Raw genomic sequence first — 144,179 nt, forward strand, 5'->3', positions numbered from 1 at the left:
AAAATAAGGGTGTTTCAAAGTAGTATTTTTCTTTTCTTTAGATAGATACTCAGAAGTGGAATTGCTGTAACCTCTGATAGCTCTATTATTAATTTTTTGAGGAACCTCCATGCTGTTTTCCATCGTGGCTGCACCAAATTACATTCTCACCAGCAGTACAGAATAGTTGGTTCTCTTTTCTCTACATTCTTACCTGCATTTGTTATTTCTTGCTATTTTGATAATAACCATTCTGACAGGGTGTAAGGTGCTATTTCACTGTGGTTTTGATTTGCATTTTCCTGATGATGAGTGATGTTGAGCATCCTCATGCTCGTTAGCCACCTGCATGTCTTCTTTGGGGAAACATCTATTTAGGGTCTTTGTCCATTAAAAAAATTATTTATTTATTTGAGAGAGGAGTGGAGGGGCAGAGGGAGAGGTAGAGAGAGAATCTCAGGCAGGGTTTCTGCTGAGCATGGATCCCAACTTGGTACTCAATCCGAAGACCCTGAGATCATGACCTGAGCGAAAATCAAGAGCCAGCCATTTAACCAGCTGAGCCACCCAGGAACTCCTCTGTCCATTTTTAAATTGGATAGTTTGTATTTTGGTTATTTAATTGTATGAGTCCTTAAATATTTTGGATATTTCCCCTAAAGGATAAATGATTTGTCTTCTCTCATTTGTTAGGTTGCCTTTTTTCTTTTTTGATACTTTCCTTCATTTTGCAGAAGCTTTTAACTTTGGTGTAGTCCCAATAGTTTATTTTTGCTTTTGTTTCCCTTGCCTTTGGAGTCAGATCCAAAAAATATCCGTAAGACTAGTATCAAGGAGCTTATTGCCTCTGTTTTCTTATAGGATTTTTGTAGATTCAGGTCTTGCATTTAAGTCCTTAATCATTTTTGAGTTGATTTTTGTGTATGGTAAGAGAGCCATCCAGTTTCATTCTTTTTTAAAAGGTTTATTTGTTTATTTATTTATTTTTAGAAATCTCTACACCTACGTGGGGCTTGAACTCACCATCCTGAGATCAAGAGTCACATGCTCCTCTGAATGAGCCAGCCAAGTGCCCTGGTGCAATTTGATTCTTTTGCCTGTAGTTGTCCAGCTTTCCCAGAACCATTTATTGAAGAGACTGTCCTTTTCTTATTGTATATCCTTGTCTTTTTTTTTTTTTTAAGATTTTCTTTATTTATTCATGAGCGACACAGAGAGAGAGAGAGAGAGAGAGAGAGAGAGAGGCAGAGACACAGGCAGAGGGAGAAGCAAGCTCCACGCAGGGAGCCCAATGTGGGACTCCATCCCAGGTCTCCAGGATCACACCCTGGGCTGTAGGCGGCGCTAAACCGCTGTGCCATTGGGGCTGCCCTATCCTTTTCTTCTTTGTTGTAAATTAATTGACCATATATACTTGGGTTTATTTTTGGGCTCCCTGTTCTGTTCTATTGGTCTGTGTGTCTCTTTTTTGGCAATACCAGATTGTTTTGAGTACTATAGCTTTGTAAATAGTATAAAACAAAGGAGTATGATACTTTCAGTTATGTTCTTTCTCAGAATTTTTAAATTTATCTTTATTTTTTAAAAGATTTTATTTATTTATTCATGAGAGACACAGAAACAGGCAGAGGGAGAAACAGGCTCCTTGTGGGGAGGCTGATACGAGACTTGATCCCAGGACCCTGGGATCATAACCTGAGCAAAAGGCAGATGCTCAGCCACTGAGCCACGCAGGCACCCAGAATTGTTTTAGCTATTTGGAATCTTTTGTGGTTCCATATACATTTTAAACGTTTTTTAAAAAGATTTTATTTATTTATTTGATGGAGAGAAAGAGCAAACACAAAAAAGGGGAGTGGCAGAGGGAGAGGGAAAAGAGGCAGCCTCCCTACTGAGCAGGGAGCCCAACATGGGGCTTGATCCCAGGGTCCTGGGATCATGACCTGAGTCAAAGGCAAACACTTAACGCTTAACAACTGAGCCACCCAGGTGCCCCTATTTTAGAATTATTTGTCCTAGTTCTGTGAAAAACACTGTCGGAATTTTGATAGGGATTGTATTAAATCTGTATTACTTTGGGTAGTGTGGATATTTTAACAGTATTAATTCTTCCAAACCATGAGCATGGAATATCTTTTTTTAAATTTGCATCTTCTTCAACTTCTTCATCAATGTCTTATAGTTTTCAGAGTACAGATCATTCACCTTCTTGGTTAGTTAAATTTACTCCTAGGTATTTCATATTCGCAGAAGTCTTTTATTATATACTTCTGTGCATTGTTGAACTTCTAGATTTCAAAATTTAGTTCAATCAGCTTCTAATAGTTTATAGCTATCTGAACCCTACAAGTTGAAAATGTGTCCCTAAAAAGATATACTTTTCCATTATTATTTTTTTACAAAGGTTTTTATTGTTCTATTTCACTCCAGAGAAATTTCACTCAGGGAGAAGGTAATAATGACTGATGTGTCAAGGGAAGGTTTGTTTAGACGTGCATTAAGGATACAACTTGATGTTGTCATAATATACTGTGTACAGTAGATCTAGTCCAATTCTTGCTTTTAGCAGATGCCTAATTCTAAAAGAGAGCATTAGGTTTGTCTGTGGGAAGTTAAGTACCGATAAGTGATCACCTGCAAGTACATTCTACCTTTTATAGATGATTACTTTGTAATTATTTGTTCAATTCCCTTTAGCCCAAGAGAATTTATACCCAGTTGAGCATGGAAATACACTAATACCATATACCATCATGCATCTAAAGTTAAGGACTGTGTAGTTTTCCTTGGCCTGGCTCACAGCCTTGTGCCAGGCAATCTTTGTTGCTCACAGTTCAACTGGGCTGACTCCATCACTCGGCCTCAGAGTTGGCACATGATTTAGACCTCACAAACGAAAGTACTACTCTATCCCTTGCCCATGGTGGCTGGCTCAGGACTGTGTGTGTTATCCTATCCAGGACAGTGATAGTTTGGAAAAGAGAAGTTCTTTTGGCACTGCTATGCTGATAGGATGTAAGCCCAGAGCTATCTTGTCCATCTTTGCCATCATAGCCTATTCATTCTTATAAAAGGACATAAAAAGATAATTTGCTAAAAAGGTAGTAAAAATTAGTAGTAAATATTCAGTAGTAGTAGTCAAAGCAATGCAAATTAAATAATATTACATGATTTACCTTTTGAATTGGAATTTGACTAATTATTAATATTTTTTAAAGATTTTATTTATTTGAGAGAGAATGCATGAGTGGAGGGGAGAGGTAGAGAGAAAGGGAGAAGCAGACTCCCCTACTGAGCAGGAAACCTGATGCAGGGCTCGATCCCAGGACCCTGGTATCATGACCTGACCCAAAGGCAGATGCTTAAGCAACTGAGCCACCCAAGAGCCCTGGAAGACAACTATTTAATTTATTAATTAGTTGGTAGGTGTTGGACGAGATGCTGTAAATGCTCAAGTTTATAGAGGTAGGAATTTCTATGATGTTTTTTGAAGGCAATTTGAATATATATCAATATTCTTTATCAATATAATATTCTTTGTAGCAATAATTGGAAATCTATCTTAAGGAAATAACCCTAAATACAGAAGAGTTTGGAGCACAAAACAAGAAATAATTCATATCTAAAGGTACACAAATCTTAAGTAAATTATAGTGGATGCATTTGGGATATCTTAAGGTCAAGTGAATCAAGCAGAATACAAAATTGTAGGTTCATAGTATCTTAATGCCATCTCTAATATAATTGATTTGTCATATATAATATGATTTGTCTCTATGATATTTTCCTTTGAAATATATATATTAACCAATCACCATCATACACTTTAAAAATGTTTCCTCCTGCTGCAAGTACTATTGTACTCTCAGCTGGTGAGACCTGGTGAAGTCCTTTAGGCCAAAGGTCACTAGCCTCTTCTAGTGTATCAGGCAGCAGGCGCTATTTGTTCTTCTAGGGCCCTTCTTCATATAGTTTGTACTTAGTGAATAGTTTTGTCTCAAAAGAGTTGACATAATGTATGCAAGGGGAACAACTGTTTCCAAGCACAAGATATTAAAACTCAACTTTTCTGGAAGTTTGAGGAGTCTTCAAGGAAATGGCAGAGGAAATAAAAAGTAAAGTAACATAAAGTAAAGTAAGTAAAATAAAATAAAATAAAGTAAAGAGGATCATGAGATTAGGGATTGTGGAAATCCGTCAACCTTTTGAAAGCATATAAACATCACTGCAAATGAGTAAACTTTTTCAGGATAGAATTTCTCTTTTTGTTTGTGGGAAAACAACTCTGACTATAAAATTTATAACACATAAGAAAAACATAATAAAGACACAATATAATACATACATAATACTCTACATAATAAAAACTCTTTCTGATTACATAACTTGTAGTCTCAGTGCAAAAAAAATATGTAGCCCTTGTTTAAAAAGCAGAGGAAAAAGTGCTATTAAAGATACACATAAAACTTTTTCCTTTTTGCTGTGGTCTCTTTCTCAACCTTGTCAATACATTTTATTTGCTATTTCATGTCATTCTAAGTAAAGAAAAATTTAGATATTAAATGTATGAAATTTCCCATTTATTTTTATATTGTGCAATGATGATTTTAAATGCAAATATCAGAACACAATATAAAAATGAAGGGGAAATTTTCTCCCTCCAGGGGTTCAGAGAGACATATAAGCCCTACTTGGGCAGGGTAGAAGAAGGGCAGGAGCAGAGCATATTTGTGGGGTGAGTGCAGCCCCTCACACTGTTCAAGGGCATGCGTGTGCAAGGGCCTGATGGCTACCAGCTTCTGCTCCTGCCAGCCGCTGAACCCAGCAAGGGGCCTCAGCATTGGTGGGAGATCTAGGGAAGTTGAGGCTGATGCCCCCGTCCACAGTGGATGAGTGACCCCAAGTTTTTTTAACCCTTAGGGCTGGAATGTGCACATATTTTGGATGGGAATAGGGAAGAGGCTCACCCCTGCCCAGATGCTGCCTCTGGCTGGCTGCTCAACAGATGTGTGGTGGTGCTGTAAGCCCAGGACTGGGTGGTGGCCACCACTCACCTCTTCCCTCTTCTGCACTGCACCTGTACTTCTATCTTCAGTGGAGGGTGGCAGTTGTTGTGGGGCAGGGAAGGGAGAGAGAGACTGGCTAGTGTGGGGTGTCTGGGAATGTAGAAGCAGGCCACTAAAAGCCCACTCCTCCTGGGGAGATAGAAGGAGGCGGGATCACACTAGAGCTGAGGTTCCAAGATCCTGATGCATGCTCCATTGTCCCATTGGAGTTCACTCACAAAATCCAAATCCAAAGATAACATTATTAAGAATTTCAAGATGATGACCACAGAATGTTTAACCCCAGTATGGGGGCCCTTCTGAGCAATTGGCCCCACGTGACTGCCCTGGTCTCACCACTCATAGGAAGGACACACGTAGGGTTGTTCAACTTGCTGTTGTCTCACAGTTTCAGGATATGTGGTTCCAGTCTAGGTCACATTTCTCCTCTCTGTGTGCATATGGGGCTTAAGATTATATAACAGAATTCAGTGCTTATTAAAAAACATTACCCACGGGTGCCTGATGGCTCAAGCTGGCTAAGTGTCAGACTCTTGATTTCGTCTCAGGTCAGGATCTCAGGGCCATGGGATCACGCCTCGAGTCAGGCTCCACTTTCAGCTGGAGATTCCCTCTCTCTCCCTCTATTCCTCTCCTACCTTAAATAAATAAATAAATAAATAAATAAATAAATAAATAAATAAATCTTTAAAAAAATACCTAAATAAAACCACTGGACACTAACTAGACACTTAGTGTGATGAGACCAATGTGAACCTTACTTATTTTCCTACATGAGGGTTCTGTCTCCTTGCCTGATTTATGAAAGCCTTTGAGGGCAGAGACCCTGTTTTATACTTTTTGAATCCCTTTGCCCCTCATCATCACCTCCCCATTGCCTATCATGTGACTTGAGTCTTCTATTTATAATGGTGATAACTTGGTGTGTTAAGTTTGCTCCCTCCAAGTGAGGTAATTACCTTCTTTAGAACAATAAACATGTGCCTAGATCTAGGTACTGTTCTATAAGTATTTGCAAATTCCTTAAGAAAGCATATTGAATCATGTGATTTTAAAGCTGGAGGGAAGAGGGGGTTCACCTGCCAGGTTTGCACTCCTGGTCTCAAGTCACACAGCTCATTAGTGACAAATCCAGGACTAGATACCAAGTCTCCAACTTCTCAGGTCAAATGCTCTTTAAATACATGAAACTCCTGCTAAAAATTGTAATTAGCAACCTAATTTGAATCTTCAAAGCTAGTTGTATGACACACAATGGGGAGATGGTTTATGTCTGAGAATGAGAACAATAAGAATGAATGAGAACTGGTTGAGTTATATATGTTAGAATGATTCATTAGCAACTTGAGAAGGATAATGAGAAAAAAGGAATGGCTTATTCACATGATCTTAAAAAAATAGTGCTATTTGTGTTTTCCTGCTAAGTCTCTATTGCCTCCATGTCGTTTATTCTTTGTGGTATAGAAATGGAAAATGTAAACTCCAGACCAGCTCCCGCATCATTCTCCACTTGGCTCGGAGTCTTCCTTCACCGTCCACAGTGCTAATATTAACAATCTGCTTTTCCTCTAAAGACACATCCGTCCATTTCCTGCAGTTACTCTGTGCATTTAACTCATTTCTGCTGCAAATCTAAGCTGTTGGATACTGCAGAGGTTGTAAAGGTAATCAAACAACAAAACCATCCTATTTTCAAGGAGCTCAGAAACAAGGACAGAAGCCACCAGGTTTCTTTGCTGTTTTGTTTAATCCAAGTCACTGCTACCTGTTATTATGACTAATCAAAAGTTGAGTGTAATAGAAAAAAACAAACAGCAGATGGGGAAGCTGGAGACACTGAATCTATTCTTACTCAGCTTTTAATTAGCTGCATGACTTTGGGCAGGTCACTTAATCACACTGGATCCCCAGTTTTGTTTTTTCATTTCTAAAATGAGAGGTTTAGATGGGAAATAATTTCAAAGCGCCCTTCGAAGTCTAAAATCCCAATTTATGATTACAATATATTTATGTGAACCAAGCAATCGCCTAATTTATTCCAGATTATGCCAAATTAACTTATAATTAACTGATGTTACCCTCACTTTAATTCAGAGTACTGAATAAAATTGAAGTCACAAATTGAAGTCAAAATGAAACAAAGCCTTTTAGTGTTGGTGGTGTTGGCAAGAAAGTCAGTAGTGAAGGTTTAAATGACTATTCTATTGTATTCTTTTTGTTTAGCTTTTGCCTAATCCATAGTTGCTGAGTGGGAAACCCCTACTGTGTCATGTCTTTTTATTTTAAGGTACAAAGTGCACATGTGTGTGCGTGCACACACACACATCGTCCTTAAGGGCAAAAAAAAAAAAAAAAAAAAAAAGGGCAAAGGAAGGTAAAAGAAGGTATTTTGGCCCAGGGCTTTACAATTCGCCTATTCTTTGCACCAAGTGAGGGTTTCCTCTTTCAGCTGTGGTTAGTCTTGACTTCTGTGTGAAGCGTTGGGCAGGCTGGTACATATGCACATACACCTTTGCCACAGATCGTGCCCAGAAGCCCTAACAGTTACAAACTGTACATTGGTGGTCCTGACCCTTAGGACCCCAATTTGACAGGGTGCAATATAGAACTCACATTCTTGTAAGTGTCCTCAAGGTTGGCTTTTTTTCTGAACATTTCAGCATATCTTTGCTTTCCTTTGATTCTTTTGAGGTTTTAGGGTGGTCACTGGCAGAATTACACAAATAGAGTGTTCACAGCTCAGCAGTCCTTGGATCCACATTTGGAGCTCTACGTGGGTGGCAGAGGAATAAATGCCAATAAGAAGCCAGGACAGATCTGTTAACAGAAATTAAATGACTCAGGATACAGCTCTGAAAGCTTCCATTAAAAGTCCTGCAACACTTAAAAATTATAATAGTAGAAAAAAATCAATTTAAAAATTGTTAATAGTTTGAATTTATTGGCCTTTTAAAAATATAACTGTTCATATGTCTACTAACTAGTATTTTCAATACTTTGAAAATTAAAAGACAAGGTAGCCTTGAGAATTGAGCTTACCTTTGCATTAGATTTTTAAAAATTGAACTCAGCAACAAAATCTCTTTGTGTTTCTTTCTTTCTTTTTTTTTTTTTTAATCTCTTTGTATTTCTACTGTGGCAAAATAGGGCTGTGGAAATAGGTTGGAAGATGAGGAAAATATCAGCAAAATATCACCTAAAACATAGCCTGTTCTACATTTATATCTTCTAAGGGATGCTATCCATTATAGTGATGCAATCAGAATCAGTTTCACAGAATTCAATATAGCTATTTAATTTATTTCCAACATTCTAATAACTGCAATATCAATGATCTGTGCTCATCTTTCTTACGATTAATGATCATAGTACTAATGAATAGCCTGCTCAAGATTTCCATTCAAAAATTGCAATGATTGAACAGTTAATATTGCATAGATGTAAAAGTATAGGCATATTTTTTTTTTCAGAAAACAGTCTCAATTTTAGCTTTTAGGGGAGTAGCTCTTTCAAGTTCTGTTTTTGTCTGGTTAGAGGCAGGATACATATCTGAATATATAGTGAAATAATGAATTTTCATGATTTTCCTTTAACTACTGAGCATTAGAAGTCACATGGGTAAGAACTGCCCCTGCAGTTGTTAGGCATCCCCACGCTCAGCAGCCACAGAGCCTGATCCCTATACCAGAGCCTGAGCAGTCTGAGAAGCCACAGAGCCTGATTTCTATACCAGAGCAATCTTTCCTCCAGTAGTCGCCATACTGTGCTAGGATTGGCATTATTGATGACTTCAGACAAGACTTTCTTGGGACAGAGTTATGTGTTCTTCCCTGCCTCCTTGCCAGGGTGATTATTCTCAGGGAAAAGCTATTTCCAGAAAGATTATAAGAGACTTGCTGGCTGCCAAGGGGAAGAATTTTGAAAAGAGCTGTGGCGCTAGAAGAAATGATTCTGACCACATATGTTCCCTGGGATCTCACAGAGAGCAAAGCTCATAAAAAGTGAAGATTTGTACTGCTTCTCCTTCCTGAAAAGCAAGGGGTCCTGCCCCTGTGGAGTTACAACATAGAAATTTAGAATGGGAAGCAGCATTCCCTCTACAATCATGGAAGGGCTAGTGCCTTTCATCTGCAATGTAACAAGTCAGAAGGTAAATGACATTTAATTAGAATCAGTCCACTCTACTGAGTCTTGGAGTTGTGGTAGAGGGACATCTACCCATCAAATTGTTACCCATTTTAGGCAGCTTTGGCTTCTTACAAGACCCACATGAAGTTGAATGAACATGTGGCAATCAAGGGCCAGGCAACATTTCCTGAACACTTTCTCTGGGAGGATATTCCTGCAGTGTCCTGTTGATCTTTACAGCCACATAGGCTCTTTGTAGATGAAGAATCTGAAAAACTTAAATACTCAAAGTTATCCTTTGTAAGCAAATTGGAACAAAAGGTAAAGACTGAGACTCTTGAATCCAAACTCTGTGGCGTCTATGCTAAAATTCTTAGGTTGCATGGGCTATGGTCAGAAATACCCCCTTTTCCCTCCTGGTCCCAACAACATGGGTTCTATACTTTTGGTGACTATTGTAAGTTATTTTGCTGTGCAACAAACTACCCCCAACCTTAGTGGCTATAGTATTTCATGTTTTTTTAAGGCATAGCAATTTAAGAAAGGCTTTAGCTGGGTAGTTCTGGCTCAGAATTTCCTATCTGGTTGTAGTCAGACAGTGGTTGGAGCTGGAATAGTAGAAGAATAGAACATCTGAGAGCTGGCCAGTCATCTTTCTCTTTATATAGTATCCCAGGCCTCTCCCTGTGGATTCTTTCTATAGGTTTAGTTTGGGCTTCCTCACAGCATGGTAGCCTCAGGTAGGACTACTTAATGTGGTATCTTAGGGCTCCAGCACAAGTGTTTCAGCAAATTAGGTGGAAGTTGTATTTGAGATTGGGAGTTAAGAGATATGCACCTTCTGGCTTCTCTGATTGGAACCCTCCTTCTAGGACCCCAGGTTTTAGATACAATATGTTCCTGGAGAATGTGCCATATGGTAGAGCTTTTCCTTGGACTACTAGGGCATTGTTGAAAAACCTCAAATGCATGCATTCAAGTAACAAAAAGTGACACGTCTGTGTTTGGCAAAAGAAAGACAAAATGTGGGATGCCTCGGTAGCTCAGTGGTTGAGTGTCTACCTTTGGTTCAAGCAGTGATCCTGGGGTCCTGGGATCAAGTCCTACATATGTCTCTGCCTCTCTCTGTGTGTGTCTCATAAATAAATAAAATCTTAAAAAAAGAAAGACAAAATGAGAAAAGGCCAAAATTTGATGGACTCATTCTAGAGAAACCACAGTCTGTAACTCAAATGAAGCAATAGTTGGTGAAGATGATGTGCCATGTCTATATTGTGATTAGATTCTTTTTTTAAAAAAAATATTTTATTTACTTATTCATGAGAGACACAGAGAGAGAGAGAGGGGTGGTGGTGGGGCAGAGACACAGGCAGAGGGGAAGCAGGCTCCATGCAGGAAGTCTGACGTGGGGCTCAATCCCAGGTCTCCAGGATCAGACCCTGGGCCGAAGGTGGCACCAAACCACTGAGCCACCAGGGCTGCCCTGTTATTAGATTCTTAAATAGGTTTGTATATTGAAATAAGTCCAATCAGAAGCCAAATCCTGTGCATAAGCTTCTGGAAAGTAAAGTATGTGGTATCGTCAGGGGACAGAGGTTGATCTTAACAAGTCTTATTTACCTGGAAAATTAGGGCAAAGGCTAAGTGACTCTCATAAAGAGATTTGAAAGTACCATGGATTTCAAATGAGATAGAAAGCTATATTTCCTTTATATATAAGTCCAGAATTAATTGGCAATTTAGGGTATGTGGTTCGTTTAGCTTCATGAAGTAACTTAGGGACTCAGGGTTCCTTCTATTGTGTTGTTAGGCCATCCTTTAGTGTGTTGCCATCTTCAAAACTGGTTTATTAGCTTTATGCTCTGCATTAAAGCCTGGGAAAGGGTAGGGAAAATGAATTAGATAGAAAATAATTCAATTCTTTTAAAAAGGATTTAACTCAGAATGTGCATACATCACTTTTGTTCATACCCTACTGGTTAGGATTTAGTTGTATGCCTCTGCCTAGATACAAGGAAGACTGGACGATATGATGTTAGCTTGGCAGCCATGTGTTCAGTTAAAATGTGAGATTTCTCTCTCTAAAAGGGAGAAATCGTAATAGTATGAGGGGACCATGAACAATCTCTGCCACAAAATTAACATGGAGTTACAAGCCTACATGGAAGTGCTAGTAGGAGAGATAACTATGCTGAAGACATTATGCTCTTTTCATTCACACTTTTCTTATCTGAACCACTGCAATCATACCTAGTCTGAGATGACTGAAGATTACTTAGTCTATAAAAGGGGTCTGGCTGAGGGTCCAAAAGGAATAGAGCCAGATAGCTCATCAGCTCCAGATTACAAGGCAAGTTTTTTACTTGTGGTATTTCTATGAGACCACTTTGTCATTGATAGTTTTGAATAAGAAATCAAGAAACACATCTCTGTTGAGTACCTAACCTATGCAAAGTATTGTTTTGGGAACTCTGTTAGATGAAAGTATGAGATGATCCTTGCCTCCACAGAGTACAGGATCTACTTGTATAGACTCAATCTTGAAAAGCTGAAGAGAAGTGAGATCATAAAATAATGATTTAACATTTCTTTGATTACCCATTTTGCTCTCTATAACCCAAAAGGACACTATGGCTGTTAAAGATCCATCTAAGCTCTCTGTTAGGTGGGCTGCCTTAAGGCAAAAGACAAGCAAAGACCAAACAACAACAGTCCTGAATGGTAAGGAGATAGAGAGATAAGGTACTCTAAGAGTGTGTGGACTGGGGATTGATAGTTCCATCCATTCCAAACCATATGCCCCCTTATACTGACTCAAGGCCTAGTAAGTTCTATAGAGAGTAGCACAATGGGGTCCAAGGAGGAAGGGCATTCTGGAGGCTGAAGTTCTTTTAGGGAATTTTATGAAGGAGTAAATGTCATATATCATTGGAGAATGGATAGAATGGAGAAAAAAAAGGGGGATCTTTAAGGATAAAGAGACAAAAAATGGGAAAGGGAGAAGCATGTTCTAGAACTAGCCAGTTATGCCAGTTGCTTGGAGTGGAAGATTACACAGAAACAGATTGGGAGGAACAAAGGCTGGGATCAGTTTATGAAGGGCTTTAAATGCCTAGTCAAGAAATCTTTTTAATGTGCTGTCTATTGTGGAAAGCAACAGGGTGGGCTTGGCAGCAGATGTTTTTAAATAACACGCTACACCTAGACAGTGAAGGAACATGACTTAGCTACATTAGAATTTAAATGTTAGCTGGAAGTTGCTAATCACAGTGGTTTCTTCTGGAACCTGGGGGCATACACAAAAGTTCCATTTTGGAGATATATATTTAACTAGCTAAGCATCTTTTACAGACTTTGGTCTTTGAGTGTTTGATCAGTTTTTGTTTATTGTGTTTAATGAGCCTGGTCTCACACAGCCTCCTTTGGGGCTTCCTAAATATGAGTGTCTTCAGCAGGGAGGGGATTAGGGGTTCACTGAGGCCTCCTCAGGCCTGTCCCTGCCTCAGACGAGTGTGGAGGTTGCAGTATCATCACTGGTTCTTGGCATGGAGTCATGAAAAGATGAACACGGGGCCTACACATTAGGCTTTCATGGTTGAAGTCAGGTACTCCTGTAACATCAGGTGACATCATCTTTAAGATAAATAAAAGTCCTAAAAACTCTTGCTTGGAGTAATTCTACTCTTACTGACATTACAGAAAGGTGGAAAATAAGGAGAAACTTAGTAGAGGAGCAGGTGTAACCTGGTGCCTACATTTCTAACACCTTTCCATAGATCAAGGAATGGCATTTAGCTAGATATTTGATAAAAACAGGTAATGTGGTACTGGCAAAAAAAATAAAAAAAAATAAAAAATAAAAAATAAAAACAGGTAATGTATGTATATTAGCACATTCCCAGTGCCAAGCAGACTGCCTGGTACATAGGAGATTTTTAATAAATTGTGTTGGATGATTGAATTAGTAATCATGTAAAATAGCTGTGGAACAAATAGCAACAGGCAAAATCATTAATTACATGCCTGCTTGTGGAATAGCTTGTTTGTTTTGTTTTAAAAGGCTCAGAAATTTTGGCGGGGAGGTAGAAGTAAAGCAGAAAGAAAAAAATGAGAAATCACTTTTTTTTGTTTTTGAGAAATCACTTTTAATTTCATCTTTCCAAGATAATCACTTTTAAAATTAGGTATATTGCTTCTATTCTTCTTTCTTTGTACGTCTTGGTTCATATATAAATTTTAACTAATTTAAACCTAGTGCATAACCTGGAAAACAGAAGCATAGATTAGAGAATACTGCTTAACTGAAACTGACTTAATGTTATTTTCTCTGCTGTCTTAAGACATAAAAAGATATGCAAATATATACCTATATCTTACATCATTAGCTTTTTTTGTGCACAAATTTAATTTATGAAAAAATCATTTAAACATCAATTAAGGGACGCCTGGGTGGCTCAGCAGTTGAGCAACTGCCTCCGGCCCGGGGCGTGATCCTGGAGTCCTGGGATCGAGTCCCGCATCTGGCTCCCTGCATGGAGCCTGCTTCTCTCTCTGCCTAAGTCTCTGCCCCCTCTCTCTCTCTCTCTGTCTCTCATGAATAAATAAATAAAATCTTAAAAAAAAGAACATCAATTAATATTAAAACAATTATTGAGATTTTTACACCATTTTTAAATTTTATTTTGTTAGGTCTTAGATCTCTGATATGTACAGTTGATGCTTGAGCAACATGGGTTTGAATTGCATGGATCCACTTATAGGCATGCAGATTCTTTTCAATAAATGCAGTATAAGATCTTCCTTATAATTTTCTTCATAATATCTTTTCTGTAGATTTACTTTATTATAAAAATACAGATATATATGATATATAAAATGTCTTAACTGTTTATGTTATTTTTATGGTCAACAGTAAGCCATTATTAGTTAAGTTTTGAGGGAAATCAAAAGTTATGAATGAATTTTTGACTGCACAGGGGTTCGGGATCCCAACACCTGTGTTGTTCAAGGGTCAACTGTATTTTACATTTAATTCAGACCTGCCACATTTCAAGTGCTCCAAAGCCATGTGTATCACCATTAGCTTAATCACACATGTTTGGAGCCTACTGTAATAAAATATATGCTTTATATTGTGCATATGCTCCTTTTTGCTCTAGATTTTTAGCAGCATTCAATTAAGGTCTAATTAATATTAAACTAAAAGAAAACAAAGTCTCCTCCCCCCAAATGCAGAAAAGTTCAAAAAGGTTTGAAGCCACTCAGTAATGTGTCCCATTACTCATAACTTACCTTTTTTGCTGAGGCTTTAACAAAAAAAAGAGAGAAGTTAGAGGTGTGTATACTGATTGCCCCCATATCGGGTATTTAACTAGGACATGATTGCAGCCTCTAAAATTAGCTTCTAGAGGAGCCTTCAGTCCAGAGATCTATGGTGAAGATAGCACTTAGGCCAGCAAAATATCTTAATACATCAGCATTATATAATTGGATGTGATCCTTATTTTCCATAAGCCCTGGAAGGCTGTCCACATACTTGAAGTTCGATGTTTTGAGGGTCCTCTACTATCAGTATGCCAGGAAAATAATGGGCTTTTTTTCCAGTATAAGGGGGCTTCTATGAAAGGCATTTATTGTGCAGTTGAGATGTTTCCCCCTCCCTTTTCTTCTGCTTTCCTATCTAGCTGCACAGGAGGTAGGATTAGACGCCTGGGAGGGGTGTTGGGGAGACTGGTATGAGCTCTCAGAAACCTTCACCACAAACCCGGCTGCCTAAGCTGAAGCAGCCACACAGAGAGTTAAGGAAACTTTAAAAACTTAATTAAGGGAAAAAAAGCAAACAAAATAATACTATAGTGGATTTACTTAGTACTGTAGCCTTGCCAGGGAAACCGCAGAGCCTGCATTTATATGTTTCTCATATAAGACATATCTAATTAAAACAGGAGACGAGACAACAAGCTTTCTTCTAAGTTCATTTAAATACATGTTTATGTTTGTGTTTAAATTCCCTGTGGGGTAATGTAACGCTGATCCAAAGGCATAAAAGCAATTTGATTAGGCAACTGTAGGCCTTCATGAATACTTTTAGCCTTAAGTACTTAAGACTTAATCCCTCCCATACCCCATACAAAAGCTATCTACTGAGGCTGGGCAAGCCCCAAACCTGAAGATAATACTTCTCCATTTGGACTGATTCACCTTTACCTTCATAGTATCCTTTCTGTCCTGCCTTGGCCTTATTAACTCAAAGATGATTATACTTGAGACCTATTTTTGCCCTTTTTTGCGCTTGATTATTATTTCTGTTCATCATCCTTTCAGATGATGCTTTTGATTAAAAAAATATTATTTCTCTTTTCTTTTTCTTCTCATACCACTTTTTTTTTTTTTGGAGAACAATGAAAATATTTTAAATTGGACTTCAATTTGGAAAAATTTTAGGTCTTTGCAAGTTATCCAAACTATCCACATTATACATATCTGAATAAGAAAACTCAGTTTGGGAAAGTAAAATGTCATTCTCTATTAGCTGATGATACAGATAATGTTTTAGGACCTCACTTCTTCAAGTGTGGTCCGTGGTCTAGCAACATCAACATCATCTGGGAGCTTGTTAGAGATTCAGAATCTCAGGGCCCTCCCCAGACCAACTGTATCAGAATCTGCATCTTAGTAAGATACCCGGATGAATAGTGAGCACATTATAGTTTGAGAAGCACAGATGTAGGGCAAATGTTCTTTCTGGACAAATCGTTCTTCCTTCAGGTTCATCTTCTTGGGACATTATATAGGTTTTTTGATAAGAGGACTATGGAAAACACTGTGTGTGCTCGGGTTAGAGACGTCCTTAGATATCTTGTGTGCCCTTTTAGCTCCTGTTAGGAGCCTGTTAAATAAAATAAAAATGAAGAATTGCTGCATAAGTTTTTAAATCTTCCCTTTAATTATGTCTGAATTTAATTTATAATGGTGCCAGACTATAATTAGGTATCTTAAAAACTGATTTATTTTACATTTGTGAACACACTTAAATTAGGTACTTGTAAAAAAAATTAGGTACTTGTGAACAAAACATATTCTTTATTTTTTTAAAATTATTTATTTCTAAAAGATTTATTTTTATGTTATCTCTATACCCCATGTGAGGTTCAAACTTACAACCCTGAGATCAAGAGTCTCATGCACTACCACCCTTGCCAGCCAGGTGGCCTGCCCCACCGAACTTTTCTTTAATATCATGCACCTACACGTGGCAAAGTAGATTCTCTATAAAATGTTTATTCTGCCACAGTGCCTGAGAAAGGCTGTAATTCTAACAAATATCCATAAAGAAAGATTGGATTTCTGTTCTTCTTTTAAAAATTTTTGCTAATAACGAACCCATTCGATGTGACTTTGAAATGTGTATTTCATTACCGGTTGCATATGTTGTGACATACTTGAGAGAAGCTATAATTGTATCATATATCCATTTTAAAATAATCTCATCTGTTTAAGAACATTATTGGACTATCCACAAGGCCATTTGAGGTCCAATTAAAGTAATTTTAAAAATTTGCAATTTGTTCTAAAATTGAGCCTTAATTCTAAGACATCTGTGATATTTGCTGTTACACTTTTAAAGAAATCTTGTTAACATTCACTGCCAAAGTCTTATTTTATGAAGGAGGAACAAATGTTACTTTGCTTAAACACTCTTAATGCAACCTTGAAAACAATTTCCAAGAAGTTACTGGTTCAGAATAATGTAGTCTCTAGAATTATCCAGCCCCCACTCTTCATTACCTAGATAAATGATCTTCTTTTATCATCATGACTATAGAATGGCAGACAGAGACTAGCCACTAATTTTCACTTAATTTGTCATTCTCAGTCAACATGAGTAGTAGCAATTCAAGTGATTTCACAACACAAGTCCAAGACTAAAACATCCTGTTCCTATCATTAATGCCGTGAGTCTGTCAGATATTGCAGTATTTATCTCGAATCAGTAAACTTGGTGCAGATCCACAAGAGATTATCTCTTTAAGAACAACCGTTCTTCTTGCTTAAAGGAAAGTCATCATTGCCTGTGTATAATAGGGGCCCAGGAATAAATGCTGGTTAAGAATTTAGGTAGTCACCCAAATAGCATTACATCATTTCAGTTAATTTAAGTTTCACACATCTAAGATTAATGTTATGCCTAAGGTGGGATAAGTTTAAAAAGACCTACTTCTTAAAATAAGAAGTGCAGTTTCTACTGGCTATCAATTTACACCACCATCATCACTGCTAACACTAATCAGCACTTTCTATGTGCTGTTGACTAGGTAGTCTAAATCCTTTTTGCATATTAAATCATTAAAACACAGAAGAGGCTTTTGATGTACAAAATATCATTCTCATTTTAAGAGGAGGAAGCTGAGACCCAGAAAGCTTCAATGTTAGTCCAAGATCACATAAATTAAAAAAATGGCAGAGCTGGAATCTAGCTGAAGATAAACATGATTTAGTCACATTAAATTTGTGAGTATGTAGAACACATATTATGAACTTATTCTAATTTGGAGGTTGGGGATAGAGGAATGACTTCCCTTGTCAGACAATTATTTTTTGCATTTGTTTATTATGTTTACTTACTTTTGCTTTCTGCATGTTAAAAGCATAATGGCCTTAAGAAGTTGAAATCTTTGTCTGAATTTATCACTTAGAATTTTCTCCTTCAGTTTTAAGAAAATTGTATAATATACAATTGTACATTATAATGTATACTATAATAAAATTATATATTTTAATAAAATACTTTTATACATGCATAAGGTAATGAGAAAGTAGACTAATAGCTCAGCTGCAAGTCTTGCCTTTGGCTTCAGTGGGATTTTTTTTTTTTATTATTTATTTTTTTTTTTAGGGGGGATTTTTAAATCTAATTTTATATTCTGGGGGCACAGACTTTACCCTGAAGACAATGGGAAAACTTTGGAGGCCTTGAAGAAATTAGATGACTGTGTGATCATTTAAATGAGGGAAAGAATCTATGAAGGTGGGTCAATGATGTGGGAAAAAAGTAACTGATTTACAAAAGAAGTCGTAACAAGAATTCTTCCATAACAAGATAAATGAAGAGAGTGAAAGATATTACAGATGTCTCTTGAGTCTTGAATCTAGGTAAACTGAAGAATGGTAGAGAAAGAAGTCTTTGGAGAAAAATGATGAGATAAATGGGACATAGACTCTAAAAGGGTTATGGGCCATCCAATATGAACTTATCCCATGGTTAGATAGAGGAAGGCTAATATTGTAGAGAGGTCAGTGGTGTGTGTGATTGGATAAGGTGTCCTGGCACTTTTCCAGGTAAGGGTACAGGGAAAGCCGCCAAAGTGGTTAGAATGGGCTTGACCAGGTGGGGGCAGCAGAGCATCACCAATTGCTAGGACCAGCTGGACAGGACAAGGGCACTGACAGAAAGTAGATGTTTGGACTGAGCCTTTGGATGTATTTCATTTAGGGATGGAAAGAAGAATTGCAGCTAGCTAAGAACACAGAGGAAATAGGGCCCAAAAGGTGGGGTCACCTGGACAATACAGGTGTATGTACAGCATAGAGATTCGATTTCTAGAAAGATATCTAAAAGGTCAGGAGAGGATAAGGTATACAAACTGAAACCAAATGACTAGTGACTTTGAAGGAAGTGATTTTAGAAGAGTAGTGGGGCCAATAATAGATTAAAATGGATTGAGTGGGCAATAGAAATGGATATAGAGAAATATGTGATTTTTTTCAAGTTTGCCAATGAAGGAAGCAGAATGATAGGATGGTAGTTTGAGAGGGAGACAGAATAGATGGAAGTTTGTGGGGTTTTTTTATGTGAAGTATTCTCATAAATGTTTATAAGCTGAATAGAATGATCTCATAAAGAGAATAATTGAAGATGCCAATGAAAGAAAGAATGAGTGGATAATTATGAAGCCACCTCTCAGAAGGATTGGGCTATAATCAAGAATGCTGGTGGAAGTCTTGGGTTGGAAGGAAGAAGATACAGATAATGGAGATTTTGTGGATCTTTATTAAGGGTGCCAACTTTGTATAGGTAAGCTGTGTTATGAATGTCCATTAGTTATTTGGAAAGCTTACACTGTGTTCTAAGAGAAACACTGGTTTTGTGGATGGGGCATGTGGGAAATGGGACAGTTCTGGAGTGAGCTCTTCACCTCTTGCTGTATAATTGTGGATACAACCCAGATTTATATCACTCTCTTTTCACTCTTACATTTTCTTCCTCAGAGACAATTTTTACTTTTATGGTTTAAAGTATTGTTACCTATATAAAAATCTCTATTGCCATGATCTTAGATACTCTCTGGTATGGAAGTACTGGATATTTAGTAACCAGTTTTTAACACAGTGTCTTAATATCTTGGATATTTTCCCCAGAACCCAAGTGTCTCCAGGTTGGAACTCTAGACCATTGGTTCTCAGTCCTGCCTACATAGTAGAATCCTGGGAGGAGCTTCTAAGCAATATTGATGCCTCACCCCACTCTCAGAGATTCTGATTCAAGTGGTTTGGAGTGGGGCTTGATTATCGCTATTTTTTTTAAACCAGTTTTCCAGGTGATTTTAGCATACAGCCAAAGTTGAGAAGCACTGACACAGACCAATAGGAAATTCCATTGGTACAAATAGAAACTTTTCACTGCATCATGTACTATGGGCTTTCCCTCCAAACTTATGTGACTGAAGTACAATGCATTTCCCAGAGCAGTTCCCCACCTCCTCGACTTTTCTGTCTTTGTCAGTTGTACCACTCAAGGGAGACCAGGGATACTCTTTCGTTCAGCCAATTTTCCCATTTCCCCCCATCTGGTTTGTCCTAAATCCAGTGTCCTTCAAAGTCCCATGTAGAGCTCTGCCTACCTCCAGTCATCACTTGCTGGCTATCTGTTGCTCTCTTTTTAGACTCAAGTGCAGATGGTGGAGTTAATCAGTCTCCTGTGAGTGGCACGTTGTAGTCATGGGTTCAATACAAGGCCCTTCTTTCATTTGAATGAAAGTAGGTATTATTATTTTTTTTGAAAGTAGGTATTAATTTATTCTGTTAATAGCCTATTTTGCACATGGCTGCCAAGTTATTCTTTTTTACACAGTACTCTCACCATGTCCTTCTGGCTCAAAGTTTCTAGTAACTCATTTCTTACCCTCTAAATAGTGAACTGTGGGACATCTGGCTGGCTCAGTCAGTAGAGCATGTGACTTTTTTTCTTGGATATGGGGTTCAAGCCCCAAGCTGGGCATAGAGCTTACTTTAAAAAAATGGTGACCTGTGTTGAATGTCTTTTAAGGCTCTCCATATTCTAAACCCATTCAAATTGCAGAGTCACTTCTCTGGTCTCTGTTTCACCAACCGTAAAATCAGATGTTAGAAAAATATATATGTATAAAATATATGTATTATATACATATCAAAACATATGTATATTCTTTTTAGCTACAAACATTTTATTTTTCAAAACATTTTTTTTACTACTGTCTAGACTATTCATGGTAACTAGACTATTCAATTCTAATTAGCTTGGTGTCTTCACTGTTTTAATGACACAAGTTCAAGGTTTCCTCTCATGTTGTTTTTCTCTTTTGAAGAGCCCTCCATCTTTCCTTCATCAGCCCATACTGTTTCTGCCATTCAAGGCTGCGCCTAAGTACCACTCATCTGTCTTTTTTTTTTTTTTTAGGATTTTATTTATTCGTGAGAAACACACACACAGAGACAGAGACATACACAGAGGGAGAAGCAGGTTCCTTCCAGGGAGCCTGATGAGAAGCAGGTCCCTTCCAGGGACTCCATCCCAGGACCCCAGGATCATAACCTGAGCCAAAGGTAGACGCTCAACCATGGAGCCATTCAGATACACTATGTCTTCTTAGAAGAGCTACTGAGTGTATGCCATACAACTTAAAATGAAATACACATTGTTTCATGTAGTTCCCAGTCTTTTAGTGCCTCCTTTTCATATTTTCTATATACTCTGTTATATTCTTTTCCTTTGCTGTAACATGTACATAAGAGAGTATTTTAAAACTTCCAAACTGTTGTACTCTTCTAATGTAAACTCTGTTATCATTTTCTGATTTCACGTGTGGTGGTCAGAGCACTAGGTCTGTGAATTTCTTGCTTTTCAAAAAATTCATTTAAGTTTTTCTTTATGATCTAGTTTGTTTTTAAAATATTTTAATTTTTTAAAAAGATTTTATTTATTTATTCATGAGAGACACAAAGAGAGAGAGAGAGAGAGAGAGGCAGAGACACAGGCAGAGGGAGAAGCAGGCTCCATGCAGGGAGCCCGACATGGGACTCAATCCCAGGTCTCCAGGATCAGGCCCTGGGCTAAAGATGGTGCTAAACCACTGAGCCACCCAATCTTGGCTGCCCAAGATTTTATTTATATATTTGAGAGAGAGAAAGAGCACAAACAGGGGAAGGAGCAGAGGGGGATGGAGTGAGAGATGCAGGCTCCCCACTGAGCAGGGATCCTGATCTAAGGTAGGGGCTCCTTCCCAGGACCTTGGAACCATGACCTGAGCTGAAGGCAGATGCTTAGCCAACTGAGCCACCCAGGTGCCCCATCCATGATCTAGTTTTTGATCAGTTTTTGTAAAGGTTTAATGCAAGCTTGAAAATAATATAAACTCTTTTTTCACCAGCTTTTAAAATAGTATTGTAAAATAAATTTTATATATAAAAGAGAACTTGCTCAAAATTGGAAAGTACATCTACCAGAAACAACAGCATCGTTTATATTTTAAATATTTATTCCTGGGTTTCCTTTTACTTTAAAAAATCAGTAACTCTATCTCTCTATCTCCTGCTTTTGGGGCTTAACAATAATTAAGATGGACTTTCTCACACTAAATATCATTAGGGCATCGTTTTTAAAAGCATATTAGATATTCCATTGCATAAATATATCATAATTTACTTAATCAGTTCCCTGATGTTGGACATTTAGGTTTGATTTTTTTTTCACAATGATTTATCATTGTACTTCAAATGTTAAGACTGGAAAAACAGTATAGTCATCCATTCCTGCTAATTCTTAGAAATGTGATAAAGGTATATTTTAAAAAGCTGCAACTGGATTGGAAAAATAAAGGAAATTCATGATGTTCTTGAAAGTGTGAAGAATCCCTGAGAAAAAGAGAGTAGATGGAATATCCTTTAAAAAAGTTCAGCTCAAGAGGTGAGTTGAGTAGTGGTGGCAACAGATGAGAGTGATTCCAAGAACAGGCTACACTTGGGGAGATAAAGCTAGGAGCAGGGAGGGTCCTGGTGACTGGTTAGGGTGCTACAGCAGGAGCAGCCAGGTATCTGTCTGCAGGTGAGGGCAGTGAGTACCGGAACTTGGTTCAGAGAAAGAAGTGAGTGCCCTTTGGTGGCTTGACAAGGGCCCAAGGGGAAAGGAATTCTTAAAGTGGGAGACTGACCACTGAGATACCCAAACTGGCATGACACCCTAGGGCATGTCCCTTATGTGCCCCTACTCTTGCTGAAGATAGATGAGCATGGAATCCTTAGTAGCTTATCTTGGCTTTCCCTTAAAGAAAGCGGAGAGAATAGAAGCACTAATACGGCATCTGAATACAGAAGTAAATTCTGGGGTGTAGGTTCTTTGGTTTAAGTTCATCATCTTTCCTGATATTGGTTCTCCTCATTGGATGATTCTGATTGGGGATTTACAATTCCAACCAATAACCACAGGGGACTTTGCAGAAGGTAAGGAGGCAGGGAAACAGAATGCCAATGTTCTTATTTTATTTAGAGAAGGATATAGCTACTGATTAACTTTAAATATTGTTTGAAGAATGTAACAATATGGACACACATTTAAAATGCAAGAGTTACAACCAGAAATATAGAAATAGAATATAAAACTTTCTAGTCAATAGTTCAGTAACAGGAAATACAGTAGAAATAACCTGGAAATTGTGGTAAGCAGGAAACAAAATATGACAGCAGGGACTAGTTCAAAAAGGCCATTAAACACAATCAATATGAACAGGTTAAACTCACTTACTGAGAGAGTGGATAATAAAATTAAATCTAGCTATAAATAATGAAGAGGGGACAAAAGAGAATGACAGATCATGGTTGACAATAAAAAGGTACCTGAAGCAAATGCTAACAAAAGAAAAGCAATTGTAACTATATAAATATCAGACAAAATAGAATTTAAGATAAAATACTTAAGAGGCCCATAAGAACTCATTGCTAAAATGCACAAGAAGATATAACAATTATAAATCTTAATATGTCTAACATCACTGACTTTCAAACTAATTTTTATATCTAACATAACTTTCAAAACATAGAAAGCAAAAACAAGTATAACCAAATAGAAAAACTGACAAATCCACAATCATACTGGGCAACTGCAATGCTCTATTTTCTGAAACTGAAAGATCAAGTGGGCAAAAACATAAAAATAAAAATAGAAAATTTGAATAATTGAGCTTAATCTAAAATATATTTCATATATATATTTTGTACCTACAAAATAGAAATGACATACTCTTTTTTAATGTAGTATCTTTTCATTAAGTTTTAAATTTTAATTCCAATATAGTTTACATACAGTGTAATATTAGTTTACATTAGTGTGATATTAGTTTCAGGTGTACAATACCCAGTGCTTATCAACTATTTCACCCATTCTCCCCCTCCTTTGGTAAACATCAGTTTGCTGTCTATAGTTAAGAGTCTGTTTCTTGGTTTGTGTCTCTCTCTTTTTCCTCCTTTGCTTGTTTTCTTTCTTAAATTCCACATATGAGTGAAATTATATGGTATTTATGTTTCTCTGGCTTATTTTGCTTAGCACTGAACTGTCTAGATCCATCTATGTTGTTGCAAATGATAAGACTTCTTTCTTCTTTAATGGCTGAGTAATATTCCAATATACATATTGGTATGTGATACATATATATGTAAATATGTATAGTAAATTGTATATATATATATACCACATCGTCTTTATCCATTCATCTACAGATGGACACTTGAGCTGCTTCTGTAATTTGGCTATAGTTGATAATGCTGCTATAAACATTGGGGTGCATATATTCCTTTGAATTAGTGTTTTTATATTCTTTGGACAAATACCCATTAGTGGAACTACTGAGTCATAGGGTAGATCTATTTTTAACTTTTTGAGAAAACTCCATACTGTACCACTTTGCATTTCTACCAATAATGCAAGAAGTTTCCTTTTTCTTCACATTCTTGCCAACACTTATTGTTTCTTACGAAACAACATATTCTTTTAAGCATACTTGGAAACTCAAAAAAAAAGAGCTCAAAGGAAATTTGAAGAAATCCCTTTTCCTGATGATTTGATAAATTACAACTTATTCATTGATTACAATGTAGCAAAATTAGAGAACAGTTATGAAAGAGGGGTAAACATCAATTTTTACATCAACTAAATAACTTTTGGGAAAGGAGGATATAAATGTAGGTGATGGACTATATTTTTTGTTTTTTTTAAAGGTTTTATTTTTTTATTTGAGAGGGAGAGAGAGAGAGAGAGAGAGAGAGGGAGAGGCAGCACCAGTGGGAGGGGTAAAGGAGGAGGGAGAGAGAGAATCTCAAGCAGACTCCACACTACGTGTGGAGACCATCTCAGGCCTCAATTCCAGGACGCAGAGATCATGACCTGAGCTGAAATCAAGAGTGGAATGCTTAACTGATGGTGCCACCCATGCACCCCAGTGATGAACTATTTTGAACAAAACTGACAGTGTATGGGCAAAACAATGTTTAGCAATCATTTTTAAGATTTGCTTTCTATACTGATGTTAGTTAGCTTTTAAAAAAATTTAATGTGATTTTTTCTATGGATTTTCACTGCTCAAAAGTTGAAACTATATAAACTTAGAAAACCTTCCGTCTGTATCCTCTCTGCCTTGCCCCTCACCCAAACTCATCCCCATAGGTAACTTTAAAAAAAAAAAAATCAGTTTTTGGTTTATCTTTTGTGAGGAGAATATATGTTCTTTTTCCATTTCCTTTTATGCAAAACTTACCTATTATTTTAGATGTTTTCCATTAAATAAGATGTTGGGTTTTGTGTTGAGAAATCCATTGATTTCTGGGGTGCCTGGGTGGCCCAGTCAGTTAAGTGTCTGACTCTTAATTGCAGCTCAGGGTTGTGAGATGGAGCCCCACATCAGGCTCTACACCCAGTGGAAGGAGCCTGGTTAGGATTCTTTCTCTCCCTCTCTCTCTGCCCTTCCTCCTCCTGCTCTCTCTCAAGAGAAAAAAAAAAAAAAAAAAGAAATCCATTGATTTCTATTTTATTATTATTTTAAAATCAGAAATGGGTGTTGAATTTGTTTTCAGCTTCTGTGGCAATGGTCAGTTTTCTTCCCCTTAGAAAAACATTAGTATATTTAGTATTTTTTAAAAGATTTTATTTATTTATTCATGAGAGAGACAGAGAGAGAGAGACACAGGCAGAGGCAGAAGCAGGCTCCATGCAGAGAACCCGATGCAGGACTCGACCCCGGGTCTCCAGGATCACACCCTGGGCCAAAGGCAGGTGCTAAACCGCTGAGCCACCCAGGGATCTCTATATTTAGTATTTTAAATTATTATACATGACAATGTATCTCAACTTTGGTTGATTTTCCATCCCCATTTATCAACAATTGTAAACATTTAAAATATTCCTTTTAGTTAGATCTTTCTCTACATTTAGTCCCTCTTTGATATTTCTTGTGTAACATGTTTCAGAAACTTAGGAATACACTAAATGAAGACTAATATGTTTTCCAAACTGACTCTCAAAGAACAGACTCTCTATGAATTTATTTGCTTCTTGCATTCTTTGAACCATTACATTTAAACTTGAAATTTTGGATTTCAAGATGATCTGCTTCCTTACCATTGCATCTCAATACTTAAAGATACTCAGAAACCAAGTAAAAATGTTTAAAGAAGTCCTTCCTCTTACATTTTCACCTCCACATAGTGATGTTCCTATTTAGGACTCTGAGGTAAAGTGGAAAATAAAAGACCATTTGTGGTGTTGTTTGGGGGACTATAAGTAGTTATTGTGGTTAAATCCAGTTTATTCATCTCTCCTGACCCCTAAGCTTGTGAAGGTTGTTTGAGTCAAAGATGTATCTTGTTCTAGGCATTTAGCTTTTTGTTAATCTCAGAGATTGGGAATTTGGAATTTAATAGCCATAAATTAAAAAATGAGCCACTTATGAAACCAAATTCAAGCCTATGCATGTGTTTCCATTCCTAAGGACATAAAGCAGTGAGTGTCCAGAGCTTTCACCACCAGCCTCTCACATTCACCAATCCTTTCTCATTCTGCTGTAGGGGAAAGCCTTCAACTTTATTAGCAAGTAAGATTATTTTCAACATTTTAAAAAAGATTTATTTATTTATTCATGAGAGACAGAGAGAGGGAGGCAGAGGGAGAAGCAGGCTCCATGCAGGGAGCCTGATGCGGGACTTGATGCTGGGACTCCAGGATCACGCCCTGAGCTGAAGGCAGGTGCTCAACCGCTGAGCCACCCAGGCGTCCCTCAACATGTTTATGTAAACACTAGAGCATAATACAAAGTAACAAGGCAGTATGCCTCACACAGGTGTTTCCTTTCAGTTTAGTTTTACTTTTTCTAAATTAAAAACATTAAAAATAAAAAAAAAATTAGTATACATTTTAATTGATCACCAGAAAAAAAATGAATAGCTTTTTCTGATGCATGTCTATATAGAAATAGGAAATGTAAATGTGTGTGGGGCCTGGCTGGCTCAGTCCATACAGCATGTGACTCTTGATCTTCAGGTTGTGGGTTCAAGCCCCACATTGGGTGTAGAGATTACTTAAAAATGGAATTCTTTTTTTCAGTTTATTTTTTCTTATTCATCGATTTTTCTCTATCTCCTTTGACCTCAAAGTTCTCTGTTTGGCAAAAAACTTCTCTAGCAGCCTCTTCTATGTCTATTTGTGCAGGAGTTGGTCTGCACAGGTACCATACTGCATAGTGAAATTGCTGCATTGATCTTCTTTATGGGTATGGGTGTATTATGGTTGTTATATTTTGTGTGCCCTGAAAGACTTACGTGATGTATTCCACACAAAGCTTTGAGGAGTTTTCCCTTCTTTTAAAAGTCCTTTTGGAGCAGGGGTGCTTGGGTGGTGCAGTCAGTTAAGCAACTGGCTTTTCTTTCTTTCTCTCTTCTTTCTTTCTTTCTTTCTTTCTTCTTTCTTTCTTTCTTTTTTTTAATATATTATTTATTTGTGAGAGAGATACCTAGAGAGACCACAAGCAGGGGGAAGGGGCAGAGAGAGAGGGAGAAGCAAGCTCCATAGGAGGGAAGACCATTGCAGGGCTTGATCCCAGGACCCAGGGATGATGACCTGAACAGAAGGCAGATGCTTAGTTAACTGAGCCACCCAGGCACCCTGCAACTGACTCTTGATCTCAGCTCAAGCCTTGTATGGGCTTCATGCCCTGCTTTGGACTCCAGTCTGGCATGGAGCCTACTTTAAAACAAAAAAGTCTTTTCAAAGTAATTATTTCAGAGTAGATATGTGTCTGCTTCTACTTTTACAAAATATTCTAGAAGGAATCTAGGACAAATCAGGATTAGATTACTAGATTTGGAAGGTATGAAATGACCTAAGCCAGCATTTGGCATGTAAGACAATCCAAGCACAGAGTGGTTGAGTGTCTTGCTTAATAACACACAGGAAAAAGAAACATATGGAGGAAGGATAAAGGAAAGGCCTACTTGAAGTGAACTGATCTGGATTAGTGGCCAAGAATATAACTCTGATCTTATTTTCAATTAATGGCTGTTTTGACCACAAGAGGAAAACTGGCCAGCCTAAATTGGAAGGTCAAGGAATCAGAGAAGTTTTGTCCTCAAAACATACCTCACTGTCCAGCTCTTTGTAAAAAAATAAAGGTCATCTATCATTATATATGTTATTACTTGATTCCTCTTCCCAAGGCCTAACCACTATGTCTTGGCTTCTCTCTCACCCATCATTTGCCATTTCTGGGTATTGATTGCCCAATGTTCTGTGGACCTTTTCTGCTCCCTTTAGGCTGAATTAAGTCTTTTATTGTTATTTTTTATTAATTCATTGGCAGAATGCTTTTTCCACATTTTTACAAGAGTTTTGACTCTGAAAGAAATATTTATTATACACGTAATTTAGCCCCAAAGGAAACCAGAAAAAAAGTAAACTGGAACAAGAAATTAATTTTCAATTTATAGGGATATTAACAGATGAAATATGGTTTAAAAAAATTTCCTGAAGTAAAATAACCACACTGCCATTCAATTTTTGCCATTAATGTGGTTTGTCATAATACCAAATTAAATCCATTTAAAAATTTTTCTGTGTTCTTTTAAACAAATATTTTTTTCTTCTAAATTTTAAGCAAAAGGAAAAAGTCCACTCAAGGTAATCCATATTAGAGTACTTACTATTTGTTAGGGACTGTGGTGGTCCCTGGAAAGGGCACCAAAATAAGGAAGTCCCTGCCCTTTGCTAGCAGGGTATGTGTTTTCTTTCACTTTGAAAAAGTCTTGACACAGAAAAAAATCTATGAGGGAATCACGTAAATTCCTATACTCTTGCCCCTTCATCACCAGCAGGCCATAGGAGTCATTTGACACCCTCAAAATCACAAAATGCCTCAATGGAATTTATATTCTAGGGTGTGTGTGTGTGTGGGGGGGCAGACAATAAGCAAGAAGGCAAAATTTGTGTTTTATAGAAAAATGTAGCTTAGGCTTTAGGGAGTTCTTGGCATGGTGATGTAATTTCAAATATGCTCGCCAGGGAGCGTCTTAGGGGGGATCTGAAGCAATGAGCTGGGTGAAAGAAAGGTGTTAGACAAGAAGATATATATGGGACAGAGCATTCCAATTACAGGGAACAGCCAGCACACGGGCCTTCAGTTGGGAGTATGCCTGGTATCTGGCCACTGGGAGAATGCCAGTATCATCCAAAGATGACCAGTGTGGCCAACTAGGGAGAGGGCAGTAGGAGAAAATTTAGAGAGCTAAGAAGTGGAGAGACTTTTGGTTTTCCTGAAGGATTTTGTTGAGCAGAGGAGCATCATGATCTAACTTACAGTTTTGGTGGATCATGACCTACGTTCATCACGGCCTGAGGCAGAAACACAAGAAGCTACAGTAATATTAGGAGGCGTTGCCTGGAGAGAGAGGGATGGTTGCGTTTGAGGGCATAAGAAATGGTCCAGTTCTGCATACATTTTGCTGGTGGAGCCATCAGCATTTGCTGAAGGACCAAAGGTGTGGTGGGAAAGAAGAGGCCAAGTGGCTGCCAGCTTTAGAAAGCAGTCACACTCTTGCTCTCACCTTTGCAAAAGGTGGAGATTTTTTTAAATGTCCTGATTTTATGTTTTCAGCTCAGACTATTTAATCAGTATCTCCAGAATCATGGCCCTGGAAATGACACGTTTAAGATGTTTCTAGAGGAGCCTGGGTGGCTCAGTGGGCTAGGCCTCTGCCTCTGGATTTCAGCTTACATCGTGACCTCAAGGTCGTGAAATCAAGCTCGGGGTGTGCTCTGTGCCGAAGGGGAGTCTGCTTGAGATTCTTTATCCCTCTCCCTCTGCCCCTCCCCCTGCCCTCTTTCTCAAATAAATCTTAAAATAAATAAATAAATAAATGTGGGATCCCTGGATGGCTCAGCGGTTTAGCACCTGCCTTCAGCCCAGGGTGTGATCTTGGAGACCCAGGATCGAGTCCCACGTCGGGCTCCCTGCATGGAGCCTGCTTCTCCCTCTGCCTGTGTCTCTGCTCCTCTCTTTCTCTCTGTGTCTCTCATGAATAAATAAAGTCTTAAAAAATAAATGTCTCCCTAGGATTCTTCTGTAGCCAACTTGACGAGCTAATGACACCTGCTGGCTGGCTCAGGGCTCAGTTATGTGAAGGAGGCTGCACCTTCAGGGTACAAATTAGGAACACAGCACGATGCAAAGTACGCAGTAGGTAGCAGGCTGCTGAACGGAGAGATGAATCCTCGTCCCATGTGATCGCTCCGGAGGACACAGGAAGGCTGAAAAACGCTCGAAGTGGGTGGAGCCAACCATGGCAGGCTTCCTGGAGGAGCCCGGTTTTGATGAAAGCTTTCTCAGCCTTTATCAGGAAAGAAGGGTAAGATGAATGGGAAAGACCACGCGGTGTGGCTGCGGGGTGACAAGGGCTGGGCTTGCCGCTCCCTGGGCCAAGGTGGGCTTTAACGGCGCGGCCGCGCGCGCCACTGCACCAAGGCCACGCCCCCTCCGGACAAGAACCCGCCCATTTCCCCGTCAGTCACAGCAGCCGGGGTTTCCGGAAGGTCCTGATTTGAGAGCGGACCAACCGGATGAAGGCCGCGCGCCCTCCTCCGCGCGGGTTCCGGCTGACCGACCCCCGGCCCCGGGGCAGTGGGCGCGCCGCGGGTCTGTGCGCCTGCGTGGTGGTGGGCGTCGGCGCGCGCCGCGATGCCCGCCGGGCACGTCTCGCGGGTGCGGGCCCTGTACCGGCGCATCCTGCTGCTGCACCGGGCTCTGCCCCCAGACCTCAAAACCCTTGGCGACCTTTACGTGAAGGACGAATTTAGGAGACATAAGACCGTGGGTTCTGACGAGGCCCAGCGTTTCCTGCGGGAATGGGAGGCAAGTGAATGCCCCAGACCGTCAGGGGTGTCCCTGTGAGAGACCCCCTGTGCCCGCTGGTTGCCCCGCGCGCCCCGCAGCATCGCACAGCCGCAGCCTGTTGCGTCTGAACCAAGGAGCCCTCCCCAAAGTTACGACCCGTGCCTGCGTGTTGCCCCGCCGGTTCCGGGCTGCAGCTGGGGACATCGGGGTGACATCGGCGGCTCCGGCACGGTCCATGCTCTGGAGCTCCTGCGCGTGCGAGGCGGGAGGGGAGGGATGGGATGGGACGGGATGGGGATGGGGATGGGGATGGGAGGTCACGAAGTTGAGTAAGTCCCGTCCACCAGCTTTTTGCCCCTCGTAGCGAACGCTCATTCACGAATTACTGGTTTTCTCATTACCCAGTTTTCAGACTTGAGGGTTGTTTCCATAACTGCCGCTTTTTACATTTCCGTGCTCTTTTTTTTTTTTTTTTACATTTTATTCATTCATTCATTCATTCATTCATTCATTCATTCATTCAGAGGGGGGGAGCAGAGGGAGAAGCAGGCTCCATGCAGGGAGCCCGACGGGGGACTCGATCCCGGGTCTCCAGGGTCTGGTTGGAAGGCGGCGCTAAACCGCTGAGCCCCCCGGGCTGCCCTCTTTCTTGGGTCTTAATAATGTGCTCAGTTGACTGAGATATCAGATACAACGGCAAGCGGTGGAAGGGAAAAATGCTCAGACTTAAGTCAGATGAAAGTTGATTTTTCCCGGGTCTCAAGTTCCGTTACTTGGTTACATTGCCCTGTCTCCTTGCACATTTAAATCTCAGACACAGGCGTTAGATTTTAGCCCTTTGACGACCCCCTCTCCTTTTTTTGTTTTTTTTTTTTGAGTGAGGGGGGGGGAAGGTATTTAGAGTATTTCGTGGGATTGTGAGGCCTAGCAGAATTGCTCTTGGCTATGATTTGCAAATATCAAGAAATGAATGGAATTGGAAATTAGAGGGACATCTCAGGTGTTTGAAAGCATGAAGCAGTGTCGGTAAAAGAACAGAGGTAAGCGATGCTTGGAAAGCCTAATAAGTTGGTTTAGACCAATGTCTTTTCTTCTTTTTAATTATATAGGTTATGGTTAGGGTGAACACAGGCCTTTTTCACCGAATCTCAGAATTCTTGATTGTAGCTTGCAAGAGGGTTGTTTAGGACAATCGTGAAATTTAGAACTTTAAAACCATGAGTTAGCGGTAATCAGCTTGCATGGAGCTAGGGAAGTTGAATTTTACATGCAAATTGCTTTCTTTTAATATGGTAACTTGGTCTTAGAGCTGAAAGAATTGGGTTCATATTCAGAGTCTGGAATTTATTAAATGTCACATCACTTAATTTATCTTAGTTTTATCTGTGAAATAATATTAGTTAGCTGTCATTTAATAGCACTTTGTGAATAGCTAATAGCAGTAAGAAGTTAGGGCATTTAAGTGACATCTTTTAAGCCAGGTCGGTTTGTGGCAGGACTGGAAGGAAGTCTAGCTCTGTTTGAGAAGAAATAGGGCACTTTGAGAGTTCCTCAAGTCTAAGAACTTGGAAGCTTTTTAGGAAAAGAGTAGAAACAGAATCAATTGGAGAGAGAGATGCAACGAAAAAAACCAAACAACCGGGTTGTTGATTGACCTACGCAACTTGGTATCTGGAATTCAGCTTTTTTTTTTTTTTTTTAATTAATTTAAAACTTACAGAAGAGTTACTCAGACAGGAACTGAGTCCCTCCTCCCATACATCCTACATGCAGTTCTGCATATGTTAACATTGTACATAACCATGGTGCAGTTATCAAAAATAAGAAATTGACATAAAAAGAAATTAACATTGCTACAGTGATGTTAACTGAGGCTTTATTGACATTTTGTCAGTATATCTGCTAATGTTCTTACTCAGCTGCAGGATCCAATCCAGGATCTCATATTGCATTTATTTAGTCATCCTGTCTCCTAATTTTCTCTAGTCTTTGATAGTTCTCAATCTTTTCTTATCTTTCATGTGTTTGACACTTTTTTTTGAAAAGTATTGGTAAATTACTTTGTAGATTATCTGTCAATTTGGGTTTATCTGATTTTTTTTTTCCTCCTGATTAGACTGATGTGCATTAGTGGGAGGGATACCAACAAAGGTGGTGAGTTTTTCTAAACCTGTCCTATAAGAGGGCACATGATGTCAACATGACTTACTGATCGTGATGTTAATTGTGTTCACTTAGTTAAGGTGATGTCTGCCAAGTTTCTCCACTGTAAAGTTACTGTTTGCCATTGTGAAATTAGTGTATATTTTGGGGAGATATTCTGAAGCTATACAGATACTCTGTTTCTCCTTAAATTTTGCCAACTATTTTGGAACATCATTGATTTTGCTCTTATTCATTGTGTTTTCATGGTGATTTTCTATTTCCTTCATTACTTTCGAATTTATTTATTGGAATGTTTCTGTAGGTAAGCCTTTTCCCTTCTTCCCTATTATCGATCTAACATTTCTACTTATTTTTTATAATGGAGTAAAGTGTATTCCATGGGGCTAGAGCCCTGGTAATTAATGAGTTAGCAGCTGGGTAAAATTTAGTTTAAACCTAGTAATCTAACTATTTGGATAAAATCATAATTCTCACAGTTGCAAGGCAGCTCAGTCTAAGCCTTGGAGTTGCAAGGTGTGGAGTGGGTTCTGCCAGAGAGCTAGTTGTTCTTTTCCAAAGATGAAGGGTAGAGAAGATTTTAATAACTTGGAGGGGAGAACAGCTTGGTTAGGCCGGTGATACTGGAAAGTGATATCTTTCGGTCCTCTGGGCCTCCCCCACCCCACGTATTCTTCAAAACATCTAATTAATGATTATGTTATACCTGTTTCTACTAGTTATGGCATGGATTTCTGTTGTTTTGGTTAATGATGATTACATACTTGGCACACATGAGTATTACTAGCTTGATGCTTATGTTTTTGTCAAGCTAATTGAGAGTAACACACTTGTGGACTTCCTGTGCTTTATGGACTTTGGGTTTTGATATTCTCTCACACGCTTCTAAAATTACGTATGAACTTGAATGGATTCTGAATTTGTTTTACTTTAAGGGGCAAACTTAGGTATGGGTACCACTGGGGAAAAGAGAAGGGAAAGATCAAACATCATAGAGGCCCCAGCATTAGGAGGAAAGGTCTCTGTTCCTTTCATTTGTAATCATGGAAAACTGTTGCAAATGATAAAGGGAATTCAGCTGGGGAAGTTTCTGTTCAAGGACCACTTAGGGGAAAGTCAGAAGAAAGTATTTCATTTTAGGGATAAAAATGCATATGCTTGTTTACAGAGTAAATACTGAATTTATATAATATCTTACGGAAGAGAAAAAAACGTAGGTTCAGAAAGAGATGTTGGGAGTATGTTAGGGAGAATGTTTGATATCTCATTGGTAAAATATTGTAGTCTTATGTCTTTTAGGAGGCAACTGTTAGAAGTGGAATTGGGGCTGGATATATCAGTGGTCTTACTTATGATGTTTTTAAAATCCTAACTGCTCAGTTTTGAAGAATAGCTGATTTAGGTAATACTTTCCATTTTTTTTCTCTGCCTGCCCAATTGTGGAGAGAACTTCTTATCACTTATTTTCTGGAAAATTAGAATGTGTTGAAGATTAAATAGCAAGTAAGACATTTGTGATAGAATGTGAGATGAAGGGTAAAAAACAGTTCTCAAGAGCCACTCTGAAGAGAATCCTTGTGTTTAGTTTTTCCTTTTCTGCCCCATTTGTTTATGTCTACTGCTTTCCTGGTTTCTTTTGTTTTTCTTAAGGAGCTGTTTCTCTCTGTCTGTTGGGTGATGTTTATGGTAGAACTTGTTTCTGGAAAAAGTGAAACGGCTTACAAATTCTGTAAATAGTTATTGATCACCTATTGTTGCCAGCGAAGTGCTAGGCATTGTGAGATACAAAAGGAATGATAATTGTATTTTACTTTCATGGTGTCCGAAATTCAGTAGCATATGTTAGATAATTATAATACAGTATGAAAGTGTGTCTGTTAAATGTGATGGGAGCAGATAGGGAATGGAGAAATTGAGGGCCACATACAATGTCTGAGCTGGGCCTTGAGCAAGTCAAAATTACCATGTCAAGAACAAGACTTTGTAGAAAGAGGGACTAACCTATGCAGAGGAATTGAAGTAAGAAACAGTATGACTTTTTTCCAGGATCTGCAATGATGTGTTTAAAATTTAATATCTTAAATGAGAGATTAAGAAGAGAAAGTTACAGAGGTATTCTGCTAAGGATTTTAGGTTTTTATTTGAAATTACTGAAAGATTTTAAGCAGTGGTGAAATGATTCGAGTTATATTCTAGGAAGGTCACTTTAGCAGCAATACAAAGGAATGATTGAAGAATGCTTCAGATTGAAGGTAGGGAGAACTGTTAGGAGGGATGTAGGAATCCCTAATATATATGTGCCTGAACCAAGACAGGTGTTGAGAATGCAAAGTATGGATGTATGTGTTACCCTTTATAAGGTAGACTGAGACTTGACTTGGGGACCCATAGAGGATTGATAAAAGGGGAGGAAATAGAATGGATAACTCTCAGGTTTAAGAACATCATACCAGTAATCAGACTAGGTATATAGAAGGAGCAGGTGGAGAATGAGTGCAGTATGGTACATTTTGTGTCCAGCATTCTGGTGGGACAGTCAAGTGGAGATAAAAGGTAAGGCTTAATGTAGAAACCATAGTCTCATAGTCAGAAGAGAGATTGTGGCTGGAAATAAAGAATTGGAATTCCTTAACTATAGTTAGTTCAAAGGTGTGGCTGAAAGTGCCCAGGTTGGGTAAAATGTGGGGTAAGGAAGATAGACCACTAACATTTAGGAATTAAGAGAGTAAAGGTAGAAGTACAATGCTGAAACTGTTCTTTTCTTCTGTATATGGTTGGTTCTTTCTTTTCTTTTTCTTTTTCTTTTTTTTTTTTTTTTTGTATTTGGTTGTTTCTAGCTACTTCTGAAAAGGAACATTCTTTTGTCCTTCTTGTGTTTAATTCTTTGTATGATGGTCTAGACATCATACGTAACATTTGATTTTTTTGTTTTGCTGTATTTGTTTGAGAAGAGGAAGTGCTTCACATTTCATGTAACCATCCATTTATAACTCACATGGGATATCTTTGTCTTATTTACAACTTTGAAGTAGATCATCAGATAAAAAATGTATGATTAACTTGCCTGTCACCTATATTTAAAGTTTCCTTAACTTAGGATAATTAGGCTTGGATGGGTATTTTGCAGTTTTTATAATTGTATGCCTTTCTTACCTAATTTGGGGGTCTCATTTTGTTGCTTTTGAACATTCTGATTTGTAGTTTGTATTTTAGCTTGCATTAGAAATGTAGTTTGTATTTTAGCTTGCATTAGAAAAGGAATGAATTACCTCTCTGTTTAGTAGATGGATCGGATATGTTGGGCAATGTATTCACCAAGTATGAGGGAGTAATTTGTTAACCTCTCAGTTGTACTGTTTATGCAGCAAGGTTACTCAATGTAGTGTTTTTGTGATGGTTTATTGGATGGTGTGTATGTTTTCTACATTAAGCTTTATCTTTTAAAATTTTTTTAGCGGGATCCCTGGGTGGCGCAGCGGTTTGGCGCCTGCCTTTGGCCCAGGGCGCGATCCTGGAGACCCGGGATCGAATCCCACGTCAGGCTCCCGGTGCATGGAGCCTGCTTCTCCCTCTGCCTGTGTCTCTGCCTCTCTCTCTCTCTCTCTGTGTGACTATCATAAATAAATAAAAATTTAAAAAAAAATTAAAAAAAATAAAATTTTTTTTAGCAATATTGTGGTCTTTATCTAATGGTTGAAAAAAGGATAAAGGAGAGGAGATGAAACTATCATTGGAACATAAAATATATTTTTTTTCTATTTGAAGCATTTGGCTTTTGATGCTTTTAAGGTATTTTTATTTAGGAATATTTAACTTTTGATATCATGAGATGTGTTATAACAATGCTTGTGTTATAAATAACAAAAGGTATTTTTAAAATACTAATTTGATCAATATTGTGTATATTGATGTTGTTACTGAAACATAGAGATCTATTTCTTTTATTTAAATGATTTAAAATTTATTTAAACTTACAGATTTTAAATAATGGTGATAGTATAATAATATGCTAATGATTGTAGTTTTAAAATAGATCTCTACACTCAGTGCGGGGCTTGAACTCACAACCCTAGGATTGAGAGTCATGTGTTCTACTGACTGAGCCAGCCAGGTGCCCCCTAAAAAATAAATAAATAAATAAATAAATAAAAACCAGTTCTGCACATGTATATTTATACATAACACAGTCTTAAAAATTTGAAATAAGTTTTTGCATAGAATTTAAGAAGATAAAAAAAAGAATTTAAGAAGATAAAGGATTGTATATGCATAGTTTTTCTATTTTTTGAAATATATTTTACAGTTGCTTAATAAGAACAAATGTCTGAAATATTACATAGAGTATTAGAATTGAAAGGCAGCTTCAAATGGCTATAGTAAATGCTTTTTTTTCAGTTAATGTACTTAAAAAATCAATATCTGCTTAAAAAATTAGTGTGGGAGGGCTTATAGTAAAGAGTAATATTTCTGTTCCATATCGCTTTTTTTAAGGGCACATTTTTCATTTTATTTTAAAGTCTTCTATGTTTCAAATATCTTGTGAATTTTGGTTATCTGTCCCTATTTATAAGTAAAGCAGTAAGAAACAGAACTTTGCCTAAGATAGGCTTGTTGATTGGAAAATTACTCTTAGGCATAGAGTTTCCATTTTCGCCCTTAGATTTGCTTCTCATTCCTGATTTCCTTATCTATCTGGTGTTTGTGTTCAGTTGGTTCTGGCACTTGGGCTTTATCTTCAGCTATATTCTCTCTTTTTTTGTTCTAAGCTGTCGCTCCCTGTATGTGCACTTTCTATGAGTTCACTCTTCTACCTGCTTCCTGTCTTGAGAAATTCACTGAAATCTCTTGACTGCCAATGGCTCCATCCTTGTTCTTTTAATCATTATAGATTACTCCTTTTAAAAATTCTTTACTATCAGTTTAAAGGCATTTTGAGAGGGGAGGATATAAAAAATATGCTCCTATGATTTTACCAGCCTGTCGTCTTAAGCTGGAACCCCAGTTCTGTCATGTTAAAGAGAAAGTAACAGATTTATAGAAATAAAATGATTTGTTTAGTATCACACAGCTAGCTACATAGGACAAAAATCTTGTGTTCTTACCTCATGAAATTAATTGTTTCAAAAACATATTAAAATTTTGCAATATAAAATGGTTATCAATATTTCTCTTTTGAATTTTGCTTGTTTGCTTGCTACAATTTATTTGTATATTTGCTTCTCCATTTTTTGTATTTTTCCTAAGGGAAAGAGAAGCTTCTTACTCATGTTTTTATTCTCTGTACCTCTAGCATAATAAACCAATGTTTAGTTATTATTTAAATAATGACCTTTTTTTAAGTTTATTAGCCCAAGATGCTATTGCCAGACATTTTTTTCTCAAGAATTTTCTTCAGCAATGAAATGAGAATGGAAGTTGATGTTACGTAACTGTTAAACTTTTGTTATAGTCTGGCACATAAGTTTTCTGGGTAATTTTTGAAAGATTTATTTAGGCCTCAGTGGTCTCAGTAGAAAAAGTAATGTTTTATCCTTGAATATAGGGATGAACCGATAAGTTCTCTTTTACTTCTAAGATACGGTTATATTAGATGAGTTAAAACCCTATCAAATGGCTTAACTTATTTTAAGCTTTCCATTGCTAATCCTGATTTTTCTGTTTAATCTTTTCTGTTAGTTTTAGGGTAATATGTTTTAATAGTAATAGAATGGGTAAAAAAAAAACATTTTATTTGTTTCTGTAATACAGTTACAATTAACATAAAATTAATAACTCCTGATTTTTTAAAAAGTTAAAAAGGCAAATGGAATATATTTTGAATTAATGTGATATATAATTAATAGACTGAATATAAAAAGCTTATTAGCTTGGATAGGGAAAACACAGCTTTAATAAAAGAATGGGCAAAAGGGACTTTATCTAGTAAGAGACCATTCTACGATTTATTTACAAGGATGTTAATTGAACTGCATATATATGGTAATAATGACAAATCTAACAGTGTAGATATCCAGTGATGGCAAGAATGAAATAATCAGGAATCAAGAATGAGATGATAGATAGCCATATGATGAGTGTGTTAGTATGAAGCTAGAAATAGTGTTTCAGAAGAATTAATGACTGGGAAAACTGTTCATGTTATAATTAAATGTAAATAGTGTTTATCTTTGGGTTAGATATGATAAAGCATGATTGTAATTTTCTTCCTTGGATCACCTATTTTCCAGATTCTCAGCAAAGATCAGGGCTACCTTAGTAATTATAAGAAAAGCCAATAAATGTTATTTAAAAAAATGCAGTTGGATATACTCAATTATTTTTGTTACCAGTCTCATGTTATAAAGCACTGAGGCGAACACATTAAAAGAGTCAAATACCAGCACCTTATAAATATATTTCCTAATTTTGGCCTCTAAAATTTTGTAGGTTAAACTTAAACTTCTTCATATTTAATGAATAATGTCAGCTATATATTTTATGATTTATTTCTAAGTTCTGTAAATGAAATGAAAATCTAAACATGTATTCAGCATTGTAAATGGCCACTGAAGTAAGAAATAGAAGATATCCAGATTGGAAAGAAAGAAATCAAACTGTCTTTATTCACAGACAACATGATTATCTATGTAGAAAATCTGATGGAATCTACAAAAAAATTTGGAGTTAGTTTATCAAGGTTGCATGATACATGATCAGCATACAAAAATTAACTATTTTTATATACTAGCAATGCAAACTTGGAAATTAAAATTTAAAAATACTGCTTACCATCAAAAATATTAAATACTCAGGGATGATGCAAAGGATGTACAAACCTATACACTGAAAACTATGAAGCATTGCTGAAAAATAAATATGTATACTCAAAATTAAACTTTATCTAGTTATTCTTTTACCTAACCACTAGAAGACCTATTTTAGAATTTTTGGTGCTATAATCCAAGATCAGAAAAGAATCATCAGGGCCATTTGAATAAGTTGTTTTAAACAACATGAAGAATCTTCTCTTGCTTAATTTCCTAGAGATGTACTTAAATATTCATCGATTCTCCAGTAACTTAATTTGATCAAAATTAAATTGCTACTTAATAACTTAAAAATCTATAGTATTTTATTTTTCGCATTTTTTAAAGTATTGTAGGAGTTGTATCAGCCTGACAGATGGGACTGGGAGGGAGATTGGTTAACTATTGGTTTGTCTTCTGGTAGGTCAGAGAAAATGGAAGACAGGTAAACAGGTTGACTTGGTGGCTTGGAAGCCAGTAGGTTTAGGAAAAAGATTCCTGGTATGTGCCACCCAACATTGTGATTATAATTCCTAGTAATTGATCTTGTAGGTCTGGAATTGAACTTTATATACCACTATACCCAGAGATGATCAGATGTTGGCATCAGACTACACTAACTAAATTTATAAATAATGAAGTATAGGCCAGAATATTCATTTCTATGAGGAGGAGAGTGGGAACTGGTGAAGGGGGCTCTTCTCTTCCGGGAGTCAGAATATTTATATCTAGATCCTGGGAACTCTTTTTCAGATGTGTCTCAATTCAGAATTTTTTTTTTTTTTAATTTTTAGAAAGGTAATAAGGAGTATGACTGAATTTTAAGAAACACCCCAGTGGAATCTGGGGTGGTACCCTGTAATCAAATAACATTAATATTTCCATAGTAAATTTGACTTTTAATATTAAGTGGAGTAAATAAATGATTCATATCCATTTAGATCAGAATTTCTTGCCAAATAAGTTCTGAAAAAGCTTTTGTTTGTTGAAACTTTCTTGACTTCAGAACTGTAGGTAAGGGATTGTGAGCCTCTGTTAAGCTTTCTCGGAAATGGAATTAGTGTTTAGAAGGTTGCTTAGTAAACATGGAATTAAAATAATGGGAAGTGGGGGGCACCTGGGTGGCTCAGTGGTTGATCATCTGCCTTTAGCTTAGGTTGTGATTCCGGGGTTCTGGGATTGAGTCAGGCATCAGACTCCCCACAGGGAACCTGCATCTCCCTCTACCTATGTCTCTGCTTCTCTCTGTGTGTCTCTCATGAATAAATAAATAAAATCTTAAATAAAAAAATAATAATATAATAATAATAATAATAATAATAATGGAAAGTGAGAGATTTTTCATCAGGCCTCACTGTATCTACAGTAGAAAACATCATGGGTTCTACTGTTTCACTGCTCTTTTTCTCTTGGGCAGTGCTGAACACGTATTAGTAAGTTTGCCGACTCTTAACAGTTTATTATTTTCATTGTAAACATTTTCTCTCTGTTAAACCATTATTATTATTGCTATTAACATGTTAATAGATTAAGCTACCAAATTATCATCTGGGCCTGAGAGAATTCAGATACTTCCCATGGTGTGTTGATTTAATTAGCTTGATTCCTAAGGGAGGATCATATTTCTCTTATTTACAAGTTTTTGCTCTTCTCCTAAGTCACTAGAACTTGGAAGCATTTCCAAAATAAACTGCAGTTTGACTTCTATGATCTCAAACGCTCAAATATTTATATTTTATTTGAATAGATTTTATTTTTTATTTTATTTTTTGAAGATTTTATTTCTTCATGAGAGACACACAGAGAGGCAGAGACATAGGCAGAGAGAGAAGCAGGCTCCATGCAGGGATGCAGGACTTGATCCCTGGACTTTAGGATCACGCCCTGGGCTAAAGGCAGGCACTCAACCGCTGAGCCACTTAGGCATCTCTTTTTCTTTCTTTCTTTCTTTCTTTCTTTCTTTCTTTCTTTCTTTCTTTCTTTCTTTCTTTCTCTTCTTCTTCTTCTTCTTCTTCTTCTTCTTTTTTTAAGATTTTATTTATTTATGAATAGATTTTAAATGCCTATACCCACATGGTGTATTTTTCTTAAAAAAAAAAATACCATCATTATAAACAAATGAAAAATTGCAGAATGTTGCTAATTTTATGTAAGTAGCAAAGGTTTTTGGACTTTGGTGCAGTGACTCTTTGCTTAAGGTGAAGAGGTCTACAGTTTGTTTAAAAACTATTCCATTGAATAAAAGAATGCATACATTTCTTATAAAAAAAACTTTCCCCCTTCCAAACTAAAGTGTCAGTAGATGGCATGGCAAATGCACATGTACGTATAACAGTATCAGCATGTAGCGTTAAGGGGTCTAGCTTCATGGCACACATTCTAAACCATGACTCTTCCAAAAGGCATCTTGTTCACTGCCTCACACTTCCCAGCGTGAGCCTCGATAGTTTGTGTGTTACTTATTCATTTTATAAGCAATGGATATATACAATTAATAACTTGGGATTTCTAGCCAATAACCCTAGTTAGCACCACTTATAAGAAATGTCATGAGCATCTTTAGATGCCTTTCCAAGGCCAAGAGCAAGGTGCACAGAGTGAGAAAACTAATTTAAAAATACTTGGAAATATGTATAATTTTCTTATAGTGTCTGAGTGCTCTAAAACCCTTCACTACTTCATTCATGGTAAATCACTTAATATTTCTAGGCTGTTTTTAGAAACTGCAGTATGATTATATTCTAGTTTTGTAATTAAATCTAATGAGGGCAGAGACACCTCAAAGACGTTTATAACCATGTTTTCTGTACTCTGAAATTCATGTGGAGATAGATATTCAGTTTTTGCTATCCTCCTCTCTTCCCCAAACACTTCCCTCTCCTCCTCTCACCTTCTTCACCTTCTTCCTTGTCCTTTTTTTTTTTTTTTTTTTTTTTTAGACAACAAGCTATCTCCTTTGTACCATCAAATTTTCCCACACTAGCTAAATTCTTTTTCTGTTTATTTTTTAGCTTCATTGTCTTATTGTGAAGCTGCTTTTTTTGGCTATCAGATTACTCCACATCTGTTTGGTCTTCAGTGGACTTGCTGGGGTTTTTGGATTTGATCTTAGGGTGGAACTCTGAGTAGAACAGGAAGAAATTTAGCCAGTGATGACCATTTGGGGGCATTAGGATCTTTCCCTCTTCCCTTAGTTGGTCCAAAAAATCTCCATACTTGAATCATTAAATTTGGATCTCCTTTTCCCAGAGATTGTCTTCTACATCTCAGAGCACTTGGAACACACTGCAAAGGAGAAACAAAATAAAAACTGCAATGCCGATTGGGATATCTGATCTTTTCTTCTTCTGTACTTCTGGCTTATATAAAGAAGACAAAACAGACTCTTTGCTCTTTGGTTTCTTGGGTCACCTTTAGCCATATTGACTATGGTTTGCTAGTCTCTGCATGTAATTTTAAAGAAGAATTTGGTAGTTTAATTATTACTAGGATAGTTAGAAAAGTATATATTTAAGAACTATTTAAAATATACATTTCTATGCCATTTTCAGCTATTGTATTTAATCTGTTAATTTCACCTTCTAGATTTGTCAAGCTTTTGGGAAAAACATTGTAATAATAGAAGTTTCTGAAGCTTGATACTTTATAACTACTTTTGTACTATATTTTTGAAAAGTTGTTTATAAATTGATTTCTTTTGAAATTTAACTATATTTTAAGTATACTGGCAAACTTACTATTAAAGGGATTTCTTTTGTGAATCCTTTGTGAAGTGAATAATCAGCCCGTAATTTGTTTCTTTGTGTAAACCTGCATTTGCATACATCAGATTTGTTTTAAATAGGGTATGTCTACAAATGTCGATGGCGTGTGTCTAAAAAGAATAAAATTTAATTTCTGTTTGATGTGAAGAACAAATTTAGATTTGGCACTTTTGATGAGAGAGACATACCAGATCATTTTAGTTCTATTCTTTTCAACTGAATGCTATCAAAATGTGCTCCACACCCTAAATTAAGGAGGTAGCAAGTGTTCATATATTAAGATTGAACTATAGTATAATTTTAAGCTATATTTTCTTAAGTAGTAGCAGGGCTAGTTTGAAGTTATCCGAAGTTTGAAAAGTTATTTAATAGTTTTTTTTCTTCCCTAAAAGCAAACTGGATCCCAAATCCTAATGATTTGTTTTTCTTTTTGTTTTATCTTTGTAATTATAGAAGTGTATGTTGCTTTTAATTATGTTTATTAACTTTCTACTTAGTGTAGTTTGATTCCCAGCAGTTTATTGCTCTGCTTAATACTTGGAAGACTAATGATAATTCATCCTCCTTTTATGGATACTGAGATGCTTTTAACCGGAATTAACCATAAACAACTATTTAGTCTGTAATATGGCATAAATATGGTATATTTAAAATGAAAACATAAAATGTAATTGCTGTTGTGCTATTACAGTTAGAACTGCACTGAATAGACTTTTCTGCAGGGCTACCTAGGAGCCTAACTACTAGTATATTGTTTCTCTGGGAAAGTATATACAAAGCTGAGAGCATTGGAGACTTGGCCCCATCTTTCAAATCCTCTTCCCTGCCTACTGGATAGTCCAGCAAAGGAGGATCCTGTCATGATTGCACATGGGTACTGTTGGATCCCTTGGAAAGTAAAGCCTTTCCTTGATAAATGAGGAGAGGGAGTCACTGGGTTAGGGAACCTTTGGAAAGGTCATAGGATTTAGGAGAAACCTCTTCTTCTTCTTCTTCTTCTTTTTTTTTTTTTTTTTAAGATTTTATTTATTTACTCATGAGAGACAGAGAGAGAGAGGCAGAGACACAGGCAGAGGGAGAAGGAGGCTCCGTGCAGGGAGCCCGATGCGGGACTTGATCCCGGGACTCCAGGATCACACCCTGGGCCAAAGGCAGGCACTAAACCGCTGAGCCACCCAGGGATCCCAGAAACACCTCTTCTAATATAAATGGGGCTAACCATTTGTTTTTCCTTGGTCTTTACAAATTGAGGGTGTTGATGGATAATCTAGACATTATTAAGGTCAGAAACTGGACCTTAATAGAAAGCAAAGAATCAGAAGAGAGGTTTCATCATATTCAAGGTGGGACATGGAGAAATTGTTCCAAATGTGGGATGAATTTTGTGATGATGTTGGTCACACTATGCCAGGGAGGAGACACAGAAGCAGCCCACCACCTAAGTTGATTTCATTCAGTGTTCATTCATTCATTCATTCATTCATTCAGTGCCTATTATTTTTCAGTCAATTCAGAGGCTAATACATGGTCAGTATCTTTAAGTTTATTAAGTCCACTACAAGTCTGTATAAGATAATATGAGACTCGGTGTACCTTAAAGAATAGTGGTTGAGAATGTTGGTCTTTTGGCAGTAAACAATGGGTAGTAGGAGTCCAGTGGGAGGAAAACTTATCTTTAACCAATTGAATTTATGATTAGGCAGTTTTCTACTCATGTATCTGCCTTGTCACTTGACTTCCTTCATATTGATCCATTCTGCCAGATTTTGAAGATCTTTTTATCTTTGAGATTCTTTGAAAAATATAGTTATCTCTGAGAGATTCCATTAGTAACACTTTAATGATTATTGACATTGGCTAACATCCAGTCCCTTACCCTGTGACCTTGGATAATTTGATTAACCATGCCAAGCCTGTTTCCTCATCAGTAAAATGGGAATACCTGCAGTAGTTACCTCTAAAGTTAAGGAGGCCATAAGCTAATATATTCATAACAGTTGCTTGGTACCATAGTACTCAATACTCAATAAATGCTAGCTATTTTACCTCTAGTGAAGAGTAAGAAGGAGATTAAAGGAAGGAGGCGGGCAGCCCGGGTGGCTCTGGATACCTGGGATTGAGTCCCATGTTGGACTTCCTGCATGGAGCCTGCTTCTCCCTCTGCTTGTGTCTCTGCCTCTTTCTCTCTCTCTCTGTGTCTCTCATTAATAAATAAATAAAACCTTTAAAAAAGAAAAAAAAAAGGAGGAGGAAAGATTTCCAGGGAAGAGTTTTGCGGGTGCTGAAAACAAATTTTGTGATTTCATTATTTCTAATTCTTCCTTCTCTCTTTTTTTAAAAAATATTTTATTTATTTATTCATGAAAGACAGAGAGAGAGAGAGAGAGAGAGAGGCAGAGAGAAAAAGCAGGCTCCATGCAAGGAGCCTGATGTGGGACTTGATCCTGGGACCCTAGGATCACGCCCTAGGCCGACTAAACCACTGAGCCACCCAAGGATTCCCCTCTTCCTTCTCTCTTATTTTCTGTATCCTTTTACCATATCAGAGCCCTGACTTACTGTCTCCATTCTCATTATCGCTAGGTATTTGTAGTAATTTCATAAATAATCTTGCCTTTAGTCTCTTTTAATTGCCAGTTTATAAAAAAAACAACTTTGACATTATTGCCTCTATCGAAAATCATCACTATTTTCCCATTGATCACTCTTTAACCTACAGCTTAAAACCATACAAAATCTGACTCGAATATATTGTTCCTACTTTCTATCTCAATATTCTCTGACATGTATCCTATGTTCTGGTTCTGTTTGACTGAGTGGTGTTCTCTGAATGTGGCCATAAGTTGTTTTGGCTTTTACTATTCATGTGGCCTAACTAGTTTCCTTTTTCTGTATGGCCAAAGCCTAAATTTTCATTCATAGCAGCTCCAGTACTTGCCTATCAACTCTTTCTTAATTAATTCTTCTAGTAAAAAGCCAAAGTCTATCTATCTTCTAATTTCCTAAAACAGTATTTTTTGGGTCTTTTTTTTTTTTTTGGTACTTCATGCTTTCAGCATTATATAGTTATTTGTGTACATCATTTTGGCACTAGTAGATGGTATGTTCCTTGAGGATGAAAATTATGTTTTACCTATCTTTGTGTACTTTAAAGCTCCTGGACAGTATTTTGCTTATAATAAATGCTTGATAAATCTTATTTTCCCCCCCAAAGAAAAAAAAAATGTGTGATTATATTTCAGATGAAGGCCAAACATGCTAACGACCATAGTTAGTTAGTTTTTTTTTTGTTTTTTTCCCATAGTTAGTTTAAAAACCAAGGGATCCCTGGGTGGCTCAGCGGTTTAGCGCCTGCCTTCGGCCCAGGGCATGATCCTGGAGTCCCAGGATTGAGTCCCACATCAGGCTCCCTGCATGGAGCCTGCTTCTCCCTCTGGCTGTGTCTCTGCTTCTCTCTCTCTCTCTCTCTCTCTCTGTATCTCTCATGAATAAATAAATAAAATCTTAAAAAAAAAAAGTTAACAATCATTTGAATGTGTGAACTGTAGTCTTTATAAAGATTAATAGTTTAAACAAAGGCTTTTACTGTGATATGAGAATTCTTAAATTTATTTCATAAGTACATAAGAATTCAGTGTTTTTAAAAAAAATTTATTAATTCATGAGAGACACACACACACACACACGCACGCACACACACACAGGCAGAGACATAGGCAGAGGGAGAAGCAGGCTCCATGCAGGGAGCCCGAAGTGGTACTCCATCCCCGGTTTCCAGGATCACTCCCTGGGCTGCAGGCGGCGCTAAACCGCTGCGCCACCAGGGCTGCCCAGAATTCAGTGTTATATTTCATAAGGTACTAGGCTTATTCCAAGTACTCTATGTTTTTGTCTAGATATATTCATAAGTCATTAGGCATATGAATGTATGAATAGCTGGTTCAGTGTTTTATTTTTATTTTTTGCTATAGCTGTTTTTTTTTCTATAGCTGTTAATAAACTTTTGGTCTTTATAAAATTTATATTTGACATCTGTGTTTCCTAATTACTCAGGATAAGTTAAAATAACTTTATATTTCTGTTTCCTTTTCCATTGAAGATATTCTTTTAAGTGCCTAAACGGAGAAGAGATAAGGAATGCATATTTAAGGAATTTAAGATCATGAACTGGGAGAGACCTAGGAAAGCCATAACTGCTGAGTCTTGGAAACTGAGGAGTTGAAAGTCATGCAGTTTCCTTAAGCTGCAATGAACAAACACCATCTTCTTTCAGAAGAGAGGAGCTAAGCGTTCCTGTGCACAATTATTGTCATCAAATTCTTCTAAGAATATATATCTAGCTTATAACTGGATTCTAATATTGGGAAACAATGTAAGATGTCTCTCAAGGTACTGCCATTTTTCTGTATAAGTGTAATTTCAAAAATTTCCACATGATGGCAGAAGATCCTTATAGCTGGAAAGACTATTGACTGAAAAATTCAGAAAAGTTGGTTTCAATTTTATCTGAAATAGTATTTATCTTTTCATATTACAGCTAGTAACTTTCATGTTTGCATTGTCGGCTACAGATTTGTTGCCATTTTAAGTGTTTTCACTAATTTTAAAGTGGAATTTTTTTCTATTGTATACAGTTTTAATCCATTTTTGAAGGTTTCATGGATTTCCCTTGAATAATGTTTAAAATAATTGTTTTGGTAAATGTCTTTTTTTTTTATTATTAGCTTAGGGAAAATTTAGTACGGTTGTTTACTTTATAAATGTATGAAACCTGGTATGTGGACTTGTATTTGACTTTATTTTAGAAATTAAGGAGTTGATGCAATATGCATTTTTATGTTAATTTGCTTAGAGTTTTGAATGGCTGTTTCATGCTTCCTGCTCTTTACTGTTTTCTCTGTCATTGTCAGATCTTCTCTGAAATCACCCTTGTCTTAATTTAAGGAATTCATTAATTCTGTAAATATATATTAATTGTTTACTACATTTCATATACCACTGTAGACAGATGATAATTCATAGTGGTAAAAAAATTTCATCAGATATACTCTTGTTTTCCGGAGTTCACTATCTTGCAAGGTAGCTACCCAGATACATTGTTGTGTTTGAGTTAATGTTTGTGATTCTTAATAAAACAGTATACTTTTAATAAAATTTTAAATACCATGTTTTGTGTAAGTACAGCAGGTTAACTGTAAAATTATGAATTATTCAAATGATGATCTGAGAAAGATCAAAGTAAGGTGTGGAAATTTTGTGGAGACTTAAATAGGCCAATTATTTTCTTTGTTTTGAACACTAGATGATTATCTAGTTTAAAAAAAGGGGAATAACATGACATTTTTTTTTTTTTTTTTACCTGTAGCTAGTAACATTCTGGCCTTTTTCAAGTTGCAAGTGTTTTATATATTATCTATATAATTTGTCAAAACTGGGACACGGGAATAAAACACTAAAAATTAACAACATATGTAAACTGTATATTTATTGACTTAAAAATTTGGCTTATGTTGATAGACCTATAAAATAGCTCTTATTGAAAACTTTCCAAAAATAAGTTTTCAAAATATAAAAATTACATAAGTCTGTTTACTTTAGCACAAACCCCCTGCACAGTGATTATATGAACAATACAGAAAGAACATAAATAGGATAACAACTCAGGACATATTAATATTAGTCCTTTCTTTATAGCTATATCTGTGATACTGTATCACTTTTTTCCTGAAGAATATAGTTTTAGCAATATGGTTTTATTTAAAGTTTTCCCTTAAAATTGCTTGCTGCAAGCCTTTTAGAGTTATATTTTATGATAACATTAACAGATTTCACTTATTGACTTAATTGAGAAAACCACCTTTCTGTGGGTGTTGAGATATCAAAGGAACTGAAGGTAAATTCTGCTCAATGGAGGATATTTTCAAATCAACATCTTTTGGCTTTTAAATGTATCAATATTTAAGCCCAAATATTTTAACAGGTACTAGTTTTTAGTTTCCATTTAGGGTAGCTTTCTTTGACAAATACATGAGACAGAACTTGTCAGATGATAATTTGAATGTTTTACCAAATTGAGATGCTCTAAAATCCTAGGACTTTCAATTTTTATCCATTTTAGTATGAATATAAATACATCCAATTGTAAATAGCTCCTTTAAAAGATTGCTGCTAGAAATTGAGATAGATATGTAACGATAGAATTTCAGAATTAAATTTTGTATACCTTTTGTGCTCTTAACATTTAATTTGTTTCTCATTTTAGTAACAGTAAATTTCAGTCTTCCTGCTTACAAGTTTTGTTTTTTTAAAAAGCCATTTGTTGAAAGTTTTAAAAGCATAAGCTTTTTGCTTGTCTCCTATGTTAAGAATTCCAACAGATTTGAAAAAAATGCAACCAAAATTTAAAGACTCATTTGCAAAAAAAGTTCAGTATTGTTATAGAACACTTAGGTTGATTTACAAATTAGTTTTTTTTAAAGCTCCAGTAGTTTTTAAATCTATAGATAGGCAGCGCAGAGAGGAAGTTCATAGAACCATGCTGAAGTGTTTGATTTAATGTTAGCCTTGTCACAAAATTTTTGGATTAGTCTTACTGTGTACGGATTTTTAAAAATGTCAATTTTGACAACAGATTCTATTTTGATTAGAATATCACAGTTTGGGCATACTTATAAATTGTATATGCACTACAATTAATGCCAAGTACATTGCTTCTCTAAGGAGGGTCTCTAAATTTAATAAAACTGTTTCTTTGGCACTCCACCAAAATATATATTCATATTATCACTTAAATAATGTAAAAATAATGTTGAACTTCTCTTTTTTTGCAGAATTTGCAGTAGCGCTGACAATAATGTCGCATATTTCATCTTTAAGAGAGTTAATTTTGTTCTACTCTAGACTAGAAAGTTACAAGTTTAGAAGCTCTGTGTCTGAGTGCACTTGCTTATCACTCAGGCCTTGCATGCTGTCTTCAAGAAGAACGTATTGGTTATGCCAATCAGGAAAGGGTTACGTAAGACACATGGGTTATTTATAGTCATCCTCTAGGATGACCACTTATTAATTTGAGAGCTTGTCTTTGTTTCATCTCTTACTCTACTAGACTAGACCGGCCAAAGTTGGAAGTACAAAATGAAGGTATGCCAGTACCAGTCCAGCTATCTTAATGTAACTGTTAATAATTTGGTCCTGGATTTTTTTCACTTTTTACCAATTTTAAACTGGATGAAATGTGAAAACTGGTAATAAACCAGGATGATCCTCTATCAGTCAGAATGTGTGGTGTTATATTTTTATCCCTTTACTGTTTATTTGGTAGGCAAATGGTATACTATAGTTTTAGGAATCTAAAACTATAGTTTTAGGAATAAAATATTGAATTTAGTCAAGATTTTTTAGTTTTTGACCCTGGCCACTGATTTGCCCTATCACCTTTGTCATGTTTCATAGTTTAGTTCTTTGATTTCTCCATCTTCCAAATAAAAAGAATATTTGCTTAATATTTTTTGCTGTTTTGCTAGAAAGTATTACATGAACAGATAAGACCTGGCAAGACATTTGGATCTTAAGAAATCTAAACCTAAAAGAATTATTGGCCACATAAGGTGAAATTTTAGGGCTGTCAACAATAGCACTCCTAAGAAATAGCAATTGAAAGTGTTCCACTAACCTTAAGGTCTTAAATCCAGACCTTGCTATTGGGGCATAGCTATAACTCATTGGATGACAGAGAAGTTGCTGTGGTGCCTTGCTGGCACCTGCTAGCCATCTGCCATTTCGATCTTGCCAGAAATGAGCAACCCAAGCTGTGTACACAGAGATGTCTCACTACACAGGGGAGCTGTTGGCCACTGATTGTTTGGCCACTGGGTATTACATGAGCTGAGTGTTCTGGAGGAATGCTCCTGGAGGAAGCCTGAGGAGGCAAAGCCCTTTAGTCCTACGGTGTCTTTCCTGTGCTCTTTACTGACAAAGCTTAACACTGTGCCAGCTGGCAAAAGAAAAATATTTAAAGGGCTTAGGCCCATTTCACAGAGCAGTCTTTGGGTGAATTTGGATCTATAAATTTAATGATCAACACAAAACCAAACAGCTTCCTCATTTTACTCTGCTCTGGTAAATTACAGTTGCCATTCATCATGAAGTTTGTAATAGCTTCTTCCAGGTTTTTTTTTTTTTTTTAATGTTTTGGTCCTAGTTCTAGCTGTTGAATCTACTCAGTTTTGCATCAATATATCTTTCCTTTAAATTTAAAGTTGTCCATACTGTATTTTTAAGCTGCAACAAATGTAATTATATATAATTTTAAAAACAGGTATTTTGACTTAATTACCAATTAATAGGTATCACTGTAAGTCATTCTGTCTTGCGTATTCTAATATGCCTGACACTAATGCCTAGAAGAACCTCACTTGAGCTGTGTCAGTCTGTGGAGACTAACTAGATTGGTTGTGTGCCTGTGTGTAGTGCTCTAAGTAATGCTTGCACTTGCCTCCCTTAGTACAGCGTGACAGCAGTATCTTACACAATGCAGTTGTTAAAACAAGAAAGTTGTGTTTCCTATGAAAATATTTTATGCAGTGCAAGTCTATTTGAAGATTTTATTTATTTATTTATTAGAGTCACAGACAGAGAGGCAGAGACATAGGCAAACAAGACAGTTTGAGAGAAGCAGACTCCATGCAAGGAGCCTGACATGGGACTTGATCCTAGGACTCCAGGATCACTCCCTGGGCCAAAGGCAGATGCTCAACTGCTGAGCCACCCAGGTGTCCCAATGTGCAAGTCTATTTCAGAGGAACTGCCAAACTATATTCCAGAGTGACCGACTATATCATTTTACGCACCTACCTGTAATATATAATTGACCAGTTTCTCTACATCCTTGCCAGCACTTACTGTCACTACTTTTTTAATCTAGTCATTTTGATAGCTCTGTATTGATATCTCATTGTGTTTTAATTTGCATTTTCGTAATGACTGATGATGGTGAACATCTTTGCATATGCTTATTTGCCATCTGTATGTTGTCTTTGAAACATCTGTTCTTGCCTTTTGCCCATTTTCTAATTAGATTTTTTTCTATTGAGTTTTGAGAATTCTTTAATAGGTATTCTAGATTTTAGGCTTTTGTCAGATATGTGGCTTACACAAATTTCTTCTCAACTGTAATTTGTTATTCTCTTCACAGTTTTTTTCAGAGCAAAGGTTTTAAATTTTGAAGTCCAATTTATCATTTTTTCCTTTTATGGATCATATTTTTGGTGTCAAGTCAAAGAACTCCCATAAAGATTTGCCCTTATGTTTTATTTTTTCTTCCTTCCTGGAAGTTTTATATTTTTAACATTTAAATCAGTGTTCCACTTTGAATTAACATATGCATACAGCATAAGGTTTAGCTCAAGGTTCATTTTTTTTAGCCTATGGATGTCTAATTGCTTCAGCACCATTTGTTAAAAAGACTATTTCTCTCCCATTGAATTGCTTTTACACCTTGTTGAAAATAATCAATTAGGCATGTGAATGTGTATCTCAGTTCTTCAATTTGTTCCATCGATCTGTGTGGCTGGTCCCTCCACCAAACTGTCTTGTTTGCTGTAACTATACAGTAAGTCCTAACATCAAGTAGAGTGATTCTTCACACTTTATTCTTCTTTTCTAAAATTGTCTTAAGACCTTTTTTATTTTCCATATACATTTGAGGATAAGGTTGTCTGTGTCTACGAAAATCATTTCTGGGATTTGGGTAGGAATTGTGTTAAACTTGGGAGAGAATTGATATCTTGACTATGCTGAGCTGCTTCAGTCTTTATTTTATTTATTTATTTATTTATTTATTTATTTATTTATTTATTTATTTATGATAGACATAGAGAGAGAGAGAGAGAGAGAGAGAGAGGCAGAGACGCAGGAGGAGGGAGAAGCAGGCTCCATGCCAGGAGCCCGACGCAGGACTCGATCCCGGGACTCCAGGACCGTGCCCTGGGCCAAAGGCAGGCACTAAACCGCTGAGCCACCCAGGGATCCCTGCTTCAGTCTTTAAATGAAATAAAATTATTCTATTCATTTTACTTTTTCCCTAGATTGACTCAGGTTCTCAGTAATTGTATTTCACGTGTTCAGTAGTCACGTTGCTAGTGGCTGTGCTCTTGGATAGCATAGCTCTAGACTCCTGTACATGCTGGTCCCTTTTTCTGGAACATCTTCCTCCTATTTAGCTTGACCAACTTCTTGTCCTTTGAGAGTCAGTCTATATGGCACCTAGTTCCAGGCATCTTCTGTGCCTCATGTCTCATTTCTCAGTCCAAGTGCTCTCATTCTATTTATGGCAGTTATTCTCTTACTGCTTTTTATGATTACATTGTGTACTAATTACTTTTTTACTTTCTGTTTGATTACTAAATTATAAGCTGCTTTGAATCAGAAATTGTATGATTATCCTTGTATCTCTAGCACCTGACATTTAATGTGTACTCAATAAATAATTGGTGATACATTAACAGTAGTATCAAATCTAATTAATCTCATTTTCTAGAATTGTGGTCTCCATCCTTTTGGGGCATAAATTTATATATGGGATCCCTGGGTGGCGCAGCGGTTTGGCGCCTGCCTTTGGCCCAGGGCGCGATCCTGGAGACCCGGGATCGAATCCCACGTCGGGCTCCCGGTGCATGGAGCCTGCTTCTCCCTCTGCCTGTGTCTCTGCCTCTCTCTCTATGTGACTATCATAAATAAATAAAAAAAATTAAAAAAAATTTATATATACTTACTATTTTATAAATTCTGAGTATATCTTATCATTAATTAGCTAATATCTGAAGCACAATATGCACTTAAGGCAAAATGTCCATCATTATCAATAGTGGATGTAAATTTGTATTTCAGATAGTATTAATGCTTTTGAAAATTTTAGGCTGAGTTTTTTAGACCTAATTATGTTACCATTTTTCAAAAAGTTAAGGCATATTTGTCACAACCAATGAAATTCATTCTTTATTCGTATTTGTTTAGTTTTTACCTAATGACCTTCTTCTGTTCCAGGATCCCATTTAAGAGACCACATTACATTTAGTTGTCATGTTTCCGTAGCCTTTTCTGGACTGGGAGTTTCTCAGACTTTCCCAGTTTTTGATGACCTTAACAATTTTGAGGAGTGCAAGTTGGGTATTTTGTAGAATGTCCTCCAACTGCAACTTGGCTGATATTTTCCTCATGAATAAACTGGGGTTATGAGTTTTGGGGAGGAAAACCACAAAAGTAAATTCTATTCTCATCACATGTCAAGGGTACATTTTGCCATTGTTTTTACTTCATTAATCTGGTCGATGTACTAGTAGTACATGTACTATTAGAATGATGTAATAGTAGTTGGAAAAGTGTTCTGTTATCTTCTTTGCTGGCACTGTGTTATTAATATTGTGTTCAACCAGAGGGTTCTTCATGGGCATCTTTTAAAGCCACGTGTCCATTTTATGAATTAGTTTAGTTAAACTAGATAATACAAATTGAAAATCTATTTAACTGGCTTATCAAACTAGTACATCCAAATGCCATAGACCAGAAGCAGATGTAGAGGTTAGAGGGAGAGGTCTCTGTCTGCTTTGGTGGCATGGAGGAACTGGAGAACTAACTTCATTTATTATCTGAATGCTATATGATTTTGTTACATAGGAGGGTGCCAGTGATAACCTATAACCTAAATACCAATAAAACAAAATTCCCCTTATTTCCTAAATAAGAAACTTACATAGAAATTCTGGTTGTTTTCTTCCTTTACTCTGGTAGATTGCCTTGCTGTAATCCCTGTATCCCTCAGGTGCTCACATCTCACTCTGGAGACTAATGGGCTAGTGAACTAAAAGAATTTCAAAGATCATTTTACTTTCTCCCTAAATTGATTCTTTTCTATGTTCTCCAGACTTTTTCAAGTCAGTATTACTTTGTGCATGATATCTGTGTTATGACAGTTTTCTTCTATTTCCTGATAACAAGACCGAATGTTTTGGTTTCTATATTCCAGTCAGTTAGAGCTGGGGAACCGTTATAGAAATCACAGCCATTACTAGATTCCTTGGTTTCCTTTTCAGGGTGGGTTAATGAGGAGATTATTTCTAGGAGGCTGACATTTATTTTCTCTAGGAATATAGAATTTGAATGCTGTCATTCTTTTTCCTTTTTTAAAATCTACATTTCTTTTTTTTTTTTTTTGAAACTAAAATCTACATTTCTTTTAATCTTATAACCACTTTCCTAGTTTCTATATTTATAAATATTTATTTAAAATTGGAAGATTCATGTGCTATAATGCTGGAAAAAGTAACTAGAAAATAATATAGACCAGAATCATTTAACGGAAACCTTTATGGAATATGAACCCAAGCTGTGATTAATTAGGACTGATGATTTTATTTCCAAAGGCATTTTTTTTTTAAACTTTAACAGAGTTTTTAGGAATAAACCTTTTCATTCTGTAGTTCATTTAATAATTCAACTTATAAAATAAGGTGCATGCAGCTTTTTCAGAATTGTCCATTACCAAGTAAGGTATATATCTTTAGGCATTTTTTTTTTTTAAATTTTTTATTTATTTATAATAGTCACAGAGAGAGAGAGAGAGAGGCAGAGACACAGGCGGAGGGAGAAGCAGGCTCCATGCACCGGGAGCCTGATGTGGGATTCGATCCCGGGTCTCCAGGATCGCGCCCTGGGCCAAAGGCAGGCGCCAAACCGCTGTGCCACCCAGGGATCCCCTCTTTAGGCATTTTTGACAGATTCTTATTATTACAAGATTCCAGTTAATAGATTTTGTATAAAGTAATATTTGGACAATCTATGCTGTCTAACTATTACAAATGTAAAGTTAATGATGCATATTTTTGGTGGGGGCGATTTGAGTGGGCATCTGTAATCTAATTTTTAAGGAAAACATTTACCTCATGCATTTAGTTTGTAATTTCTTTTACTGCATACAATATTATATATTCTATATGTATTAATATGACATTTTTGGTACTCTGATTTTAGCATTTATGGGCTACATTATAATCAGAAAATTACCAAATACTAAATCTTCAAATAGGAGGCATAAATTAGAAAACTCTGTACTGGCTTTTTTTTTTTTTTTAAGATTTTATTTATTTATTCATGAGAGACACGGAGAGAGAGAGGCAGAGACACAGGTAGAGGGAGAAGCATCCTCCCTTTGGGGATTGATGTGGGACTCAGTCCTAGGCCCCCAGGATCATAAGGAGCCAAACGCAGCCACTCAACCACTGCTACCCAGGCACCCTGTAACTGGCATTTTGATGCTACTATAAGGAAAAGAAATTCATGATACTTTTAAGTAAGGAATATGGCAACATGCACAAGGAAGTTAATATTTTATGTCTATTTGACATTTTTTGAAATATCACTTCCAAAATTTTTTTTTGCTATATACTTTTTAGAGCATTTTGTAAAAGTATTGTATTGTTAATTTTTTTGTTTAAAAATACGAATTCAAGATGAATGCAGGTTTAGGGATTTGGTCATTCCAGATGAACTGTTAACAATTGCATGTTTTTAATTTAATTTGCGTTCCCATTGTTTCAGGTGATTCTCTTTTTATTATTCACAGCTATTTTTGTCATATATTTCTCTTCTGAAGCATTATCATTCAGAAGAGTAATTGCATGGACTTGAATACATATGAATAGATTTGTATGGACTGTGTTGCTTTTTGTTTTTAGCTTGAAACTAGTTCATAGTTGTTATTTTCAGTTATTGCTCCCAGATGTTAATGCTAAAACTCTCTGACTCTGGTGAAACTCATAAAAAAGATGTATTCCAGCAAAGTTAAATTTGAGTATATATACTTCTATTTACCTAACAATATGTATTATGAAATTTAAGATATGGTGTGGGGGGCTAACACACTGCCCTAAATAACTTACAGAAAAATATACCTGTATGTGCATATGAAAACAGTCTATATTTATATTTTTATTTTTAATATTTGTTAGTGATTTAAAGCTATAAAGAAAATATACTTGCTGAGAGCCTAAGTGAACAGAACATAGTATAAAAAAGTCACTCGTTTTTCTTTAAACAAATTCTTCATTTTACAGTAAAATAGCATGTATATCTTCTAGGTTCCTTAGATTCTAGGTCTGTATTATTCATATAATTAATGCCAACTTCTGCAACAATCCAAGGATCTCAGTGGTTTATGATAAAAATTTATGTCTTGCTCTTGAAAAGTGTGTATGGATGTTCCTGTTCAGGCATCCCTCTTGGAGGGCTTTCCTCTAAACAGTGACACAGAATCTAAACTCTTTCAACATTTTAGACATGTGGCCATTGTATGTGACCTTTTAAATTCCCAGAAATATGTGGGTGCTTTTCACAACCCTTACTTAGCAGAGAATCTTATTCATTAGACTTTTATTCCAAATTTTTTGGTTAATCTGTTGTTTGCCTCAAATGTTACCTCCTACCCCAAGCATCAGTAACTAGTACATTTGCCTTACCTGTTTTTGACAGATATCCCTGGTGGTCCCTCAGCACTGGGAGAGTTCTGAGAGGACAGGTAAAAGTGAGCCCTTTGAGCTAGCTGCTCCTCTAAGGAGTCACCAACAAAAAAATCCCAATCATTTGAGAATAAGGTCTGTTCTGTTCTCTCTGATACTGAATACCTATACTGGGAAAGTTACCTGTTGTCCTCAACTGCTGTCCAGCTGGAGGGCGTGGGACAGGACTAGAGGGAGTTAAAATATCACAGAGCTCTCTAACCAAGATTTGACCTTTTTTTCTTAGCTAAATGTTTGCTTGGTTACTGCAAGCTTTCCATTAGTTTCCAGAGTTCTGAAAAAGTTGGTTTTGACATTTTTGCCAGTATATTTGTTGCTTTTGTGGAGAGAGCTATTGAACTATGGGAATTTCCTACACTGCCATTTTTGGTGACATCTGTTTTTATGTTTTTTTTTTTAATGTTTGAGAATGTTTCTGTTCTGAGCACATTGGGAAAGACAAGGACATGATACCCACAGCAAAAGTATCCAAATGGAGAAAAACTGTAGAGCTGTCAGTACAGGATTGTAGTGAAAGGGAGAAGTGTCAAAGTTTGAGATTAGCTTTGGACTTGGTAATGTTGAGCCTCTGGAATTTAGAAGTAAGTTTGTAGAAAGAATAGCAAAGGGCTGCTGAGGATTTCGGTTTGGAGAACAGTATACAGTCATTGTGTAAAAGAAAACCTGTGAAACTGGTAGTAGAACTTTTTGTTGGGATGGAAACATTATTTTTAGAATTTGGTATAAAATTATACATTGTGCCAGTTTCTCTGTCATCTCTTTTTAAATTTATTTTTGAAATTTATGTATTTATTGAAATGTGATTGCATTATCCTGTTAGTTTCAGTTATGCCTCATAGTGATTTGATATTTTTATACTTTATGAAATGGTCCTCACAATAAGTCGTCACTATCTGTTACCATACAAAGTTATTGCAATATTATTGACTGTATTTCCTACACTTTACATTACATCCCCATGACTTATTTATTTTATGACTAGTAGTTTGTACCTTTTAATCCTCTTCACCAATTTAGTTCTCACCAGCCCCTCCCACCTCTGGTAACCAAGAGTTTGTTTTCTGTATTTGTGAATCTGTTTCTCTTGTTTTGTTCTTTTAGGTTTCCACATATAAGTGAAATCATATGGTCCATCTTTCTCTGACTTACTTTACCTAGTACAGTACCCTCTAGATCCATCCATGTTGTCACAAATGGCAGAATTTCATTCTTTCTTAATGGCTGAGTAATATTTCATTACACACATCCACCCCCATCTTAACCCATGTATCTATCACTGGATACTTAAGTTGATTCCATATCTTGGCTACTGTAATTAGTGCTGCAGTGAATATAGGGTCTTTGTCATTTCTTAAAAAAAAAAAAAAAAAGCATGTGGTTTGTGGGACTCTATAAATTAGCTGCGATTGGTTGGGATAGAAGAAGGAATGATTATAATAACAGTGTTTCTTTGATTAGTTTTTAATCAGAATCACTGATTTGTACTAAATAAGAAAGATTGAAATACCCGTATCATCTTTATTTTTGTTACCTTTCTTTCACTTTACCAATTCCTTCTTCCTCCCAAAACTCAGGTAGCTTATTTCTACTTACCATTAATACTAGAGCTTTTTAATCTCTGCTGAATCAACTTCAACAACCAATTTAACAAATACTTTCTATTATCCTGTCCAAGTAATCAAACTGAACTGTTCTTCATTTCTTCTTCTTCTAGTTTTTATTTCTGTCAGATTTACTGGTTTGTTACAAGCCTACAGGCATTTAAGAAAAGTCAATGAGATGAAATTTATCAAAATTCCAGTATACTTTGCCAGTTTCTAAGGTAAAATACCAGAGGCTTTAATTATTTAGAAATGAAAAAAAAATGCCATTAAATTTCAAAAGTGTAGTTCATAAATATAATACAGACTGAATCATAGCCCTTTGGGAATTTCAAAATAATTTCTCTCTAGTGACTTATAAGTTGTCTTTTAAAAATCAATCCATAATTAGACTGGAAAGGGAAGATCCATCATGAAAGTTTTAATTGCTCCCCGAGTGTATTTTACCAAAGTAATAATATACATTTTTTTTAATTGTAAAAGGAGGACAGTATACTATAGACTCTGTTATTGAAATTGGAAACACCAAAAAAGCATTTTCCCTAATATAGTGGTTTAGATGATAACAATTTTTATATATACTAATGAAGTGTAGAGATTTTAAGGAAATTCTGTTTAGGGTTGAATATTCAATTTTGTGAAAATGTATTCTTTAAAATATTCTTGTTCTACAGTGTATGAAGATTAGTATAAAAACTTATATGATCTCTATGCACTGGAGATTATGTACATCCTTTGGAAGTTGGTCTCATTTTAAGGCCAGGGCCTAATAACTCAGTGAAATGGGAAACTTGTTAAGGGAGCATAAATCTTGTGGAGTGCAGCATCTCTACTTCTTTGCATTTTCTTACTGTTTGAATATGACCTTCCCAAAAAGGGAAATGAGAAAGGTGAGAAGTAGAGAATGCTGGCTCATTTCCTCTGGACACTGTAGGAAGCATGCGAGACAGGTCCAACATACTCAGTCACTGTCTCATTCTTCTTGGAACCTTCAGTGATTAAGATTCTTAGTAGCTGCAGTGGTCTGGTCTCAGCTTGTTTGAAACACAGACTAGCAGGTCAGACTGTTTTTAGAAAAATAGCCTAAGGCCCAGTTCAGCTGAGTGGCGTATACATCAAATTTAACCATATGTTATTTATATTATCTTCATTATTGTATCTCTCCATTATTATGGTAGTTCAGAACTATTTGTTATGGAAGTTAATAATTTTTACATTTTATTGAGATTTTGTGGTTAAGTTGTATTTAAGAGCCTTTTAAAAATAGTCCTATTTCTGTTTGAGAAGGTATTTTATTTAAAAAGAATGGGTAAGTAAGACTGCATATGAAATGGTAAATTTGTTTTGTAAAAGAGAATTATTTTTCTTAAGCTGATTCTGCTACAGTATGGTATAACATTGAGAAATAAGCCACAGTTTGCAGTGGGGCTTTCTACAGTGTGGTACAATATTTATGACAAGCCAGAGCTTAGAGCTGGATATATTAATATAGCCAGGTGCCTAAGTTATCAGAAATTATGTGTTCAGTTTTCACCTTGAGTCATTTTAGGGATTGGCCATGATAGAAATTTGTTCAATTTTTCTTTATTTTGATTAATGTCTAGAATTTTTTAAAGTGAAATTATTTGCTAGATGTAACATAATATGGACCTGTGTCTAGTAGATCTAAGATAACATGTTTAGGTCGATAAAATTTCCCAGAAACAGTACTTTGACAAATATAATATATATATATAATTTTTTGCATAATATTTTTCTTAAGTTAATTATTTATACGTCTGTTATTTTCAGCCTGAGATCATACTGAATATATTAAGTTTCAATTTTGGGGTGTGGGAGTGGCTCACTGGGCTAAGCCTCTGACTCTTGATTTCAGCTCAGATCATGATCTCTGTCTTGGGATTGGGGCCTGTGTCAGTCTCTGTGCTCAGTGGGAAGTCAGCTTGAGTAGTCTCTCTCACTCTGCTCCTCCTCCTGCTTGCGCATTTCTCTCTTTTAAAAGAAATCTTTAAAAAATTTTTACATTTTAATATAATGAATAAAGGTTTTATTGAGAAAATAACCCTCTTCCAAGCCCATACCACTAGAAATATTAATATATTAATGTTTGTTTAAAAGTGTTTGCAATTTAAGATATACCAAAGTAGAATAAAATTACAAAAAAAATCTTACTAAGACTCTGACCTACATAGTCACTTTAATTTTATTGCTGATTAATTTTTAGAAACTAAAACTAGCAACACATTATAGTTGCTGCTATTGAAATTTACTTTGGTATTAAACTAAGCTCCGTTTAATTCTATTATTTTCTTGTTCCCCAACAGACATTCAGTTGATTTCCATTTTGCTCCAGGGTCCATATTAGCTTTTCATCATTAGAATGACAGTAACAATTGATTTTTCCAAATGTTTATTGCTGTGAAGAATTAATAATCCTTAGAAGCTTTGTTTTGGTTTATTAGCATATGTGCTATAGAACACATTCTTTTTTTTTAAAGATTTTATTTATTTATTCATGAGAGACACACAGAGAGAGAGGCAGAGACACAGGCAGAGGGAGAAGCAGGCTCCATGCAGGGAGCCCGACGTGGGACTCCATCCCAGGTCTCCAGGATCACACCCTGAGCTGCAGGCGGCGCTAAACCGCTGCACCACCAGGGCTGCCCCTATAGAACACATTCTATGGTTTTTATTAAGAATCAAGAGAGGGCTAGTCAGAGTGGTAAAAAGTGTGGTATCTTTAAGTACATCTTTTTTAAATGTTATAGTAGTTTTTATTTTAATTTATTGTTAATAAAGATAACTTTTATTTCGTGAAAAGGTCTTCATACTATTTCTTTTTGTGCAACCCTTAAAACATTTCAAATTTATTATTTTTAAAGATTTTATTTATTTATTTGACAGCACAAGCAGACGGAGTGGCAGGGGGAGCAGGCTCCCCTCTGAGCAGAGAGCCCCAACACGGGGCTCAATCCCAGGACCCCAAGGATCATAACCTGAGCTGAAGGCAGATGCTTAACCGACTGACCAGGCACCTCTCAACTTTATTATTTAACAACTATTAGTTCCTGGATATTAGAGGGCAGAATAAAGAGCAGTGTTTGTGGTAATTCACCCCTTCCCCCAGGTACATATGTTAAATAGAACCAATCTTTTACATGGGCTGTGCACTTATATCTATGTATGGAATATCTATGTACTTATATCTATGTATGGACTCGATCCCGGGTCTCCACGATCACACCCTGGGCTGAAGGTGGCGCTAAACCTCTGAGCCACCCGGGCTAGCCCTGAACATTATTTTTTTTAAAGCTGTAAGTTTACATATCTTCAAACATCAAGTAGCACCAAAACATTTATAATAAACATTACTGTTCTATCCCATCCCTCCCCATTCTTGCATTTCTTTTTTGCTTCCTAAAGGCATTTTTAATTAAGTCCAGTGATCTGATGTTCACCTACTCTCTTACTCTCACACACACACACATGTGCACAAAATGCCTTTTTAGTGTATGCATATCACATATACAAAGCAAAATAAATTTGTAGGCATCTAGTTGAAGTACAGAAAAGGGAAAGCATAAACATTTCTAATGTGCAAATAAGTAGAATTGAACAAATTATATTCTGTAAAATATCACTGATATTGACCTTACTCAATTTGTTATCTATTTTTTTAAAAAAATGTGAATCTTAAAATACAAAGAGCTTTTATAGCTATAGTTTCAGTGTTGGTCTACCTGTCTTCCCTGCAAGGTTTTAGATTGATAAATGAGAAAAAGGAGGGCATTTCAGATGGAAAGAATAGCTGGAGTAGGAGTTTAGAAGAAGGGAAAAGCAGACCTGGAGATGGATCCAATGAGAAAGTGATTTGGTATTTATTTTCTTACTTAATTCATTGATCTTTCATTGTCTGAATAAAATGTCTTGCCTGCTAGATAGTAGCTTCCAGTGACTGTGATAGCTATATAAGTAATAAAATTATGGGCCATGCCAATATAGAGTTGGACACACACATACACACACACACACACGTATTCCTACTGTGGGAGTAGGGAATACCTGTTTAAATAGGAAAATAATTCTGGGTTGGTTGATAGAATTTAAATTTGATCCAATGAGAAATAGGACACCATTGTGGTTTCTCTCATAGCAGAATGACTGTATTTAATGTCATTGTTTCTGAATGTGTAGTGGCAAGGTAATCATTATCCCCAAACTAAACTTAAGGTGTACTGATTCATGATTCTTTTATATAGCTATGACAGTTATGCTGCTAATCCACTTGATAAATTGTTGGAATAACTAGGAGTGAAGTTTTGGAGTAAATCCAGTCTACCAATTTGGGGGTTGAGGGAGGACATACTAACGTAATTTCTCATAATCTGCTGAACTTTGAAGCCACATACTATTATCATATAAACAATTGAATAGTGAACTTAAACTGTAAGAAAGATGGCAAAATAAATATATTAGAGAACATAGTTAAAATATTATTATAGTTACGAGGAACTTTAATGGAAAACAGTAGCTTGATCAAACATCTTTGATCAAGTGATGAAGTAACTCTTAAACAGATTAAACTAGCTGGCTGTGAAAAAAGAAAAGAGATGGTGTCTTTTTTTTTTTTTTTTTTTTTGAGATGGTGTCTTAATGGGAATCATCCTCTCAAAACAATGCTTTTTGTTAAGCAGTCTTTAAATTTTATTCATCATTTGAGAAAGTTTAAACACATATATAAAATAGCTACATTTTATCCTTTAAATAAAAATGAAAAATTAAAGGAAATTGTTGTGATTGATTATTTACCACTGAGACTATTCTTTTGAATGATGCGGGTTTTACATAAAAAGAGAAGAAAGAGGAAGGCATGGTTACCCTTAGAACTGCTTTTAAGTTTAGTTTTAAGAGACCAGGTTGGTTATACTTATATTTATATACTGGTAAAATAAATTTCTTTACTTCAAATTAGGATATCTGAAAGAAATTTTCCTGTTTTTGTTTTGTTGCTTGTTTTTCTTCATTTTGGTTCCTGTTTAGTATTTCTTTAGTTGGTTTTTAAGTATTTTATTTATAAAGATTAACATTTGACTTGTAAATGTAGTATTAAAGAGACTGCTGCTTTTTAAATATTTTTTGATAAAAAAAATAAGATCTTAGGGGAGATTCTATGAAACAGTATAAAGGAGACATGAAAACCACCCCCAGATAATCACATTTTTATTAATCCTCACTGAATATCTTCATTTTATTAATGAAGGACCTTAAATTTATTAATTCGGACCTTAAATTAGGGTCTGAATTCTGATACTTCGGTTTGCAGGCTCATCCTTTCAAATTTGTTGACTTTTGTCTGTTTTGTGAAATGCTGGGGGTAATATACAGACTGCTAACTTGGCTCTTTCCTTTGTGAGACAAAATTTGTCAGGTGAATTGAGAACAGGGGTCTTAGTAAGCCAGCACATTTTATAACTTTTCTCTCCCTGTTTTCTTTAATAAATATATATTGAAGCTTGGTAATGCTGGACTCTGAAGGCATGAGTGCCTAGGCATGCTCCTTTGCCTGAAGGTTTTGGCTTCAAAGTCTAACATAAAGAACATAATAACATAAATAACCTGCTGTAAGATGTATGCTTTAAGAAATGTATACAAAGTGCCAGGGGAGCACCACAGGCAGATGGGGTAGGGCTATAGATGTAATGGAGAAGAAAGTGACACACAAGCTGAGTCTTAAAGTCTTATGCCATGAAACAGGTAAGGACATTCCAAATAGAGGGAATATATGCCTGTTGTTGATGCATGAACTAGAGTGGGGTATATTTGGGAACTATAGGTAGTTTGTAATGAGGCTGACATAAGATACCAGATGATGAAAGATCTTGTAGAATAGTAGAAATAATGGTCACCATCCTTGCAGTTTGAAAAAATTGCATGTGTCAAAGTTATTAAGCATACTCAGAGTGACGTATAAGGGCTTTTATGACTATGGGCTTTTATAGTGGTGTAACTTTCTCCACCATAAGGTTATGCTTAGGGAATCAAAATACTCCTGTGACTGATCCAGGCTCTCTTTCGCTTGAAAATGCTTGATAACATTTAAAAAAATTTAATGCCCTTTTTCATGCCAATGCAGTTAATGAGGGGTGTTGAGGATGGATTTACACTTTGGCTTGTGTTTTCATCACACCTTTTACTTTTTTTATTGTGTTATAAACTAATTTTTGTTCTCTCTTCCTGTTATCTCTGTTTTTGAACCTATTAGTAAATATCCTGTAAGTTCATTTTTATATGATTAATCATATTGTCTCTTTTAGTGATTGAGTTGTGTTTTTTGTTTTTTTCCATTTGTTATAAATAAGTGGTTTCTGGGTAACTCATGTAATATTGTAACAGTGATAATGCTACACTCTCTTATTTGATTCATTACAATAATGTTTAAATGCAGAAAATAACTTTTTAAGACCTAGCATATTTTTATTTTCTGTTAAGTTTGTCTTTCAGAAATAAAGTAATATTTAAGGTAATAATAACCAGCTTTAGATCATGGCACATGACCCTAAATTGAAATGTAAAATTACTGTCAACTTCATATGTGACTTAAAAAATACCTTATTTAGCCTGATCAAGAGTAACTCACTTGATCTTTTGGTAGATTGTTTTGGAAAATATTTGAGAATTATGTAACTTGTTTTTGGATTTTTTGTATGCAAGCCAGAATATGTTAGTAATTAGAAAGCACTTTCTAAAAAGATTATATTAAAATATAATTTGAATGCATCATGTTCTAAAGTTAATTTATATAATCATTTATTTCATCTTTCCTTTTTTCAAAATGCAGGATTATCCTGCACTATAGATGAACAAGTAGTAAAAAAAAAAAAGTTAAAAAAAGTAGTAAAAACAAGTACAAACAGTAAAAGATTTTTAGAAAAAGTATAGAATTTATACAACTTTTATTTACCAAATATAAGTCTGTAGAATGAAAAAGAAAAGTAATTATTAAAATATATCAGTTTAGGGACACCTGAGTGGCTCAGTGGTTGAGCATCGGCATTTGGCTCAGGGCATGATCCCAGAGTCCCGGGATCAAGTCCCACATCAGGCTTCCTGCATGGAGTCTGCTTCTCCCTCTACCTGTGTCTCTGCCTCTCTCTCTGTGTCTCTCGTGAAAAAATAAAATCTTTAAAAAAATAAATATATCAGTTTTTTTTGGTAAAAATAAAGTATGAAGTTAATCTCTATATGTCTGCTTTTTTTCTATTTTCTTGTTAATTATTAAACTGAAAGTAGTTTTTGATGCTTAAACATTTTAATGATAAACTATTTGGTAAAGAGGATTTTTAAAATGTTTTTTGAGTCTTGTCATAATATCATTATGTATCATCCACATAAGCTGTTTCTGTTCCATATGAATTATTAATCAGTTATGTATATGCATTCATATCTCACTGTATCCTTACCATCTTTAGATATAGTTAATTTTATCTACTTGCTGATTTCTTGGGACTTTCCCTCCTCCAGTGGCACTGGGTTGTGAGGAGGGAATAAGTACGGAGGGACTTGGCTAGTTTTGTTCTCCTTCTTCCTCCTGTGTTCTTCCTTCCTCTTCCCCTCTTCCCCCCTTTCCCCCTCCCCCAGCTTTACTGTGATGATATTGATGTACAGTGAATTACACATATTAAAGTGGATGAATTTTGACCTATGATTCCATCACTACTATCAAGGTGACAAATTATCCATCACTCTGAAAAGTTTCCTTGTGCCTTCTGTTCTATTCTCTTTATTGCTTTTCCCTTTCCTCTGTAGGCCCAGATCAACATGGATTGTGTTTGTCACATAAATCAGTTTATATTTTCTAGAATTTTATATAAATGAGGTTATACAGTAAGTACTTGTTTTTGCCTGGCTTCTTTCACTCAGCATAATTGTTTTTGAGATCCATCAATGTTGTAGCTGAGTAATAGCTGAGTAGTATTATGTTGTATGGCTCTACCATAATTTGTCTATCTCTTGTTGAGCAATTTGAGCTTCCAATTTTGGTTATTGGAAGCTTTTATGAACATAATGGGTACAAGTCTTTGTGTGGACATATACTTTTATTACTCTTGGGTAAATATCTACGATTAAAATAGGAGGGTCGTTTCTTAAATGTTTTAAGAAACTACCCAGCTGTTTTCCAATGTGGTTGTACCATTTTTCATTTCCGCCAATGGTGTTTGAGAGTTCTGGTTGTTCTGTATCCTTGTCAACACTTTTATTTTATTTTATTATTTATTTTTAAGATTTTATTTATTTATTCATGAGAGACACACAGAGAGAGAGAGAGAGGCAGAGAGACAGGCAGAGGGAGAAGCAGGCTTCCTGCAGGGAGCCTGACATGGGACTCTGTCCCGGGTCTCCAGGATCACGCCCTCGGCCGAAGGCAGGCACTAAACCATTGAGCCACCCAGGGATCCCTTTTTCAACACTTTATATGGTTAGTCCTAGTATGTATGGTTAGCCTTTCTAGGATGTGTAGTATACCTCACTGTTAACTTGGATTTCCTTAGTAATTAATGCATTGAGCATTTTTCTGTGTTTTTATTGCAATCCCTATTCTATATTCAAATCTTTTGCCCTCCCTTTTATTGTTGGTCTCTTTATTATTGAGTTACCAGAATTCTTTATCCTATTCAAGTTGTTTGTCAGGTACATGCTTTGCAAATATATTTTTCCAGTTTGTGGCTTACCTTTTTATTTTTCTAACAATGTCTTTAGGGAAGCAAACACTTAAAAATTTTGATTAAATCCAATTAATAATTTTTTCTTATATGGATTGTTTTTAGGTTTGTGTAAAATAAAGTTTTGCTTCCTCTAGGGTCAAAAAGTATTTCCCTATGATTTTTTTCTAGAAGTTTGGTATATGGTATGAGGTATGGATTTTCACTTTATTGCATTTGAATGTTAAGTTGATTTTATAATTAGACATTGTCCACATTTTATTGAATAGATGATCGCTTTTCCACTTAGTTGCCTTTGCATCATTATAAATAATCATTTGGCCGTGGGGGCTATTTCTGGATTCTTTATTCTGTTCTGTGTCTTTTTTGCTACTGCCATATTTATCTGGAGCTTTTAGCTTTATAGCAAGTCTTGAAATCAGGTAGTATGAGTCTTCCAACTTCGTTTTTGTTTCTCAAAGCTGTTTTGACTATTTTATTTCTTTTGACTTTCCATATATATTTTAGAATCAGCATGTTGATTTCTACAAAAACTTTGCTGGAATTTTGATTTGGGATTGCATTGAATCTATAAGTAAATTTGGGGAGAATTAACATGGGTTTATTTCTCTAAATTATCTTTGATATTTACATATTGTGTGACGCTGTTAATTTAGGTACTAACTCATTTTATTGAGCACCCTTATTGATTAATGTTTTTAGTCAATCTTTTAAAGTTTTCTTGATTGTTAACTATATTATATACAAATAATTTTGCCTTCTTGACTATAGTTTTGCCTTATTTGTTTCATGTCTTACTGAGTTGACAATGTTTCTTCACATTTTTACATGTATTGTCCCAAAGAGAAATTATAAAGACTTAGTCTTGTTTTTATAGATTTTTGTTAAATCCTAGTAGCAGTCAGATATTTGACAAGTAAAGATTTAATGAAAGAACTACTATCCATTCTGACTGATGTGATATTTCACTGTGGTTTTGATTTGCATTTCTCTTATGATTAGTGATTTTGAGCATTTTATCTTTTGCCTGTTGGCTTTCTGTAGGTATTACTGCCTATTTTTTCTTTTAGGAGTTTTGTGGTTTCAGGTGTCACATTAGGTCTTCGATTCATTTTGAGTTGTGAATGGTGTAAGAAAGTGGTTTAGTTTCATTCTTTTTCATAAAGCTGTCAGATTTGCCTAGCGCCATTTATTGAAAAGATTGTCTTTTTTCCATTGTATATTCTTACCTCTTTTGTCATCGACTAATTGACCATATAGCTTTGGGTTTATTTCTGGACTCTTTTTTTTTTAAGATTTTTATTTATTTATTCATGAGACACACACACACACACACACACACACACACACAGAGGCAGAGACACAGAGAGGGAGAAGCAGGCTTCATGCAGGGAGCCCGACGCAGGACTTGATCCCAGGTCCCCAGGATCATGCCCTGGGCCGAAGGCAGTGCTAAACCACTGAGCCAACTGGGCTTCCCCTTATTTCTGGACTCTTTATCCTGTTTTGCTGATCTATGTGTCTGTTTTTGTATCAGTACCCTATTGTTTTGATTACTGTAGTTTGTAGTGTATCATGAAGTCTTGCATTGTGTTACCTCCACTTTTGTTTTTCTTTTTCAAGGTTGTTGTGGCTATTTAGGGTCATCAGTGTTTCCATACAATTAGAATCAGTATTATTTGTTCTAGTTCTGTGAAGAACATTGGCATTTCGGAAATATTGGTATTTTGATACAGATTACATTGAATCTATAGATTGCTTTGGGTAGGTTGGGCATTTTAACAGTAGTCTTCCAATCTGTGAACATGGTATACCTTTCCATTTGTTTCTGTCATTTTCAGTTTCTTTTATCAATGTTTTGCAGTTTTCAGAGTATAGGTCTTTCAACTCCTCAGTTAAATTTATTTCTAGTTATTCTTTTTAGTGCAATTGTAAATGTAGTTGTTTTCTTAATTTCTCTTTCTGCTGCTTCATTATTCCTGTAGAGAAATGCAACCAATTTCTGTATGTTACTTTTGTATCTTGCAACTTTACTGAATTCATTTATTCTAATAACATTTTTGGTGAACTAGTTAAGGTTTTCTATATATAGTATCATGTCATTTGCAAATAGTGACAGTTTTGCTTCTTCCCAACCAATTTGGATGACTTATTTCTTTTTCTTGTCCGATTGCTATAGCCAGGACATCCAATACAGTGTTGAATAAAAGTGGTGAAAGTAGACAACCTTGTCTTATTTCTAATCTTAGAGGAAAAGCTTTCTGTTTTTCACCATTGAGTACATGTTAACTATGGGTTTCTCATATATGATCTTTATTATGTTGAGGTATGGTCCCTTTAAATCCAGTTTGTAGAGAGTGTTTTTTTCATGAATGGGTGGGTATTGTTGTTTATCAGATGCTTTTTCCGCATCTATTGAGATGATAATATGGTTTTTATTCTTTCTCTTTGAATTCAGTATATCACATTGATTGTGAATATTGAGTCACTCTTGCTATCCCCGCTTGATCATGTGTGAATGATTTTTTAAATGTATCTTTGAATTTGTTTTGCTAATATTTACTTGAGAATTTTTGCATCTATGCACACCAGGGATACTGACCTGAAGTTTTTTGTTTTCATATTGTTTTTGTCTGGATTTAGTATTAGGGTAATGCTGGTCTTGTGGAAGTTATCCTTTTTCTTTTTTTAGAAGAATTTGAGAAGAATAGATATTAACTCTTCTTTAATTGTTTGGTAGAATTCATCAGTGAAGCCATCTGGTCCTAGACTTTTGTTCACAGTTTGTTGATTGCCTATTTAATTTTGTTGTTAGTAGTCGGTTTGTTCAAATTTTCTCGTTTTTTTTTTCCTTATTCAGTTTGAAGATTGTATATTTCTAGGAATTTATCCATGTCTTCTAGATGGTCCAAATTTGTTGGCATATACTCTTTCATAGTATTCTCTTGTAATTTGTATTTCTATGATGCCAATTATTATTTCTCTTCCTTCATTTCTGATTTTGAGTCCTCTTTTTCTTGATGAGTCTGGCTAACAGTTTATGAGTTTTATCTTTTAACAGAACCAGCTCTTGGTTTCATTAATCTTTTAAAAATTACATATATAAAGTTATATGTATTATAAATATAATAAACTATTTTATGTATTCCATATATTTTAAATATAGGAATATATTTATAAATAATACAATAAGTATAATTATAATTTCCTTTCTTCTAATTTGGACTTTGTTTTTTCTTTCTTTCTTTTTTTTTTTTTTTTAATTTATGATAGAGAGAGAGAGAGAGAGAGAGAGAGAGGCGCAGAGACACAGGCAGAGGGAGAAGCAGGCTCCATGCACCGGGAGCCCGATGTGGGATTCGATCCCGGGTCTCCAGGATCGCGCCCTGGGCCAAAGGCAGGCGCTAAACCGCTGCGCCACCCAGGGATCCCTGTTTTTTCTTTTTCTATAGAGTTAGTTCATTTGAGATTTTTCATTTTGTTAAGGTAGGTTTGGTATTGCTATAAACTTCTTTCTTAGAATTACTTTTGCTGTGTCCCAAAGATTTTGGGTCACGTGTTTTCATTTTCATCTCCATATGTTTTTTATGTCCTCTGATTTCTTGGTTAACCCATTCATTGTTAGTAGCATGTTCTTTAGTCTCCATGCATTTGTGTTCTTTCCAGATTTTTTAAATTTCTAATTTTGTATCATTGTGGTTGGAAAAGATGTGTGACATTTCAGTCTTCTTAACTCCACTTTCTCCTCCATGGTTTATTTATATGACCTCATATTTTACATCCTTTTGTGTCTCTTGAGTAATTTAGTGAGACTTATTTTGTGGCCTAACATGTGATCTGTTCTGAAGAATGGTCCAGGTGCGCTTGAAAATAATGTGTATTCTGCTGTTTTTGGATAGAATATTCTGTATTTATCTGGTTTATTGTGTTGTTCAAAGCCACCGTTTCCTTGTTGATTTTTCTGTCTGGATGATCTATCCATTGATGTAAGTGGATGTTAAAATTCCATACTATTACTACATTGCTGTCAAATTTGTCCCTTTATGTCTATTAATGTTTGCTGTATCTATCTAAATGCTCTAATGTTGGGTGCTTAAATATTTATATTTGTTAATCCTTTTGTTGGATAGATCCCTCTATTATGTGGTGTACTTTTTTGTCTTGCTATAGTCTTTGTTTTATTTTTATTTTTTTTAAGATTTTATTTATTTATTCATGAGACACACACACACACACACAGAGAGAGAGAGAGAGAGAGAGAGAGAGAGAGAGAGAGGGAGAAGCAGGCTCTATACAGGGAGCCTGACATGGGACTCGATCCCAGGTCTCCAGGATCAGGCCCTGGACTCAAGGTGGTACTAAAGCTGAGTCATTTGGGCTGCCCAGTCTTTGTTTTAAAATCTATTTTGTTTGATATAATTTTTGTTACCCCAGCTTTTTTTTTTTCTTTCATTTCCATTTGCATGGTGTATGTTTTTCCTTTTTTTTTTTTTTTTCCACTTTTAGCCTGTATGTGTTGTTAGGTCTGAAGCAAGTTTCTTGTAGGCAGCATATAGATGGTTCTCGTTTTTTTTTTTTTTTTTTTAAATCTATTCAGTTACATATATTTTATGGTTGGAGCATTTAGTCCATTTACATTTAATTTTTGATAGGTATGTATTTATTACCATTTTGTTAATTATTTTCTGGTTGTTTTTATAGTTCATTCTCTTTTGCTCTCTTGTGTTTGGCTTTGTGTGTATCTATTACAGGTTTTTTATTCATGGTTACATTAGAGTCAGATACATGTGTGCATTTGTCTATATTAAGTTGATGGTCACTTAAGTTGGAACACATTCTAAAAGTGCTACATTTTTACTTCCATATTTTATGTATATAATTGCATATTTTACATCTTTTTATTTAGGATATCTTATTTTATAGAAGTAATTCACTTTACTATTTGGATTTTTTTAAAAAGATTTTATTTATTCATGAGAGACACACAGAGAGAGAGAGAGGCAGAGACACAGGCAGAGGGAGAAGCAGGCTTCATGCAGGGAGCCTGATGTGGGACTCGATCCTGGGACTCCAGCATCACGCCCTGGGCCAAAGGCAGGTGCTAACCCAGTGAGCCACCCAGGGATCCCCTATTTTTGGATTTTTAACCTCTATACTCACTTTATAAGTGATTAGTCTACTACTTTTACTATATATTTGCTTTTATAATTTTCTTTTTTTTAATGGATTTTACACTTTAAGCATCTTTAACATTTCTTATAAAGCTGGTTTAGTGGCGATGAACTCCTTTAACTTTTGTCTGTCTGGGAAACTCTTTCTCATTCTATTTTTAATGATAATCTTGCTAGGTAGATTATTCTTTGTTGCAAGGTTTTTCCTCTCAGGATTTTGAATATATCATGCCACTCTCTTCTGGTATGCAAGGTTTCTGCTGAAAAATCAACTGGTAGTTGTAAGGAGTTTCTCTTATATCTTGTATGTAGCAGCTTCTTCTTCTTCTTCTTCTTCTTCTTCTTCTTTCTTCTTTCTTCTTTCTTCTTTCTTCTTTCTTCTTTCTTCTTCTTCTTCTTCTTCTTCTTTCTTCTTCTTCTTCTTCTTCTTCTTCTTCTTCTTCTTCTTCTTCTTCTTTTCTTCCTTCTTTCTTCTTTCTTCTTCTTCTTCTCTTCCTTCTTTCTTCTTTCTTCTTCTTCTTCTTTCTTCTTCTTTTTTTTTTTTCCTGCTTTTAGAATTCTCTCTTTACCTTTACTTTTTGCCATTGTAATTATTATGTGTTTTGGTGTGGAGCTCTTGGGGTTAATCTTGTTTTAGGGACTTTCTGTACTTCCTGGATCTGGATGTCCATTCCTTTCCCAGATTAGGAAGTTTTTAGCTATTTCTTCAAACATGTTTTCTGTTCCCTTCTCTTTCACTTTTCTTTTTAGGGATCCCTATAATACAAATGCTATTACATTTGTTAGTGTCATTGAGTTCTCTTAACCTATTCTCACTTTTTATTACTACTTTTTCCTCTTTGCTCTTCAACTTAGTTGCTTTCCATTATCATATCTTCCAGATTGCTAATACATTCTTTTGCATCTTCTAATTTATGGACTCCCTCTAGTGTATTTTTTTCTACTCTTGATTTTTTTTTTGTTTTTTTGTTTTTTGTTTTTTACTATTTAATGTGAAGCAGTTTTTGTTTTTTGTTTTTTTGTTTTGTTTTTGTTTTTTTTACTATTTAATGCCACTCTTGAATTCTTTAGCTCTCTGGATTTTTTTTTTTAATGTTATCTGTCTCTTTAAGATTTCACTGAGTTCTTCTGCTCTTTTTTCAAGTCCATTGGGTATCTATGATCATTATTTTGAATTATCAATCAGGTATTTTGCTTATCTACATTTCATTTGGTTCATTTTGTCATTTTGTCCTGTTCCTTCATTTAGGACATATTCCTCTATCTCTTCATTTTGCCTAACTCTTGTTTTCTATGTATTAGAGAAGTTGGTTCCATCTCCTGGTCTTGAAAGTAGTGGCCTTGTGTACAACAGGTCACTGTGGTGCCCTGTGCTCAATCTTGTTGGGTCACCAGGTGCTCCAGGGTGTCTTCTCTATGGACTGCATGCACCCTAGTGTTGTGGCTGAGCTGTGTTTGCTTTCAGCCTAGCTAGCTACAATGACCTGATTTGTCTGCTGTGGGTGCACCTTGCAGGGTTTGATCCCTGCACTATTAAGAGACTCCTCTGAGGCTACCACAAGCTTTAGGTGGGTGGGGCTAGCAGCCAGAGTAGGTGTCTGCAGTTAACCTCCCTGCCACAGTTGCAGATGCATTGAATGACATGGCTTGCTCTCTGTGCAACCAGCTAAGAGGCTCAGCAATACAAGAATTGCAAGTGTGCTGATGTGTGGGTTTATTTTCCCCTGTCCTCAGGACAGTAGTCACTTTGGAGTGGTGGTCTCTGTTGAGGCTGCTTGCAGAGTGTGGTGGAGCTGGAGCTGCTTTGGAGGGAAGTCAGCCAAAGCAGGCAGGTTTAGATGGGTGGGTCCTCAGGGGAATGCAGTAGCTGAGCATGTGGTACTAGCACGATAGATACATTAGTGGTGGCTTCCAAGAATATCTGACTATCTTGGTTGAGGAAAGGAAAGAGAAATGGCATCTGCCAGCATTTTGTTCCTGAAGAAATTTGAAGATCCTTCCCTGCCAGCACACGTTCTGAGATAGTAAATAAATCTCCTTCATGTATATCCCAGGCACTTTTCAAACTGCTGCTTCTGTGCAGTGTCTCTGGCCCAGTTTATTATGCTGGCTCTTTAAAGGCAGGGACTCAGTTTCCTGTCAACCTTGGCTCTCCCTGGTGTTAAGCCCAGTGAGTTCTAAAGTACCTGGAGTTTGAGTCCTGCTTATTTGAAAAGCTCCCAAAGGTAAGCCGCATTTGTTTTCAAAGCCAGATGTTTGTTATGGGGACTCATTTTCCAATGTAAGTCTCCATTGCCTCATGTGATGTCTGATCTTCTGGCTTCTCTGTGCTTGGGTTGTCCCTCCCAATTGTGTTTGGTCTTGCTGGAGTCTCCACCCCTCCTGTCTTTTTTTTTTTTTCCTCCTGTCTTTTCAGCGTGGCCTCCTCTCTGTAACTGTGGAAGGTCTTTTCTGCTAATCTTCAAGTCATTTACAGAGCTAGTTGGATATATGTAGTTGTGTCTGTGGGGTGAAGGGAACTCAGGATCCTCTTCTAGATCTTTCCTCAACTCCCTGAGTTTTTTCTTTTTTTTTTTTTGAGCCAATTTTATATAAGAATGTCCTTAATGAAATAGTAAATGTTACTAATTTTATTAAATCTTTACCTTTGAGTGCATCTTTTTAATATTTGGTGTGAAGAAATAGGAAGTATTCATGAAACACTTTGGCTTCATACCAAAGTATGATGATTGTCTTGAGTAAAAGCACTTATAAAGGTATTTTAGTTAATACTTTTAAGTTGTATACAGTTTTTGCTGAAAAGAGCAACTGACAGATAAATCATTGCTCAGACATGATATTTGCAGACATCTTCTCAAAAACGAGTGAAGTGAGCTCATCGGGTCATGGAAAATTACTGATATTGATTGCCAAAGATAAAATTTGAGCTTTTGAGCAAAAATTAGGATTTTGGAAAACTTGTATCAATGTAAGCTTGACAGTTCCCAAGAAAAAGTCTTTTCTCATTTTATCAGTGATGATATTAATAAATGTAATTTTAAAATACTGTGTAGTGAAACATCAGCATTTAGGAGATCAGCATAACTTAGTGAACCACTATTTTAAACATGACCAATGCATGACATTACAGAACCATGGAGGGATAAAAATTTCATTCAAAGAGTTAAATGGAGCAATGAATTTTAATGTAGTAGAGTAGGAAAAGCTCATTGATACAGTACATGGCAACTTTCCAGAAACTACCACTTACTTAGTTTTGGTGCAGTATCAAAGAATAATATCCACAGTTATCAGATATCCACAGTTATCAGAAAAAGTACTAAAAATGCTTCCCTTTTACAATTATTAATCAGTGTGAGGTTAGATTTTCTTTATCTACTAAAACCAAATTTACAAATCACAATAGAAAAGGAATCCAGCTGTCTTTGTAGTAAACCAATTATTAGATTAGTAAACCAGTACCATTCTTCTAAGATGTTTTTGTTTTTGAAAAGTTATTTTCCATAAAAATGTGTTGTTACTTTGAGTTTATTGGTAATACATAGATTTTTAATGAATTTTAAAATGTTTTAATTTTTAATGTGAACATTGGTAGATATAATCCACATGAAAACCTCTTTCTTTGTATTTAAGAATATAAAGTTCTGAGACCAAAATGTTTGACAACCTTTGAGCAAAGATAACCTTTGGAAAAATCATAAGTAAAAAATAAGGTTTGATATTTTCACTTTATGGAAATATCTGTATTCCTCTCACTATCTTAAATTATGAATCTTCTTTAAAAAAAAACTAGATAAAGTAGGTATATATGAAGATGATGCATTAAACTTGTGCCTGTAATACCTTGAAAGAGTGGTCTCTGGTAGTTGTTTGGACATTTATTTAGTCATCATTAAGATGGTAATTATTGAGCACTTTCTTTGACCTAGGCCCCATGTTAGATGAAGGGAATTCAGTAGTGAAAAAGACAGATGTGTCCCTATGTCCACAGACTTTTTATTCTAGTGGGGCAAGTAAAAATACCAGATAAGTACTGAGCAGAATATTTAGGGTACTGAGAAAAAGAGTAACAAAGTTATATGATCAGGAAGGCCTTTCTAAGTAAGAGACATTTAAGTTGTGACATGAGGTAAGAGGCCAGCCATGAGAAGAGCATTCCAGGCAAGAGTATTCATAAAGACAACCATGAAGAGAATTCTATAGTATTTTACAGACTGAATGCAAAGATCTTATAGAAATATTAACAGTTTTTCATTTAATTCTCACAATAGTCCTACACTGTACATATTTGTTAGTTCTGATTAATAAAGGTATCTAGTTTGAGAGCTTGATTAATAGTTTTTAAAATATTCTGTTAATGGATCATAGTATTATACATTTAAGTCTTTATCCAGAACATAATGTATTCTAAAACTTACTGAAACAAATTATAAAGAATAAATGTACATATAATGCATTTATCTTCATAGTTTTAAAAAATTGACCAGTTAAATAAAAAAAAATTATGAATGTTTTTTTGTGATAGTTGCCTTTAAGTAAGATATCTTATGTAATAACATTTACTTTAAATACAATGCTAGTATTAAGCTTCTAGAAACTTGTGGTTGAATTTCCTAAACAGAAATATTTGTATTGACTTTTCATTTCTGCCATTATGAAATACTTGATTTGTATGGGTCTAATGTCAAGGACATACAGAATTCATCATAAACAACTGTAAAGAGCATTTGTGAACCAGATCTTCTCTACATTTCCATACTATATCCCTAACCAGGAATCTTCTATGTTCCATGTGGTTAGTCTCTTTTTTTGTTCTCCCATGAATAGCAACTAACACTTTTTTTGTTGTTGTTGTTAATCCCTGGAGTCACAGATGAGTCCAGAGTCTGCTTGCTTTCACTGGGCAGAGGAACCTGGGGAACTTGATTCCAGAGAGGCCCAGGTTCATGGCCACCTGAGAAATACATCAATAGGTGGTTCTAGTGCTACTTTCTATTCTTATTGTTTGTATTCTGTGAATCAGTGTGATGTATTATAGCTGTTTGGGTGCTAAGAAATAGCGTAGGTGGTATTTGATGTTTTTGTGCAATAAAAATGGATGTCATTGCTGACATGAAAACCATAAAATCTGTCAGCCAAAAAATCAAATTTATTATTGACAAAATAGATTCATTTTTTTTCTTTAATATAAAATATTGTGTTAATGACTTAGAAAGCTGTGATTGAAATCCCTAAGGTGTCTTTGAATTTAATTATTAAAATTCAGGTAACTTTCAGGTTTATTGTGGAGGGGGGTGTTTTTGTTGTTTTTGCTCCTCCAGGAGACATGGTATTTTTAATCAGTTCTCCAGAGAAAGCTTGACTAAATGTTCCAAACTTTGTTGGTTCAATGTTACTGAATAAAATCTTATAGTAATTAAGTAATTTTTGGGAGAAAGGTAACTTTTTCCTTCTGGATCTAGTAGTTAGTTGTCTTTCTCTTTGGGAGTTTACATTGAAGGAGTACAAACAATTGAATTTAGCAAAACCCTGAAAAATTACTCTTATTTTAGCTTTCCAGGATGTTTTTTGCATGGCAGCACCATATATGCCTATCTTATAAGGGGAATTAATAATAGGACTAATAATACATGTAATAATATGTAGTTAGAAAGATTAGGCTTTCCTAATGCCATTTTCCCATGGACACATCCACTTCACGGGCACTTGTTTCTGATACTTAGCATCTAGAGCTGGGTTAGGAAAGGTCTGTTACAGTTGCTAGAAGCTTTGCTAAAATTCATCAGATGAGGGGATTTTGCAGGACAACAGGTGAGAACTGGGCAGAAGTCACAAAGTAGCAGCAGCTCTGTTACGTGGACAGTGTTCTGCTTTTTAATCCTAGGCTTATTCAGCTCATGTGTTGGAAATTCTTACTTTTGCTGATGGCCAGCAAATGTGGTAAGGAAAACCCAGGCTATTAAAACGGCTACATTGCCGCTGAGAAACGTGCCAGTGCAGGCCCTGAATCAGCCTCCCTCTGATGGGACAGGGTATCTCTCGCTTGCTTGCTTGTCTCTCACTAGACTTGCGTTTTAGAGTTGCTCAGAGACTGCCAGAGTGATCGTGATTCTGCTTTCAGGTAAAGACCTCCCGCGGCACTGCTGAGTGATCCGTGAACCTCTGGACAGGTGGCGTTGGCCCATTCTGTTTCCTAATTGCAGTGTCTGAAACCATTCACCAGTGTCCCATGTGTACAGTAAGGCCGCATGCTAACATGCTCTTGTTCGGTTCTGTGTATCTGTAAACAGCAGTGTGTTCTCTGATGGTCACCTGCTGGGGCACCTTATATGAAAATAAAGACTTGTTGCTATAAAAAAAAAAAAAGATCTTCGTTTGTTTTCACTTTTAAAAGGGGCCTATGACAAAGTTTTTCTATATATGAATATCCTTTTGTGAAACAATTTTTTAATTTAGAATTTGGTAATTTTCATTATTGTATCATGATTTCTTCTAGAATTAAAAATGTTTCTGTATTTTGGGCTATTTAGTTGTAATTTTGTTTTAAAGAACAAAGGGCAAATAGTAGATATGTGATTAAACAAAATGAGAATTTGAGTTTTCTTTTAATCTTTATGGCAAATTGACTTGGCCTCTGCTGTTAGGACAAATCATGAAAATCAGAGCCCTAAGTTCTTTCATTCCAGAATTTGTCCAGTAAAGCTTCTCTTTGCTTTGTTTTTCTTTCATTTAATTACTTAAACATTATTTAATATTTATTATAAAAGATCAAAATATTACAGAAGTGAAATGTTTGGAACAGAATATGAAAGACCACCCCCTAAACTTTTGTAGGCATCCTTTCAGTGTCTTCATTTGCATGTATAAATATATAAGTATTCTATTATCTATATAAATGTGTACATAATCTAAAAACATATGTCAATGACTTTCTTTAACATAATATTCTGCAAATTGCTTTTTTCACTTGTCTTGGGGAGCTCATTTTAACTGTTGCATAGTATAGGTGTACCTATTTAAATTTGACCAATCCTTTTTTTTATAGATTTTATTTATTCATAAATAGTATGTGTGCTGCTGAAGCGAGCACATATTTATTCATAAATAAATAAAAGAGACACACACACACACACACACACACACACACACACACACAGAGGCAGAGACATACACAAAGGGAGAAGCTGACTCCCTGCAGGGAGCCTGATGCGAGACTCAATCCCAGGACTCCAGGATCATGACCTGAGCCAAAGGCAGATGCTCAACCGCTGAGCCACCCAGGTGCCCCAAATTTGACCAATCCTTATATCTATTTGTATATACATGAGACTTTTTAAAGATATGAATGGGTCTAGTATCTTTTCTGCCCTGAAAATCCTATCACTCACAAGTATAGTCTGAACTGTATGAAGTCCATAGATTTATTGACTTGATTCCTGGCTTTTTGTAACTCTATCATTGTCCCATATTCAAATCTTATTCTCTTACCAACAGTGTTCGATATTTGCATTTAAAAAAATTGTGGCCCAGATTTGTTCATAAGAACCAATCAGTCTCAATTTTTGTATGCCAGGTGTATGAGGAGTCTTATTACACTTTGATGCTAGCCTGTGGGGCAGATGGTGCAAACCCAGTGATTACCACTTGTATTTATAATGTGAATTTAATGGTACACTAAGTGAATTTAATCAGGATTCACAAGCATATGCTAAAGTATCAAGCAGGGGCAGCCTAGGTGGCTCAGTGGTTTAGCACGGCCTTCTGCCCAGGGCCTAGGAGATCCAGGATTGAGTCCCACGTCAGGCTCCCTGCATGGAGCCTGCTTCTCCCTCTGCCTGTGTCTCTGCCTCTCTCTCTCTCTCTCTCTCTGTCTCTCTGTCTCTCATAAATAAATCAATAAAATCTTTTTTTAAAAAAAAGTATCAAGTGAGGTCCTATTCTTTTGGTAAGGAAATTGTTGTGAAACCTATTTAAAAATTGTTTTGTGGGCAGCCCGGGTGGCTCAGCGGTTTAGCGCCACCTTCAGCCCAGGGCTTGATCCTGGAGACCCGGGATGGAGTCACGTCGGGCTCCCAGTATGGAGCCTGCTTCTCCCTCTGCATGTGTCTCTGCCTCTCTCTCTCTCTCTCTCTCTCTCTCTCTCATGTATAAATAAATAAAAATTATTTTGATATGTTTTACTTATGGCTTAAAAATTATGGTAATGGTAAGGTATTCAATAAATAGTTCCAGAAACAGAAAGAAGAAAAACTGCTGGTAAATGTAGGTGGTGGTGGTTGTTTGTTTTTTCATTAAAGAACCTTAGTGTGGCGGTGCTTGAATGGCTCAGTCAGTTAAGTCTCTGCCTTGGGCTCAGGTCAGTATCTTGGTGTGTGTGTGTGTGTGTGTGTGTGGGTCCTGAGATTAAGCCCCAAGTCAGGCTCTCTGCTCAGCAGGGAGTCTTTCTCTCTTCTCTCCCCCCCACCCCTGCTTGTACATGTGCTCTGTCTCTCTTTCTCTAATAAATAAAATCTTTAAAAAAAGAAAAAGAACCTTAGTGTGTTCTCTAATGAATACTTACTAGAGAGGAAGGAGAAACTGAAAGAAATGGTTAATTGGCAGCAGGAAAGAGTGAGGATCAAACAAAATTAATTAACAACAGTAACTAAAAGGAATAGAACTTTGTAGCCAGGAAATCATTTTGACCTCATTAGAAATAAAGATCTGGGGGAGCGGGGGCGTGTGTGTGTGTGTGTGTGTGTGTGCCTGGTTTCTAAGTGGGTGGAGCATGCAACTCTTGATTTCAGGGTTGTGGCTTCGAACCCAATGTTGGGTATACAGACTACTCAAAAGAAACTATTTTTCATAGTTTAACAAAAGTTTATTTCTCATTCCCATCAAATCCATCAAAGGACTGTGGGGCTCTCTCCAGCTGCTTTCCATGTAGGGGGCTCAGCACTCCAAACTACTTTGAGCTTCTGGTTCCTTTTTCTGCGTGGGCTTCCATGACAGGTCAGGAAAGCACTACAGCCTTTCACCAACACATAAGTGCTTCAACCTAGAAAAATAAAATCTTTAAGAAAAAAATATCTCAGGATGAGAAAGGATGGCCTCAAAGCAAACTTTTTTTTTTCTTGTAAAGTCATCAGGATTCAAAGAAGAAAACTAAAGTTATTTTAGAAGTTGACATGGGAAAGAACAGATAATATTGAACCTGAAAACGCTTGCTTTTTTTCTTCGATTTACAAAAATTAAGTTTGGCATTAAAGACACTTAATATCCCTCATTCATTGAAAGAAAAAGAATTGAGAGCTATGATTTTTGGTTAGAGAAGTTAAAGCAATATGAGAGCAGCCTTGTCTAGAGTCACAGGCTTGTGCTTAGATAGGCCAAGGGAGCTTTCCAGTGCTTGGGAAGTTTTGTAGGTAAGTTGAATTTGAAATACATAATTGAAATTTAGGAGTGATTGAAATAATAGTTTTAGTTGAATGGTATTTATACATGGCTAATTCTGTTTATTTAAATTTCCTTCTAGTTTTCTTTTTAGATTGTGTTATATATGAGTGTGTGTATACATTTTTTAGTTAATAGAAAAATTTTCAAGCCTATACAAACTTAGAATATAACAAACCACCACGTCCCTGTTAGTGGGCTTCAGCATTTATCAACTATGGCCAATTTTGTTTCGTTTGTACCTTCTTCTACTTTCTTCCCGTACCCTCATTATTTTAAAGCAAATCACAAGCATGATTTTATTCACAAATACTTTAATATTTATCTCTAAATAAACTCTGAAATCATGATAGTACCATTATTGTACCTCCAAAATTAGCCATTCTTAATATCATCAAACATCTAGTTTTTTAAATTACCATTTTTGTTTAAGAATCTAGATAAATTGGGACGCCTGGGTGGCTCAGTGGTTAAGCGTCCGCCTTCAGCCCAGAGAGTGAGCCTGGAGTCCCAGGATCGAGTCCCACATCAGGCTTCCTGCATGGAGCCTGCTTCTCTCTCTGCCTATGTCTCTGTCTCTCTCTGTGTGTGTCTCTCATGAATAAATAAATAAAAATCTTTAAAAAAAAAGAATCCAGATAAATTAGTACATCATAATTGGTATGTCTGTTAAATCTCCCTTTTTATGAAATTAAACATTATTTTAGATTTTTTTTAAAGATATTTATTTATTCATGAGAGACACAGAGAGAGATAGAAAGGGAGAGGCAGAGGGAGAAGCAGGCTCCATGCAGGAAGCCTGCCGTGGCACTCGATCCCAGGTCTCCAGGATCATGCCCTGGGCTGAAGGCGGCACTAAACCGCTGAGCCACCCAGGCTGCCCTTTCTTAGCTTTTTACTTTAACTTTAAACTTAGAGTGGCAAAAATAGTATAGCTCCCCTACATATTAATATTTGGCATAATTATAGTACAATGATCAGAACTAAGAAATTAACATCAGTACAATATTATTAACTACTTAGTATAGTCAGTCTCACCAGTTTTTATACTAATATTCTTTTTCTGTTCCAGAGTCTAATTCAGTATATCACACTGCATTTGGATATCACGTTGCCACTGTTTCCTCTGATCTGTGACAGTTCTTTAGTCTTTCCTTTCATGACATTAAAACGTTTGAAAATTCCTGGTAGTTATTTGATGAAGAGTCCCTGAATTGCAATTTGATGTTTTCTTAGGATTACATTGAGGTTGTACATTACTGAGAGAAATACTACAGAGCTGACGTACCCTTCTCAGTGCAGTATTAGCAGGGGGTACAATGCTATCAATATCACTTATTACTGTGTTAACCTCAATCATTTGGTTAAGGTGGTGTCTTACTGGTTTCTTACTGTGATTTTTCCTTTATTAGCTTAGATTGGGATTGTTTGGATTTCTGCCAGTTGCATTCTTATAGTCTGGGTTTTGCTGATTGCATTCCCATAGTGAGGTTTAACACATTATTCTGTAAGTTGGGTTAGATGTATCGGCTTGTTAGGTGTAGGTTGGTTTTTGGTATAGGTGATAAGTATCAGGGGGTGCATTATATCTGGTTGTTTCTCTTGTTAGGATATCCTTGTAATGTTTATTAATTTCCAAAGCTGGTAAAAAAAAAAATCTCATACAGTTCACTTTTATTCTTAAAAAAAAAAACCAAAACAAAACCCTGTGCAATAGAAGTTGGTCTTCTAATACTTTAGAGATAATTTTATTAAACTAAGTTTATTTTTATTTTTTATATACATTAAAGTCATATTCTAATAGATTCTATCTACTTTCTTACCAGTATTTTAGTGGTATCAACTGGATTCAAGTTGAATATGTAGGAAGTGCAGTGAAAGCAGAACTAGTCTCAAGGTATTTTAGTTTTTTAATCCCTGATTAACTGGTACTGTAGGTCCTCTGCCTTTTAAAAAGCTCTAGTGAGAAATGGAATTAGCAGCCACAGTGAATTCATCTTTTGCTAACAGGTAAAGTTGTTAAAGCATGAAGGGTGGTTTTTTCTACTAGACTTTTCTAAAATTTTCAGTAGTTTACTGCTATATTAGTTTTCTGGGGTTACTGTAATAAATTAGCACAACATGAAGGCTTAACACAACAGAAGTTTCGTCTCTCAAAGTTCTAGATGCCAGGGGTCCTAATTAAGGCATTGGAGGCTCTAGGGGAGAAACTGAGCCTTGTTTCTTCCAGCTTCTGGTAGATGTAAGGATTCCTTGACTTGTGGCCACATCACTCCAAACTCTGTTTTCACATCATCATTTTCACATCATCATTTTTCTAGTGTGTTTAATTTCTTACTTCTCTCCTAGATGAACATTTCTTTTTTTTTTAATTTTTATTTATTTATGATAGTCATACACAGAGAGAGAGAGAGGCAGAGACATAGGCAGAGGGAGAAGCAGGCTCCATGCACCAGGAGCCCGACGTGGGATTCGATCCCGAGTCTCCAGGATCGCGCCCTGGGTCAAAGGCAGGCGCCAAACCGCTGCGCCACCCAGGGATCCCTGAACATTTCTTTTTTTTTTTTTTTTTTAATTTTTATTTATTTATTTATGAGAGAGAGAGAGAGAGAGAGAGAGAGAGAGAGAGAGGCAGAGACACAGGCAGAAGGAGAAGCAGGCTCCATGCAGGGAGCCCAATGTGGGACTCGATCCCGGGTCTCCAGGATCACACCCTGGGCCGAAGGCGGCGCCAAACCGCTGGGCCATCAGGGCTGCCCACGTATTTAGCTTTTAAATACATTTGTAAATCCTTCACCATATAGGATAACACAGGTTCTAGGAGTTAGGACTTGAGATATAGATATATATATATATATATATATATATATATATATATATATATATATATATATGGCACCATCAAGCCCATTACATCTGCTCTTACCATCATCACGAATGGATATTGAATTTTGTCAAATGCTTTTTCTGTATCTACTGAGATATGATTTTTATCCTTCGTTTTGTTAATGTGGTGTATCACACTGATTTATGGACACTGAATCATCCTATATCCCAAGGATAAATCACACTTCTTGATGGTGTATGATCCTTTTAATGTATTGTTGAATTGGGCTTGGTAATGTGTTGAGAATTTTTACAGCTATGTTCATCAGGGATATTGACCTCTAATTTTCTTTGTGTGCAGTGGCTGTGTCTGGTTTTGGTATCAGGGTAATGCTGGCTTTGTAAAATGAGTAAAATAGGAAATATACTCTAAATTTTTTTCCAAGAGTTTGAATTTATCAGTGAGGCCATTTACTCCTGGAATTTACTGATTTAGTTCTTTAAAAAAGATATTAAGAGTGCAGATTAAACTTTATCCCAATCTTTTCCCCTTTCCTCGTCCTCAGAGATTATCAGTATCTTGACGGTGATGGCTATTGTTTCCATATTTGTTTGAATATATTTTGCATTATATATGTTTATGAATAATGTATTTTTGAGATCTATAAAAAATGGGTATACTGTTTATAAATGTAAGATTTTTGCTTTATTGGTCCTTTTTAAAACTCTAATGTGGCCAAGAGTGGCTTCATTTTGTAAGTTTTTGCTGGGAACTTGCTAAGCAATTTGAATCTGTATGTTTTTCAGATACTTACTTTTCAAATATATTTCCTGCCTCATTCTTTTTCTCCAGTTCCATCTAAATAAATGTTTTGACCTTGTCTCATATAACATTGATCTTAAGTTTAATAGTTTTTTTCTTATAGATTGAATAACTTCTGATATATTTCAAGTTCACTGGATCTTTCTTCTTTCAACTCTAGTATGCTTTTAAGCCCAGTGGGTTTTTTTTTTTTTTTTTTTTTTTTTTACAGTTCAGATAATGCATCTTGATGTTCTAGAATTTTCATTTGGTTCTAACAATTTATTCTGTTCTGAAATTTCTCATATGCATTCATTATGGTCAAATTTTCTTTTATGTACTTACACATATTTATAATAGCTGCTTTAAAATCCCTTTCCACCAGGGACACCTGGCTAGCTTAGTCAGTAGAACATGCAACTCTTGATGTCAGTGTTGTGAGTTGGAGCCTCATATTGGGTGTAGCGATTACTTAAAAATATAATCTTTACAGACATTAACTTTTCCATTCAGACATTATCTTTTCTTTTGAATTTCCATGCTTCTAGTAATCTTGGGTTTTTTTTTTCCTGGACACTGAATGATACATCGTAGAGACATTATTCCACCATTTTCTTCCAAAATGTCTTGATTTTATCAAGCAGTTAATTTGGCAGAACTCAGATTCCAAATTCTGTCTTCTTTGATGAGAAGCTACTGAAATATCTTTTTTTTTTACCCTTTTTGGGGGGCTGTTTTGAGTCTGTTCTGAGCATTCATAGTTATGGGGTTAGCCAGATATTTTGGCAGAGTTTATTTACAGAATTCAGAGTTCCCTTTCTATAGTTCTTTTTTTTTTTTTCCTGTGATATCCCCTTGTCACTTTCCAATTGCTATGGTTAGCCCACAGTGTCCACAGCTTCTCCCCTTACCTCTCAGCACCAACAGGAATCTTAGACTAAAAGCCATAAATATGGGAATCTAACCCAGTATTCTCTGTCAATTTCTGAAGAGTCGACTCCTTTCTATTTTCTCTGTAACTCTGGTTGTTCTCAAGTGCCTTGGGGTTGTTGTTTGATTATAGTTCTCTGGAGTTACAAGATTATCTGCAGGAAAGTTGGTCTGATAGAAGCTACTCCGCCATTAATTGATATAAAATTTCTTGCATAACCTTTTTCTTAATGTGATTTTAAAAAAGTATATAACATACAATTTTCCATTTCAACCATTTTAAAGCATATAATTCATGAACATTAATTGCATTTACAATGTTGTGCATCAGTTACCACTTTCTATTCCCAAACCCTTTTTTTACCCAAACAGACACCCTGTGCCTGCTATGCAATAAATCCCATTTTCCCAGCCCGAGGTAACCTCTGTTCTATTTTCTGTCCCTCTAAATTTGTTTATTCTACATGTTTCATGTAACTGGAATCCTACAATATTCTTTGTGTAAGGCTTATTTTACTTAGCATAATGTTTTCAAAGTTCATCCATGTTGTAGAATATACCAGAACTTCATTCCTTTTTAAGGATAAATATTATTTCCTTGTATCTATACCACATTTTGTTTATCCATTCATCTAATGGACACATGGGTTGTTTCCACATACTAGCCTTTGTGAGTAAGGCTGTAATGAACAGAGGAGTACAAGTGTCTGAGTTCCTTCTTTTATTTATTTTGGTTATATACCAATGAGTGGAATTGCTGGGTCATACAATAATTCTTTAGCCTTGTGAGGAATTGCCAAATTTCTTTTCCTTAGAGGCTGTACCATTTCATATCCCATCAGCAATGCTATTTTCCTCAGATTCTTGCCAACACAATAGGGCTTTGATTTGCATTTCCCTAATGATGTTAAGTGTCTTTTAATATGCTCATTGACCTGGGACCCCTGGGTAGCTCAGCAGTTAAGCGGGCTGCCTTCATTCAGCCCAGGGTGTGATCCTGGAGTCCCTGGATTGAGTCCCTGGATGGAGTCCTACATCAGGCTTCCTGCATGGAGCCTGCTTCTCCCTCTGCCTATGTCTCTGCCTCTCTGTATCTCTCATGAATAAATAAATAAAATATTTTAAAAAATAATATGCTCGTTGACCATTTCTATATCATCATTGAAGAAATGTCTACTTTTTAAATTGGGCTGTTGTCTTTTTGTGGTTGAGTTATAGGAGTTTTGTGTTTGTTTTGTTTTTTTATAGGCTGGGTGTTTTCATCCAGTACATTGATTGTGATTATTTTTTCCCATTCTGTAGTTTGGTTTTTCACTTTAATAATGTTTTCTGGTGCAAAGAAGCTTTTGATTTTGTTAAAGGCACAGTTTTGTTTTTTTTTTAAGACTTTATTTATTCATGAGAGACACAGAGAAAGACAGGCAGAGGGAGAAGCAGGCTCCATGCAGGGAGCCTGATATGGGACTGGATCCCGGGTCCCTAGGATCATGCCCCAGGCTAAAGGTGGTGCTAAACTACTGAGCCACCCAGGGATCTCCTTATTTCTTTTATTGTTTGTGTTTTGGGGTCATTTTTCAGAATTCATTGCCAAATTCAAGGTCATGAAGATTTACCTATTTTCTTTTAGGAGTTTTATGATTTTATCTCCTATATTTAGATCTGAAGTTTCATGGATTTTGTATTAAGTTTTGTATATACTGGGAGGGAGGGATCCAGTTTTCTCAGGAGTGTCTCTTGAAGAGACTATTCTTTCCCCCATTGAGTGGCCTTGACACTCTTGTTGAAAATCAATTGGCCATATATGTAGGGTTTATTTCTGGACTCTAAATTTTATTCTGTTGGTCTATATGTTTATCTTAAAGCCTGTATCACATTGTTTTAATTATTTAATGTAGCTTTGTCAGTTCTGCAGTCAGATGCTGTGAATGCTCCAAATTTGTTCTTCTTTTCAGAACTTTTTAAAATACACTTTTTGGATTCTGATTTAGACATTCATCCATGCTGATAAATAGTTAGTTTATTTACCTGTTAATGGGTTATAAAGTAGTATCTGAAATTCTAGTCCAAGATGATTTACTATGAGTAGACCTTACCTCCAACATTGATATACCTATTTATATCAATAAATACGTATACCTATTTATTCATTGGTATACCTATTGATTTAACTATTAATAGAGCAATTCCTCCTGAAAAACAAAAACAAAAACCTGAGGGGTGACTGAACAGCTTCTGTACAACAAAGGATAGATATACCATGTTTCCATCTCTCTTACTATTCTCTACATGGTAACAAAGAGAACCCCCACCCCAAGCACTGCAAACTATGGTGGGGAGGGATAGTACTGAGGGATGATAAGCAGATATGTTTGCTCTAGACTATAGAAAAAAAGCCATGGCTGAAAAGGGCAACTAGAATGTAAAGGAACCAGTCCTAGAATCCTGCCAAATGGCAAGAGAACTGTTGGTGAGCACCAGGCCTATGCTTCCCCTCCATTTTGAAAGTACAGATGGGAGCAGGGGCTGAGCATCTTCACAGGCCTGGTGCCTCAGTGAGCTCAGACCATCTAGCACACACCAGTGCCAGATGCCCTGGGGCACAGAACAAAGAAGAGCAACTACAAGAAAAACAGAACTGGAGGTTATCACAATTCCGGACTTCAAGTTATATTACAAAATGGAGTAATTAAAACAGTATGATATTGGCATAAAAATAGACATATAGGGTACCTGAGTGGCTCAGTCATTGGGCATCTGCCTTTGGTTCAGGTCATGATCCCTGGGTCCTGGGATTGAGCCCCACTCTGGGCTCCCTGCACAGCAGGGAGTTTGCTTCTCCTCTGTCCCTCTCCCAGCTTGTGCTTTCTCTCTCTCAAACAAATACATAAAATTTAAAAAATAGGAATATAGATCAATGGAACAGAACAGAAAACCCAGAAATAAATGCATGATTATATGGTCAGTTATTCTGTAACAAAGGAGGAAAGAATATGTAGTGGGGAAGAGACTGTCTCTTCAACAAATGGTGGTGGGAAAACCAGACAGCTACATGCAGAAGGCTGAAACTTGGACCACCTTTTTTTTTTTTTGCCATACACAAAAATAAACTCCAAATGGATTAAAGATGTAAATGTAAGACCTGAAACCATAAAACTCCTTGAAGAGAACACAGACAGTAATTTCTCTAACATTGGCCATAGTAACATTTTTCTAGATGTGTCTCCTGAGAAAGCAAGGACTACAGCAAAATAAAAAACTTCTGTACAGTGAAGGATAGAACCAACAAAATGAAAAGATAACCTACTGAATGAAAGAAGATACTTGCAAATGACATATAATAAAAGGCTAGTATCCAAAATATATAAAGAACTGATAAAACTCAATACCCCAAAATGAATACTACAATTAAAAAATGGGCAGAAGACATGAATAGATATCCTTCCAAAGAGGGCTTCCAGATGGCCAATAGACACATGAAAAGATGCTCAACATCATTCATCATCAAGGAAATGCAAACCAAAACTAAAATGAGGTATCATCTCACACTATGAGAATGGCTAAAATCAAAACCACAAGAAACAAGTGTTGACAAGGATGTGGAGAAAAAGATACCCTTGTGCACTCTTGGTGGGAATGCAAACTGTTGCAGCTACTGTGGAAAATAGTATAGAGTTTCCTTAAAAAAAAGTTAAAAATAGATCCTGTAATCCAGTTACCCTACTACTAGGTATTTACCTCCAAAATATAAAACACTAACTCAAAGGGATACATACACCCCCATATTTATTGCAGCATTATTTACAGTAGCCAAACTATGGAAGCAGCCCAAGTGTCCTCAATAGATGAATGGATAAAGAAAGTGTGGTATGGATATACAATGGACTATTGCCCAGCCATAAAATAAAAATCTTGCCATTTGCAACAGTATGGATAGAGCTAGAGAAAATAATGCTCTGCAAAATAAGCCAGAGGAAGGCAAATACTGTATGATTTTAGTCATGTGGAATTTAAGACCAAACAAATAATTATGGAGAATTAACTGATGGTTACCAGAGGGGAGGTAGGTGGGGGGATGGGTGAAATAGTACACTCCTTAATCCTTGTCACCTATCATAATTAAAAAAAAAAAAAAAAAAAAGCTAAGTAAGGGTAAAAAAAAAAAAAAAAAACCCCAACAACTACTATTACAATATAAAGGATCTGAACAGGAAGAGAAACTTGACCAAACAAGAAGGGAGCTGCTGAAATTCTCTCTGGGTAGGAGGGGCTAGCAAGAGCCTTGGTTTATGTTTCCCCCTCCTCCTAGGTAGCATGGACAGGAGAGTGGTTTGGGTGCCCTAGCTAACCTGTCACCCCAGTGAGCCCCAGGACCCTAGTCCACACCAGCCTCAGCCATCCCACCAAGGCAGCCTCAGAGAAACATAAATCAGAATACCCATGTCAGCACTTACTGCTGTTCCAACCATCATGCCAAGGTACAAAGGTATACCAGTGCTAAGCATCCTGGAACAGTCTAGGCCACACCGCTTTGGCTCCAGATGGCTTACTCAGTATGCTCTGGGGACCTCCTAGCTCACATCTACGGTACTAAGCATCCTGGGACTCACCTTGGCTCCAACCACCCCACCAGGACACCCCCTACGAGGAAGTCCCTGGGACTCCAGGGCCCCTGCCCCATCAGAGCACCCCACTTTTCTCTCATTTTAGCTATCTTGCCAGGATATCCTCTGAACAGAGAGCTTTGAGACCCTCCCACCCCCACCATGTTCCAGCCAGCCAAAGTCACCACCAAGAAGCCAAAGCTTCCACCAGGGATGACCATACACAAAGCTATTCCTTCAAGTTTAGGAAAATTCTGATTCATAGAAACAAACACCAAATGTCAAGCAAAATGAGACAGAGGAATATACTCCAAATGAAATGGAGATAAGTAATATGTCTGATATAATTTAAAGTAATAATCATAAAGATGCTCACTGAAGAGAACTCAGTAAGAACTTCAACAAAGAGACTGAAAATACAAAAAAGAACCAGAGTTGAAGGATACAGTAACTGAAATGAAAAATACATCAGAGGGAATCAACAGGTTAGTGGATGCAGAGGAACTGATCAGTGATCTAGAAGACAAGGTAATGGAAAGCACCCAAGCTGAACAGCAAAAAAGCTTTTTAAATGATTCAAAATATCTTTTAGACTCTCAAGTACCCATTTATATTATAGAAGTCCCAGAAGGAGAAGAGAGGGGAAGAAAATAGGAATCTTTGTTGAGGAACTGCAGAACATTCCAAACAAGATGAACTCAAGGAAGTCCACATCACTTGACACATGATAATTGAAATATCAATAGTTAAAGATAAGGAGAAAATTTTAAAGCAGTAACAGAGGGAAACTCCATAAAGCCTCTGCTGATTTTTCGGCAGGAACTTTGAATGTATCATGCCCCTCTCTTCTGGCCTGTAAAGAGCTGAAAGAATATTTTTGGTTTTATGATTTTGTTTTGTTTTGTTTCCTACCTGGCAAGGAGAGATAAAGAGTTTCGCAGACAAAGAAAAGTTAAACCAACCTTATAAGAAATGTTAAAGGGACTTAAGGTGGGAGGGGGAGGCCCTAATTGAAAGTAGGGAAAATATGAATAAAAAGGTAATATATGACAACATTTACATGAACTGTGGAAGTAGGAGTTAAAAAGTTCTTTTGGAATGTTCAAACCTAAGTGGCTGCCATTTTAATATAGTTGCTTTATCCTTGTTATATATAATGTTATATACGTACCTCATGGTAACCACAAACTAAAAACTTATAATAGATACACAAAAAAATAAAGAGGAAGGAAGCCAAGCATAACACCACAGGAATTCGCCAATCAAGGGAAAAGAGAGAAGAAGAAATGGACAGAGAACAACTAAAGCAACTGGAAAACAGTTTAACAAAATGACAGTTACATACCTATCAACCATTACTTCAAATGTAAATGGTCTAAATGCTCCCATCAGAAGACATTAGATGACTGAATGGATTAAAAAAAAACAAGACCCATCTGTATACTGTCTACGAGAGATTCACATCAGAGCTCAAACATATAGACTGTGAAAGAATGAAAAAAGATATTCCATGTAAAAGGGAGGGAGGAAAAACTGGGTAGCAATACTCAAATCAGACAAAATAGACTTTAAAGCAAAGACTGTGGGGCACCTGGGTGGCTCAGTTGGTTAAGCATCTGCCTTTGGGTCAGGCCATGATACTAAGGTCCTGGGATGGAACCCCATGTCAGGCTCCCTGCTCAGTGGGGAGCCTGCTTCTCCCTCTCCCTCTGCCACTCCCCCTGCTTGTGCTCTCTTTCTTTCAGATAAATAAAATCTTAAAAAAATAAAACAAAGATGGTAATGAGACAAAGAAGGGCACTACATAATAATAGAGGGATCCTTCAACAGGAGGATATAAGAATTGTAAATATCTAATACCCAACATTGGAGACCAAAATACAGAAAGCAAATATAAACAGATATTAAGAGAAATTTAGGGTAATATAATAATAGTAGGGGACTTTAACATCCCACTTATATCACTGGGTAGTCGTTAAGGCAGAAAATTAATAAGCAGTGGCTTTGTATTCAAGACCAGATGGACTTACATATACAACATTCCATACAAAACAACAATATACATTCTTTTCAAGTGCACATGGAACATTCTCCAGGATAGGTCACGTTAGGCCACAAAGTAAGTCTCAAAAAATTTAAGAAGATTGAAATCATATCATGCATGTTTTCTGACCACAAGGGTATCAAACTAGAAATCAGTCACAAGAAAAAAAATGGAAAAAACAAACACATGTAGTAGGCTAAACAACATGCTGCTAAACAACCAGTGAGTTAATAAAGAAATCAAGAGGAAATTTAAAAAATACATGGAGATGAATGAAAACACAACAGTAAAATCTTTGGAATGAAGTGACAACAATTTTATAGTGATACAGGCCTACCTCAAGAAACAAGAAGAATCTCAAACAACCTAACCTTACACCTATAAGAGCTAGCTAGCTAAAAGAACTGAACGAGCTAAAGAATAAACAAAGCCTGAATCTAGTAGAAAGAAGGAAATAATAAAGACCAGAGCAGAAATAAATGAAATGGAGACTAAAAAACAAAACAATGGAAAAGAGCAATGAAACCAAGAACTGGCTCTTTGAAAAGATGAAGTATCTGAATAAAGCTTAGTGTATTTGTTCTTTCTTCTACTGAGAAGTACAGTGAGATTGTTTCCAATTTTTTTTTAAGATTTTTTATTTATTATAGAGAGAGAGGCAGAAGGAGAAGCCGACTCCATGCAAGGAGCCTGATGCGATATTTGATCCTGGGTCTCCAGGATCACACCCTGGGCAGAAGGCGGCACTAAACTACTAAGCCACCGGGTCTGCCCTTGTTTCCAATTTTTGCTTTAACAAGTAGTACCACACTTCTTATGCCACTCAGTCACATGTTTGAAAGTTTCTTTAGAATGATAGTTCTCAACCTGGGTCAGCCAGGGAACAGTTAGCAAGGTTGGAGGCATTTTTGATTATCAAGACTGAGGAGGGTGTGCTACTGGCATCTCCTGGGTAGAGACTAGATATACTGCTAAAACATCCTATGGTGCAAGAACAGACTCCCATCCACCCTACTACAAAAGTATTATCCAATTTGTTAATAGTGTGAAGGTTGAGAAACCCTGTTCTGGGGCATATACTTAGAGGTGGGATTGATAAAGCTTGTGTGCAGCTCTTTTTCAGTTATTATATGAAACTGACTTCTGTAAAACATAAAATATTTTCAATACAGGTAAAGATTTGGAATGTCTTGAATTAAAGTTTCTTTGGTAATAATGGCAATCCAGTTATAAACAATTTAATTAAACTAGATAGAGTTAGTGGCATTATATAGAGTTAAATATTTACTTACCTAGAGGGTGCATACATTCTTTTAACTTCATGAACTAAAATATATTGTTACTTACTGTCTGATTAAAGGATTGATTGTAGAGTGAAAGTCTGCTTCAAAAATGTATCACTTGTGCCAGACAACAGTAGTTGGAGTATTAGACTAAAGATGCTGATTGAATGAGAGAAAAACTACAGCATGAAAAATAGAGATTTTTTTCCTGACAAAGATTATTATTAAATATTAAAAGGTTAAGGATTTGATAACTTTCTCTCTAGTGTGAATTAGTGTTTTAATTGAAAGTAAGAGAATTAACAATAAATTTTGCAACCTACTGTTAAGTCTATAAGAACCACCACTCTCTTTTGAAAACCTGAGGAAAGGGCAGCCCAGGAGGCTCAGTGGTTTAGCGCTGCCTTCAGCCCAGGGCATGATCTTGAGGACCCAGGATCGAGTCCTGGCTTGGGCTCCCTGCCTGGAGCCTGCTTCTCCCTCTGCCTGTGTCTCTGCCTTTCTCTCTCTCTGTATCTCTCATGAATAAATAAATAAATTTTTTTAAAAAAGAAAAAGAAAGAAAAAAAAGAAAACCTGAGGAAAGCTAGAGCCCCAGAACTATTTGTAGTACTTCTGTGCATACAATTTAGCATATCACTTTTGGGTGGTATATGCATGTTCTTCAAGTCTATCCATGGGCCATTCCCAACCCCCCAGATTTCCAGGTTAAAAACTGCTAAAAATCTATTGAAACTCTTAACAGTGCTAAAAATAACATATATTTGAAATTTTCACCAATAGTAAATCAGCAGCCATTTTGTTTGTATCTTCAGTGATGGAGAAAAATAGTGACTTGGAATTAGATTTTTTTTAAGTTCTCTAACATTAAATGAGTAAATATATATCTTACTTTTATATATATAACTTTTTTTTTTTTGGTCTTTTTATTAGGTGTATGCCTCAGTGCTATGGCAACAAACTAATGAAAACAGACAAAATTCAACAGAAAAAGTATGTTTTGGAGCTGCCCTACCGGAAGAAAAACTTAATGACTTTCGTGATGAACAAATTGGACAGTTGCAGGAGCTGATGCAAGAAGCTACTAAACCCAACAGACAATTTAGTATTACTGAATCTAGGAAACCAGAATTTTAATCTATACAATAAAACTTAGCAAAGCATTTTAAGTTCAGAACTCCTTATTTTAACTCTCATGTTTTTTTAAAAAATTTATTTCTTAAGATTTTAGGCTTTGAGAATGCCTGATATTAATGAAATATTCTTTTACTTGGGGATGTTATCGACAATGTATAGATCAACATATGACTGGTAGACAAAACTTTGTATTATTGAAGTAACAGTATTTGCCTGATAGGATTTGATTTTTGGACTAAACAAGAAAGAGTGACTGTAAAATGGACAAAATTGTACAATTTTGCCAGAAGTTTATGTATAAATTTAATGCTATTTTTGTTCAAGCCTTAGCCTCATGGTTTTAGCGTCAGTAGATGAGTATATTGTAATAATAATAGATGTGGAATTCCAACAGAGTTATTATTTATGTATTGTCACCCTGAAATTTTCATCATTTCTACTTTAATAATGTGTGTATGATTATTCTTATAAATATCCTTTCTCCCTGAGTCATTGTTTAGATATAATGGAAGATTAAAAAGTAGCTTTAAGATTCAGTACCACACATGGTATAATCTATCGTACAAATGGTAGTGTAATGTTTCTACAGTGTTTATTAATAACAGATGAACCCTTAAATTATACAATTTGTAGTTACCTTGAGAATCTCATGTATTGCCTCATAATTGGGGAGATAAAAATACTCATAAATTTTTTTAATTCATTATGAACTGAAATAGTCAAGTGGTAATCCCATGCATATCCTAAAATGTTTAATCAAAAAAAATAGTTATGTATGTCTATTTTGAGATTCTGAAGTGATCATTTTTCAGATTAATAATTGATTTATATTTACTCTCTTTTGCCATATTGGGCTTTTTCTTTGTGTATGGCTGCCAGACTCCTCAGTCTTTTTTAGTATCCCTCATTGAGTCAGTTTGGAGGTTGATGTTTGTCTTTTCTCATTGAAAGGGAGTCAGTAAATCTGTGATTAATCTAGGGTCTACATTGTAGGCCCCAGGAATATAAGAAATGAATAAAATAAAGCTTTTGCCCTCTAGGAGTTTAAAATCTAGCTTGCATCTAGGAACCATTTCATTATGAACAAATATATCACATCCTTAAACTCTGCACAGTACAGTCTTGTTCATCTTTCCTGGCTTATAAGCATCTAACACCCAAAAGGACAATGCTTCTTTGTGTTTTGTGAAGGGGGAGTTGTGGATCCTTTTTACTGTAACACAGAATCTCCTCCTGTTGTCCCTTTCAACCCATCACCATGCCACCTTTACTTAATTCTTTCATTTGTACTATTTTCTTTCTGGTTATACTTCCCTATTCTTTTCCTTTGGCAACTGGCTCATACTTCTCCATCTCAAGTCTTGCCATCACTTTGGTGACCTTAATATATCCATATGGTTGACATATGTAGTACCTGATGGTTTTCTAATGGTTCAAAATTCACTTAAACCACTCATAAAAATTTTTCCGGAAATCACAGCCATACTTATTGGACACCAAACAAATTACTAGCTTGAGGTATTTCAAAGTTTTACTGTTACATTGCAGCATCCTTTTGGATGATATTTCTTTGAGAAGCTGTGCTTTTAGCAATTGCTGTGATAAAAGTATCACACAAAAATGTTCAATATGATTACAAAGTTTGAAAAGCTGTGTTGTGTCCAAACAGATGCTAAGTTGTTAGGGCATAAAAACTAAGTTATTAGAACTATGTAGTAAATGAAACTTGTATTTTGGGGGTTTTTGTTAGTTTTAGCTGTAGGTATGCTTTGTAAATACTGAGACACTAAGAGCATGTAAACTGAGAAAGTTTGGGAACTGCGCACTTGGCAGTGTTAGGGAATGGTCTTTAACTATGAACTCTAGGATTTTGGCCACTCAATTTTTTCAATGTTATTCTTGTACTGCCTTCACTTCTACCTTAGTCTGTCCTAGTTTCTCTGATCTTTCACTTCCTCCAGCCATTTAGCAATACCCTCAATTTCACTGTCTCCCTTTCTTTTAACCTCATCCACTGCTCTCACTAATGTAACTCACTTGTCAAAACCAATAGGATATTATGCACTGCAAAACTGATACGTTATCCTGTGAGGCTTGATGGTATTAACTATTCCTTACTGCTTTTAAACCACTCCTGTTTACTGTATATAGAAAACCCTTAAGATTCCACCAAAAAACTGCTAGAGAACTGATTAAGTGAATTTTGTAAAGTTGCAGGATATAAAATCACTGTACAGAAATCCATTTCATTCTATACACAAAGCAGCAGAAAGAGAAGGAAAACAATCCCACTTAAAATTGCACTAAAAATAGTAAAATACATAGGAATAAACCTAACCAAAAAGATGAAAGACCAGTACTCTGAAGACTATAAAACACTGATGAGTGAAATTGAAGATGACACAAAGACATTCCATGCTCATGGATTGCAAGAACAAATATTGTTAAAATGTCCATACTACCCAAAGCAGCCTATACATTTAATGCAATCTCCATCAAGATACCAACAGCATTTTTCATAGAACTAGAACAAAAAATCCTAAAATTGATATGATACCACAGAATACCCCAAATAGCCAAAGCAATCTTGAAAAAAATTGGAGGTACCATAATCCTGGACTTCAAGTTATATTACAAAACTATAGTAATTAAAACAGTATGTTACTGGCACAAGACACAGATGAATAAAATGGAAAACTCAGAAATAAACCCATGATTACATGGTTAATTAATTTATGACAAAGGAGGAAAGAATATGCAGTGGGGAAAAGACTGTCTCTTCAACAAATGGTGTTAGGAAAACTGGATAGCTATATGCCAAAGAATGAAACTTGGATCACTTTTTTTTTCTTAAACAAAAATAAACCCAAAATGGATTAAAGACCTAAATGTAAGCTCTGAAACTATAAAAATCTTTGAAGAGAGCACTGGCAATAATTTCTGTGACATTGGCCATAGCAGCATTTTCCTAGATATGTCTCCTGAGGTAAGGGAAACAAAAGCAAAAATAAACCTTTGGGGCAGGGCAAATGGGTGGCTGAGTTAAGCATCTGACTCTTGATTTTGGCTCAGGTCATGATCTCAGGATTGTGAGATAGAGTCCTGCATTTGGCTCTGCACTGAGTGTGGAGCCTGCTTAAGATTCTCTTTTTCTCTCTCTCTGCCCCTCTGTCTCCAACTCACTCACATGCTCTCATGTGGGACTACATGGGACTCTCATGTAGTCCCATGGGACATTGGGGCTACAGCAAAATAAAAATCTGCACAGTGAAGGAAGTAACTAAAAAGCAACCTACTGAATGGGACAAGATGGTTGCAAATGACATATCCGACAAAGGGCTAGTATCTAAAATATATAAAGAACTGATAAAAACACAAAAAATGAATAATCCAATTAAAAATGAGAAGACATGAACAGACATTCCTTCAAAGAGGGCATCCGGATAGCCAACAGACACAGGAAAAGATGTTCAACATTACTCATCATCAGGGAAATCTAAATCAAAACCAAAATGAGGTATTACCCCACACCTGTCAGAATGGTTAAAATTAAAAACACAAGAGCCAACAAGTGTTAGCAAGAATGTGAAGAAAAAGGAAACCTTGTGTACTGTTGGTGGGAATGCAAACTGTTGCAGCTACTGTGGAAAACAGTATGGAGTTTCCTCAAAATGTTCAAAATAGACCCTCTGGTCTAGTTACCCCACTGCTGGGTATTTACCCAAAAAATCCAAAAATACGAGGTCAACGGGTTACATGCACTCCTATGTTTTTTGCAGCACTGTTTACAACAAACTGTGGAAGCAGTCCAAGTGTCCATCTATGGATGGAAAAAGATGTGGTTGGTTTACACACACACACACACACACACACACACACACACACACAGGAAAACTATTCAGCCACAAAAAAATGATATCTTGCCACTTGCAACAACATAGATGGAACTAGAGAGTGCAATGCTATGTGAGATGTTAGTCAAAGAAAGACAAATACCAGATGATTTCCCTCGTGGAATTTAAGAAAGAAAAGAGTAAAACAAAACAAAAAACAGACTTCATTATAAAGAACTAATTGTTGGTTACCAGAAAGGAGATGGGGATGGGTAAAATAGATGCTGGGGATAAAGAGTACACTTTTGATGAGCACTGAGTAGTGTACAGAATTACTATATTTTACACCTGAAACTAATATAACACTCTATGTTAACTATATTGAAATTAAGAAACTTAAAAAAAAAAAACCGCTCCTTCTTGGTTTGTATACTGCCTAACTGTCCTTTATGGTTTTGATTTTTCTTTCTTTCTTTTTTTTTTTTTTTGATAATACTCTGAGATTTCATCTTTAGGACTCTTACTTTACACATACATTGCTACAATTAGCTGTACTTTTTTAAAAAAATTATTTAAATTCAATTTAGTTACCATATACTGTATTTTAGTTTCAGGAGTAGAATTTAGTGATTCATCAGTTGCATATAGCACCCAGTGCTTATTACATCAAGTGCCCTCCTTAATGTTCATTACCCAATTGTTCTTTCCCTCCAGCAACCCTCAGTTTGTTTCCTAGAGTTCAGCATCTCTTACAGTTTGCCTTCCTCTATTTTCATCTTACTTTATTTTTCCTTCCCTTCCCCTATGTTCCTGTTTTGTTTCTTATTCTACATAGAGTAAAATCATAAGATACTTGTCTTTCTCTAAGTGACTTATTTTGCTTAGCATAATATTTTCTAGTTCCATCCATGTTGTTATAAATGGCAAGGTTTCATTCTTCATGGTGACTAATATTCTGGTGTGTGTGTGTGTGTGTGTGTATGCCACATCTTCTTTATCTATTCATCTGTCAAAGGGCATCAGGGCTCTTCATTTTGGCTGTTGTGGGCTTTGCTGCTATAAACCTTAGGGTACATGTGCCCCTTTGAATCACTATGTTTGTATCCTTTGGATAAACACCTAAGAGTGCAATTGCTGGGTCATAGGGTAGCTCCATTTTTAACTTTTTGAGGAACCTCCATACTGTTTTCCAGAGTGGCTGCACCAGTTTGTATTCCCACCAAGAGTATAAGAGGGTTCCCCTCTCTCAGCATCTTTGCCAACATCTGTGGTTCCTTGAGTTGTTAAATTTTAGCCATTCTGACAGGTGAGTTGGTATCTCATTGTGGTTTTGATTTGTATTTCCCTGATAGTGATGTTGAGCATCTTCTCATATGTGTGTTGGGCATTTGTATGTCTTCTTAGGAGACATATCTGTTTGTGTTTTCTGCCCATTTATTGACTGGATTTTTTTGTTTTTGAGGTGTTGAGTTTGATAAGTTCCTTATAAATTCTGGATATTAACCCTTTATCTGATAAGACATTTGCAAGTATCTTCTTCCATTCTGTAGGTTGCCTTTTAGTTTTGTTAACTGTTTCCTTTGCTGTGCAAAAGCTTTTTATCTTGATGAGGTCACAATAATTCATTTTTGCTTTTCTCTTGCTATTAACTGTATTCTTAAATCTATAACACCAACCTAAATCTCATTTCTCAACTTCAGATCTGTGTTTGAAATTCTATTTGGCATATCTAACTCATATTTAAAAACAAATCTATTGGGATCCCTGGGTGGCTCAGTGGTTGAGCATATGCCTTTGTCTCAGGTCGCGATCCTGGGGTCTGGGGATTGAGTTCCACATCAGGCTCCCTACAGGGAGCCTGCTTCTCCCTCTGCCTATGTCTCTGCCTCTCCCTTTCTGTCTCTCATGAATAAATAAATTTAAAACAACAACAACAAAGCAAACAATTAAATATTAGGGCAACTCCATAAGGCTATCAGCCTCTTTTTCAGCAGAAACTTTGTAGACCAGATAAAAGTGGCTTATATATTCAAAGTGCTGAAGGAAAAAAAAAACCACCTGTAACCAAGAATACTCTACCCAGCAAGATTGTTCTTCAGAATTGAAGGAGAGAGAGTTTCCCAGACAAGCAAAAGTTTAAGAAGTTCATCACCACTAAACAGGCCTTATAAGAAATGTTAAAGAGACTTTTTAAGTGGAAAATAAAAGGCTATAACTACAGGCAAGAAAATTAAGAAAGGAAAACATTTTACTGATATAAGTAAACATACAGTAAAGTTAGATCAACCATTCTTAATGCTAATAAAGTTAAAAGACAAAAGCAGAAAATTAATTTTATCTATAAAAATTAGTCAAGAAATACACAAAATAAGTTTTAATATATGTAATATAGGACATGCATAAAAAATAGAGGGGGGTAGTAAAAATGTAATGCTTTCAGAATATGTTTGGTTGCAACCATCAACTGAATATAAACTATTATATACAAGATCTTCTTGGTATCCACTTGCTGTAATAGATACACCAAAAATAAAGAAAAATGAAGCCAAGCGTAACACTAAATAATCAAACCACAAAAGAAGAGAGCAAAAGAAGAAAGGAAGAGAGAAAATCTACAAAACAACCAGACAACAGTTAACAAAATAGTGGTAAGTAAATACCTGTGAATAATTCAAATGTAAATGGTCTAAATTCACCAAATGACATAAGATGATTGAATGGTTAAAATATACAACCTGTCTATATGCTGCCTACAAGAGACTCACTTCAAAACTGAGACATACAGTTTGAAAGTGAAAGGATGGAAAAAGATCTTCCATACTCATTGGTGAAAAGCTTTAAGTTTTTTTCTTCTAAGAACAGGATTAAGAGAAGGACATCCATTCTCACCACTTTTATCTGACATGGTACTGGACGTCCTAGCTAGAACAATCAGATAAGAAAAAGAAAAGTCATCCAAATTGGTAAGAAAGAAGCAAAACCATCTCTATTTGCAGATGACCTAGGGTTTTGTGTACAGAAAACCGTAAAGATGTCATCAAAAAACTATTAGAACTAATAAATGTATTCAGTGACATTGCAGGATACAAAATTAATAGAAATCTATTGCATTTGTGTACAATAAAAATGAGTACAATAAGAAATTTTTAAAAATCCCATTTACAATCACATCAGGAAAATAAAATACTGGGCAGCCCTGGTGGTGCAGTGGTTTAGTGCTGCCTGCAGCCCGGGGCGTGATCCTGGAGACTTGGGATCAAGTCCCATGTCGGGCTCCCTGCATGAAGCCTGCTTCTCCCTCTGCCTGTGTCTCTGCCTCTCTCTCTCTCTCTGTGTCTCTCATGAATAAATAAAATCTTAAAAAAAAAAAAGAAAAGAAAAAATACTAAGAAATAAATTTAACCACACAAGTGAAAGCCCTGTACTCTGAAAACTAAGACATTGATGAAAGAGATTGAAAACAAGACAAATAAATGAAACAATTAAATGGAAAGATACATACTACCCAAAGTAATCTACTGATTCAATATAATCTCTATCAAAATATCAATAGAATTTTTCACAGAACTAGAAAAAATAATCCTAAGATTTTCATGGAACCACAAAAGATTCTGAATAGCCAAAGCAACTTTATGAGAAAGATGAACAAAGCTGGAGTCATCACAATCCCAAATCTCAAACTATGTTAATCAAAACAGTATAGTACTGGGGAAAAAAAAAAAAAAACAGACAACAAAATAGCTCAGAAATAAACCCATACCTATAGGTCAATTAATCTATAACAAAAGAGGCAAGAATACACAATGGAAAAAGACTGTCTCTTCAATAAATGGTGTTGAAAAAAATTGGACAGTTACATGCAGAAGAATGAAACTGAACCACTTTCTTACACCACACACAAAATTAAACTCAAAATGGATTGAAGATCTCCATGTATTACTTGAAATCAAAACTCCTAAAAGAAACCTTAGATAGTAAAATGGACATTGCCCTTGGCAATGTTTTTATGGATAAGTATCCCTAGGCAAGGGAAACAAAAGCAAAAGTCAACTAATGGGACTACACCAAAATAAAATGCTTTTGCATAGTGGAAGAAACCATTAACAAAACAAAAAGACAACTCAGTGGATGGAAGAAGATATTTGCAAATGACATATCCAATAAGGGGTCAATATCCAAAATTTATAAAACTTAGACAACTCAACACTAAAAAACTAATTTGATTAAAAAATGGACCTGCAGAGACATTTTTCCAAAGAAGACCTAGAGATGGCCAACAGGCACATGAAAAGATGCTCAACATCACTCATCATCAGGGAAGTGCAAATAAAACCACAATGAGGTATCACCTCATACCAGTCAGAATGGCTAAATGGAGACAAGTGTTGGTAGAGATACGGAGAAAAGAGAACCCTGTTTTCTACAACCCTCGATGTAAATTGAAAAAATAGAAATACCATATGATCTAGTAATTCCACTACCAAATATTTACATAAAGGTAACAGAAGCACTAATTTGAAAAGATATATGCACCCCTATGTTTACTGCAGCATTATTTACAATAGCCAAGATATGGGCCCTAAGTGTCCATTGATAGGTGAATGAATAAAGAAGACACTGTGTGTGTGTATAAAAAATGAAATATTACTCAGCCATAAAAAAGAATGATGTCTTGTCATTTGCAACATTATTCTAAGTGAAATAAGTCAGAGAAAGACAAATACCATATGATTCCATTTATATGTGGAATCTAAAACAAACAAGCAAAAGTAGAAATAGTCCCATAAACACAGAACTGGTTACCAAAGGGGTGGGGGATAGGGGATTGCAAAATAAGTGAAGAGGATTAAGAGGTATAAACTTTGATTATAAAATAAGTAAGTCATAGTGATGAAAAATATACCATAGAGAATATTGTCAATAATATTGTAATAATTTTGTATGATGACAGAGGGTAATTTGCACTTACTGCTTGTGAGCACTATGTAATGTTTATAATTGTTGAATCACTATGTTGTTCACCTGAAACTAATGTAATAGTATACATTAACTATATTACAATTTTAAAAAGTGTGGATTTTATGAGAAGAGAATAAAAGTATTATAATGTATAAATGTGATATCTAATATATAACTTATTTCTATATAATGGCCGTTTTAATGGTTACATGTTGTATAGAATTGATTTTCTAATGTAAAACCAACTACTAAAATGATTGTTTAATAGAAATGAGTATGTAACTTCCAAGCTAGTAATCGAGGAAAACAGATAGAAAAAAATTTTTTTTTAAAGTATGGAAAATAAAAGTGAAAAGAAACATGGAAGAAGGATAAGTAGAAAAAAACTGAGATAGTAAAATAACCAAAATATGTCAATAACACATCACATGTATGTGGACTAAGCTATCCAGTTGGAGGCAGAATAAACTAATTGACATATAAAACCACTTATATTCTGTTGTAAGAGATCACACCTAAAGGATAAAATATAGAAATTTTGATAGGAAAATTTTGGTAAAAGCTATACCAACCCAAAGTAATCTGATATAGATATATTAATATCTGGAAACAATTGTAAAGCCAGAAGCACTGTTAACTTCGTATGATGAAAGGTTCAATTCACTGAGAAGATAATTTTTTTAAAAAGATTTTATTTATTTATTCATGAGAGACACAGAGAAAGAGAGGCAAAGACACAAGGAGAGGGAGAAGCAGGCTCCATGCAGAAAGCCTGATGCGGGACTCGATCCTGGGTCTCCAGGATCACACCCTGGGCTGAAGGCGGCGCTAAGCCACCTGGGCTGCCCAAAAAGGCAATATCTAAATTGATATTTACCTTGAAGTAGGTGATTAAGCAGCCCCGTATTTTAGGGGGTTAGCACAATTCTAAAAAACCAATGAATGAACCAAGAAATTCTAATGGATCCTAAAATATGAGTGGAACTGAAAATAGTTTATTTCACTTGATAAAATTTATGGGCTATAGCTAAAACAATAGGAGGGAATTGATAGCTTTGAATGTGTCTAGCAGAACGAAAGACTGAATATTAATGAGAACCATTTATTTTAATAAATTAGAAAAACAGCACAAAATAACCTCAAAGGAAATAAAGATTAGAGCAGAAAGTAATAAAAAAATTAAAAGTTTATTTTTTGAAAAAAGACTTTTTTCAGTGACAAATCTCTGGCAAAGTTAACTTTGAAGAGTGATATCTGGAGTGAAAAAGAGGACATACCCATTTCTTTTGTGACATTAATAGATATGATATGAAAAACTCAAAGCCAATAAATTTGTAACATAGAAGAAATGGGCTAATTTTTAGAAATATACAGCTTAGCAAAATAGACAAAAAATTGGTTCCATAGCTTTTAAATTAATTGTATTCATAGAAAGAAAATTCAAAGTCTAAACAACTTCTTTGGGGAGTACAAACAAATATGCAAGAGCTTAAACAAGCTTTTCCAGAATATAAAAAGAAAGGGATACTTTCTAACTTGTTTTATGAGACCAGCAAATATCTGATACCAAATGATGGTATGAGAAAGGAAAATTACAGGCCAATTTCACTCATGATATAGAGCATAATTCTAAACTGTTAGTAAAACAAATACAGCAAAGGATAACTCATCATGACTTGGTTAGGTTCATATTAGAAATCCAAAGTTATTTTTAAAATAGAAAATCAATTACTGTGATCCACCACATAATCAAATTAAAGGAGATTTAATTGTGATCATCTCATTAGATGTATTAAAAGCAATTGCTAAGCATTCGACATCTATTCATGATAAAAATGCTCTTAACAAACAAGATATAAAGGGCACTTCATCAATCTAATTAAGGGGTTTCTATCAAACATCTGCAGCAAACGTAATGAACCCTTGAAAGCTTTCTCTTTGAGATTGGGAAAAAGACAAGAATGTCTGTCATCACTGCTTTTCAAATCAAAACTGTTAGTCTGAGACAATATTATGTATATGTTGAACATCCAAAAGAATCTACACATTATTAGGATAAGGGAATTTAACAACTTTGTTAGATGCAAAAATTGCGATATGAAAATCAATTGCATTTCTATATGCGACAATGTGAAAATTCATAAAAATATTATTAAAATAATAACAAATATTAAACACAGAGCAATTTCATAAAAGATCTTCAAAGCTCTGGAGAAAATTTTGAAATCTTAAAGACACTAAAGAAGACTGAAAATTTGGTGTTCTTTTGCTCACTTGGTTACATTTTATACAGTTCTGATTGCCAGGTGTTCAGATAACGAGTGAAAAGCAGAATTCTTGAAAGCATTAAAGTTCCTTGTACCTAAGGCGCAATCTTGAATACATCATTGAATTCAATCATATCCTGATGGCTAGCAGATCAACGTCTGCACATTTGGCATGCTGCTTCTTTTTTTTGGATTTAATTTCTCATTGTAGATTTCTTTGTCAATGTACAAGAAATTTTGTAAACTTGCATCAAGTTTATGAAGTAAAGAACCATTTACAAAAAGTGGTACTCCATACTCAAAGATTGGAAGATTTAGAATTGTAAATATAATTATTCCCAAATGTTTACAGTTTCAATGTCCTCTTCATCAAAATCCCAAATGGTTTTTTAATTGAAAAGCACACTTTAAGATTTATGTGGAGTGGAAAGGACCAAGAATAGCCAATGTACTCAGAAGAAGAATGTAATAGAATTTACCCTGCCAGATATTAAAATACATTATAGCTATAGTTATGAAGATAGTGCAGCATTTTATTATATGGAGGCTTAGCTTGTGGCAGTGGTGGTACCATCCTATAGGACAGAAAGGACTGCTTTTCAACAAATGATTCTGGGACATTTAAATATTTTTGTGGGAAAAAAATCTTGGGTACCTAGAATTGGTTGCAGGTTTCTTTCTTTCTTTCTTTTTTTTTTTTTAAGATTTTATTTATTCATTCATAGAGACACACACAGAGAGAGAGGCAGAGACACAGGCAGAGGGAGAAGCAGGCTCCATGCAGGGAGCCAGACGTGGGACTCAATCCTGGGTCTCTAGGATCACACCCCAGGCTGTAGGCGGTGCTAAACCCTGCACCACGGGGGCTGCCTGGTTGTAGGTTTCTTTTCTTTTTAAATTTTTATTTATTTATTTATGAGAGAGAGAGAGAGAGAGAGGCAGAGACACAGGCAGAGGGAGAAGCAGGCTCCATGCACCGGGAGCCCGACGTGAGACTCGATCCCGGGTCTCCAGGATCGCGCCCTGGGCCAAAGGCAGGCGCTAAACCGCTGCGCCACCCAGGGATCCCTGGTTGTAGGTTTCTAAAGATAAAAGGTAGCAGGCAAAATTACAACACTAAGAACACAATGTGAAGAATATCTTCAAAATATTGGGATAGGAGTGGATTTTTTTCCCACTGGGTGTGGAGCCCAGTACAGGACTGAACTCAACTCTGAGCTAAAGACCTGAGCTGAGATCAAAAGTCAGATGCTTAACTCACTGAGCCATCCAGATGCCCCAGGAGAGGATTTTAATTTTTTTTGTAGTGAGAGAGAGCACATGCAAACAACCAAGGGTGTAAGTGAGTGGCACAGGGAGAGGGAGATAGAGAATCTTAAGCAGACTCAATCCCACGACCCCCATATCATGAGCTAAGCCAAGATCATGACTTGGGTTGAAATCAGGAGTCGGGTGCCTAATTGACTGAGCCACGCAGGTGCCCTGGGAGAGGATCTTTTTAAAAGACACAACCAGCTCTACCTGTAAAGGAAAAAAGTGAATATATCTAAATACATTAACGAGTTAATTTTTCCATCAAAAGCAGTAAACAGTAAAAATACATGCCTCAGAGTATGAAGAGATCGTTGCATCACATATAATGCTCAAATGATATACAGAACATCTAAAGAACTCCTATATATAAATAAGAAAGATGTAAAAACCCAACAGAAAATAGAGGAAAATCTTGAACAAGAAATTCACAAATAAATAAATTCAGATGGTGGGTAAACAAAACAATATCCTTGTTTCATTTGTAATAGAGAATTTCAAGTATAAATCACAATGAGATGGCATTATACAACTTTCAAATAGACTAAAATAAGGAAGCTGACAATAACAGGTGTTGAGAAAGATAGGAGGTAATGGAAACTCTCTTATCCTGCTAATGAGAGTGTTAATTAGCATAATTTCTTTGGAAAACAGTTTGACATTCTCTAACAAATTTGAAGATGTTATACTGTATAAATACTATTGCATTATGATGTAGTGGTTGAGTACAGACTGTGTTGCCAACTACATGGATTTGAATCCCATCTTTTTACTTCTATGACCTTGAGTATATGACTTCATACATAAAAAGAGTAAGATTTTTTTCTCTTACTCCCAGCTCCTGCTCCAGGAACTAAGTTTTGCTCTCGTGGGATTTTTTTTTTTTTTTTTTGTGAAGATTAAGTAAATTAATCTGTGTGAAATGCTCAGAACAGTATCCAGAACATAATAAATCCTATAAAGTGTTTTCTATCATTGTTATTGCTATCATTGCTATTATTAATATTACTTTACAACCTACGAAGTCACTCCAACATAAGTACACTAGGTTATATTGTGCATTTGTAGAAGATTGGGATACGATACGAGAATGCTCATATAATGATTTTAGCAGCCCCAAACCAGAAACAATCCTAATGTCCTTCAAACAGAATAGATTAAAAGTTATGGTATAGTCAGAGAGCAATGAGGCTGAATGAACTACAGCTTCTTATAACTATAATACTGATGGAAAGAAATAAGGAAAATCTAAACATATAGTATGAATCCATTGGTAAAAAATTTAAAACCAGGCAAAGTGAAACAATAGTGTAAGGGATATAGATATTAATGGTTAAAGTATAAAGAAAAACAAGAAAATAATAGTCATAAAAATTAGGAGGATGTTTACCTCTAGGGGAATGAACAAAGTTAGGACTGGTAATGATACATGGGGCTCTTTAGGGACTCCGGGTGGCAGTGTTTCATATTTTGACGTTTGAATGTTTACCATTATTCTTAACCTCTCCACTCCTAACATATGGCATATTGTTTAAAAATAGAGTATTTCGCTATTATGTTGTTGGATTTTTTAAAAAATACAACACGTGCTTACCCTGAATATTCAGTAAAGTAGGAGAATAATAATTTTATTTTATTAAGGATCAACCACGGGGTTTCTTTCTTTTAATATAATGAGCTCCCCTCTTTCTTTTAGCATAATCCAACTCTACCTTTTTGATTTATTCATAGCATTTTATGAATGTGTTCAATATGTACTATAGAAACTCACCGGCTTGAAAAGGAAAATAAAGATAAGGGTTAGTTTTGTGTTTGCACTTGGTGCTCTTGTTTTTCTTTTTGTTCTTGTTTTTTTTTTTTTTTAAATAAAGCTCTACTTTCTAGCCCTTGGCACGATTTTATGTTGATGTGTTTCAAGTAAACTTGGTTTTGCAGTGAACAGCACTTCAGGGTTGTTTACGTTTTTTCTTCTGTCTCTAATTTATTCTTTAGTAAGAGAACTGATAGAGAAAAGACTATAGGACCTTTGTAATGTCAATTAGATTCATATAAAGCTATTGAATTTGAAGAGGCTGATAAGTTTATCTAGTCTAACCACATTTTTCACCTTTTCATTTTTAGAATTTATTTGGTCACGAAATGCATCTTTACTCTCAAGATTAGTGAATTCGAAACACAAATTTATATATTCCAATTAGTTTTGTGCTCTGCATATCTCTAAGTCTGATAGAAATATGTAGAAATGCTTGGCTCAATCAGCAATCATTATGGACTTTAATAAATGTGTAATTTCTATACAAACTGTAAGAGTGTGCTATTTTAGCAGAGAAATAATGGAGTTCAATGCTAAATACCTGAAATAGTACACTCTTTTCAGGGTTTCAAAACATCTCAGTGCAAAAGCTGATAGGAGCTGAATGTTAAACAATTGTTGCTAAGCAACTTTAAAATAATAACCATCTGCAGAGTAACGGCATACCTAGTTAATGCCGCCACTCACATTAGATGACTCAAAAGAGAACCAAGCACCAGGACATAAGAAGAGTTAAATGGTAAATTTAAAATGTATATCAGAGTGAACTTGTAAGATAAGTTCGGCCAAAAGCAATGTGATTTTAAAATAACTAAAAGAAAATATTATGATAAAAAATTTGAATGAACTAGATTTGAATTAGTTGATATTTTACACCAACTTTTCTAATGTTAAGGAAATGTGAATTTGATTTCAAAGCTTTATGAAATGTAAGAGGTACATGCCTTGTAGAGACAAAGAGACATCTCACATTATTTAACTGGTGCCCCAATCTGTCCTCCTAGAGAATGCAATTTCTGTAAGTGTGGGAATTTTGTCTTGTTTATTGCTGTTTCATCAGTATGTAGAACAGTGCCAATGCCAACCTTACTGCAAGAACTCAATAAATATTTGTTGAATAAAGTAATGATATCAAGAATAGTCCATCAGTCAAGATCTGTTCTGGAAACAGAAATCACCATTAATTTGAATACAGAAGGTTTAATATATAAAAGTACTAAATATAATAGAGAAGTAACTAAAAAGATCTAGGGAGAACTCTACAGGACACACTAAGGCTGATAGAGAGTTTCCAAGGAAGGGTCAAGTTAGAGTAAATCCAACGCTGGGATTCAGAGCTCACTGGAAAAGGTGTGGTTGCAGCCCATGGGACAGTAGAGATGGTTGTTGTTTTTCCAAGGCTAAAGGTAGTCTATGTTTGCTGGGCAAGCAGGAAGCTACCCTCTGGCAAGTGTGGTGAGGCTGGCAGGTGCTCTTGCAGAGAAAGTTGGGGTAGCTGGATCCTGTCCCTCTGCAGGGCAGTGTGTAGCCTGGGGTGTGCAGCATACATATAGGGAAGACCTGGCACAACAACTTAGGCAGTGCCGGCTGGCTGAGGCTGGCAGCAGGCACAGAGTGAGTCAGGTGCCAGGAGGCCTGGGTTGCCCAGGGTCTACATCAGGAGGGCCATGGGAAGTGTTCACTAGTCTAGGCCAGGCTACAAGCTTGACAAGACACTATAGATCCTGAGTGTGCAGCTGGGGCAGACCAAGACCTGTGCTGCTGAGGTCTATGCAGCAGGTGCCAGAAGCAAAAATCGCAGCACACTAGAATCAGGGGAAAAAAATCCATCTCCCTGCGATGACCCTCCATCAATAAAGCTTAATATTGCAAAGTAGTAGTATTTAAATCTCCATTAGCACAGAGCTGGTAATGCAGGGTGATTTTAGAAAGAAGAAGCAATAGACTGGTATCTAGCACATACAGCTAACACAAAATGCTTTATATGGATTCCCTCATTTAAACATCAATTCTCTTATGATTTGAGTTGCTCTTATTTTCTCTATTTTTTAGATAAATCATCCAAAATTTAAAGGAATGAAATAACCAGCTAGACGTGAGATAGCTGGTAAGTGCAAGAGCTGAAATCAACTGTTTTAGTTTGCTAGCACCTGTGCCTTTGCTATATTGTATTTTCTCTCAAAGGAAAATGTAACTGAATTGGTAAAAGTGATAGACGGATCCCCTGTTGGGTCAGCACTTCTTGGTTATGTCCTCATCATGTGACATGTTAGACACTTGCTTTTTCAGGGGTCTTATCCTCTCAGAGTCTTATTTTGCTCACCAGTTTCTCAGCATGCTTTCAGGCACCTCTGCATCAATTCCTCAAAGATGAGTGCCCCATGCTGGCTTACCTAGTAGCCATGCCAATAAATAGGGCAGCCCTCACTAGAGTCCCTTATGTAGGTAGATACTGATGGCATGGCAGTAAACACTATATAACAGCTCTCTCAAAAAGAGGAGATTGTGTGGCAAATTTCCCAAGGTCCTGAAGTTACACAAATGGGTCCTAAATCTCAACAGAGCTGTTAGTATCTTTCAAATTCAGGAATGGAGAGATATACCTGTTGACTGAGAACCACTTGAAACATCCTTTATTTGTGTAGATGTGTAAATAGTGCTCCAAGGAAAAAGAGATACTGGCATAGTATCTCTATAGTATCTCATAGTATCTCATTTTGTTCTTAGGATTTTAGCCTTAGGTCTCTTTTCACTCGATTCTCTCCATGGGTACTCCATCAATCCCTTTGGTACCATGTATTTTGATAATTCCCAGATCTCTGACTCCAGATCAAATCGCCTTCTCTTGATCTCCAGATCTCTGAATCTAACCACTCCTCGATGTCCTTGATGTCCTAAAGACCACCAGATTCATTTGATTGCCTTAAACCTGATTACCCCTCAATGTTTGGGCTTCTTTTCTATGAACTGAATTACTTATCCAGCTGTCATTTCCAGAGATTGTCAACCTTGATGGCTTCCTCTTTGTCACTTCCAAATGAAATAAATATCTTTCCCTCCTTCCCTACCTTTAGCCAAACCAGCAAAAAGTCCTGTTGGTCTTAACTATTCAATAGTTCTTACCTCATTTTTTTTTTCAATCAACACTTTCCCTTCTTCAGTTCAAGGTATCATCTCACCTGGATTTTTGCAATCCCTTCCTAACTGCCTCTAGTACTCACCCCTCCAATGTATTCTCCAAAGTGCAGTTGGGGTAATTTTTCTCAAGTCCAAATCTCATTGCTACTTTCCTGATTGAAAAACCCTTCAGTTGAGACTACACTGATCCCAAAATCCTTGCTTCATCAGTTCCTTCAGGATGAAAGGGATATTTCCCCACTGATACTTCCCTCCTGCCCCTCTTCTTGTTCCCAAAACCTTTTGATTAAAAGATCTTGAGAAAGAACCATATCCCTTAGCCAGAGGGCTGTGGCAGGTGCAGCCCCAGGTGCAGCTACATACCATGGCTACCTCTGGAGTGATCCAAAGAGAAGGAAGGCTATTCAGACAGAGTTGGTGCAATTTCCGTCCATATTTCATCCACTACGGTCTAATATTTTGCTTCAGAAAATGATGCCAAACGTCAGAAATGGCTTTCCTTGTGGAAAAACTGCCTGTCATCACCAAGTCAGTCATGGTTTCTGGGTGATGGGACAAGAAACACTCCGTCAGATGAAGAGAAGCTCAAGGTCTTGTCCATGATCTGAGTTTCAGGGTAGACAGTTGGGTCCCCGCCTTGGAGGACAGATGGAAGGCAGTATGTTGCAAGGCCCAGAGACATCAGTACATGATGGCAGGATAGCCGTTCACATCACTGGAAGACCTACGGAACGAATCGGATTCTTGGCTTGTCCGGGAGGCCATTACAAGGAAACAACTTTTAGGGTAGTTGTTTTAGGAATCATTATAATCAGGATAATAATTAATAATAATATCAATTAAATGTGATTTGAGGATCCTTTTGCAATTTGACTCCTGCAGGAAACACATACTCTTCAAATTGTACTGTATTGCACTACAGATGTTGATATTCCCCCATGGAGAAAGAGATGGGCTCCTTCATTGAAAACGGCAAATAAAAAAAAAAAAGAAAGAAAAGGGAGACAGAACATGAAAGACTCCTAACTCTGGGAAACGAACAAGGGGTGGTAGTGACTGGGTGATGAGCACTGAGGGGGGCACTTAATGGGATGAGCACTGGGTGTTATGCTATACGTTGGCAAATTGAACGCCAATAAAAAAAATAAACTGCATTTGATTTGCAAAAAAAAAAAAAAAAAAAAGAAAGAAAAAGAAAAGAAAAGAAAAGAAAAACCCTTCAGTGCCATTTTATTGAGAATAAATCCAAACTTCTTAGTGGTTATTGTAAGATACTTTATGATCCAGCCTGTGTTGGTTTCTTTGTATTAGTTAGGGACTAGTCAGGGCACAGAAATCACGCTGGTCATTGTCATTGAGAGAACTGAATATAAAGAATTATTAACTAGTGATTGAGGAACTGGCAAAGCAGAAAGAGAACACTAAGTGTAGAAGCAGAGACTGCAAGAAATGGCTACAATCTGCTCGAGGGCTGGAGGAATAAGGGAAAAAGTGGAAGGAATTCAGCTTTAGAAGCTGAGAGGTTTGCCCTGAGTAGCTCAGGCTCCCAGCTCTACAGAGCTGGTGCTGGTGTTTGAGGGGACTAGTCTGCAACTGTTGGAGAATGGGCTGCTACTTCTTGAGGGAAGAGGTGAGGCCAGGATGACACTGACGTAACAGAGAGCAAGGAAGAAGCAAACATAAGTAACAGGAAGGAAGAGCCTCTTCTCCCTCCGGTCTAATTTTCTGGGCTAACGAGTAGAGCCTAACAAAGCCTTTTGGCAAAGCAGAAATGTAATTTGTACAGTCCCAGCCCCAACATCAGAAACAGGGTATAGAGGTTTGAAGCTAAGGGAGAATAATAACTGGCAAAATCTGTCCCTTTGGCTAGTCAGCACACATACACATCCCTTCTGTGCCTGTTTTCCAAACAAACAACAAAAACAACTGTGTTTTCCTCTAGCAAGGTAACGATTCTTTGTACAAATGAAGCCATTCTCATCCTTTTCTTCAAATGAGGAACCCAAAGTCTCAACAATAAATGCATCCACCTTCATTAGTAATCATACTATTTATCTCTGGGCTATAACACTTACTCCTTAAATTCAATCACAGTTCCATCTGAATATTTAATTGGCTAAAGACTAAATCATAAACTTAACTGCCAACAAAACTTGTATAAAATAATAAAGGATAGTTTGTAAGAGAAAGATAAATTTGTATTTATAAATACAAAAAACATATATACATTCATATAATCAGTAAAGAAATAAAAATACATAGTCATTAGTCATTGTTTCTATAACTAGTCACAGGACCACTGCTTATAACTTCATTCTTCCTCTACCCATCCCATGTTTCCTTTGCTGACAGCCATAACTTCACCAGGTCAAGGTATTTTAATTCATTGGTGAGGTGTTCTAAATCTTCATTCCTGATGGGTCTGACCTTTTTTAGGCAGAGAAATCCCTGAATTCCACATGTAGTCTTCCCTGTTTCAAATGAATTTCCTTCTAGTAATCAGGGATAATCATTGCAACCAGGAGATTAAGTCCACCTTCACCTATCAAATGAATCAGAAGCTTGAGGACCTCTAAATGGTCAGGTGGTAGTCACCATTTCTAATTCAATAGAACTGTCATTGAGACTCTTGATGGCAATATTTCCCCCTTCTAAACTGTCAAACCTCAAAGTTGTAGGGACAGAAAGCAGAAATTCTCCATGTGGATTATTAATAATGAGGTGAAGCACATGAAATTCTATATGTTGATTCCTGGATCCATGTATTCTAACTGTGGGAGACATTGTTTTACTTATTGGTCACTGATTCAAAATATGAACTGTATCCTATAAAATAGAATCCTGTCCTTTCAGAATATTATTTCCTGATTGGCATCATAACTGTCTTCAATAGGTTGTTTCCCCATTCTACTGGGGTTAACTGCTTCTAAGTGATAGGTATTGGAAGACTAGTCAACTCCATTGGCATGAGCTCATTATATAGCTCTTTTGCTCTGGAATGAGTTCCCTGATTAGAAGTGATATTTGCATAATATGATGATGATAAATGAAACATTTCAGAGGTTCACAAACTATGGTGCTGGCAGGGCATTATAAATAGAGATGGTCAATTCATATCCAGAATCATGTCTATTTGAATGAGGATAAATTCCTGCCTCCTCCATTTAACTAATGTAATTCATCTGTCACTAGGTATCTCTCTGGTCCTCCCTGTGGAATACTAGCACACCAGAGGGCTCAATTTCTGATGTGGGCAGATTAGGCACTCAACAATAGTGGTAGCTAGACCAGCCTTGGGGAGGGGAAATCAGTGTGTCCTGAGCCCATTTATAGCCTCCATTACTGCCACCGTGGCTACTTTGTCCATGGGCCACTGAGTAAGCACCAGGATAACTGGGGAGAGGTTGACATCTACATGTCATTTTGCTCACCTGATTACTGAGAATATCTTCTGCGATAGATGCTTTTTGATAACCAATAACATGGCATAAAAATATATTCACAATCTGCCCATTCTGAAAGGTTTATCCTCATACTTCTTCCCCAGGCCTTACTGGGATGTGTCTTCCAATATTGTTCTTTCCAAGTCCTTGATCATCCAGATCAACTGTTAACAACTGCCCATAAAGACATATGTCTTTTGGTGCGAAGTGAACAATCAAACTACCCACTGGGAAAAATTCCTTTGCTGTTATCCTTCATTGCCAGCCCTGAGAAGGATTGTGATGCTGCCACCATTTACTTCTGGTTGACACTAGAATATTGTGCAGAAATGCCTGTAAACTAGGACTGAGTTTTTCTCTCCTCCATCAACTGTCATAGGAATTCCTGTGGGGCCATAAATATGGACTGGGGAAAAGCGGTAATGCAACCAATGTAGGTGTCAAAGAGGTCTGAACCATCTACTCCTGGGACTTGCTGATTGCTGTTGCATACACTCAGCACCCAGCTTTCATTGGCAGCTCAGATCACATTGGCCACTTGATATCTCATGGTTAGGCATTTAATCTTTATCATAGCAAGCCAAAAACTGCATCTCAAAAGGATAGCTTTTTGCAGAAGAGGGTATGAGTCTGCTTCACAACTCCCTAGTTCTCTGCTGTAATTCTCCTGCTGTTGCTTCCCAGAGGCTCATACCTCATTCCTATTTGTCACAGACATTTTGTATTCATTGGATCTGTGGAGTCATAAGTACTAAGAGCAGCTTGCATTGTAGTGTTGACTTGCTACAGAGCTTTCTATTGCTTTGGATCTCATTCAAAAGTGGAGATCTTATGGTTACTTGGTATGGGTAAGTGTAGAAAACTCATCTTAGCTTTTCCCCTTTCCAACTTGAACTTTCTGGTGAAGTTTGTAAACATCATGCAGTTTTATTAGTGTAGCATGGTTTTTTCCTCAACCCTATGACTTACATGTATGTAAGTCATACATTACATGTATGTAATGCTCTGTATCTGAAATGCTTTCCTACACTTTTTCTGGCCCTTACTTGCCATTTTGGCCTGAACTGAGAGACCAAAACTGAGGACTGTAGGGTGGTCTTCCTATCTTCTCAAGCCCAGGTTATGTGTCTCTATTTTGTGTCTGTTTGGCTTATCACAGCCTTTATCACATTGTGTTGTAATTCCTTGTTAAATTGTCTATAACAGTGTTTCCCAACCCATTTTTAATATAACTCCCCCAAAGAAGCTTTCTAGGCATGTCTAATCATTATACCACCTTCTCTCATAAGATTTTAACACCACATACATAGTGCATATCTGTTTATGCACTGCATATATATCTGTGCCTTATGCATTTAAGAACAGATCCTCCTTCTTGAGAATGCCCGGTCTATGGGCACCAACCCCCACTAAGGCAAAAGCTGAGTCTTGTTCCTTGTTGAAGTACTAGAGCCTAGCATGGGGCTAGGTATATAATAAAGACTCAATATTTTGTAGTAAGTATGACCGATACAACCTTCAGAGGACATAAAAAATCAGAGATCAAAGCAGATTGGTATTCCTAGTGTCTTTTACCTTTGATTAACTCTTACAGAATTTGCTAGGATATTATTTTCACTTCTTTATTATAAGTTTTAGTATTTTTTTTCTTCCCAGATTGTAATTTTCTTGAAGGCAAGGACCATTCCTCATCCATTTGTTGACTCTTTTGATAATGATGGAGCACAGTGTTTTGCACATAGGAGATAGTCAATGAATAGTTATTAAAGTGTTGAAAATAAGCTAAGAAACTTAAGTCTTGTTGGAAAGCAACAGTTGCCAGCTAAGCCTTAAGGAATGGGTCAAGAAAGAAGGTGGGGGGTGATTTCCCTGAAACAGACTCCAGGACCATGAGAGACTTTGCCACAAACTTCTCCCTATTTGATTTCTTCTTCCTCTCTGCTCCCTTAGCATTACTTATCTGTGTTTTTTATATATCAGGCTCTCAGATAGACTAGGAATTCCCCTCAGGCAAGGACTGTTCTTTGCTCCATCTTGTGTTGCCTGTCCCTCACATGTTATCAGACATTTAAGGAAGCAGGAGAAGCATATCCATGTGTGAGTTCTCCCTTTGCCTCTGACCTATTTTGTCCTCTTTGGCTAATTATTTAAATACCTAGGTCTCTATTTTATCATATGATAACTGAGAGTCATAACATTAACTATCTCAAAGGAGTGCACATTTCCTTCCTAAGGGGGAATGTACATTCTCAGCCCCTCTGTCTCTGACCCATACCACAGAGAAGGACAACTATTCTGTTAGCCGAATAATGCAATAGATTATATTAAAAGTGGGTCATTCTTAGAATTCATGAAGCTTATCTTGAATGATATTATCTTCACATTGACTCATAGGATTGATTTTTTTTCCTTTAGGCTGATCCTTGTACTTTCAGCATCTTAGGATTCTGCTCCAGCCTTTTTCCTTATATTCAGACTTTTTCCTCCTTCTTCCATGTTAGTCCTCTCCCTTTAAGCAAGCAGGTCCACTCACTCACAGTTTTCCCAGTCATTCCTGGCCATAACTGTGTCCACATCCACATCTGTGAAGGAGGCAGGAAAACGCAGCCCTGTGGCTGGGTCCACTGTCACCCCTAGTACCAGAGGGGTTCTAGTAGTGAGGGAAAAAAAAGGAGGCAATTATCTGTCTCCATTGCATCCGTGAATGAATTCAGTCAGATACGTGTAAGTACTTAGTTGTAATTAGGAATTAATTATTATTGGGTACTTAGTGCTTATTGAATGAACATACGGATGGAGACATTCTCATAGCCACAGGAGGTAGAATTAGATATAACCAATATTTATGCTCATTTCACAGCTTATAGCTTTTGCTTGTATATCCATAGCCACACAAGGAGAGCCCTAAGTTCTGAGACCTACAGGAGGCCACTGCATAGTGAAAAGCAGCCTTGAACCTGCTGCTTTTATTGTCTTTCTCCATTTGAGGACACCAAGGTGACAGTGCAACTAAAGATTTAGGATGCTGGTCAAACCCCTTTCCTTTGTGTTCTCCAGGAACATCTTTTTGCTTCGTTCATGTAGCCATCTCTCCTTAAGCAAGTAAGTCCACCCACTGGCAGTTCACTCTCCATTCCTATTTCCTCTGTCCTTGATTTGCCCTATTGCCTACCCGCTTAGAAAGTTATCTCCCTTCCTCCGTCCTCTCAAATGAAGCCTCTTCACTTGTAGAGACTTCCAGCTTCAGGAAGGGGAGAGACCTCCCCTACCTTCCCTGAACCAACTATTTCTCCCTCTCTGGCTCTGTCCATCTCCTACTCTGATCTCTAACTTCCTCCCTGGATTTTTCTAATACTGCTGAAATGCATCATAACAAGCTTGGTTTCTCTTCTTGTACGATAGCTTCCTGTGAGCAAGAATTGTCTTTCTCATTCTTTCTCTCTTTGTAGCTTTTACGATGTCCCAATACCCATTAGGTGGGTATTAAAAATAAACATATTTTGGTCAGTTGCTCCATTGAGTATTGTGAAGCCCAGGCATTGCTGCTGTGATGGATGGTGATTGATGAGGGTCAGGGGGAGATATCTTCATCTTGGCAAGGTGGATGAGAATCATCCTATCTCACTGGCTCTCCTGCCTCTCCTGTTGTGTGAGCAAAGCAAGCGCTTGGTGAAGTTTCTTATTCTAAAGCTTCCTTTCCCTTGGCTATTTAATATTCATAAGGCCAGACGGCCAAATTATTCCCAAATTTCATGGGAATAGGGACCCAGGTAGAGTTAACCACAGGTCCAGTTTCCCTTCCTCTCTGAGTGATGGTATCTAACGGACTGAAGGACTAGGGTAGGTGGTCAGGTATTCTAAACACATCATAGGCAGCTCTGTGGGGCTTCTGAATTTTAGGCAAAAGCCTACAGAAACAAATCTTCCCCTTGAGAGTCCCTAGATGGGATGAGTTTAACTCAGATCAGGATTTTACACAGAAGCCAAACTAAAGTAAAATGCTCAGAACAATTCCTTCAATGCAAAAGAAAAGAAACTACTAACTATTGATCAGGATTCTTGACAGCAGAAAAACAATCCATTCTACATGGTGAAAAGATGCATATTTGAAGGTTTGGTTGGCCCAGAAAACTTACACATTTAGGAGCAGGGTTTGAAAATGAATCCCACCATACATTAATTATTTTGGAAAAATCCCTCCCGCCATAGCTTGCTCCTTGCACTCTCTGATGCTAAAGTCTGGACAGTAGAAAGAACACTGACATTGCCCCAGAAAAGTCAGATACTTTTGCCGTTGTGCCTCCTGGAAGCTTTGAAGGCTTTGCATGTGTCCACATCACCTGGCGTTCATGTCTGCCTCTAGCACGCATGTAGGTAGATCTGCTTGGTAAAATCTCAGAGCAAGATGACCAGGGTGGGTTTCTACTCTGGATTTTCATTCAGACTTGTAATGCACAACAACAGGCTTACCTGGTGCAATGTTGACTTATCTTTAAGGAAGGATCCAGAAGAGAGGGGATCCAGGGCAAGAGTATCACAAAGACCTTGGATGCAGCTCCCAACGTCCCCAGTCACATGCATTGCTTATGTTCTGACCAAAGGAAATTAAAAGATGCTGAAGTGAATATGGATCATGTCTACATAGGGAAGCCACAGAGTTCAGAATCCCTGAACTTAGATGCTTTGCTAATCACCTAGCACACAAATAGCATGTGCTGGGTTCTCAATCTTTCTTGTAGCTACTGTCCATTGATAAATTACAAGTTATATAGCAAATAATCTTGGACTATTAAGTACAACATACTTAGGACTATTTTTTGGTGCTCTTGACTGACCACAATGGACATTTCAAGAATTTGGCTACAGATCTAAATGTGCTTAAGTATCTCTGAGGCTGGAGAAAGATTTGTAGTCCAGGTATTAATTCTTTCCTTTCACCAGGTCACATGTAGAATCCTGGCTGAAAGGGATTGTGGCAAATAGCTTTCCTATCATCTGTGGCCCAGGGAGCTGAACAAGAAGAAAGTTGGGACAGATGTGTGGACCAGAGCACAATAGTGCCCTACTGACTAATTGGCTAAAGGCCTGGGGGTCTGGTGATGAGCCTCTGAGCCATATGCCCTAAGTTGTGACTTTGGACAAATCACATACTGAAGGGGGTATCTGGGTGGCTCAGCTGGGTAAGCATCTGACTGGCTTTTGGCTCAGGTCACTATCTCAGGGTTCTGGAATGAGCCCCGTGTTGGGCTCCCTACTGAGCAGGGAGTCTGCAGGTTTTCCTCTCCCCCTGTCGCTCCCCCTGCTTGCTCTCTCTCTCTCTTGAATGGACAAATAAATCTTTAAAAAAATCACATACTCACTTGGATTTTCATCTTCCTTATCTGCCCACAAGAGACTTTTGGACTGTATTGCTTTAGTAATTAGTCTTGCTGTAACATCATACAATTCCATAATTTGAGGCAAATCTATTCCAAAGTCATTGAGCTTTAGCACCACGGAGGACACATAAATAGGCTGTGCGTTAATGCCTTTAAATATAAATCCATCCCACGTCAGAACCTTACCTCTTATGCATCATCATGCTATTTTCAGATTTTTAAAGCATTTTTCCTGCTCTTATGCTAATGAGACTCATATAAAAGTCAGGTGGCTTTAATTCACATTCATAATACTCAATTTTATAAGATTAAAATCTTTGTTTTTAATTATTTTGGATGAATTTGATTTCTGGAAAAATAATAGTTTTTGTAAAGAAAATAGCACTACATGCTATTGTGTACGTATTTTACACACATAGAGTATTGTGTCAGGTGGCATTCATCAACTTACAAATGAAACCAAGGTGAAAATGAAACCACCTTAATGGGACCTAAAGTCCTAGCAAAGAGAAGTGCCAGTTTATTATCTGCTAAGTCAAAATCCCTAAAGGAACTACTACCTGGGGATCTTTCTACCTGGCTTGGCTTTCCTCACAGATTTGTTTAAATCCTTGCCAGAGGAACGGTAAAGCTCTATCCATTTCATTACCTCTTTAGAATGACACAAACTTCAGAAAGACATTGAAAGGGCATAATGATTACAGAAACAGAGTTGAGAGAGGTTCTATGATTAAATTAATTTAGAAAGGAAAAATCCTCTGACAAGTGATATTCACTTCACTGCAGTGGTTATACCAAAAAAACCCCAAGTTGGTTAAGCTTATTTTTACAACCTTAATGAATAGAGATCTTATTGTGTTGAGTCATTTAGTTCAGATTATAGGGATAACTAAGAAGAGATTAAAAACATCAACACACTTTGGCAAGTGGCAAGTTCTTTAGAATATTTCTCAGGGGCAGTTTATACCCTGTCTTTGAGGGTGGGATTGATTCCAGAAAATAGTCAGGTGTAGCAAATACTGTTGATAGTTAGACTGAGAGTACACATTGACTGTACAAAACGGTAATGGTAAAGAGATGGATTTCTGGTGCAGCTGAGACCCAATTCTTTTTTTTTTTTTAAGGTTATTTATTTATTCATGAGAGACACAAAGAGAGAGGCAGAGACATAGGCAGAGGGAGAAGCAGGCTCCCCACAGGGAGCCCAATGAGGGACTCAATCCCAGGACCCCAGGATCCTGACCTAGCCAAAGGCAGATGCTCAACCACTGAGCCACCCAGGTGCCCTGCTGAGACCGTTCTATTGAGGAGTCAGACACACAATTGATAAAACTTGTATTTGGAGAATTTCTGCTCCAATTCTTGCTTTCATAGTTTTTCACGTGCCACCCTAATTCTCAACCCTCTCGGTTTTGAAACCAATACAGGTTATAGGTCTTGAATTATTTACTTCTCAATATGACTGCCAGCTCTTTTGGCTTTTTCTTCTTGGTTTTATAATGTGATGATAGAAGAGACCAGCACATGCTTTTATCTGAAGAGGTCTGAGAGCCATTATTGGCAGGGGATGGAGGGGTGGGTGGGAAGCCAGAAGAGCCATGTGAAATCTTAGCAACCTCTGAGGAAAACAATTACGAAAATAGTCCGTTCACGTGTCAACCTCCATGGCATAAAAACAACAACAACATAAAAAACAACAAACCTTCCAGAGGTCCACAGGTTTATTCCTGTTACACTCAGAAGGTGCCCAGAGGTGGGATATGATGGCTTCATCAAGCCTGGGGCTGAGCAAATATCTCATGTTTTATGATTTGGGCTTTAAAAAATGTGACAATGATGCTAACACAGAAAAGATGGCAAGTTTGTCATCAGATAGTGTCTTGTTTCTAATGAATTAAAGGAAGAGACTGAAAAAGGATGCTTAGGATTGAATCAAATAAAAAGAGTGGGGCAAGGTGCAGCAAATAAAAGTAGCAAGAGAAATAAAGCTGGGGAAAGACTTCTAACCACAGAACTAAAAAGATGACGTTGTGCCCTGGAATATGATGGTGCTGAGGAAGGATTCACAGGAATAACATTCCTTCACCAAGTTATTCCTATTTAAGGATTGTCCTGATGTTTATCTTGGTGACAGGAGAAAGAGTAAAAATTAGTAGAGAGGTCTATTATTATTATTCTATCAGGAAAAAATGGACAGAACATTTTATTTGTCCACTATGGAATTACAGGGAAAATAGGGACAGTAACTTCAAGAAAGTGGGTCCATTTGGGAAGGAACACTGGGCAGGTCCTAGCAAAAGATGAAACACTTGGTCTGTGGGGTGATATTTGAGCAGGTGGAAAGATATCTTTGAGGTAGGGTTGCAAGATTTAGTAAAAAAAAAAAAAAAAGGCAACAGAAAAATAACACAGCAACACACAAACACAGGACACTTAGATTTCAGTTTTAAATAAAAATTAATTTTGGGGTGCCTGGGTGGCTCAGTCGATTAAGCATCTGCCTTTGGCTCAGGTCATGATACTGAAGTGCCCCAGGATGGAGCCCACATCTGGCTCCCTGCTCAGCGGGGAGCCTGCTTCTCTGATGCCCCTCACCTCACTCATGCTCACTCTCTCCCTCTCTCTTTTTCTCTCTCAAATAAATGAATGAAAAAAAACTTTAAAAAACAATTCTGTGTATAGTATTTTTAGTTAGCCCCATTTCATTCATTCATTCATTTAGCATACTAAATGAATCCAATAAATACCTACAATTTAGATTTTATCAGATATTCTGTATTTCATGCTAGAGAAGGCCAAGACAGCCCCCAGGAGAGTGTGGAAGCAGAATGGGACTTTCCAAGAAGAACCAGACAACTATGGTACTATTTTTGGCAAGGGAGGGAGCAGCGCTAATAGGGGGTTGGAGGAGGAGCCAGAATTGGGGGCCTTTGGAAAACATTAGGTTTCCTGTGATCCTGAAATGTCCTGTCCTCCATTATGGTAGCTGTCCTACCTGGCTGGAGGCATAAAGGACAAAGCTTCAGGAGAAAGGAGTTCTATATGAAGCATCTCAAATTAAAACAATACTTGGGACTGGGCAGTCATATATGCATCAAATTAAGTGATAGTTCTCATCCACTTTTCTGGAAACATGAAGCTTTTGCTGGTGTTTCATTTTCTCACTCCCCCCCCCCCTTTTTTTAAAAAGATTTTATTTATTTATTTGAGAGAGAGACAGAGATAGTGACAGAGATAGTGAGAAAGAGCATGAGCTGGGAGGAGAGGGAGAAGCAGATTTCCCACTGAGTGGCAAGCCCGATGCAAGGCTCAATCCCAGGGCCCCAGGATCATGACTTGAACTGAAGGCAGATGCTTAACCCACTGAACCACCCAAGTGCCCCTCATTTTCTCACTTTTGATAGAGACGTGAGTGCCAAAAATGTTGTTGTTGTTTTTTAATACGAAAAACAACAGAACTCACATGATCATAAATGGCAGATACTGGAGAGACAGAAGGATCTAGTGAAGACTATGGTGACCTGAAGGCTGTGGTATCAAAATCCATAGAGTAACCCTAATTAATGAAGACTATCGATTTTTACTTAACAATAATCAATATTGGCTCCTCAGTTGTAACAAACATATTGCACTAATACAAAATATTAGTAATAGGGGAGAAAACTATGTATGTGAGGAGAGGGCATATTTGGACTCTACCTTTTTGCGAAATTATTCTGTTAACTGAAAAACTTCTAGAATGTGGAATATATTAATTTAAAAAAAAAGAGTTTTCTGCTGGAAATCACCTGGAGCTTCTTGGAAAATCAGAATTGCAGGTCCCTGCAGAAGCCTACTGAATCAGAACCTGCATTTCAAGAAGATCTTTGAGTGGTTTCCAAGCATGGTAAGTTTAAGAAGCACCAGCACAGCCGTCGGAAACTTGGGTTATCATGTCTGAGACTTGGTTTTCAGCTGTTATATCTTTTCTTCTAATGGGCCCCTGTGGGTAAGTCACCTAATATCTTCAAATCTCATTTAAAAAAAAAATCCAACAGAGGAGAGTGAGAACACCTATCTCAAAGAATTATGAAGAGGAAGAAATGAGGTCCTGCTTACAAAGCTCTTAGCATGGTGCTTGGCAAATAAAAAGTAGTTGGTAAAAATTAAGGACTGCTATCCCTGACGTCAATGGTAGCAAACACCTAGGAAGAATGTGAACTTCGGATGTTCCTGTTTTGTCTTCTTAACTTCCAATATAGTTTTTTTTTTTTCTTTCCTAAGGAAGGAAGGAAGAAGGGAGAGGAATAAAGAAAGAATAAATGTCTTATCTCTTAAAGGAATAAGCATGCTAAACTCACTTCTTAGATAGCTGGATTGTTCCTTTCCATTTGTGGAAATAATTGGCATTGTTCTCTTGGAGCTCTGCACGAAAACCAAATGAATCAATCTGCTAGACTGACATGACATAAATGAACTCATTTAGTTCTCATTTAGTCCAAATGACTCGCTAGCTACTCGTTCTGACTTTCCTGTTACACAGAAGGAAACACAAGGGTCCCCTTCTAGTCCTATTAGCAGCCAAAGTCCCAGTGTGTCTCAGCACCAGAACCTGTTACCTGGCACTGGTGTCCCTTTGGGATCCTATTATTTCTAGAAGATATTTAAGGCTAAAATAATTTAAGGTGAACAAGTTTAGGAAGAATTGCATCTTATTAAACTAGACTCGGTTATAAGAAAGGTTTTTGTATTAATCATGCCTTTTTTTTTCTTTTTTTTTCTGTATTTCTGATTCTTTGACATCTTGAAGCCTAACTGACCTGGAGAGTCTGTCCCTTTCAGGGCTAGTCAGTTCCTACCCTCAGTAAACTGACTACACCCAGGACCATGCCTTTCATATTCAAATGAAACAATCCAGGGCCTCCCCACACTGGTTCCTCTCTCTGGACCTTTAGCCACCTGGCCTCATCACCCCAGAACCAGGCACCAGAGGACCAGGGGCAGCCCCACACCCTAGATCCCACTGACATTATTCAGACTAGCCAATCCTAAGCCTGCTTGCCCAGACTTGCTTGTTTCTTTCTACAGAAACCACAACAAAGATCTCTGCCCATGTTTTTCTCCTGCTCCCTCAGCCTCTTGGCCAACACACCTGCTTCTCCATATGGCCCCTATGGCATGGTATGCCCCCTCTTCCTGAGAAATGTAAGAAATTATGTATTCAGTGGCATTCACCTCCTGATCTATTGGTTTCACTGTAACTGCACAATAGCACCTACATTTTATTTAATTAATCATTTATTTTTAAAAAATTCCTTATTTATTTGAGAGTGAGCAAGAGTGAGAGGGAGAGAGAGATAAGCAGGGGAGAGGAGCAGAGGGAGAAGCAGACTCCCCGCTGAGCAGGGAGCCCAGTGCGGGGCTCCATCCCAGGACCTCAGGATCGTGACCTGAGCTGAAGGCAGACATGTAACCGACTGATCCACCCAGATGCCCCTACAATTTTACTTTAAAAGGCAGTGGTGTTTGCTCTCCTGGTTAGTATTTATCTCTCTTTTATTCTGTCTCCTTGGTTAGTGCTGGTGGTTAGTAGGTCTGCCTCCCCTGACCCTGCTCCCCTGGAATTAGGGGTTCCTGGAAAGTAGGGATCGTGCCACATTCCTGGGCCTCAGCATAGAGAGATACCAGGGAACACCTAAGTAGTGGCTGCTGACTGCATGAGTTAGCAGGAGAGCTCTTTCTCAGAGAGTGAATCAGGGTGCTGGGGCTGCTGTAATGAAGTGCTCCAAACTGAGTGGCTTCAAATGACAGAAATCTATTTATTCTCAGGTCTGGAGGCTAGAAGTCTGAAATCAAGGTGTCAGTAGGGCCATGATTGTTCCAAAACCTCTAAGGAAGAATCCATTCTTGCCTCTTTCAGCTTCTGATAGCCCCAAGCATTCCCTGTTTTGTGACAGTAAGATTCCACATCTGCATTAGCGTCCACATGGCCATCTTCTGTGTCTGTTCACACTTCTCTCTTGTTATCAGGACACTGGTCAAACAGGATTAAGCACCCACCTATCCCATGATCTCATCTGAACTAATTACATCTGCAAAAATCCCATTCCTAAGTAAGGGCACATTCTGAGGGACCAGGGGTTAGGACTTCAACATATCTTTTGTGGGTAACACAACTCAATCCCAACAAATAGTAAGGATTTTATGGGAAATCCCACGGAAGGTGTGGTCTGTCCTTCCATGCCATCTTTTTATAGGTGAGTTCTGATTTAGAATTAAAATCATGGATAACTTGAATAAATAGCAGCTAGAAATTGAATATTAGAGAAACAAAGTAAAAAAAACAACAACCCTATGGCTGGAAATTCATTATTCTCTCAAGTGATATCAAAGTCCCTCTCACCTAGAACTCTAACATTTATTAAATGAATGAAAATTAATTAACTGACATCTTTATAATTGTCAATGGAATGAACTACCATTTACTCTTTACACAGGTCTGATCCAGATATTAGAATAATAAATAGTCACTGTTATTTCCCATTAACTAAAATTTGACAATTTGCCAAAATGTTGGCAGCTTGCATTCTAATAACTTTAGTAAATAACAAGAGAAAAGCAGCTAAATTAATTCTTGAGGACAGCTTGTGAATACAATGAAAAGGATGGTGAGATAGTGAAAGCCCAAGATGTTAGCAGCATGGGAGTTGGCACTGATGGCAGATGGCAACCCCTAGGTGAACATCAGTACCTTTGATGTTTTGTCATTGGCAGCCTTGGCCTGGGTAAGAACAAAGGTAGGAAACCGTGCAGACCCTGCCATGGGGTTCCCGGTAAAGGTGGCAAACAACACCATGCTAAGTGGGGACAGTTGAGGAAGAAGATGGTGGGTTCCCATAGATCGCAAAGAGACCTTGACATGACACACATCAACTGCTCTCTCCAGGTCCCATAATCATTTGGGAGGGATTAAACAAAGCAGCCATTCTGTATTTCCAGCCAAATGCTGTGAGGCAGAGTCAGACAACTGTGGAGTGGCAACATTACTTTACCTCAGACTTGTCTGAGTTTAAGCCTCTGATTCTACAAAGAAAGTAACAAAGATCGACCAGAAGGGCCGAGGGAGCAAGAAAGTGAACCTAGTGAGGGCAAGAGAGAGAGGTGATGGTAGACTGAGAAATGGGACGCGAAGCCCCCAAAGTGGTCCAAAAGTCCTAAAGATTCATCAGGGGTATAGAGCACCAGGGATGGTCGTAAGAAAGGGGAAGGCTCAGATGTCTGAAGGCCTTCTAAGAAGCACAGCAGACAGAGGGGAAGATGAGTGAATAAACTTTTTTCCCCAGAAGATGGGAAGGAGTGGGGAATAATTAGGTGGCTTTGAGAGGGTAGAATGGTGAGAGAGGGACGGGGCCCCCTAGGGGGCTGGTGTGTGGTGATGGGAGGGCTGGGGAAGCTTGCAAGGATGTGGCAGGAGGGCTGCTGATATGCTGTCCTGAATGTCGGTGTAGACCAGAGGCAGGGCTGTTGTGAGCAGTGGTTCAGGTGGGGCCCTTACAAGGGAAGCTGGCTGAGGGCATGCATGGGGTTTAGAATCCACTGAGCTGTGGGCTCTACCTCAAGACGGCACCCCCTTGGATGAAACAGGGAGGCTTTGTAAAATTCGTAAGGCACCGTGTGGACTGGTGTAGCCCTGACAAACAGCACTTTCTTTGGTCAGTTTTGATACCCCACTGACACATTTCTTCTGTTTACTTCCCCATTTGGAAATAATTAGTCATTCTGTAAAGTCTGGGGCCTGTGCTAATTTTCCCCATCAGCTCTGACAGAAGTCATCAACACAAACTTGAGGAATCTTTATGCTGCATCTCCATTTGACCCCTCCCCATCGGTTACCGCTAAATACTTTTCTCTCCTTCATATCCAGGCCTAGTTTTCTGCCCTGACCAGAATCCTCACAGTAACTTGCCTGTTCAGGGCTCGTTCTTTATTCTGAACAAGCTCTTTTTAACATTTACTCCTAGTTCACTCCTGAGCTTCTCTCAGAGGGAATGGCATGAAGTCTTCCTCTTTTCCTTTCTTAGGCTGAAATTTTCTCTTTCGGGTCTCAAAGCCAATTAAATATTTGTAAAACTATGAACTGTCTCTCTATAAAAGTGCACACAATTACATCAGTATTTTCAGCAGTTCCCAGATTCTGTAAAACTCATTCATCGCCCAGCTCCAGAGACCATTTGAAGGAGTTGTAGACTCATGTATGTTGTATATTACAATCATTATTTTCTCTCTTGTAGAACTCAGTGGTCAAATTCAAAACAAAACTTTGATGTAACCAAATGTCTACAGTACCTGGAGGCCTCTGTATCTGCCGCCACTGCTCTGAGAATCCTGTACTATGATTTTGCTTTAGTCTATTGCCTGGTCTCCAGCTTCATTTCCTGAATTCAGGCCTTAATAATTTCTAACCTGGTTTATTACATGTGGCCTCCTTGCTTTTTATCCTGATTCTTACCCTCCTTCCTTCCTTGTTCCACTCTGGCTTCCAGAGTGATCGTTGTAAAATAACATTCAGGTGCCATTCCCTTGCTTAAAACCATTCAAAGACACCCCCATTGCTTATAGCTAGAATGTGATCAGACACCTGTAACCACTGGCTTATAATTTTTTCCTCCTAACTTTGCTGAAATATACAGAATAAATTAATATCCTAGACCCCAAGACAAGGTTTATTTGGGGGGGTGATTGGAGGAAGCATGGTGAGGGGTAAGGTGAGATGCAGAAGGAAAGAGCCATGAATGGGTGTGGTACTGTGGTGTTATTGCTGTGGGCAACTGGATTCTGTCTGCCAGGGGCTTCTGAAAGAAGATATAAAAAAACCCGAACAAACCCCGAGAATTGTCTCTCTGGGGGCTGAAGAAGCAGGAATATTTTCTAATACTCTTCTTTCATTGAGAAGCATTCCGGTTCCCCTAGGAACTTTTGGCTTACCCCTTATACAACCTGAAGAACATATTTTTCCCACCAGAAAAATCCCTCAGAGAACAAAAAGATGTTGGGGTTTGAAGGAAATGTCTGATGGTGACTTCCCGAATCACCTGAGGGGACAAGGGCCAACCAATTGGCTACAAATAGGCTGAAGATTCATCATTTTAAAATGTCAGTTAATTTACAATTATAGTTTTGAATAGTTATGGTACCACACTTAGTAGTAGTGGTATACACATATATATGCACACATACACACAGTATTGAACATTTTCGTATATTTTGACCTGGTGTGTTACCATGTTACTTTCTATTCAGATTTCTACTGGAGACTCAAAAATAATGGGAAATCATTGGCTTGAAGATTGGCAACCAAACCGCTAGCGTGACATTCAAGTCCCTAATAATCTAGCCCCCACACTGTCCTGTGCCTCATGTGTATTATGGCCCAACATGACAACATCCTGTGTTATTTCATGCTCCTGGACCTTTTAACATATTGTTCCTCTCCCTACACTTTTTGTTGTTGTTGTTGTTGTTGTTGTTGTTTTCTGCTTTCCTGACTCCATTCTTCAAAGCCTGATTAATCTGATCTTCTGTGCAGTCCTCCCTGGCTGTCTACCTCCCAACACTCCTTTCCTACTTGGCCCTACCACTCCACCATGCATGCATTTCTTGCATATATCTCATTGTTCTCTATTAATTTACATATGTGTCCTCCACCAGACTGCATGACTGTCCATGTTTTATATAAATTTAAATCCCCATCATCTACCAAAAACTTAACACATGATAGATACTTAATGATTATCATTTAAGTAAATTGAACTATATCTCCTGCAAGGAGCTACATGGCTGCAGAGTTGGGTAGATAAATTCATTCAGGCTTATAAGACTAAGGTCAAAAGAAGTAACAAAGGCAAGCACATTTTTTCTTTTCCATTATGGTAAAGAGTTTGAATTTTATTTTAAAGGAAAGCCATTGAAGGGATTTAAACAGAGGAGTCACATGGTCCAATTTGCATGTTAATATATCACTCTGGTATGCTTTCATTTGGATACTAAAGAAAGCATTGTTCATGGGTACTGAACCATTTAAGCTTCACACATTATGCAAAAACAAGTCCACATCATTGAAATCTTCAAGGATGATTAGAAAGAGAAATTTTAATGTGGCAAGTCAGACAAAGAAATTTCCCTGCCACCTTCCTTTTCTTCCATATATGAATTTTCTATTGGGAATCATACCTCCCCCAAGTAATAGTTCATCTAGAACATAGAAGTAGATCCTTCAAGTCTCTGGCAGAAAACTCAGTGGCAGTTCCCAAGGTAAAAAAGTTCCCAAGGTATTGCATTAGGATTATGCAATATCCTAATGATAAACTTGTTGGAAGTTTAAAAAACAGGTGCGGTACTTTTTATGGTGTATCATTATCAGGCTCTCTGGCAGGCTCCACCAGATGAGAAGCGAAGCTGTAGACTCATTGCCTTATCCAGTCATCCTATCTTCAGAAAGATGAACCTTGACAATGTTTCTGAAGCCAGACAGAACCTTTGGACCTTCCATATCCAAAGTCACCTGTCATATTCCCCACTCTGTGACCATCTCTGAGTGGACACCTTTTTTGACCTCCTGTCCACTAGCATTTCTCTGGGCTCAGACATTTCTATTACAATGCTTGGAAGCCTAGCATTGACTAGGATTTCAGAATGAAAACCATTCTTCAAGGAAAACTGAATGCAGTTAAATTTTAAATATATTTTACTACATTATTCATGTAGAAATGTTTCCTCAGCTTTAGGTGCTTTGGCGGCATTCTGGAAGCAACTGCATGAGGAGGGTAAGGAGTCAGTCAGCTCTGCTGCTGTGTAAACTTGGTCGTGTTTAACTACTCTGACTCCAGTTATGTCATTTATAACATGAGGGTAATAATACTTGCCATACAGGGCTCTTAGAAACTTTAGAATTGGTGTGTATACAGAGCCTGGCACATAATAGATGCTAAACTAATAATAGTGTTTATTACTTTTACATTTGCTGATGCTACCTCTCCATGGGATTAATAACTATTTTTTTTAGTACCTTTCTAACTATGAAGGAATAAGTTAGAGTTGCAGTCTCTTTTTTTCTCTTTGGTATTTTTATTGTGTCATTTACTTGGTTATACATCTTCTCTTTTCTCACAAAAGAAGTCATCCCTCCCCAAGGGCGATGTCAGAACTTAATTTCCAAGCTTCCTTTGCAGCTAACATATCTGATTGGGATGCTGTAAATGGGGCATCCATTTTTTAAATTTTTGAATTTTGAATGAATGATTTTATTTATTTATTATTTTGTTGGTATAGGCTACAGGAATAGAGTGGTGGTTTTCTAGTGTTTGCAAAGTTGAGTTTCTGAGGCAGAAACAGGCCTGGTGATGAGCTACCACTGGCTGCCATAAAATCAAGTTAGTAAAATATCATAGGGTGATTTGAGGCTTTGTTCCTTAGTCTTAGGAATCCTTCACCTGACATCCTATATTAAAGTGATATAGGACATTATCCTTTCTGCTTTATCTAGCCAGAGCAGGTTCTAGGATTGTTTTTTTGTTGTTTGTTTGGGGGTTTTTATTTGTTTGTTTTCAAATAAACTTTTTATTTGGAGTAATTTTAGATTTATAGAGAATTTGCAAAGCAAGTTGCAAGGTTAGGAAACATTATACAAATCACCCTCACTTCTTATACCAGTTGCATGTTCGGGGGTCTGCAAGACCACTCTGAATTTTGATGATTCACTAGAAGGACTCATAAAACTCACTGAAGTCTGTTATACTCTCAGCTATAGTTTATTATAGCAAAAAGAAACAGGTTAAAATCAACCAAGGGAAGAGACACATAGAGCAGAGTCCAGGAAATTTCAAAATACGGAGCTTCTATTTGTCCTCTCCTGAACTCTTGGATCGCATTAACTTCCCTGGCAACAATGTATGAATTGCTAACCAAGGAAGCTCACCTGAGCAGTGAATCCAGAAGTTTTACTGAACACATAGACCTGGCTGGCTGTCCACATGGCTAATCTGACTCATTGGAGGGCTGAACTAATACTGTGTGACCAAAAGTCCCTACTCTAAATCACATTGTTAGACTACCTTTGTGCACCAAAGCCCCCAGGCAAATAAAGACACTTTTATTCAATAGGACATTTTCCAGGCCTCTTTGGTCTAGGTTAAATTCTTTACAACACATCAATCTAAATAAAAACATAAATATACTTCACATCAGTATTGACATGAAGCTACCCTTTGGTTGTAGTAGCTACCATTTAAGTATCATACATATTCTAGGACATTTACAAGCATTATTTCTAATCATTGCACTGATATTTTTACAGGCATTAGGATATTTTACATATGAAGTTACTGGGGATATATTATAGAGAAGAAGTGTAAATATGCTTATAGTCACCAAGATAATATGTCATAGCGTCATATTTCAGGACCAGCCCTGACACCAATGTTACATGGGCTCCCACAAGGTGCTGGTTTTACCATGTGATGGAAACATTTGTCCTGGGCTCTGTCAAGTACAGACAAGACTGACGGACTATTGCCCAGTTCAATGAACTCTGATTAGACATGCACATTTTTTGGATCAGTCTTTATGTTTGCATTACTCACACGCATATAGCATTTTAAAAAAAGTGAATATTAATTGACATGTTAAAACAAATAGCATAAATATATTGCAAAGTTCCTATATCTGCAATTTTTAAAAAAGATTTTATTTATTTATTCATGAGAGACACAGAGAGAGGGAAGCAGAGACATAGGCAGAGGGAGAAGTAGGCTCCATGCAGAGAGCCTGATGCTGGACTCGATCGCGCATCCCAGGATCACACCCTGAGCCAAAGGCAGATGCTCAACCGCTGAGCCACTCAGGCATCCCATATCTCTGCAATTTTTGTTACAACTTTTTAAAAAAATATATTTTTTAAAAGATTTATTTATTTGAGAGACAAAGAGCAAGAAAACACAAGCAGGAGGAGCAGCAGAGGGAAAGGGAGAAACAGTCTTCCTTCTCAGGGGAGGGAGCCCAACATGGGGCTCGATCCCAGGACCTGGGATCATGACCTGAGCTGAAGGCAGATGCTTAACCAACTGAGCCACCAGGCACCCCTGCTATAACTTTTCTGAAGCTTATTTGAATCTCATTCCTTTCTTTGTTCATAAACTTAAGTGCTCACTCTTAGTATTCAAAATATTTCATGTTCATCTGCTATAAATAATTAAATCTAATTTTTTTTTGCCTTATTAGAGAAGGCCATCAATTTTTTAATGTGCTTGCTTGGGGTCTGTAAAACTTCAGAGTTCACTTTTAATTCTAAATATTGCATCCCTCGGTACTTTCTTCTCTCTTAAGAGCCAGAAGCACAATCTAAGCTCTTCCCTCAAAGATGTAGCATACTATTACCGTGAGGGAGTAAAGCTCTAGGAGTGGCGTTCTCAGTGTCAGGTGGGTTAATTAGGAAGTGCTAAGCATGGGACACCACAGGGAGCTGGTAGTACAATGAAACTAATACCAGGTCAGACAACAAGAGCTATACTGTCTTAACAATTAAGAGATTTAAATAAACCTGAGCCAGGAGGGCTGAGAAGGAAACTCTACATGCACACATTGCCAAGGAGATAGCAATTAAGTTAACTCCTAACTATTGTACTTTAAGACAAGAAAACAGGAGCATGACAATGTTAGGTAGCAATATTAATAACAGCAGCCATAATAGCTACTATTTATTAAGAGGTTTCTGGGTGACAGGTGCCTTATTAAACAGAGTAAATTATATCATTTACTACTCATGATAACCCTGAGATAGGAATGATTATAGCCTTTCTCTGTTAATTGAGGAATGAGGTTTATAAAGGCTAAGTAACTTGCCCAAGTTTACACAGTTGCTTGATGATGGGAAGAGTATTTGAATCAAGAAGTCTATGTCCAAACTCATGCTTTTAAGCACTAGGTTCTACTACTGAATAGAAACCTATAGCCAATAACAGAACCACAACACAAGAAAAAGCCATCTTTATTCTGTTTCAACTTGATAAAAATCAATATGCCTTTATGTCTCAGTGTTGCTTGCCTTAATATTGCATAGGAGCAGCTATGTTGTCAGAAAACAGAGTTGGCACAACTAGTAACCTCTGTGGAAGTCTTATGAGGGACTTGCAGAGAGAAAGTAAATTTTTCTGGTCCTTCAGACAAACCTTGCATTTTCCACTATGTGTCTTCTGTCAATCTGGTGCCCTCAGGAATATCAAAATACAACAGATCTTGAACTTTCCTAAGCAAATAACTGCCCTCAGTGATTTTCGTCCTCTTTTTCTTTTTTCCTCTCTGCTCTTCAGAACTTCTTACTGATTCTGGTTCAGGTTTAGCAGGTGTAACAAATTAGAAATGAAAAGTGAGGTTGACAAGAGAACAATTTACCTATAAAGGTATCTTCCTATATAACCCGATTCTCAACCTCCTGAAGTGTAAATGAGAGAGAAATATAATCCAGACCAAAAATGAGAGGCTTACTCTAAAGAGATTAAATGAATCTTCTGGGAAAACTAGAAGTCTTAGAGTTTATGTTTTAATATGCCATAGTTTATCTAACGTCCCAAACTTAATGGGCTCCCCACACAAGAGTAGTTATATTAAGATCAGAAAAAGTGAGGCATTGTGGCATCATAACAATGTATAGTTAATGAAAATGATTTAACAATGATGAATTGCTACACTCAATGACAAAGCAGCTAAACATATATTTAGGTATGCAAGGATAAGTTGATGAAAAGACAATAATAGTGAGAGATTTTTAATGGACTTTTTTTTCCAGAAAAAAATAGATTTGATAGATAAAAATAAGCAGGGATGTAGAAAATTCTAAAAATTTTAATAGACAGGCATAGAATTTTTAATCCAATAGAGCACAAATTTTTATGTACAATAAAATTTGCATTTGACCACAAAGAAAAGAAAAGCTTAATACTTTTTTCATAAAATTGAGTTCCACAAACTGTATGTTCTGATCCTTATATGATGAAGTTTGAAATTAAAAAGGATAAATAACAAAAACTTACTTAAAATTAAAGAAAAATCCTTTAATTATTGAATGAAAAATGAAATACAAGATATTTAGAAAACAATGAAAAGGAGAGCATCTTGGGAAATTATGCTCAGAGGTTGAGCATCTGGCTTTTGGCTCAGGGCGTGATCCCGGTCCTGGGATCAAGTCCCACATCAGGCTCCCTGCCAGGAGTCTGCTTCTCCCTCTGTCTATGTCTCTGCCTCTCTCTCTATGTCTCTCATGAATAAATAAATAAAATCTTTAAGAAAAAAAAGAAAAGGAGAACATCTTATACCCAAACCAATGGGACTCAGCTAAAGTAGTTCAAAGAAAAATCTGTAGCTTGAGATGCCTTTAGTATGAAAAGATAATACCAAAATAAAGGAATTTTGTATCCATCTTAGAAAAATAAAAAAATGACAGTAAAATCATTCTAAGAATGTAAAAAGATGGTAACAAGAAATAAAAGCTGAGACTCACAAGAATAGAACACAAGAATGGAAAATAAACATAAAAACTATTTTTTGAAACAATTTGAATAGATAATATTCTTAAGAACCTGATAGGGAAAAAATAGCACAGAGAAAACAAAATTATACAAGGTTATAAATATGAAAATAAGGAAATAAGCATAGGAATGAATGAGACTAAAATACTACTGTACTACCTGAAAGTCTGTGGCAACAAATGTGAAAACCTGGAGAAAAATGATTTGCTAAAAAGTATAAATTAGCATAACTTATTCCAAGAATAAGTTAAAAATTTGAATGGATCAATCATAATGAAAGAAATTGAAAAGGGAGTAAAGATTTTTCACTACAAAATATGCCAGAACCACATGGTTTCATAAACTTCAGTGTGATTTAAACTATTCCAGACAAAGAATGAAACTCCCAATAATTTCATGAGGTTAGCATTTAAGCTTAATAGCAATAGCAAAAGCTGATGAAAATTGTTCAGAAAAGCAAGTTATAGACCAATTTCATTCATAAGTACAAAAACTCTACATTATACTAAGTAGGATTAGTCTAAAATTAAAATATCTATCTACATGAATAAAGGAGAAAATTATATGATTATATCTACAGATGCCAAACACATTTAATAAGACTCAAGATTCTCACAAAAATAAGAAAACACTATCCCCATTATAACTTATCATTTCACTGGAGGATATAGAGACTACAGTAAGATGGCAAGATGAAATCATCGGTACAACATTTGAAAAATAAGAGGTAAATGCTTTCCTTTTGCTAATCAAAACCGTTTTCTGTGAAGTTTTAGAGACTGTACCAAAGAACTATATAAATCAAGGGTATTATTAAAGTGAATGAATATAAGGGGAATATACAAAAATCCATAGCTCTTCTCTATGGTAACTTCATTCAGAGATAGAAGTGGAAAATGCTTCATTATTAATAGCAATCGTCTCCTCAAATGCTTTTTCTGCATCTATTGAGATGATTATATAATTTTTATCTTTCATTCTGTTAATGTGGCATATCATGTTTATTTTTTTTTAAATTTTTTAAAGATTTTATTTATTTATTCATAGAAATGCAGAGAGAGAGAGAGAGAGGCAGAGACACAGGCAGAGGGAGAAGCAGGCTCCATGCAAGGAGCTTGATGTGGGACTCGATCCCGGGACTCCAGAATCTGCCCTGGGCTGCAGGCGGCGCTAAACCGCTGCGCCACCGGAGCTGCCCGCATATCATGTTTATCGATTGCATATATTGAATAATTTTTTCCATTTCAGGAATAAATTACACTCGATTACACTATGTGATACTTTTAATGTGGAGTTTCTTTAAAACTTAAAAACAGATTTACTGTACAATCCAGTAATTCCATTACTGGGGATTTACCCAAAGAAAACCAAAGCACTAATTTGAAAAGATATATGTACCTCTATATTTGTTGCAGCATTATTTACAATAGCCAAATTATGAAACCAATCTAAGTGCCAATTGGTATATGTACAACAGACATATTATTCAGGTACTTAAAGAGATATCTTGCCATTTTTGACAATATGGATGGACCTACAGGGTATTATGCTAAGTTGAATAAATCAGATAAAGAAAGACAAATACCATATCATTTCACTTTTATGTGGAATCTAAAAATCAAAATAAATGAATTTTTTTTTTAAATAAATGAATTTTTAAAAAGACAAAGAGTAGAATCAGACCTGTAAATACAGAGAATTGATGGTTGGCAGAAAGAAAGGGAGTGGGAGGATGGGCAAGGTGGATGAAGGGGACTGGGATATACAGGCTTCCAGTTATGGAATAAATACATCGTGATGATAAAAGAAACTGATTAGGGAATATAGTCAATGGTAATATAATAATATTTTTATGATGATAGATGATAGCTACACTTGTGAGCATAGCAGAACATACAGAGTTGTTGCATCACTATGTTGTAAACCTAAAACTAATGTAACATTGTGTGTCAACTGTCCTCAATAAAAAAAAATTCCTATGAAAGTAGATCTTATATTAAGCATTACCACAAAAAATTACTATAGTAAAGGGTGAGAGAAAGCATTGGGAGGTGATGGATATGCTTATGGCCTTGATGACGGTTTCGTGGGTATATACTTCTCTTCAAATTCATCACGTTGTATACAATATATACGTACAGCTTTTTACATGGCAGCTGTACCTCAATAAAGTAGTTTAAAAACAAAATAGTAAGTAAAATGACAAAAAAAGATAAAATCAGAAATAGTTAAAAGAAGTCATCACTAGTATATAAAACTGAGGTTGGAATGCATAGGATAAGCATTTATTCTTTCAAACTCTGAGTGCTCTATACTATTACATTTTTTTAACCAGTATAAAACATTTGTGTTACGAGTTACCAGCCAGCTAACCTTGAGCAAGATACTTACTTCTCAAAGTGAGTAAGGGAGGAGGATGGTCCCCCTCATCTATAAATGAGATAAGAAATACCAACAGCCCTCCTAGGGTTGATGTGAGGATATTATGTGAATTGCTGACTATACTGCTTCTGATATAATTAATGCTCAGAGCACTGTGGCCACTATTTTTATGATTATACTTTAAAAGTTATAAGTTTTATCCCCCTTTGTAGGACCCAGTGCTTCCTCAGTGTCCTCAGCTCTGCTCCCAGGGAACTAAGAGCTCTACTTCAGAAGTTGTATTTCACCATCATTACCAAAGGCAGAGAACCACATGTAACTGAAAATGTGAATCAAACGGTGTACATTTCTGGCAGACACACAGCAGTCCTCAGTACTATCTGGAGACGTACTCTGCCCGCTTCTGGCAATGTAAGGATATGTCTCACCTTTTGTCAGGAACTCTGGAGATAGATGCTATATGCGATCTAACCTATATGGTCAAAAGTAAATCTTGACTTGGAAAATTGTTTACTATGTATAGTGTGAAAAGGAAATTTTTAGAACTGTATGTATAGTTTGAGTTCATTTTTCATTAGAAATACAAAAACCCTTTAACCCTGTTAATTTTGTTACGTGTCTTCCTACAGTTAAATTATTACAAGGATTAGATAATATTTTTAGAACAAAACCACAATTCTTTTGAAAGGAAAAACATAGTGTGTTTGGTATTGGAAGAAGAAGTGTACATCAGTGGCTAGGCAATAAAAAACTCAAATTTTTCCTATGAAATGCACTAATGAAAATCAATCTGTGAAAGGAACTATTATTCATTTCAAAACTAAATTCATTTTCAAGACTACGCCCCTTGCTTCTGTATTTATATTTGGTAGCTCACCTGTTTATTTCATGGAGCAAGGCAAAGATATTTCCTACTTGAACTACTAGCATGCATGTTTCAATGAAATAGTGGTTGAAATATTTCATCATCTGAAATGTTACTCTAGGGACCCCATATGAACTTCACTCCTGCCTGAATTTATGGAAAACTTTTTCCAGGCTTCAAAGGGCTTTAACCCTGTGTTTTCACACAGGGTCCCAGAGCTTCTGAGTAGCTTTCCGGGCAGTATGAGATCATGTTCAAATAAAGGGCAAGGGGAGACAAGGGAATAAAGTATCAAAAGGAATATAGTGAGCTAAAATTCAGAGGCTGAGACTATAGGAGCTTCGCTGCAAGTGCAAGGGGCCTGGCAGGGGGGCATGGGAAAAGCTTGTCAAACTCTAGAAGGGCCCAGCAAAGAGAAAATTGAAGTCACTGCTTCTAGGCTGCACTTAATTTTCTCATGAATAACCAGCGCCCACCTCCTTACTTCTGCCAATAAGAATGCCAAATGGGAGCACCTCCCTGTTAACGTGGATAGTGAATGAGAGTTGAAGAGAAAGGTAAGTAGAAGGGAGAAGCTCATGGAAAAGAGTAATTGAGGAAGATGCCACCTCTCTGAGTATGGGGATTAAACTATTTAAAGGCTCCTGGATCTAACCTAGGATTTGTAGTTGCTATAACATGATGGCATCCCCTTACTGGGGTCTCTTTAGTAATTAGCGAGGGAAGAAAGGATTAGTAAGGTAAATGAATGAGGGCTGCTTCCTCAAAACAGTGTGTGTGGGGGCACCATTTATGTCATCAAAATATACTTTAAAATAAGAAGACCCCACGTGCTATAGTGCTTGGACTGCAGCTGAGAGCTTTCTTCTAGAAGGCTGCAATTTTATTTATTTTTAAAGATTTTATTTATTTGACAGAGAGAGAGAGAGAGAGAAAACACAAGCAGGGAGGGGCAGAAGGAGGCTCCGGCTGAGAAGGAAGCTCCATCCCAGGACCCAGGGGATCAAGACCTGAGCCCAAGGCAGACACCTAACCACTTAACCGACTGTGCCACCCAGAGCCCCCTGCGATTCTATTTTAAAAGGCAGTGGTGTAACCTCCTCAAATTGTTCTCAAAATGCTCAGAACTCTTCAGTGAAATTTGGAATACTTTTGAGTCTTTTCATAAACTTTTTAACAAAATAATGAAGAAAATAGTCTGACTATAAGAAGGCAAGGCAGTTCCTCTGGAATTTTTCGTTTCTGGCCAGTAATTTTCTTGGCATAAGTTTTTTTTTTTTTTTTTTAAGTTAAGCATTTGGAGTGGGGGTGGGAGATAATCATAGATTCACTTGTAGGTGTAAGAGATAATACATAGAGATCCCATGTCCCCTTCACCCTACTTCCTTCAGCTGTAACGCTTTGGGAAACTACAGAAGAGTATCAGGAAACTGACACTGATACAGTCAAGATACATAACAATCTCATCACACAGGATCTCGCATGTTGCCTTTTTAGAGTCATACCCACTTTTCTCTCAAATCACCTACTCCTTGACCCCTGAAAGCCACTAATCTGTTGCCATTTTGACAATGCTGTATAAATGGGATCCTATGTGACCTTTTAGAATTGGCTTTGCTACTTAGTATAACTCTGTAGATTCATATCCAGATTGTTGTGGGACTAGTTTGTTTCTTGTGATTGCTGAGTATTCATGGGATGGATGTAGCCACAGAAGGGCATCTAGGTAGTTTCTAGTTTGGGGTCATTACATATAATGATGCTATAAACATCTGTGTACAGATTTTTGCATGAACCTAAGTCTTCATTTCTCTGGGATCAATGGCCATGTGCCAATACTGGGTCATATGATTGTAGTATTTTCAATTTTTCGGAAACTGTTAAGCTGTTATCCAGACTGGCCATGTCCTTTTACATTCCCAAGAATAGTATATAAGCACTCCAGTTTCTCTGCTTCCTCGCCACCATTTGCGATTGTCAGCATTTCTTATTTTAGCCATTCTGAGAGTTAGATAGTGATACTCTCATCGTGGCTTTAATTTGCCTTTCCTTAATGGCTAATAATGGTGAATATCTTTCCCTGTGCTTTTTTTTTTTTTGGCCATCCATATAGCCTCTTCAGGAAAATATGTATTTAGATCTTTTGCTTATTATCTAGTTAGATTGTTTTATTTTACTGTTGAGTTTGAAAGTTCTTCTATAGTCCTTGACAGATAAGTGGTTTGTTAGCATTTTCTCTCACTCTGTGTAGCTTATTCTTTCATGATCTTCACAGGGTACTTTACAAAGGAAATGTTTTTTTTTATTATTTATTTATGATAGTCACACAGAGAGAGAGAGAGAGAGGCAGAGACACAGGCAGAGGGAGAAGCAGGCTCCATGCACCGGGAGCCTGACGTGGGATTCGATCCCGGGTGTCCAGGATCGTGCCCTGGGCAAAAGGCAGGCGCCAAACCGCTGCGCCACCCAGGGATCCCCACAAAGGAAATGTTTTATATTTAGATGAGGTCTAACTTGCCCACTTTCCCTTTTATGGACTGTGCTTTTTGTG

The 144,179-nt window shown here is 36.7% G+C and overlaps 1 protein-coding gene across 1 annotated transcript; it reads left to right on the plus strand.

Moving 5' to 3' along the window:
• The first annotated feature begins 30,551 nt into the window (after positions 1-30,551).
• Positions 30,552-96,708, plus strand: SDHAF3 (succinate dehydrogenase complex assembly factor 3). The gene is made up of 2 exons (XM_041728094.1): positions 30,552-30,871; positions 96,479-96,708. The coding sequence occupies exons 1-2, from the start codon at positions 30,698-30,700 to the stop codon at positions 96,680-96,682; spliced, it is 378 nt and encodes a 125-aa protein (XP_041584028.1). The 5' UTR covers positions 30,552-30,697; the 3' UTR covers positions 96,683-96,708.
• The last annotated feature ends 47,471 nt before the right edge of the window (positions 96,709-144,179 follow it).

Source organism: Vulpes lagopus, chromosome 13 (genome assembly GCF_018345385.1).
Source record: "Vulpes lagopus strain Blue_001 chromosome 13, ASM1834538v1, whole genome shotgun sequence".
Taxonomy (NCBI): domain Eukaryota; kingdom Metazoa; phylum Chordata; class Mammalia; order Carnivora; family Canidae; genus Vulpes; species Vulpes lagopus.

Coding starts and splice junctions, on each gene's coding strand:
- SDHAF3 (XM_041728094.1), top strand. CDS start 30,698: ATGCCCGCCGGGCACGTCTCGCGGGTGCGGGCCCTGTACCGGCGCATC. Junction 30,872..96,478: donor GTTTCCTGCGGGAATGGGAG/GCAAGTGAATGC, acceptor TCTTTTTATTAG/GTGTATGCCTCAGTGCTATG.